Raw genomic sequence first — 144179 nt, 5'->3', positions numbered from 1 at the left:
TACATCCAACTCCCTGGCTCTACAATACATACTGTGACAATACTACAGCCCAGCTTTTCTATATCCAGTCAAACATCCACATTTCTAAATGGCATTCATTATTTTTCATGGTGATTTTCAACAAAAACTGAAAACAGAGCCAAATTACATCCTGTTTCTATCTTTTATTAATTAAAGATGATTTAAAACATGTGCCAGGGCTCCCAGCTGCTCTGCTCTTGAAAAACAGAGAGACACACATAGTCCTTCTGCAGTAGCATACAATGAATTTTACAGTTTTCTGTATCAGTATAATCTGCCATACAAATTCAACACATCTAAATTATGTCTGTGTTTGCTTTGATTTTTCTGCTTTCTTGTTTAACATTAGAATTTAAACTTTGGCTTATTTGCCACTTAAATATAATAATTAAATAATTATAATTAAATGATTGATAATAATAATAATAATAATAATAATAATTATTATTATTATTATTATTATTATTATTTTAAATCTTACGATGCAGAGAGTAGACCTGCTTGTATTTACTTTGATTATTATACAGCACTCATATTTCTTTTCTATTGTTTAAGAAAATGCAAGAGTGGCATTTATATGCCAGCGTGATATCCAGTCCACTTAGAAGCATCATACTTGTTCTATCAAATGTCATGCGATTTTTCTAGAGACATAATGTTATTTAAAGGAATTACACTGGAGGTGCTTTTGTTGCATGTGTACACTTCTCTCAATGTAAATGTCACCTCCGTGCACTGTTGACATTAGACCCTGGTCACAAGCCCCAAACATCCCATGCACAAGACGAGATGGAATCCTGTGCACATGAATATTATGCATTTTTTAGTCAAACCACAGGCAAAACGTGAATAATGCGGCATGATCTCAGGAGAAACGGATTAAATTCGAAACATATGAAAGCTCATCTCTCATCAAGGGCTTGCGAACTGTAATACTGCGTGCAAATCAAAGTATTTCACACAGGCAATGGTGCAACAGGATTCATGACTATAGAATAGTCTTTCTCTACCTATAGTGTCCTCTGAGTGAGGCCTTTTGAACAGATGCCAAGCAGCTCTGAAAGAGGGGTGGACCGTCTCTGAGAGGGCCGCTTTGTGGGTCCATTGGGTCAGACAGATCTCCTGCTGTGAACTCCCACACTTTACAATCCATTTCTCCCTGATGCTCCCCACTCTATTGTCTCAGAGTAGTGCCTACCTAATGGCTGGAGCCCCTTAAGCCCAGAGCTGCTCAACTTAATGGAGCTAGATCTCATTTTTTAAAGCAGTATTTAAAAAATAATAATAAGCCACATAGAATGACAAACAAAGCGAATATGGTACAATATAGTAGAAATCTAAGTCTAAGTCATCCTGACCAAATGGTCTGCTGTGGTTATATGCTGAAGGCATTAGTTTGAATAGATTCTGCCACAGCTCTGTAATCCACAAATGTGATAATTAAAAGAGAGGGGAGGGCGGGCTTTCCAGAAGAGAGAGAGAGAGAGAGAGAGAGAGAGAGAGAGTGAGGGAGAGAAAGAATTCTCTTCATCAAGTAATTAGCCAGGCTTTCATACCGAGCCGCTCGGCATCCTTATTGTTTTGCGTTGGGTGGATGATGGACTTACAGGGAATCATGGACACACGTACCTGATGTGGCACGTCTGAAAAACAGTAAGATTGCGGGATGAAAGCTGTCTGGACGCACCATATTCATGTGCCGTTATTTGCATGTCCGACCGGGTCCGCCCTTCTGTCAAGGTGCATTGTGTATCTTCTATAGAGCAGTCAGATTCATCTTTTTATTTTATGCCACCATTTGCGGTACTAGAGAATAAAAGGCACTGACATTTAGAATTAATGTTTTTATTCACATTGTATTTAAATTATTTTATTATTTCAGGTCTTTAAAAAAGGCAATATAAGTGACAGTCTGTCTGCACAGGCCACTTCTCTGGGTGAATGCTTTTCATGTGCTTTTAGAAAAGTGTTTTCTACATGTTTCACATGATGATGATTTAATGCAGTCTACAGCTGAAATTATTGCTGAAATTATTTGACAGATAACAACACATGTTGAGGTGATAAAGAGCTTGACCTTCAGGTTAAGGGTGTTTGGCCAGCATTTGACCTTGATCTCTAGGCATGTTATCTGCTGACCTCTTCTTGTTAAAGTCATATTGGTTACTGATCCCCAGAGACCTGAGATAACTGACCACACATTTCACTCTCTTTATTCTCAATTATTTTTACTGAAAATCTTTGTATAGATTTATATTTCAAGTGGTTCACACAGTGTGTCCTTTTATCTAGTCGTGTATTGCTGCAGTGTCTGTCCGTTTTGAAATAAATAAAACATTTATAATGAAAAACTCAACATTTGTCAATTGAATTGATTTATTTATTTTTTGGTGATGAGTCTCTTTTTGTACAGCACCCTATTTTCTATTCTGCCAGTTTTTTCTTCTTAAAAAAATACATGGCCTGTTTTTTTTTTATTTTTTATTATTATAATGCATGTTTGCTTATAAATTATTAGAATTATTAAGGATTTAATACACTGACAGTGAAAATGTCTCACGATTTGCAAATCCTTTGTGTTGCTCTGTGTGTTGTGCTGTGATTATAGCATGATTAATATAATATTAATATAAAATAACATTTTGTTTTCTTTGAAAAAACTGAAAAATAAAAAGTTTCTACATTTACCCAACAAAACCTCCATGATTCAGATCTTCTGTTATTTACACTGTTACAACAATGTTACAACAATTTACCACACTGTTAGCATATTTGCTGTAATGCCAAATCATTCATGTTTAAACTGCAATAAAAATGAAAATATCATATAAATAAACTGTTATCATTTTGACAATCATATTATTCTTTTACCTGATACTGTCATTTCTAGTCAAGTATCTTATCGAACACTTACATTTCAAGTTAATTAAAATTGAAATGTAAATTTATACACAACTACTTTCATCGCTCGCTGCCTCCTCATCCTCATCCTCATCCTCACACAGTCCAGCAGCCTCTCGGATACTTCTCAGGAATGAAAGCTTTCAGAGCACTGACCACGCAATGCAGTGGCACACCCAGGAACAACAGCAAGATGTGAAGTTGAAGTTCTCAAGGAATAGTTTGTCTCTGGCCATGAAGTGGGGGCTGGAGCGTTTGCATAACAAAGGCCTTCGAGCATGTGAACTTGAGGAACCTTTTGACCCACAGCTCGATGTTTGAATGGTGCTAAGGCCTCCTCGCAGAGCTCCTCCACCACTATTCATGGCTAAATTGCTAATCAGGGTAATTTAATAAACTTTTCAATATGCCTCCATCTCTCATCAGCCTCTGCTCCTCTCTCTCTCTCTCTCTCTCTCTCTCTCTCTCTCACACACACACACACACACACACACACACACACACACACACACACACACACACACACACACACACACACACACACACACACACACAAGCTTGCTCTCTCTTTTTATTTAGTCGGTTCAGATAGGGAGCTGTTGCTCATAGTGCACTCTGCAAATGAAATGCTGGAAGTGTGTGTGTGTGTCCATCAATGACATAAATAACATCACAATCAATCACTTATGGCACTGGAAAATTAATCAGGAATATCAAAGTGCAATGCATTTTATTTTGTGGCTATTTACGCTTGAAAAAAGAAAAGAAAAAAACAAAACATTTGAATGATGCATTGTTGTTAATGTATTTTTTTCTTTCTCTCTCTAAGGAAAATGTATAAGATGACAGCTGCTCTCGCAAAACAATTCAACACAAGTCTGACATCTTTTTCAACCATTGGCAATGATTCTCGCTCTCTATCATGCTAGCTGTATGTACGTCCTCTAAACCTCACTTCGTTTTGATAACATCTCAATCTTTGTCATTTTCTCTTACACATTTTGAGGCCCTTACCAATATGTTTGCTCAAATAAGTGATGTCATGTTTAGGTGTTTGTCATGGCAGGGTGATATCAGTGTGTGACTCAGAGCGAAGGCTGCGGTATATGAGTAACAGTGAAGGTCCAGCTCTGTCTTCAGACCCTATAAATACAGTAGTGTATGACTCGATCCTCAGAATGAATCCAGGTTATATTGTATATGTGAGCGAATGTGAGAGTGTCATTAGGACAGCAGGTTAAGATTTGTAGAGAGCCTGTGTGCAAGTGGAGACCTCTAGAGTTCAGTAACTCAGCTTCTGTGATAGAGATGCAAGGCCACCTCCATCTGTAAGATGAATACATTTAGCAGATATTTTCCTACCAAAGTCAGCTGCATAATAAAAAAAGAAATAAAAAGAATATATATATATATATATATATATATATATATATATATATATATATATATATATATATATACACACACACACACACACACACACACACACACACACACACACATACACACACATATACATATACAAAAACATATACATACAATTGTTTATTTACATTTGTAATGTAATCATATACACATATTAATATGTGAATTTATGAATCAATATATACTGTATATACTTCTGGGCACAAAACACTGGTTTGTCTGTCTCTCGAACATTTTCCTTATTCTTTGTTATGTTATTATGAGCTGGGTATTTATATATATAATTTTCTGTGCAAAATATTATTGTTAAATAAAAAATTCTTTGCATTATGGATATAAAATTGTATTCCAACCCCCCCACTCCCAAAAAAAGGGGCATCTTTTAATACTTGTCCAAGATCGGAAAAATACAACATATTTTAGTGATTTTTATAAGGCTGAAACTGGTTGAAATTTGCACAATGCATCCGGCGACGCAGGCAAACATGGAGAGGATGGAAGGCTATGCTATATATACACACAGAGATATCACACACACGCAGGCACATATTCTCATGGTCTATGGCTAATTTGCATCAGAGTTAGCCATGGTAAGGCCTCTCTCCCACAGTGGAGCGGGGATGGCAGACACTCCCTCGTGGGTGATACAAGAAGGATGTGTGTGGGGTGTCTGTCTTTAAATCCTCAACCACATAAAACATCATCTGGTGTTGTCTACTCAATGTTATCATAATCCAAGATGTTCCTTTATTGGGCCTAAATACAATTATTTTGCAGGAAATAAAAGTGTGATATAAAGTTTTGTGCTGTATTTGCAGTTGGCTTTATAAATTTATCCATTTAAATTTTTTGTAAAATAAAAAATAACATGTAAGCTAAATATTTTATGTTTTTTATAATAAGTGCTTTTTTAATTACATAATTTTGTAATGAAGCGATATTCAATCTTTAAGGGGTTTATTCTGCATTTTAACTTTTTTAAAATTTTTGATAGGGACAGATGTCTGAAGTTCAAGTTGAAGGCTTCACTGAGTTTAGACAGCGACATTTGGTGTCTGATAAGGCAAGTAGTGAAAGGCTATGGAAACATATGAAGGATGGGTCTCTAAGGACCTCCACTGTGGTCTGAGGACTGGGTGAGGGGACTTTGTCTAGACCAGACCTCCTTTGTGAGTCCCCTGTGATCCCTATGTCCTGTCTGAATGGAGGAACTTGACCCTGGGACATGGCCTAGTGACTGAGATACTGAATCAGTGGATGAATGTATTTGTAAATATCAATTTAAAACCTGAAAATCACAATCTAATGTATGTAAGATTTTAGAGATGAGATTAGTCTCAGATAGAAGAATCTATATAAGTTTTTGGAGTATGTGACATGTCATTTGTTCTTTGCATATTAATGTTTGCATCTCATGAATAGAATCAAATGGCTGTTAAATTCAGCGAGACAGTGATAGTCTGCAGTCTGGCTGATCCACAGTCATAAGCCCACTAGATAATGGACAGGGACACTCATGGATAAGTTTGGAGTGGCTTCGGTAAAAAGGGTTTTAGGACCCAAGTGTTATTTTGCACTCCAATTATACATGTATGAATGATGAATTAAATTGAGATGATTTTCAATTCTCTGATGGGTTTTAAGGATAGTGATTTTAATCGTAATACAAGACTTGGCATTTTTACTCATAAAAAAGGCTAATTAACAAATGTCTCTGGCATGTTTAATGTTTTTGGCAGAAATATGACAGCAACTGATGAAGGTATTTTATTTTTTTTACCATGTCAATTAAATTGCTTTTGTATTTTTTTTTTGTGTGTGTGTGTTCTAAAATGAATAGTACAGGCAAACAATAAAATCCTATCATCATTTACTCAGCCCATGTGACTTTGCTTCTTATGTGGAACATAAAAGGAACATTTTGAAAATGATACTGGTCATTCTTTTCCATGCAATTACATTAAATAGAAAGTAGAAATTAAAGTTTCAAAAAAGATGCAAAGGCATCAAAAAGTAGTCCATATTACTGTGTATTACAAGTTTTACAGCTTTTTTCGTGAGAAAAAAAAAGTTGCTATTAAATGAAAATTAAGTCATCCTTGAGACAAGGAGCTATGTTCAGTTTATCTCTTTAATATATAATTGGCCTTAGAAATCAGTCATTAACAAATCAAAACCCCTCTAATATTGGAAAATCTTGATGCTTTTCTTGAATTTAGTTCCTCTTCAAACAGAAATTATGATGAGGTTCAGTGTTTAGTTTTGTCTAAAGAGGTTTCCCTATACCCTATGTAACACATTTAAAAAGGCCAACTGAAATGATCTTTACAGGTTAAAACAAAAAACAAAAAGGACAACATAACTTGCCCTCTGTTTCTGCCTTTCATCCCTCAGTTTTGCATGGAGACATAAAACAATAATGCTAGGACTGTTGGTTCTGTATCAGTTAAAAAGCAAAAAGCACTCTACTTGTTTAAACCACACTGCCTAAAGGCATGCTGGGAGAAGAAAGGGTCTCTCAGAGCAGTGGGACAGCCAGATGAGATACAGATACTAACGTCAAGACTCAGCTATATATAGTTGTCACATTAAAAACACTTTCTTGAGTCATTCACAGTAATTTTGAGATGAATGTGATTGTTAAGTTGAACTTTAGTCAGAAAAATTGTTTATATCATGTATTTCAAACGAATCCTTTCCCATACTTGTTAAAGGGGTCATATAACGTAACTAATAAGAACATTTTTTGTTGTGTATTTGGTGTAATCCAACGTGTTTATGTGGTTTAAGGTAAAAAAAAAAAAAAAAACATTATTTTCCACATGCTGTATATTATTGTGTCTCCTCTGTTCTGCCTTTCGGAAAGGCGACGATTTTTACAAAGCTCATCGTTCTGAAAAGCGAGGTGTACGCTGATTGGCCAGCTATCCAGTGCATTGTAAATTGGCAGAATACTTCAAGCGTGTGACGGAAATGTTACACCCCTTAACATACTGTGATGCTGTGTTTCTTGGCTCGATGAGACAAAACCAATAAAACCCATTATAAACGAGGCATTTGTTGCATCCAGTGGTGACATAATTACTGATTATAATGACTTATACTGTCTTTTTACGCATTGCATTGCGTATCGTGCCACGTAAACATAAAACGTCTGCTTTTGTGATCGGAGAAACAACAAACAAGCTCTACTCTACACTGCTCAGAACTCGCATTTAAATCACAAGTGGCAAATATGAAAACATACTTACAGACTGTGAGTCAGAAGCACCAGATTGTCCTTGCAAAGTTGGATTTGCTCCTCTTTACAGAAACAGACATCGCATTATAGGCTACTCTCAAGAAAACAGTCCTTGTCTTCCGCAAAATGCACACATCTGAATATTCAGGTTGAACTGTTCTGGGACAGTGTTGTAAATGCAACTTAACCACTGATTTCTAGTTGAGTTCTCATTTGGAAGGCAAAACAAAGTAGTTTCGCTTTCACAACGAAACACAACATCTCCACAACATGGCGGCAGCAGCAAAAGCAAGAATAAAAGTTACGCCTTCTTTCTTTGTGTGAACATTTGGGTAACATTATGCAAATCTTCCCACACAGTGACGTAGACATGTGGGGACGTGTTAGAATGAGCCATTTTAGGTGGTTGACTCTTAACTTATATAAAGAATATCTCTTTGGATTATAGACTTTAGTCTTTGCAACTTTACAGATCTTCTTTATGCACAAAGAGCTTGTAACACTCCAAAGAGAAAGAAAAAAATGAAACTGTATCATATGACCCTTTAAAATCTATAATTGCATGACTGGGACATTGCTGCATATTTTACAGAATAAATTCAACTGTTGTTTACTATTGTCTGTTTTGTCTTTGTGGCTTGTCATAATCCTCATAAAGACAATGATATTTCCTCAAAATATGACAGCATTGAACTCGGCAAACCAGAAATAAATCACAGAATGCAAGGCTTCAGCTACCCTGTTATTGACCAATATAAACCTTTTACACTCACCAAGTGTGGTTTTGTAGCAATAAGCAACCATGTGACTATCAAGGCAAACATGCAGAGTGGGGAAGGATTAAACTGTCCATGTGTCTGAGCTCAGGGGTCTTCTACATCTCCAGCATCTCCAAAACAATAGCCTGCCAGAGTCTGGATTACACTTTAGCATCACATTATAGCCTAATTTGGTTACAAAAAAAACAAACACTTGTTTATTGTCAATAGTGCAGCGATGTATGAAGAACTGTTCACACAGAACTCGCGACCAACTTTAGCCCGTTGTAAATCTATGTGGGGAAAACTTTCGTCCACAAGCAAAGTTCCTGTCAGGGTGATTACTTATTTTACGTAATAGTGGACGTGGCTTCCCACATCAGCTGCTACAAGTTATTTTAGCTATAAAAAAGAGTCTGTTATGCTGCTTGATGTTTTAAACTCGGTCTAGTATTTGTTATATTTTTATTTAGGTGTATTATTATATTTTAACACAACTGGAGCATTAACTGCACTTTGTTCTCACAGTTATTACTGTGATTAATGAATTGCACATTCACTGAAAGTAGTATATTTCCGCACTGAAAAATAAGGTGGATTGTAGTCTTGCGTAGTCTCAGCCTCAGACGTCATGACTACGGACCGAACATCTGATGAATACGGCACACAATAGTGGAAACACTTCAGGAGTTTCGAAGTCGTTATCGGATTGGTTAAATTATACAGGATTTCCTGGAGATGTGCGTGCCGCATTCTCTAACATTTTGGGTGAAAACAAAGACGCCAAACCCCTTTATGAAAGAATAAAGCCGTCGTGTTTACAACTGTGATGATGAGCGCTTAACAGAATCAACTAAACACTGGATTCTCAAAAGTATGTAAAATATTTATAGTTTGCGGCATAGAATCCTTAAAATATGTTAGAGAGTTTTACACATTGGTCTGTAATTGTAGTCTCGTGTAGCCAGAACTTCAGACTGACTGCTGAAGGTCTGGAATCCATGGCAGCTTACTTTGGTCAAGCCCCACCCATGAAAACATTTGACTGACATGTCAAACAACCAACCACAGTTCGTTTCGTTCAGCGGCACGTTTCGGGGGGTGGAAATATCGCTACAATACCAGACCAGTGTGTAAAACTCTTGGACATATTCTAAAGATTCTATGCCGCCAACTTTAAATATTTCACATACTTTTGAGAATCCAGCGTTTAGTTGATCCTGATAAGCGCTCATCGTCACAGTTGCTTTCTTCTATCGTGAGGGGGTTTGGCGCCAGGCATCTTTGTTTCCAGGTGTTAAAGAACGTTAAAGAACGCGACACACACGTCTCCTGGAAATCCTGTATAATTCATCCTACCCGATGACGACTTTGAAACTCCTGAAGTGTTTCCACTTTTGTGTGCCGTATGCACAGTCTCAGCCTCAGACATCATGCCCACAAGACCATTGGCTGTACGTCTGAGGCTGGGACTAGGTGGATTGTAATGACTGGATTTCACCTGTGAAAATTCGCTGGAAAGCAGTCATTTTTAGTAAATGCTGTCAGCTTAGTAGCCATGGGAATTTCACTAAATCTTAAGTCAAGAATCAAGATTCTGGAATTCTGGATTCTTGATTCTAAATGTTTAAAATGTATTAAAATGGGATGTAGGCCTGCACTGACCAAAAAAGAAACCACACAAAATAGCCTAGCTTCATAATCAAATTATTGTCATTTGGACATGCTCATGAATTTCTGTGCAAACCTTTGGTAAAAACATTTTTATGTAAATCAAATTGTTGAAGCCTAACATTTCACAGGCAGTTTACATTGTGTCTGCTTGTGTTTATGACTTAAACCCGTCACGTTCAGACTTCACACAGGGTGCCAGGCAAAAAAAAATAAATAAATAAAACCTGCTACAATTTTAGAGTGGCCCCAAAACTTGTCGTTCTCAGTTTGAAGCGAGAAAGAGAGAAACCTCACAGGCCACTGAAACCCATCTGTGAAAATCAGTGCGGCATGTGTTCTGTCACAGGGGCCTCTTGCACAGGTAGATCTGTGCTTTAGAGGACATCACCCAGCATGCTTGGGAATTCTGACTGGCAGACAGACACTCTGGGAATATGTCACAGTTCTCTCTTTAAAAGTTCTCTTTGTGCTATTCAGCCCGACCCGCACGAGTACATATACGCAAACGCACACGCGCAGGCGCGCATACACCTTGTGCTGCAGCATATGCTTAGCTTTTCAGATGTATCCCTCTATTTGTCTGCAGAGAAATCCAAAAGAAGCTCCCTTTACAATTCAACTGGCTCTCATCTCCTTTAGCATGAAAGTGTGGAAAGTTTGGAAAGGAAGTGTTTGGTATCTCACCATCCGTGGGGAGTGCGTGGTGTATCACGCCTTGGAGGCTTTTCCCCTCCTTCCCGTTTCTCCCTTCTTTCCAATAAGGATAAGATAACACAAAGACCTGCTATCGGGAGATAAAGGTGAAATACTGCACAGTTCTTTCCTCTTTCTTAAAGCTAGAAAAGAGAGAGAGCGCAAGTCCTGGAGTAGGTAATGGAGTTTTTAAAGTTAGATACCTCTCGCTGGCCTCACCAAGGTCACTTTCTGTGGCCTTAAAAGCACTCTCAGTTTATTTTCTTTCTCCAAATTTCAAATGTCAACAAAAGGTATATTGAGTTTTATTGTTTGCATTTGATTTCGGATCATTCGTAAGTGATTCTAAAGCAAAGCTAGAGGGGCTTTTTGTGGTTCTGTGCGCTTACAGACAATTCAATTGTGCCGTGGAGTTGGGCAGCCGGTGCCATTGTTCTGGGAAGATCTACTCTAAAACTGTGTTTCATAACTGAAGATGGAACATCAGTCATCATAGATTTACAATGGACATCAGTCAGTCAATATGCCTAATCAGATTCTGCCTCTGCCCGTCATTTGTAATTCTTCATTATTTTCCATCTCTGTGTTATAGATTACAAGTCTGGGACCATTAATCTGAAGATTTGGACTGAAACAACTCAGATGGTGAATTCATGTGTTTGTCAGATGTCCGAGAGGCCGTCTGGAGCTACTGAATCAACTAAATGCTGGTCTGTGGAAGTAGAACAACTGCTGGAGGGTTTGTGTGTGATTTCAGTAAGACGGTCAGTGAAAAATGAGGATTTCATGCGGGTCTTAAGTGAAAGACACCAGACACATTCATTGGGTTTTTGTGTTTTATGTCAACTAACCATAAACAAAATTATTCTTATACTGATTTTTAAACTTTTCTTTGTCCCATCTCTAAACTAAACCCTTGCAGAAAATATTCTGAATGTTTACCTTTCCAAAAAATAAATAAATAAATAAATAAAAATGAATGACATGATGACAATGACTGTAATTTTAAGTGTTTAAAAACTGCAAAAACACAACTGTTAACAATACAAACACTGCAATAGATCTAACTTTACATTTCATATAATTTCACAGCAGGATGCTGTTAATGTAGCATTTTTGCACATAAGAAAGAAGTCATTGTAGTCATTGCGGTAAGAAACCATAAACTGCCATTCCCAGAATTCTCTGTGTGACAGCTCAAATTTAATATATAAATAACTGTTTCTTAAGTTTTTATCATTGGTAATATAGATAAGGCTTATGTAACATCTTATGTTGTTAAATTGTTTTTTTTTTTACATTATTTAACTATTGAAAATTATTTTTTTATATATATAAAACCAGATGATTCAACATTCAGCATACATGATTCAAAAAGCATGTTGAGCTTCAATAGAAGCAAGAACATTTAAGAACATGCTTAATGTCAGAAATGTCTTAAGTGATCTATAGAGTAAACAGTGCATGCTATTTCTCATTTTTAAATCTTGATGTTTCTTTCCATGAAATAAATAAATACTAATAGCATTTTTTGAACCCCACAGATTTAGTATTTTCAATCCCACTGCACACACATGTAATTCACACTCTCAATGCATTTTATTTCAGTTTTCCCATAAAATTTCCTTTCCTCGCTGTTGCTTTGGGTTGATTGGTTTGGTCTTTTCTGCTCCAGATGCAGGCAACACCTGGCCATAACAGAGTCACATGACACTGAGGTCAGGATCACACACAATGCATGGCTTTGTGTTCAGGTGTTCTGGTAGACTCCCATGTGATCAACTCTTTGTGACACATGCAGAAAGAGCAGAATATATGAACTTTCATTTCCAGACCAAAGCAGCTTTATTCGTGCATCTTGACCACTTCCTGATAGAATCCAGAGAAAACAGCAAACCAGATTTTCTCTTAAAACATGAAATTCGTCTTGCTCATTTTACCTTAGTCACATTATGTGGGACTAAACGGTTTCAAGAACAAAATGTGGAGAGCTACTTTGCATTATGCTTGTGAAATACTTGTGTAAAATGTGTATAAATCAAATCCAAGCAATGACATTGAGACTAGACATTATTGCGCTTTCATATTGTTTGCGTGAAATTTTTGAACAATGACAAGCCAGAGAAAACTTAGATCCAAGAACGGAAAGAAAGGATAATTGTACATTATAATCGTAGAAATATTGTAGAAGTGACATGTTCAGACTGAAGTAATAATTCCCTGTGTGGCAGTCCCTTAGTGTGGTACTGATTCAACCATGTCAACCCTCTCAATGGATCCGAGACTGATCATTTTAATACCCAGTATATTCAATATTTCATCACCCACAGTTGAGCAAATAAATCACAAGACCTGTTCTCTTTTTTAGAAAAATGCACAATTTATTGAATGGATAACATCTACAAGAATGTTGAAAAGTTGGTAGTTTCATAAAAAAGAATGCACTCCACACAAGGTTCAAGGGTTATTCAAGCCACTTTGTATGTTGCACACAATGTGCTGTCAGACCACACCGCAACATTTGGTCATAGTGGTCATCCTTCCCTGTCGGCAAAGCTGAATGAAATGGACAACTCATTGGGTTTGTGACCTCGCGTCTTCAGCTGCTGGACACTAATGAGGGTGGCATGTGCTGGAGAGAGTGCTCTCAACCTGCAGCAGAGAGAAGAACACTTTAGAACGTGCAGTCATTTAGACTCACACTACACACAGAAATGTCTCATTAAACATTATTAAACATGAGGAGCTTAAAGTTAAAATTGCATTTAATTCTGTAAAAATGTGTCAAAAATAAATCACGGTGCATTCATGTCATCAAAAGTTAATTTCTCAATTACTACAATAATTTTGTTCAAGTGTACTATATATACAGCAACAACAGCAAATGTAGATGTAATGATACAAAGTTTTTTATATATATATATAAAACAAGATTAATTTCAAACTTTAAATTTTTTTGGCCATTTCTTAATTCAGTGTGACATTTGTCCTACAATTCAAGTCCGAAAACACTTCTTCAAATCTGTGATTTCTAAGCAATACTATATAGTCAGTGATTGTGTTTAAAATCATGGTAAAACTTTAGCATTGGAATTAATTCTCACTATTAACAAGTTGTTCATTAGCATGCCAATTTTTAACATATTGGCTGTTTATTAGTACTTATAAAGCACATATTCTGCATGACAATATTCTACTTCCCTAATCCTACACAATCACTAAAGTTAACAACTACATTAATAATTATAGATAAGCAGTAAATTTACAGTTTATTGAGACAAAAGTCGTAGTTAATAGTTTTCCCACTGAATATTGATATTGGACCTTAAAGTGTGACCAAAATCATTTTAAGCTTGACCAAAATCATTTTAAGCGTGACAAACTATGTTACAGGTAGCTCATCTCATAAAAAATTTGTGTTAGAACTTTCCAGCAAATACAAGCTCTTCAAGTAGAAATCAAAAAGTGATTCAAAAAAAAAAAAAAAAAAGTATTTCTTTCATAAAAGCTTTGTTCTTCCTCACTCTGGTCTGTAAGTGATTTGACACAAAGCACTAATTCTGACATTAGGCCCTCACAAATCCCTTGCTGCTCAGTTAATCCAGCTCAAGCTACCGCAATCATTTCATTTATCAAGAAACAGAAAAGAACTTCACCCTCTCTCTCTCTCTACAGCACAAGGGAAGAGGCCTCATAATTATCACAAAGTTTTCCACACAGCTTGCCAGTTTTATTAAAAGTTGTCTTGCACTAGAAGGGAATCTGACATTCCCAATATTCCAGGCTGTCTGTCGACAGGGTTACGATGTATTACTATACCTCTTTAATATAGATACACGCTTAATCCAAGTGTACAGTTTGAGGAGAACAGATCAATGAGAAATAAAACATGGAGGATTGTAGCAAAATGAACTGTCTCAATTGCCCTGTCAGACTTTAAGTGCACATTCATAAGCTGAATTCTGAAATGGTTTGGCTCTAATAGACTCGGGATGGCCCTCTGACTGCTGCTCTCAAGATCTTTCTTCTGAAATGAAACCCCATCGCAGACACTTCTTCACGAAGGTGCCATTGTTTTCCTCTTTTCTGTGCTTCAAATTCGCAATAAAAACAAAACAGCACAATGCAGGCACAAGACGAAATGATGCTTTAAATTTCATTGCCTTTGAGATCTGACTCGCGTCCTGAAATGGACACTTCTCACTTCCACGACTCCTTCCACCGACCAGGAGTTTGACTTCTCAAAGGAAACTAAACCCTGCCTCATTATGAAATGTGAATCACTGCGAATCTAAACCATTATCACAGTACAGTACGTGACTGACAAGAAAGATCACCAAGTTCTCAAAAACCTTCATGTACTGTTTGCTAACAAAGAGGAAAACAATAATGGAGTGTCCAACACTTTCTTGTCTTCACCTTTGTTCCTCCTCATCTTATCACTTGGGTTTTGCTTACACGTCTCCTTATAACCTGATAAGAGTGTTTTTTTTTATTGTTTTGAAGAACAGAGTTCTGGGAGGGTCTGCGTTTCTGCCTCCCCTCATTATTTCTTGTTTGCTGTTGGGCAAGAGAATAACTTATCCGATTCCACTTACCCCCCTGTAGCTTTCTCTCTTTTTGGTTATTATAGTATTATATTTCTTAAAACCTTAGAAGGCGATAACAAGCATGAGATTTTACTCTGGAGAGGGCCTTTACACTGGTTAATATATATATACTGTTAGCCGTATCTTAGCTGTACGCTAACGTGTTTCCAGGCTTCCTTTGAAGTTTAACTGCAGGTAGGATGTTGTGGATGTCTTGCCAGAACTTTCTTCAGTGGCTTGTTAGATTTATCTCATCCAGCCATCTCCATTCTAAATCTCTTGTCCCACAGAGTAAATAATTAAATACAAAAATCAAGACGACAACAAAAAGTACTTCAGCCCAGAGGAATAAATTAAAAGTGCTTGCTACATACAGCACGCTGCCTCAGGAGAAGCATGTACCTTTGAAGTGTGGTCCAAGACCGGCACAGATATGTTTTTCAGCATCTGTTTGCTTTTACTGACTCTGCAGAATTCATCACCCTATCTGTGTCAGATTCCTCTCAGAATGCACATTATTTCTCTGAAAAATGAAAGAGGTGCTTGAGCCACGCTTTCCTGAACGGAACCCTGAATCGAGCATCTTGCTTGATGTGACCACACTGCTGTCCTGAATGAAAAGAGCAACACCATCTAAGAACTCACCTAGATTCAGTTAAATTAAGTGTTCATGTGCACTAAATACCGATTACAGGGGCAATAAGAAGTACATTTGCAGTTTGGGCCATTAAACAATCTATTTAATCAAAGATTATACTCCAGTGAAAAAAAGTCTAGCAGCTTCAAAGGAATCTACACGATTCCAGCTGAGGAATTTTTCACTTGTTAAGTGAAACGATTGGTCATTTTCTAAAAAAATAAAAATAAATTTATATACTTTTTAACCAGAAATCCTCGTCTTGCACTTGCTCGACCGCACGCATTACGTAGTCATGTTTAGGCGGAAGTACCGACCCAGTGTTTACAAGAGAAGGAGGACCGTTCAAACGTTATGGTATGCTGAATGATATCTATGTCTTTGTATCAGTTTATTATTTAAAATGATCTGTTTTTGTGTGTGTATCCTGGATGTTTAAATTGCAAAGTCTTGGAAGCGCATCGCAATGCATGATGAGCCTTTTTGGTTAAAAATGTTTTTTTGTTTGTTTTTTTTTAGAAAATGGTCAATCGTTTCGCTGGATAAGACCCTTAGTCCAGAGCTGGGACCATGTAGAGCAATTTGGACCTTCAACCCATTGGTCCCTGTCCACTATATGGAGAACAATCTGGAATGTTTTCCTCAAAAACCTTTTTGACTAAGAAAAACATGAACATCTTGGAGGAGATTGGGGTGAGTAAATTCTCAGTAAATGTTAATTCTGGAGTAAGTTTTGGCAATATCATTGACTCGATTGCGAGCTGGACGATGACATGAACTGACTTTAACAGAAATATTGACAATATATACCATTGACTTCTTTTTAGAGCTGCTACAGCAGAACTGAATTGTGTTTGCATTACTGATACACTATTTTTCTGTTTAACACTATGAAGCTGCTTTCATACAGTTTGTTTCTTTAAAATATAAATAAAAGTCACTTGATTTGATTGGCACCTTAGTTTTGGAATCAGCAGCTTGATCAGCAAAATAGATTTTTTTTGTTCATTGTGCCTTTGATTCCTAGTCAAAGGGTTTTAAAGATTTTTTCCTTTGATTCACCTCAACCAACTTTAACTGGTAAATTGTTTTTCTCCTTCTGCGACCACTTCTTAAACTCAGATATGACCCCTTATTTTATGTGACACAAGTCATGAGTCTACTAACCTTCCTTTCTCACATCAAAGAGCAACGCACCTCCTCGTGAGCATTACTAGAAGCAAAGAAAAAACACAATAATTAGTGTCATGTGTGAATGAACTGCTCCTATACATCTAGTTTAACCAGTCAAAATCTCCCTGCTTCTTTCTGACCTGAAGTAAATGACGTGACCTACTTTTTCCTCCACCTACAGCTCTTTTGTTGGTGTAGATAAAAGCACCTCCTCACCACATATCTGACAATGTATAAGTAAAGCACATTCAAGTGCACAGTCTCACTCCCAACCCAACAGGAACACTAAAAGAGTTTCAGCTATTATAAATAATTTACAGAATTTTTCATTCGCCCTTTTAAACCCTCTGCAAAAATGCACATTTGGCTCAGTTTAAAAATATATGCTCCACATATCCGCTCGGTGTATGAAGGCGAATCATAACCTGGAGAAGCCTGTGGTTTAGTTGAGTCTCACATTGTGTGAAAGTCAACAGAATAAATATATCTGTGACTATGGGTCGAAGGAATATAAAAACGCTAAACAAATACCATCCCTGATCAAGACGATAAGGACCAACTCAACTGTTTCTCCATTCAACCGTAAAATGTTTATCCTGCTACTATTTAATCTAACTAACGCACATAATCACTCTCTTTTCTTGTGCCGCTGAATCAAGTGCTTTGCCCTGGGTACCCACGCTTTGGTACAGCCCTGGCATACTGCAGTGTTTCCATGGAGATCAGGATAAACCTATGCTCCTCCACCAGGCAAGATGGGTGAGGCCGAGCATCCATGTACACACAAACACACCCCCATCTTGGTATCTGACACCAGACAGCACAAATATCTCTTCGCCAGGGGCTCCTCTCCTTTCATATATGTGCAAATGAATTCATGGCCATCTAAGAGCGGGCGAGATCAACCCCGTCTACCAACAGCTAACCCAATGGAGCAGGGGCAGCTCTGTCATAGGGCCTTTCAGAAACGGCTAAATCTAGATAAATGCATTTAGCACTGCGTGAAACCGTATTCACAAAAGTGGTGCAATATTTTCCTACTTTTATCATTTTCATAAATCTTCTTAGGTTTGACACTGTAATTAGATATAAGGTAGTTCATATTTATCCAAGATATATTTTCCGGGTGTATAGATCTCTGTGTGCTTTTGTGGGCATCCAGGGGCATGTACAGTTTATTCCTCTGTTCATCCTGAAATGATTCATTTCATTAGCTGTTATCAATAATGTAACAGTGTGCTTGTTCAGTTCTCCTCTCTCTCCACCAACATTACATATGCACTACCACATACACTTACACACTCAAGCACACACAACCTACAAACACCATCTGATTTAGATATATCAGTCTAGTCATCACACTATTGGAATCTGTTTTAAATCATTACCCCAAAGCCCTCAACTATATATACACACACACACACACACACACACACACACACATTATGTTATGTTTTTATTGTGTTATTATTTATTTCTATTTATTTATTTAGCTATTTAGCAGAATAATAATAATAAACATTATACATAATGTATAAAAGAAAACACATTTCTTTATAAGTTATTTAGTTTATGTATTATTTAATTTTCAGAATATAATAATAATAATAATAATAATAAATATTGTTGCAGGTTTAAAATCTTATAGCATCCTTATCTCTAACCATAATTTCTTTCCCCAGGATGGAAGAGCCTCGTACATTAAAAATAATCCTTTGTGATTGAAGGGCTAATTTGAAGTGTCAATTATTCTTATGCAAATGCATATGTTCTTTCTCACATTTCAAAAGAGGCTGAGCACAGATGGCTACCCACAAATCATGCCACGCAAGGCAAAGCAGCCGGCCAGACAATAAGACCTTGTATAATGTGATGATGGTGTCTGCATGTCTGTCTTCCCTAACGCTAGTGGATGCTCTTAATGATTGCTATATACGCTATATAAGATGTAAACTAACTCGTTTACCACCATGGAATGATAACCTTCACTATGAATCAGCTGATATGGATATACACATGAGTAATTATCGGTAGAAGTAAATAAAAACACAAAGAGGATATTGTAGATTAAAGTAGTATTAATATAGAGCTACGTACTGTACATTTTGCATTCTATGAAAGGCGGTATTCAAACTATTGCCCGGATGCACTATTTAAGCATACGCTGACAAATGTGGGCAGCAAAAAGGAGAAGAAAGAAAGAAACAGGAAAGTCAAACAGAAAGAAAGAGACGGTAAGGAACAAGAGGCTGCTCTCTCAGCGTGACCTGAACAAGCCACTAAAACGTGATTTCTGACAGTTTGCAAGCACTCAGGCTGAGAGACAGCGGCTTCTATGCTTTCACGCTAAAGACCATGATTTTGCCTCTGAGAAGTCGGCCGACAGACACGCCTGCTGAGAAACCAAGCAACACCCAGACAAATATGTGGATAGGCTTCAACAAACTAGCATGGTAATAATCACTTTAAGTGCTGCAGAGACAACTTAGTCATGTGGAAAAATTAGCTAACGTTTTAAATGCAATTCATACCAAACAACATTTTCTTTTTTTTTTCTCCAGAAAAGGAGAAGATACAGGAAGAGACTGCACAACAAAAGACAATGTTCCTTGACCTTCTCAGCTGATCCATCGGTTAACAAAAAAGGACGAGAAAAGACGACGGCAAAGAAAACTTTTCAGAAGAGTGGATCAAACAACCAGCTCTGGCGTCTTGTTACAGCACAACAATGGAGCCATTCAAACCAAGACTGAACATGGCAACCGGGTCCACGGGTTCTGATTGTCTCACAAAGGGTCAAGAGGGAGAGGAGAAGCTGAGTGTTGCGATATTTTAGACGATAATGGTGCTCCAGAAATGAGAAGGTTTCAGTTTGCCAAGTTTGTTTTGACTTATCTACCTCAGAGGCTAAAGTTGTTAAACCTGGACGGCTAAAGAAATAAGGGAATTGTCCAGACCTTAATGCCTCATGTCCATGTGGATAACGGATCAGCTAACAAGATCCAAGAGTATGTCGAGTGTGAATAAAGTGATACTTTACAGGCACACTGTTCCTGAATAATGTTAATTGGGGCATAAAAGCTGAACCCTTTCAACTACATAGCCTAATGCCACTTAGTAAGATACCCACCACACAACACCCTACCAGGATGCATGCTTACATAATCACGGGGCTTCAGTTCTAATAATACACTAAAACAATTCACACTTTCTGTAAGTAATGATAGAATGAGTACTTATTATAGGCTGAATAGCACTCACCCTTCACCTCCACCAATAAAAATTCAACTGGAAGATGTTTTACTCAAAACAACTAGTCTATTAAATTTGACAATCTGCTTGAAGAAATATGAGCTTTATTAAAGGAAGCACTGTTAGCCTGTGTGGATAAAAAGAACAGTCTGACGAATCTGATTAGAGGAAATTCTGTCAATAACAAAAGACATTTTTGCAAATAACAAACTTTGGCCTTTTGTCAGGTCCCTCAAGTAGCTCAAATGATGCTAGCAACCTCAAGGTCAGGGGTTTGGTTTCCCATGAAATGTTGGATAATTTAAACATCTTTAATAAATTAGACCCCCCCCCCCCCCCCCCAATCAACAGTTTACAGAAAGTTGCTAAGTTGTCGTCTGTAATGGTTTGGCACTATTTAGACTCTGCTATTCAATTAAATTAAAATGTTACATGTAGAAATTGGCATGATTAGAAAGTCAAAAATCCATACATATTTAACTTAACTCACAAATAACGAGTATTATGTGTGTAATCATAATTGTGTCTTCATTTGAACCTGTTGCTGCAACACATTGGAAGTCAAACGGTCCACTTGTCTCCTCCTTAGAAATCAATGGATGTCTAGACTACAAGGAAAATAAAAATGTTTCACTCTCTGAAAGACTGTTTAAAGTATACTGGCTTCCCAAATGACCAAATCCAATGTAAGAAAACTCTAAAAACTAATCCTATATCAGCAGTGAAGGTTTACTTCCAGCAGGTTTCTGAAATCCTCCAATACAAAATGGTGGCTCACTTCACACCAAAAGCTAAGTCCAGACAAGCAACCATGATACTGTCACAAACACTGTCACTGTGAGGGTGGACATGCCTATTCACACAGCTCACACTAGTCTCACCATGTGCCAGTGGTTTTCTTTTTCACCTATCTCCCCCCAAAAAAGTGTGTGTGTGTGTCATACACATCAAAACGGTAAGGTGAATCCTTTTGAGCTGGTGGTGCAGTTGGCCACAGAATGAATAAACATCCATGTCAGGAGAAACTGATACACTCCCCTTTTCAAGCAGACTGGCCTCTCGTGGGAAATCCAGCACTAACACAATGGATAGAGACGGCCTTTTGTTGAGTCTCTCAGCTATGGGCTGCTTCTTCTCTCGAGTGTGTAGCCTGAACAGACCACTCCCCTCGGTTCCTATTCCACCTCACGCACACAATTAACTTTTACCTTTGTATACTTAGCCATACTAGAACTTGTTTCTTTGTTACTTCAGAAGGTTGGAAATCAAATCAGCAATGATTAAAATGATCAACTTGGGATGCTGGGATGTTGGTGTACCTGCCAGGCTTAAAAACAGCTAGTTCAGCTTCCAGGTTGAAAATTCTGTACTACATAAAATAGTTAATGACCTCGTGCTGAGGATTTTTATTTCTGTCTCTAAATTCTCTGAATAGTCTAACACCATGATGTTCATCCAAAACAAACTCTCAAGGAAGAGCTCCCTACAGGTCAAACTGAGGGGATTCGCATGAAGTCTGTAATATAAAAATAATAATATACAATAGCAAAACCATATTAAACAAAGCTGCAATATTCCATACTATGTTGACTGCAGTGATGTGACAATGGCTTTTAAGTGCTACTCCACACTAAAATCTAGATCTTTAAATCTTGAGCTAAGTTTACACTTTTCCAGTCTTGCTTGAAGAGACATTTTCTCTCTCTTCCAGTCATCTATCATTCCTTTGCACTTTTCTTTGCTTTCAGCTCCCATTTGGTTCAATAAAGTTGTTATGCATGACAGTGTGTGGAGCAGAATAGGTTTTGGCCAAGCCTGCTGTGTGGCTACAAAGTGAGCCAGCCCATTCTCTTCGGCCAGGCTCAGTTACGAGGCCTGGGCAGTGGGACAAGGATAATATTGCTGAGACATTCACAAACAGATGGAAACAAAAAGATTCAAACCACAGTAATTCTTGGACCCCTTTGATGAACAGGCCAACTAAGTGAAATTAATAACCTATCTCTCCTCACAGCTGAATGGGGATTAAAGTCACAGACAGGATGACACAATTTGAAAGCTTTTTTCACTTGGTGCTTAAAAGGGATGGTTGCCTCAAAAATTACAAATTTGTCATGTACACATTTACTCACCCTAATGTCATTGCAAACCTGTATGAATTTCTTTTTTCTATCAAATTTCTTTATTCTGTTGTTAACCAAAACGTTTTGGTGACCACTTACTTCCATTGCACTGACAATAAAATAACATTGACGTATGTCTTATAATATGTTCCACAGATGAAAGATGAATTTCAGTACTGCCCATCAATTACAAGCTTTACAAGCAATTACAAACATTACAAGCATTTTCACAGATGGCCAAATCTTCTTCGTTCAATTGAAGCCCAAGATGCTCTTTGGATCGTTCTCAAATCATGCTGGAGGACACGTATCATCAGGTTTGACACAAACATGAGGTGATCATGAATCTCGAGCGCTGCTATCATTTAAGCAAAAGTTTGTTTTCTGTGTAAGCATGTTACAGATTTTGGACCGCTGCTCTGAATCTCAAACACGACACTGCATTATAAAAACGCAATACTCAACTTAAAAGTTCAACTTAAAAAAAAAAAAGTAAAAAAAATAAATAAAAATGCATCTCTAGATTTTTGTTTTACTACCCTCTCTCGAATTCTGTGAAAATGGCCCCTAAGACATTCTCAAACTCACAAAATATTTTAGACCAGTATAATTTATAATAAATGAATGAACAAACAAACAAAAAATACATTGTAAAATGGTAGCCTTTCCATACACATTTTAATCACACCAGGCCCAGTAGACTCAGTAACCCCCCCGGGGTCTTGGAGCAGACGGATAACCAGGCATATAAGAAAGTGCTTATGTTGGGGTCCTGAAATCAGGGGACCATATGTGCAAACGTTCTGTATCATTATGCTGTGCGGCGGTGCACAGGGAGACCACCACAACTTAGTTTGTCGTCCATACAAAGTTTGGGCCAAGCTTGGATGGATTCATTAGACGGCCTTTCTTTGGAGCCAATGAAGCTCAAAAGACCTCCAACAAAGGAGCTAATCACAGACTCTCTCCTCAGCTTTGGCCAGAGTCTTTCTTTTCACTAGGTCTTAGATCATTTCTCACAGCTAGCTGGCCAGCTTGCTCCAAGCTTGTCTGGACAGACAAACAAAGCTGTGGGATATTTATTCTCTGTGTATATGTACAGCTGTTGCTTCTATAGGATGAGTAAGCATGACATGTGAATGTGCCCACACACACACACACACACACACACACACACACACACACACACACATACATACATACACACAGAGCTACTTTTGTTGGTTTAGTGTCGCACACAGACAGGGGTACCGATGACTTGTGTTGGTAGTGGTGTGCTAATGTGTATGTTTTGCATATGTGTGTGAGGGCAAAACATCAGGCCTCTATTCTGGCATTGATCTTGAACCCCAGTAGCCTTCATTCCCATGGTTGCTGTGTGAGTCCTTGTGCATTAGAAGCCTTTTGGATTTGTGTTGCCTTGTCCCTGCCCTCTTTCAATTAAACTACAAGCCTCCATCCCTGCAATACATTACTCTCCTCTCTCTTACGGGCGTAAAACAGTGTTATGTGCCCTGCTATGTGCTATTATTCATCTACATACTCTTTAAAAAGCAAAGATTGCAAAAAGGTTTTGCAGACAGATGCCAGTGTAGAACAGAAGTAGTTCTATTGCTTCTTAGAGAACCATTTGTGTACTGGTGCTTCAAAGAACCTAAAAAACGTATCTATTCTAATAGATAAGCTGATGTGAAGAACCACATATGTAATATTAAAAATATCAGAATATTTGACTGTTTTTTATAATAAATGTCTCCTTTGATGAAGTTACTGCAATGAATATGAAATTATATTAATATAAATAATGGATAAAAAGAAACAATAGAACTTGCAAAAGTAAGGTAGTACTGCATTTTAGGTTTTTATTTTAATTTATTTTTAATTTTTTTCTGTTACAATTATACTAATTTATTATATACACTACTGTTCAAAAGTTCGGGATTAGAAAGATGTTTTATGTTTTTGAAAGACGTCTTATCTTTAAATTTATTTATTTATTTAATTAAATTTATCTGTTATAAATTTAAAATAACTGTTTTCTATTTTATTATATTTTAAAATGTAACTAAACCACATTTTCAGTTGCATGAACCTTCAGAAATCATTATGCTGATTTGATGCTCAAGTAACATTTCTTATTATTATCAAATTTTGAAAACAGTTACAATTTCATTTGAGTATTTTCATATTACACAGTTGCTTATATTAAATGCCTAATATTTTTGCAATTAATGACATTTAAAATTCTGTTCATTATTCCTTTAAAACAACATTTATTTATTTATTGATTTGTTATCAATGTCTCTACTCTCTCTCACTTTTGATTAATTTAATGCATCCTTGCTATATAAAAGATTTAATTTCGTAGAAAAAAAGTCTTGTTGTACTTTTGAATAGTAGTGTATACTGTAGACATGCCTTAAACCATACATTATACATTGCATTTCTTTACAGTTACCACCAGCCACGGGCAAGTGTTCTATTTGTGTGCTAAAGTCCATTTATACTTGTATTTGGTACTTGGTGGGTCTTATTATCGGACCCTGCCACCAGCTATTATTACATTCGGATTATTAGAAGTATTGCAACATGTCTTGTGAATGAGAGATAGTTGCTAATGCATTTGTCATATTTTTGTAAAAGTGTATTTGAGTGTTGCAGTGAAGCAATGCAAGAGATCTCATATTTTATCACAGCACATGCCATTTTCTCAAATAACAACCACCGAGATAAAACGAAAAGAGGAAGAAGTGCACTGACACGGGGTATTCCTCGGTTGTAGAGAGGGGCTGCATGCACCCCCCGCCCTTTCACTTCTCAGCGGCACTCAAAGAAGGCAGAGAGGCTTTCTGACATTGCCCTACATTCAGCTGACTGATCACACACACACAGTATTCTGTCACAAATAATCATTACAGCCACACCCGCACACACACCCTCTTTCTCTCCCACTGTATTAAATATTGAAGATTTCAACTTTCAACTGGGAGCATGTTCAAGCACCCTACCATCAAAACACAGAGACATGCACACACACACGCACGCACACACATGCACACACACACACACACACACACACACACACACACACACACACACACACACACAGCATGTGCATTGCCCTAGCTGCAACACAAACCACCTCTATTACAGTGTCAATCATATTCAGATCTTTCCTTCCTTGCCGGCACTGACTTTCAGAATATACGAAAGCCCTACATTCCCAGACGTGACTGTGCCCACGCCCATCCATCCATCCATCCTCACACATTTATGTGCTTTCTTTCTTTCCGTATCCCTTTGTTCCTCTCGACACATGAAGGTGCCTTGAATTTCTGCCTAATGTTGGCTAATGCTTTCTAAAGAATACCACCCGAGCGATGCTGCCCGCTTCTGCTGTGAGTACTCATGTCACCGGTTCATCATTAATTATTCCCTTGCTTACAACATGCTGTTGCCACGGTAATGTGCCATTAACGGAGAGCCAAGCGAACGGCAGTCTCTATGCAAATGAGGCTGCCACAAAGACCCTGGATGCGGATTTGCAGATCGGAGGACGCTGCAACGGACACACTCTGTATTAGAATTGAATAAAAGGGACGATAATGTATCTGGGTTTCCTTTTAAAACACAACGGTTTGCTGAAAGAGTGCAGGAAGGAGCAAAAGAGGAGGGTTCGGAGGAAGCACCTGGCATTTTGGAAAATACAGGGGGGGGTGGGGGGGGTATTTGATATACATCTGAGGGACGAGTTGGTAGGGACCATCAGCTTAACAGCAGATGCCTCGGCGACAAATCCGCAAGTCTTTGATTTGGATATAACTGGCATGTGTGGACGTGGCAAATATAAAGAGGTTTGAAATGAAGGCCTTAAATTTACAATATGTCCTTGTCGTTCCTGACGAGTTTGCTGGGATTGCGGTGCCAACGGTAGGGGCGGACGTAGTTGCGTGTGGCTTTAGATAAAAATCAGTGAATAATATTTGCCTGTGATGTCTCAAAATGAGAAGATGAGAAGTCTTTGAGAAGGGGAAAATGAGAAACGCGAAGATGATTTGTGCCCCGCTGAACATTATGGGGTTTTGGCACGTAAACCCTCAGCCAATCAAAAGCGATGTTCTTGAAGCATTTAGGGATGGCAGACCAAATCAGCGAGAAATCACAAGGCTTACTCACACACTGAAATATTATAAATAAACAACACCACCATATTCACTTTTAAGAAAAAATAAAAAAGCGCTGACAAATCGGTTCTTTTTTTTGGTATTCATTTGTTCAGTGTGTGCAATATTTGACTGACATTACTAATGATGAGAGCAATAATAAGAATCATATTAATATTATGTTTTAGTATTACTATATCTCTCTATATATTTTTGTTTTAAAACATTTCAAACATGAAACGCAATTATTACACAATCCCTAAAGTATACTAAGCTTTACAATTTTCATTGAAAAAGTCATCAGTTTCACAAACAATTTTACACCACAGTGATGAACTGAACTGACTGATGCCGCTCAATTAGAGCTTCTAGACGGAAGTCATGGCAGGTTGCCGGAGAGGAAATGTCCCGCTTTTTGAATACAGATTGCAGTCATTATAAGGACATTTCCCAGGTGGAGAAAAACATCGGAGGAGTCTGGGATAACGGTGAATAAGAATCACAGATGAGGATTTGTTTGTTGGGGTGGGGTGGTGGGATCTACAATTTTACATGCTATTGTCACTGTCTGCTGCAGACCTTTCTGCAACTTTACTTTTGTAAAAGCCATCGCTGCCAGGAGCTGAAACGGGGCATTGGGTGCCTTCACAATTTCGAGGGGATTCTTGTGTGTTACTCCTAATATGTGACATGTGATTTAACAAATCCACAGAGGAAAAGAAATTCCAGGTATCAGATATATATATATATATATATATATATATATATATATATATATATATATATATATATATATATATGAAGTATATAGAGTATAGAGGGGAAGAGAAAATAACATCAAAACAAGCTCTGAGAGGGTTTGATTACAGACAAATCTGTCTTTGTGTTTCTATACACTTCCTTTACACTAAGCTATATTTTGACTAAGGTGTTTTTACACTAAGGTATATTTTGTGCCTTTGACAATCATGTATGGACTTTCTACCTCTCTCTTTCTCACACACACACACACACACACACACACACACACACACACACACACACACACTAAGGTATATTTAGTGCCTTTGACGATCATGTATGGACTTTCTACCTCTCTCTTTCTCACACACACACACACACACACACACACACACACACACACACACACACACACACACACAATGGGCAACCCCTGTCACTTTCTTCTGAGAGTCCAATCAAGCATTTGAATGCAGTGACACATTCAGGTTTTTTTTTTTTTTTAATGACAACATTTATTCATCAGGCAGAGAGAAATTTCCTTCAAAGACTCCACATTGCTCTGCCAGGGTCGGTCTGGCCCTGTTAATTGATTGCTTCTCACTAACAAGGATGTAAAGTCCTCCATTGTGCACCTCTTCCTCTATGCTAATGAAGCCCAAACACAACACACTCTTTCTTTCGTTTCCTCTCGGCGTCCTCCTTCCTCTCTTTCTCTCTCCGATAGGAGGTTTTGATGTGAAGATGCTATGACAGGCTTGCTCTCTTTCTCTCTCTGCAGCTGGCACGAAAGATGTGATAGGAGCCAGGACCAGGAAGCAGTAATGGGATCATGGGAGAGTGATTGCAAACACACACACACACACACACGTACACACACACACACACACACACACACACACACACACACACACACACACACACACACACACACACACACACACACACACACACACACACATCGTTCCTCCAAGGTTCCCCTCACACTGCCCCTAATGAGGGGTAAAAGGACAATATCGTCATTGTTACCCCCGTATTTGGGAAACTCAGGGCTAAGAACAATAGCTGTTTACCCAAGCAGTAGCGAAAGTCTTCACTGTGTTCGTTAATTAATCGGACGGCTCCTGATTGCGCTCTGTACACCCCACTCAAAACTACTTTTCACATTCAGCCATTAAGAGATGAGGGACTCTCGGTTCTGCTTCCTGTCTCTTTCATTTGGTTTCACAGCATCCATGATATTCTATACCTATCTGTAGCACAATCACACACATCCACTCACACACACACACAGACTCCTCATATATCTTTACCCTTTTTGTCTTAGTAAGTGCACTCATTCCCTTTTTTATTTGTTTAATTATTAAAATGCAAAGGCTGTTGAGGAACTAATACAAATAAGACAAAAATAATATAATAGTGGTATAATAAAATAATATCTATTTTTTTTAACTGTAATAATATTACTAGTGTTATTAATGTCAAATTTGTTAAGTAAAATGTTATGAATTTGTAAGGTCATAAAATGACATCTTTATACTGAAATTGGAAATCATAGCAGTTAAATGGCATTACGAAAAGGTGTGGGGGTCCCACCTTACCGTCTTTGCAGTGTGAATTTGCACCGGTGAAGTCACCCTCCTGTTCACAATCATATCTCTCTTTCACATCGCTACCAAGTCCACTACAAGTGATATGCAAAGCACATCATGAGTATGTACAATTAACCAGGGCTGGTGAGGTTTTTCTGACTTATGGGATGTGACATTTGTAGGGCAGAAGCACAGATCAGCATAAGCGAGAGTGACAAATGCCTAATCCCTTCCTCCACATTTCAACATTTTTCAGATCTATCAGAATACGTTCTTGATGACACACACCTACGCCGCATATTCGCGCAGTTGAATTCCCCGATCAACACGCCTCTGCCGTGGCCATACGGTATCATGGATACGAACAACATCACAGAGAGCAAGAACAAGCAAGGACTTCTTAATGGATCATGAAGATTTGCCAGAGTGCTCGTGCTCTGTACACCAAGGCCGCTCTGAATGAAAATCACACAATTTTGAAACGGTTTATGTAAAAGAGTGAGTCTCAAGGATAATCAGTTTGTGAGGAATAGATAGGGAAAAAAAACATATACAATGCATATACAGTTATATTCACACGTCACAAAGAAAAAATTAGGTGATCGGCACAAAATCCCACACTAATGACCATCCTTGCAGCCTTTTACCTAAAACCACATGGATCCAGTGAAAATGGATTGTGTGTTCACTATACTTTTGTTTGTCAAATCACTTGCAATCCTCGCTATTCATCACACGCCTACTTCAGTGGAATATAAAGACTACAACTAGTCATTTTACATTAAAACATTTGAAAACATAAGCTATCTAATCTTATTTCCCAAAGTAAGCAATATCATATTTCCAGGAAATTACAGTTCGCTGCAGTGCACTTAAATAAATATATATTAAGAAATGGTGACATTTGACTATATACATATGCGCTATATATATATATATATATATATATATATATATACACATCTCAATCACACACACACACACACACACACACATTGAGGCAGACTGGTTTTATTTAGGTGTAGGAGTTTAATTTTGCTGAGAGATGTCTGTCAACCCTATATTATGGTACAGGTCTGAATCCTCTTGGAAAATCATCAACCCATAATCCTTCACAATGTGTCACATCCAAATGAGGAGCTGGAACTCTCACTAAAGCAGTGTAGGAGCGATGGCTTATTTACACACACACACACACACACACACACACACACACACACACAGAAACAGAAATTGTTCGCTCGCACAATACGCAGGCATACCCCCCACCCCACCCCTCACACACATACAGTATATAGTAACAATATTTGAGTGAAACACACACACACACCCCTGCATGTAATGTGGCACATTGCATGAGCTTCTCCTTGCAAACCTCTTCCCCCCACAAGCTACCACACACACATCATGTCACACACATGGTGCATGGTGAGATGTCGCTCACACCACCCAGGAAATTAACTTGACATTTTATGGCGACCACAGAGGAAAAAATATGGAAGGAAAGAAAGAAAAAAAAAACAAAGCGTACCAAAGGCACAGATAACATAAACCCTCTCCCGAGCCTCGCCATCATATTCGCCAGGATTTTCAACGATCTGCAATGCAGACAGCACGGGCTGGCCACAGAAAATGAGCTTTTCCGTCCTCGCCCGCCTTCCTCTGGAGACGACGGCTGTCTCCCTCTCACTCTTTTTCTCCCTCGACAAATGAGTCCTGTCTATTTTCATATCCAATTGAGTTGGTCCCATTGGTGCGGTTCTGCCTGATGTGAGGTTAGCAAAATGAAATAAATAGAAATGGGGCAATCTCACCTCAGTCTAAGCTCCCAATTAAAATGATACAGCCGCCCATATCAGAGAATGAGAGCGTATTGAAATGGGGAAGGAGAGTTGTTTTGCGGCTGCTTGTATTTATTTTTTTGTATATGTGTATGCGAGATGGACGGAGCCATACTGTCATTGTGAATCTTCCTGCACACACACAGTCTTCTTTTCCAATTCTTAAGACACAACCTAGCACAATATATCTTTGCTAAACCACAGCTATAGTGCAAAATAAAATATTAAAAAAGCATTTTTGCTATGTTAAAAAATCAGTACCTATTTGCATCCTCGCACATGACATATATGTGAAAGTGTGTTACTAAGATGTGCAACGATTTGAAGCTGTTGGTCCAGCTCTTGCTGTCATAACCTCAAAGAAAAGAATCAAACACACCCTTGCATAAAGAGTCTAAATTAATGTATCTCAGGATGCTGAGTGCATGGACACACACACACACACACGTGTGTGTTCGTCTGACTTGGTGCATCTCTCTATGACTGGGTCCTGCTCTATTAAACATGCAGGAATGTTAACATCATTATGCATTATTCTGAGTGTCTGTCTGTGCTTTCACACCCCCCCTCCTCTTTCTCTCTTTCCATTCGCCATATTGTGTCTGAGGAGAGGCCCAGACGTGTGTGTGCCACAGACTAACGCAGTATTGTGTCTCCTGTCTGGGGATGGGCATTATTTTAACGGTCTTTCATGTGCCGGTGCACACAAATCACTGATCTTTTCAGTAATGGAAGAATTGGTAAACACATGCATACAGACAACCACACCCAATCACATTTAGAAATTATATTAATGCTCTACACATGCCTTGCAAATTATCCCCAGGCTAGGTTGTTGCACGTCTAAAGAAAAGCACACACAAAAAGTGTGCATGCGATCCAAAAATGGAGTAGAAAGAAAGAAAGAAAATCAACATATTGAATTGTATATTTTTTAATGATATATTTTCTAAAGGTGCTCAGTGGCTAAACGAATATTACAGTCAGTGAGTGCTTACCTACTGTATTATGCAGCTTCATACAAAATGTAATCAGCTGTGACTATCATCAAGTCCCATTTTCAGACTGTTAATGGGGAGGGGCTTTTATATTTGCAATATTTCTCTTTCGAATAATGAAAAGCCAACAAGACACTTATAAAATGCCATAATCTGAGGCATCTTGGTGTTTTTTTTTTTCCCCAAAATTGTATCAGGCTTTAAAAAAGTGTTTGAAATTCACTACCTAGATTGTAAGGGGAAGATTTCTTTTATTTTTTATGAAATCTCTATAGCTCTATTTTTAACCTAGCAATAATTTGTCTTGGGTTTTTGTCATTTAACATCTTTAAGTATTACACTTCTTATTTCATTGATATATTTTATACTTAAATATATCGTTCTGAAAATGCAACAGAGATATTATATCACTTCTGAAGAATTGTGGTGAAAAAAAAAAGACTATGATACACAGTCAAAAATGTTAAAGGATGTGATAAAGGAGGCAATAAAATGAGCAAAACTTATGCAGATTGTATAACAAGAGGTCGTAGGATTTATGCAAAGGATTTAAATTAATATGCATGACTTTGTAATGTCTTTTAATCGCAAATCCGACATTCTGCTGGAATTTTTAAAACAATGTACCCCGAGAATATATGTAAACATTAAGTGTATTTGCAGTGAACCTCCACTACCTCCTCTCCTGTTTTCCCTCTCAGCTCCTCCCCCTTGCTGCTTGAAATCTGCATACATTTGCATTGCATTACCATGCGCATACTCTTTGTTCTGAGAAGGAAAGGATGATGCGGTTTACAGCCACATTGCACATCCCACTTGAAGATGCTTGTATATTTAACGAAAGCAAAAATGCTTCATCATCCGTAGTTGTGAACGGCTTACTATATTATTCTCAAATTGTATATATTTATATATTAATAAGATATAAATCATGCAATGACATGCATGAATGTATATTTTTACATGCTATATCTTGTTTTGTTATATTGAAATGCGCTTGAACAGCGCCCAATACAGATTTAATTTTACGACCACATATGCATTCAAACATGTCACATAAAACACAGCGATAAAGGCCGTTTGATACACAGCAGAAGCATGGACTGGCATGCTGTAAACTGACATCTTTTGTCCTCGTGGGCTCTTCCCTTTGTGCCACGGCCAACTGTAATCATGCCAACGCAGGCGCCAGACTTCATTAGCTCCTCAGGGCCAACACGAATCACACCACAGCAAGGCACAAGAGAGGAGGGGCCACAGAGTAAGCATAAAACAGCCGGGCATCGCCTGTGTGCTGCTGATATACAGGTATAGTGTACTGACAGCATGCATGTTAGCACTAACTGCTCTTTTTTTCTAGTGTTTTTTTTCCTTATATTTGCAAACTTTGCTAGTTAGCTTTCCAAGTATGCACATTCACAGTTTATAAAGTAAAATGTAAAATTCAAATATGTCCTGGCTGGGTGTGAATACATATAATTTATAATGTAATGAAAAAGAATGGAAAGAACTTAAAAAGTGCATCTGAAAAAGTAAGACAGTAGTACCCAAATATAGTTGATGTGCTTATGAAGCACTGTCTGATTTAAATCTAACAGAAATGATGAGAATCAAAACTTTTGTTTGGAGACCAGCATGCTTTGTTGCAACTACACAAATCTATCAGACAAAATATAACACCAAAAACTGTACAAATATATTTACAGGCTACGATTTGTGTTTCTTTTTACATTTGGATTAATCTGAGTACTCACCTTCTGTTGGTTTATCATTTGATAGCACTGATGCCAGTTTCCTCCTGCTCACTTCACAAGTTATGTTTACATTTTTTCAGCCCTGCAACACAGAGGATTAAATAACATGTTGACTAATTCGCTGTGTTTATCACATAAATGAAGTAATAATGTGCCATAAATGATTTCATACTTTCATAAATTGGCATATGTTTGTAGGTACACTTAATATATTTACCCGCATACTCTATTAATTTTAATTTGAGCATATCCTAAACCGTTTGCTAAAAAAATGTCAAATTAGACACAAGAAAATAAATAAATAAAACACTCCAGAACATTATACAACTGAACAATATGCTGTGAAGGGTGTGTGTGTGTGTGTGCATGAATCTCAGAGCAGTACTGTCAATTTGCTGTGTCTACGGCATATGCAAATGTGTGTCCATTTAAATTAAAACATATTTCCTGCCTTCAATATTTGCAGGATGTATTCTCTAGATGTCCAGTAAGAGTTGCTGCAGCTGGTGTAACCAGCATTGCATTTACCTGGAGGGAGGTTCACCACTGGTGACTTTTTAGATGAAATGACTCTTTCTGTTTCAAACCATCTCTCTGTATGGGAGAATACTGGCAGAGGCTGCATGACTGTCACCTCAAAGTATGTATTTGGCCAGCAGAGCCCGAGATCTCTGCAGCTATGCATTCCCTAGAGTCACACACACACACACACACTGTGCTGCTCTGCTCTACTGTCGCACTAATCCAAAGCATAACATTATATTTATCTTTCTACATATTTAGGCATACAAACACACTCTCACACACACACACACACACACACACACACACACACACACACACACACACACACACACACACACACACACACACATTTTGTGTGTAAATAGCTCTGTAGTTTGCAGATGTTGACAGCTTAACAGGAGGCTTTGGATGGTTTCTTGATTTGTTCAGCAAGAAGTAAACATGCGAAATAACACATCTGCTACACATACTGCCGGAGGGCAGCAGCTTTTCAAGCCAAATGTGTATATTATTATACCATTAGCTGTAAGCTCAATCAAATTGTATTATGAAATATGTATTTTTGTGCATATTCCTGTAGCCTAATGATTATTGTTTTTCAGTATACTACAACACCAGAAGGAAGAGTTCTCTGAACCATATAGGTTTCAAAAAAGGTCTTTGTTAAGCATTCTGTGTTATCTACAGAAACTCTGAAAGAGTGGTGTAGAGCCATGTCCATATAAAGGTAGTCCTCTCCTGACACATGTCAGAGGCAGAGTGACAGCTGTCAGCTTTTATTAAGCCTGTGTCCGTATGGCTTGAGCTTTTGACTTAGTCAGTGCTGCTATACAATGCATCCTGCAATGCATTTTTACTTTCACATGCTCTAGTAATATTCTAGTACATTACATTTTTACCTACAAGTAATGTAGAGTTTTTTTTTTTTTTTACTTTTTAATCCCCTCTCACTTTCATAAGCCCTTATTAGACTTATCATAGCACTCACTCATAGCATTACAAAAAAATTAAATACTTTTTGCACCACTCTCTTATCATAAGCTCTTAGATGATTATCATAGCATTACAAATAAATAAAAATACATAATTTGATCAAACACAATATCTATCTATATATGGCACAATTACATTAATAGCGGCAGAGGCGTCGTGCCCATTCAAAGTGAGGGGGCACGTGCCCCCTCAGATTTCTGAGCCAAGTGGATTTTAAATGCAGCTTCCAAACGAAAAAAAAAAAAAATTTGCAGAATAATATTTTTTATATATTTGATAGAATCACAGCGGTGTGATTAGATCGTTCAGTGCACAGCATCAGCTGCTAAATTCAAATCTGCGTTAGCTGGCTGGCGCTGAGCCAGAGACAGACGCGTTCGTACAACGCTTCATGATAACCAATCAGAAACTATTCTGTTGCGCTTATGGATGCAATGGCCAATGAGAGACGTCCAGAAGAGTAATCACTGAAACGCGGTGTTTTGTTCACTTGCTCGCTGACTGAATTATTTAGCGAATTCTCTCATCAGAAACAACAAAAAGTGCAGATGTGCGTACGAATGTAAGTAAGATATTCGTTTCATAATGTAAAGTGCTTCAGTGATTTTAATGGGAGTTTTTGAGAGTGCCTGAACTCTGGCTAGACTGAATTAAAATGTTTTTTGATAATGTAAATGTTCTTTACTCTCTGTAAAATGAAAGTGTTAAAATAAGTATCTTACAATATTGTTATTAAAATTTACATTAAATGCAAATTCAGTCGTATTAAAAATATTTTATGGCATGATATGGCACTTAAGTAAAAAGTCAGGTTTTTATGTGTAGTTAATAGATTACACTACATTTCCATATATTGATCAAATAACAACCTATAAAGGTGTTTACCTACACATATTTGAGAAAGAGATATTTCCTGATATATTAAGCATGTTTGGAATTGTTTTGAATAAAAAGGAAAAAAAATAATAAAAAAATAAGCCTATATCAGTCATACAGTGCTTTCGTAGAATGACTTATACTCCCCCCCCCCCCCCCAAATGTTCCCCCTCAAAAATCATGAATGCATGACGCCCCTGAATAGCGGAGTTGTTTTCTGAATCAATCCATACAGCTTTTGTGCTGAATGCAAATGTAAAAAAGGCAGAAACAAAAAGCAAATTCTCATGTAAAAATAGACATTTATTTTCAAAAAAGCACATCATAATCCTTTCTTTTACAAAATACAGTGCAATAAAAGATTTCAACTCATTTGCGAGAATGTTCCCCTCTTGGAGCCTCAGATTAATGTCACAACTGAATGCTTCCGTTTACAAAAAATGCATATAGCTTTACAATGATAACATAATAGCACACCCTATGCAGAGACCCTACATCTCTTGAATATCACACACTGATGATATACATTCAGAAAAACCTTTACAGATAGCATTAATTAAGCGGAGCAGCTATATGCTAAACATGTGCTTTTATCGCCTGCAGTATGGTGAAACCAAGGTCCATTTTTGCTCTTGATGTTGGCAGTGTTTGAGTCACCCCATCCCCCACACCCTCAGCGTCTGCACTCACTGGATCCCTCTGCCAACACCTCAGTCCTGACAATCAGTGGCTACTGGACTATATATGAAGGCCGACTGCTCTCGCATGGAGCCAGGTATGATTCCCCAGCTGACAGTCTGCATCACATCTGATGGCTGAGAAGCAAGAGCTCCCACACACACACACACACACACACACACACCGTATACCTCATGGATCATGACCAGCTACAAACAAAAACACTTTAGGAATGATCATGCATACGAGCATTCACAAACTCAGCCCACACCTTTACACACACACACACACACACACACACAAACACACACACACACACACACACACACACACACAGGTGATTGCTTAAAAATACATCTCTGGGGAATAACTCAGGATATTTTTCGTGGTTGTACAATGACAATTTTCATTGATCACAAGTGGACGATGCTAAATAGAATTGTAAGCAGGGTCTAAAATGTTATAATCTTGTCCAATTTTGCCCACTTCCAGAGGTACGTACTCAACTATTAACCAGATTGCTTTTGTATTGTAGATTATGAATATGTTCGAACAGCCAAAAAAGACCGCCCACTAATCTAATACATGGGACATATTGTGAGAATATACACCAGAACGATCAATTCTGTTCAAAAACACACAGATTGTGACCAAAAATTTTAGCTGCGTTCTTTATCCTTTCAATTTGTTTCTAGGTTTTGTTTAGTCAACACTATTCATACAGAATGTCTCGAGCAAATCCAGAAAGAAATAGTCAAAGGAGATACATTTGAAATGCATTTTAATACGTGTTCGCTGACCACTTGTAATCGCATAACTGAAAACGCATCTTAATACCAGGTGGAAACAGGGCCTTTTCAATTTCAGTTGAACCAAAAAACATCAGTCCAGCTGTGGATAATGCTTTGTGTAGCCATGTGGCACAAAACAACTCTGACTATGTGAATGATTGTTGCCTATTGACTATATTGTTGTCCTTTTCATCTACGCCACCAACCTTTATGCTTTCTTATCTCCTTTCTCAACACGTTTAGTGCAAGAGATACTCTCGTTTCCTCCCATTAACCACTGACAGTCTAAAACATGCAGGAATTTAATTATATTCAGCCAGCCCTCATAACGGAGGTCTGGTTGCAGGGGGGTTGTATTGGGGTGCTGAGGTGGAGGTAGGTTGCACACATCAGGTATAAGTGTGTACACAGTGTGTGTATGTGTGGGTGGGTGGGTGGTTGCAAGAAGGAGGGAGTTTTGCTGACACCTCTGTTGCCCACTTTCACGTTAATTAACACTTCTCAGATAACGGGTGACGGCAGTCTACACGACAGGCTCAAGAGGACATTTGCACAGACCTTTCGTCTCTGAACAATCTGTTCAGATAAAGGTGCGCCCGATACTTGCGACAAATGTGTGTGGGGGAGTATAATATAAACACATGCACAAATACGTAACTGACAGCAACAAATGCACACACATAAAACGGATCTCCACCGATGCCACCTCATTATACCTTCCCTGCTGGTCACCATCTGCAGAAAGTCATTCAGTAACTCTGTCCGAACCAGGATAACACAGGACCATGGCCGTGTGATTCATGTAACTGTCCGTTCTCCATGAGAATGCCTCACTGCCACTCTGCACTATAATATCATGTCTTTTTGATGCTTTCCTCTACATTGAATTCAAAGGAAGCCCATCACTCTATGACAGCCGATATCAGTCCAGATGATGGACGCATGTAGCACATTGCAACACGAGAATGTGTTTAAAATTAGCGATCTGCTAGAATTTATCCTACCCTGGCGGATGGCTGATCACCATTAACAAGAAGCTCTGTGTTCAACGAGTAAACCAATATAAGCATCTAATTAGTTTTATTATAAATATGCAAGAATAATGCGCATGTATCATCATGCGAGGCTTCTATATGTTTTTGTGCATCTGTATGGAGGTGATAAACAAGGAGGAGGTAAGCATTAAGAGTCATTTCTAGCACTCCTGCCTTGGTAGTGCCAAGAGGACGAGCGGAGATGAAAGGTAATGCAAATGGAAGTGTCATACAGCGAGTTCCATTCCAGACAGCCACCTTTGAAATAATTAAGACAGTGGAATGGAGTGGAGCCTGAGTGAGGAATAGCAATTCCTCTGAGTGACTCCTTCTAAAAACAGCGAACAACCAGGCACAACACTGCTGCGCAAATGTTACGACAGCATTTCCATTGAAATGTTTGTTAAAATTCGCCAAAAGGGTATTTTAATGTTAATTTGATCATCTCTGTCAAAGGGACATCATTTTAAATAAATTTTTGACCTTTTCATGATAATCAAGATGGTTATTAAATGTAATCACATTCAACACAATCATCTTGAAACATGTCAAAACGCATTAAACGTACAAGAATCTGGCCTTCTTTTTAGCCTTAGCCAAGGGCCACAATTCCACGTAGAGCAAATAAATATTCATTTAGAATTTTCTAATCGCACACGACTAAAGATAAATAAAAAATGGGTGAAATGCAGAGGATTCCATGCTGTGTTGGAATATGGCGCATGAGTTGTGCTGGATAAATACAAGGCTTGCCACAAGCAATTCGCATATGTAGCTGACAATAGTGGGGCGGGTTTATGCATGCAAATGGGTTCCTTGACATGCACGTTGCAAGCGACGCCAGCTAATTTCATAATTGGTGAGCGTGATTATGCGAACACGGTGGTGCCGTATTGGAACATGCGAGGAGGGCTTGTAATCAAGCGCGTGCCAGCGGACATTTTAGGTCTATCCTTTTTGCATGCTCACCACTGCTAAATTCTTTAAGATGGTGGCACCTTGAAGGAAATGCTACTGCGCTGACGGAGCCCAGCCCACCTCCTCCCTACCCAGAGTCTGCAATGCGATTCTAGGAATATTGTGGGGCACCCTTCGCCTACCCCACCTGCATGATAAATTTTTAATTCCCACGTCACACTAATAAGCATATTAAGCTGAGAGTCTGGAGCTTCCGCATATATGCATGAGTCCGCATGCATTAAATTTGCATAGAATCGAGTGATTCAAATGGAAGTATGCTAACGCGCATCAATTCACTGTGCACCATTTCTGACATATGACAAATGCTGCCTTTGGACTGTAACCCATCATTTTTTTTGAGACACAAAAAGGAATCTCTACTCATTTTCTAAGAAATTAGTGGCTCAACCCTAATTACACTGATTTCACCTGAACTGATTATTATGATCAGCAACCAAACTCGCTATATAGCCATATTTGAACTGCATTATTCACTCCTGAATTTTTTCAAAATAGGTTCCTTCAAACAGATTATTAAAAAATCTACAGAAAAAAATGATTTTGTTGTAATTTATGAACAACGTAAGCTTTAAATAAATTTTTTTGGGGGAAATAATACTGTCAAGCTTTTCATTGGCATGATATGCATCACTCAACTGATTTGAGTTTTGAGGGGTATTTGAGACACATTGACTTATTTGTAGCGCTGATAATTTGCATAATCTAAATTGAACAGACAACAGAAACGCTCAGTCACACAGCTGTGGTTAACGCCACTAATACATACGGTGTCACAAGTAAAAACAATGTTTCAATCTTGTCATTATCATGTCATGCGATGTAATATTACTAATTATATATATTGCAAAAATATATACAATACTGTATAATACACAATGACAGATTTTTTTTTTACAAAATCAACAGTAGCATTACACAATAAATCAAATCAATAATTAAGGCATTTAAAAAAAACTTACTGAACTGATTTTGAAGTGTTCAGGTCAAGATTGAACTACCTAAATGCAGGACTGAACTGTGACATTTTACCCATTGCAATTTGTGAGAATTTCCTCATGTTACTAAGGGTTATACATCATATTAAATGAACATATTTTGACTTTTTTGCAATCACTCTACTGCTTCTAAATCTTTACACTGAGGTTAATTTGCTCCATGAATCACGTTGCAGGGTTGTTCTATTTGAACTATTTGAACATTTTGGCACTAGACCTGTCTGCTTCTTTGAGATGTCAATGAGTTGTGCATTGACACTGATAAATCAAGATTTGTGCGTGAGATACCAGATTGATGCTGAAACACTGATAAACACAATTACACACACAACCATGACAAATCTGACTGCAAACATGCACAGATATATTTAAGTGGCTTCTTAATATGCTTACAGATCCACACCTACACAAGTACGTACATACATGCATAGAGAATCTTCCACTTACTAACACACACACATATGTGGAACCTGTCCTGCTTTTGCACATAGCCATCATACGCATGTGAGATCACCTCTTGTTGCCACAGCGACACCAACCAGTGGGAACAACACTGTACATGTGACCTGGTTGAGAAGGGGCGGGTCTACAGGATGCTCTGTGCCAACATGTACCTGCTTGTTTAACATTAACACAGCACATTCTATGGCACTTTTTTCAGTTAGATTGAAGTTAACTTACACATTCATGTAAGCTTCCTGAATCTAGAATTGCTTCTTATGAAATCAGTGGGATATAGATGAGAAAGAGAGAGAGATAACATGCACTTATCACAACACTGTAAAAAATATCAATATGTTGCAAGTGATTAACTAAATGCCACTTTATGCACCAAGCTAAAATTTTATTTTTGGGACATACAACCTGAAAGTAAACCTAAACGTTATGTGACTTCTCTGATCTTAACCCTTTTCTGTTTCTGCTCCACATCTGTGGAATGCTCTTCCTTCAGTGATTAGACACTCTCCAACACTGGACTGTTTTAAAAAGGTCTTTAAAGACTCCTCTATTTAAAGCTGTTTATTGTAATTGAGTGTACTTTTTTATAACTGTATTATTATTATTTTATGGTGTTGTAGCACCTTGTGTTTCAGAAAAGAAACATTAAATATAAAATGCATTATTATTATTATTATTATTATTATTATTATTAACCGTAAGCTTTCTCATCATAAAATGAGATATCAAAATATATGAAATCTGGTTAAACAAATCTAACATGTACAGAAGACTTTCTGCCTTTTTGAATTCAGTAATGTAACCACAAACATTGCTAAAACAAACAAACAACAATAACAACAAAAAAAGATTATTCTTCTTGTATCCAACCGTCTTTGAATATGGCTTGTTAAAGATGCATGTCCATCTACAATTATTTTCTCTCCAAATGCATTTTCATAAAAAGTGAAGAAAGCATAGCCCGTTAACAATTGACTAAGCATGGATCTGAGGACATAATTTAAAAACTAAACAGGCCAAACATCAATCAACTAAATATGTTTAAAATTACAAAATATATTTGAGGGAATAAACAGAAATGACAATGTCAGTTGCCCAAATGCTAACAACTGAATGAGATGAGCACAGCAATAAAGTGTGTGTAAACTGTGGAGAAGCGCTATGAAGGGATTGTGACTGAGAACAGGTGGAGGATGTGGAGTAGCCAAAAATATGAAGATTGCCTGCCCAATGAATACTGATAAGCTGCCATGGTCGCTATGGTTATAGAATTCAGCCAATTACAAGACAGCAATATGCCTGAACTGTCTAAGACACACACACACACACACAATAGCAAAACGGCTCATTCATAGAGCTGCAGGCAGCCAGCCAGCCTACTACATAAAAATTCATATTCAAAAGGAACCTTGGAGTTCACCTCAATCTAGGTCCTAAATCATGTACACATGCTGAATATTTAGTTGAAGCTCAGAATGAGTACACTTACGCGTCTTTGCTATTTCCATAAAAACCTCCAAAACAGAGATTATATTAAGATATCACTTAGGTGTAAATCCTCAAATACAAAAAAAAAACAAAAAACAAAACAAAACAACACATGAAATATTAAATATGTGTTTTATATGTTAGAAGATAAAGCTCTGGCTTATAGCATGCAGCGCTGCCTTCTCTATACTATCACCAATTTTCTTGAAAAAACATGACCCATTTCTATCACTCAAAGCATGTGGTTTTTTGTGATGCAAAAAAATAAATAATTTCAAATTAATTTAGAATGATGTAAGTAGAAAAGCAGGTTTTTGTTGTTAACACCATTGTTGTCTTGAACTCAAAAGGCAAGGTGTCAATGTCTTTTCACAGTGGATTCTGGTAATCGCCTGACAATATCATGTTCCTTCCCTTCTTCTTGACAACACACAAGGACCTACTATTACAGGCATTCACAGAAAAGAGCCTGGGATAAAACTACATTAGTTTGGGCATTTAAACAAATATATATATATATATATATATATATATATATATATATATATATATATATATATATGCATACACACTCATTTCAATGCATCATAATTTTTAAACAACAACAACTATTAAAAATACAACAACAATAATAATAGCAACATACTGTAATGCATTTATTTCTTTTGTAAATTATGTTGGCTAGATGTTAAAATAATTATTTAGTTTAAAAATGTATTTGAAGCTATGGTACTATTTCTTAGACTAACATTTTGAATAAAATTACAATTGCACTGTGCAAGTGTTTAGTTCCTTGATATTGTTACTGAAAGGTAAATGGTTTAAGACAGAATATGTGTTAAGGTTTATTCCGCCTATAAAAATGTCTATTTTAATCTGCAACTAACTTGCCTTGTAGGCCTCTAAAATATTCTATTTATTTCAAAAATACACTGAATAAATTAATAATAGAGTAGACCTAAAGTCTAATGCAAAGAATAGATACTGTATAATGAGAGGTCGTTAAGCCAGACGAAAAAATAAATAAAAAGATCATACTTGTCAAGTTCAAATGCAAGCGCGTTTGAGGACAATAGTGGTGATGTAATGCTTCAACGCGTTCTAAGGCAGAGCTGTAGCAAAGCTGCTTCAAAACTTCAAGCTCAAGACGCCACTTATTTTACAAACACACGCCTTATTCCCACACTTCCAAACATTTCACCTCGGTAGTAGAAGCAGCAGCACGTTATATAGCTATCATGCCAGTGATATATTCACAGCCGTTAGGCTACTGTTCCTGCTTTGGGGCCCGCGTCTGCTGAGGCTGGGAACGCTCGCCACTTTCTAAAGGGATGCAGATGAGTCGGGTGCACTTGACATCTTTTCATGACCCATGTCGCCCCCAGCCCCCCCAGCCCGCCGGCGCTGTCTGTCATATTCTGGATAGGGCCGTGGCATTACCACTTGCCCTCGAGCGTGGGAATGGGAGCGTCCAGTCGTTCACATCTACTGCGCTCCGTTTAACGGAATCAATTAAGGAGGACCGACCCCCTCGCTCCCCATGTGCCCACCCTTTTTCATTTTTGTCAGCTCTCTCTATATGTCCTAATTATTTCTGTTTGGGATGCCAGCGCCGTTTCCTGGCCAAAGGCGACCGAGCTGAAATAAATAGTGAGCACGTGGGTTCCTCTCTCTTCACGTGTCAGTTTTCAGTAAATTGGTGAGAGCATACAAACTCGAGTATTATTAAATTAATCTCTGATAGTCTATTAATTTATTACGCCACTAAACAATATTTAAAACAATATTTCCTCAGGGAAAAACGAAGCTGACTTTTTTGTTTGCTTGCTTTAACTTTAAAAAAAAAATTTGCGCGCAAGCATTAAGTAGAAATGCATACTTTTCACAGCAACATAACATAAAATGAAACATAAATAAACAAATAATTAAAACCCAAAGTCTTGTTTGACAATGTGTCTAGCTAACAATTCTCCAAAGGTACTGACATAGCCTATAATGCATTTTTGTAAATGTATCTTCGTGTCTTTAGGCATCCAGAGTTTTCGAAGAGCCAGGAGGCAGTTTTTACTTTCGGTTATCTAGCTTTATGAAGTGCAACATACTCATACAGCTAGATAACCAAAGATAACAACTCGCTTCCAATTCCACAACAGTAATACCCGGATACCTCCGTGTCTTGTGTGTAAGAGTAAATCCAAGTGAAGAAGTTGCTAAAACAACAAAAATAGGCACGGGACTTCACAATTGTCATTTGTAGTTCTTAAAAGTAGGTATGCTCGCAACAAAAATATATGACAGTTTCTTCAGAGGGAAATGAGAATCAAAACGGAAGCTATAATCCATTTGACATCGGAGAAGTTAACGTTAAAACAATATGAGAGTTGGAGCCTGTCGGATAAGAAGCAGTCATCCTCACACAGGCCATCATTTGCATTGCAAATTACCTCCCGATCTCACAAAAGGCTCCTTTGGCTCTATTAAATCGTGGCAGCATCGATAGATATCCCACGGAACCAACAGCGAGATTATACAAAGGAAAAATCCGATTCCAGAGGAAAAAAGTGCACACGAAAATAACGTCGCGTTTGTTTCGGCACTGAATGGAAAGAACCGCCTCTTATTTTTGGCCGAGTGGTGGCAGGTTGTCCGTGCACGGAGGAGATCGGTAATGCCACGGATCCCTGAGAGCTGCTATGAGAGAGACGAGAGGAGGATTGTGTTGCTGCTGCCAGCGGTCTGAGAGAGGGAACAGGGCCACATCTCGAGGAGTGGGGGGGGGGGGGGGGGGTTAAGCGGGAGGTGGGGGGTTGGGGTGGCTTCCAGTACCAAAATATGGACCAGCTAGAAAAGGTCAAAGGTCTCGGACCACGGGAGTGCAAGGTCATGATGATGGTGGGGATGATGATGATGATGTCATTAGAAATCTCCAGAGTGCGTTTGCATCCCTCGCGCAGGTTGAAGCGGCGATCCTTACGCATAACTCATTTTCAAAGACGACCATGCTTGATGGAAATATTTGAAAGGCAACGCCAATCACCCTCGCTCACGAGGATTTTGTTTTTTAATGCGACTGAATACACGGAAATGCTCGCCGGCGACAAGAGGAATCTTGCGATTGTTCCCACTGACATTAACAGTCAACACGCAAAGGTATGTAGCAGCTGCTCTCTAGACAGAGTAAGGTGGTTTCCATTGCTAGTATATGTGGATACCCTCATATACTGACCACTGGTATCACAATCTTATTTTTAAATTGATTACATACTCATGCCTACTTTCTGTTCCGTGAGAACAGTAACTGAATGCAGTAAGTAACAAACCTTTCAATCAAAACGCGATGCTGACTCTCCAGCATCTGTGTGGGTTTCAGAATTTGGGACTCAACACAGCACAACTCTTTCTCTCTCCCTCTCTGTCTGTGTGTATGCGTGTGATCGAAAAGTTGAAAAACATTCTCAATAAAACTATTTATATCACTCATCATGTACAATGTGTCTTCAATTCATTTACACTATGTCATTAACTGTATAGACCACCTGAAACGTCACAAACAGATGTCAGCACACAAGGTGTTCTGCAGGCCTGTACAGTAACATACACAAATAATGGAACTCTTGCCTTATAGGTCTCTAGTTTTGGCCACATCCAAGTCAAAAGACAGCTATCATTAATCTAAAGGGTTTTCTGACTGAATTGGTTTAGGTGAATAATGTCAGTAGCAGTTAATATCTATTAAGACAAATAATAGCTTTAAGTTGGAAAACGTCTGCCTCAATAATAGCGATTAAGACATTTGACTCACATGCTCACATGAAGCTATAAGCTAATTGATTATAAATTATAATAAATTACAGCTCACATAACATCTCACAGAAATTTGTGTTAAAAAATAAAAGTGTGTTTGATGCATGACCTCCAATCAAAATTACTGTCTAAGCAGCACAACAAGAAAACTTCTATTCCAAAATGCTAAATGAAATTCCCTTGCGCATAAATTGTGAGACTTTGTCACCTTGTATTATCACTGCATGAGACTTCTGGCCTTGAGACAAGTGCTTTGTGTTAGATCAGTCCAAAGTATGTTAATATCTATGACATTGTTCTACAAAAACTTTAATGTACAGTTGTGAAATTTCTTTCGTCGAAATCTGTAATGCAACTTATAGCATTGTATTATTCTTAATGGACAAAAAAGAGAGAAAAAAGACAGGAAAAAAGAGAAGTGTTTCCAGATGTACTCACTTGAGCAAAGATTTTTTATAATTATGCCGAATTCGACGTGACCAGATGCAACTCCTGCTGTAGTATGAAGCCGGCGTGCACGGGCTGCTTTCGGTTTAAAATTGCCGCTAATACGCAGTTCATTACGCGTGCCTCAGCGGCTGTGATTCTCACTAGAGCACAGTCCAAGCGCACGAGAACGACAGCCACCGTATAAGCGAGAGCCATTGAGAAGGGGAGAGAGAGAGGAGGGGTTGAGAAGTTTCCCATAACCTATTTGTCTGCAGCACCAAATAGAAAAGTGCACTGTTGAGCAGAGAAGGTCGGCATGCCCCCCCTCCTCCTTATTTTTTCTTTTTTTTTCATGAAGGGTGTTCGGGAGGGGGCAGTCCTCTCTGTGAAAGAAAGGACGTGCTCTGAAATTCAAACAAGTTCGCCAGGTCTTTTGTTGAATTTGAACTGAGGAGGCATTGTTCCTCTATTGGCGTGGACTAGCCTCAAGTTCCCAGACCAGGTTACGGATTGACTGCGGTAATGAATTTGCTCCGAGCGCTTCTGCCCAACACATTTTGACTTGACGGAACGCAATGGCCATCTGACACTGAGAGGACATCATCAGCTCACGGAAAACTTACACACTGATTTGTAATAGCTCGTGAAGAAAAATAAACAATAAAAGAGAAAAGTGAAATTGGTCCTTTTTAAACTCACCATAACTTCACGCTCGAGTGCGCGCACGCAAGCTCAGAATAGGGCCTCAGGCATTTTTACCTCGTGCCATGAATACACACAATAATATTTGCAGTCTACTATCTACACAATCATTTCTCTTTTGGCGCCTCTATAGTTACAATTAGTGCAACTATCCTATATATATATATATATATATATATATATATATATATATATATATATATATTGTGTATCTTACTTATGATAGGCAATGCACATTTGTAATTAAGTAATTTTGTAAATGTCCTATCAGATTATGATATAAACAAATGCTGAATACCGTTGCTATAGTTACCTCCTCCGGCGACTGAGATTGCTGTGGGTCAGCATAATATTTGAATATGCGCACTGATTTACTTCTAATTTCGAAACACATATACGGTATGTAACAAAGAATATTCACTTGTGAGACCTTATGCCTTATACCTTTTTTTTTTGGCATTCAATGATAACGGCTTCAAACATTAATTAAGGGGGTCAGACCCACCCCAAAACCTTAATTCACAACACACATATTTATATAACATAGCCAAATCATTAATAATAACAATAATAATTATTATTGTCATAATAGCATTTTTTTATTTAATGATCAAGTTCAGATTTTGAAAATACATTTCTTAAATTTAAGATTCTGAACGTTTCTAAATAGTGTTAACTAATTCTTATTCCTTCACTGTTCTCAATTATTGCCAGCACTTGGGTTTGACTAAAACGAATTCACGTTTAGATTTTACAACGAGGTCACGTCCGATGACGTAGCAAGCCTATCGGCTACGTGCAGCCATATTTAAATACATCAGGGAAATTAGCGCATCAAATATGCAAATCCCCCAACATAGCCTTTCTTTCAGCGGTCGGAGTAATTTCCCCTCATCGGCTCGAGGTGGCTCGTTTCTTTTTCGGAAGAATATGTAAGTTGCTGTTTTTTTTTTTATTGAAAGGAAGAACCTTTCTTGACCGTGAAACTGGACCATATGCAGCAAAGAAGCGGAGACTCATTGCCAGGGAAGTCGCTCATCATGCATAATGAGACGCCTGCTCCGCCATTCTTACATCTTCACCGCAGTTGGTCCTTGCGTGTATTATTTTTAATATTGATGCATATTTAAAAGGTATATTTGAATTTTCTTTGCATACACGGTGCATGGCTGCGTTGTCTCGATTCCATTTTATTTCATGCGCCTTTGGCTCTTCGCGATGCGGATTTTTATTGCATAGGCTACGCTACAGCATTGTCTCCAGCATTGTCTATTTTAATCCATTTAAAGAAAGTGAAGCAATACTTAAGGTTTATATATATATATATATATATATATATATATATATATATATATATATATATAGGCTATATATATATATATATATATATATATTTTTTTTTTTTTTTTTTTTTTTTTTTTTACTTATTCCTTCTTTTGAGCGTCTCAAACTAAAAAGGCACAAAGAGCATTGTGTTACATTAGCATATCATTAAGTTAGAGCATCTCTCATTCAGAAATAGTCGGTTAAAAGATACTACAACTGCAATTAGCTACTAGAAGCAAGCAAATATTTTCATGCAATTTGAAGTCGTCTATACGAACAAAATGAGTAAAACGAAATTGTATATGGACATTTGCCCACAGTAGGCTATTAACACATTATTATTAGAGAACAACAACAACAAAAATAATATTTTGTAAATTATTAGGTACATAGTAGGCTAAATGAACATCACATCTTTAGTTCTCTTTTGCTGTCTAGCCCACATGGACAAATAATCTGCTAGTAGTCTAAACAAAGAAAAGCTGAAATCATGAGCCAAATGCTTAAAATGAACGATATCTATTGCTTTGAACTTGACATCGAACCAAACATAATCGACCTCAAAACTTACCGCTAAAGTCATCATTAGGCCTAATATCCACTTCCTATTAATATAACTGCGTTTACTTTCGAGTCAAGACTCTTTTCCAGAACTTCTTATGCGCAATCTTAGGCATCTCTTCTTCATAGTTCCTACTCGTAAAGCGTCTGATCTTCATCTTGTGAACCCTTGCTCAACTGATCTGGCACCCAATAGAAGTGGTCAGACGGGCACACGCGTAGAGATTGATTCCCAATGGGTCAACACACGTGCTGTCCTATGCTCGCATGTTTTCCGCCTTAAACTTCAGACAGCCCTGATATATCTCTTTATACCAACAGACGTCAATAAGAAAAACAGGACTTACTTGGACTCTGCATGTCCTCGTCTTGACGACTTTACGGTCCGAAGTTGTGTAGCACACGTGTGATCTGCTGCGTCTGTTTGCAACACAGCAGGACCGCGATTACCATACTTATGCATATTTAAAACCTATAGAGAAAGGGATTTCAAACTTTCCCACAAATATAACGGCAGGCAATTAATCACCATAACGTCCCAAATTATAATATAAACCATATACAACTATTATCAGTAGCCTATAATTGGAGAATGAATTAGCTATCTTCAAATCTTAATTTATTTTCATGATATTCTTATATTATTTTGCATTACATTCGAAGCATTTTGCCATTGATTGGTCTTCTGGACCAAGTAACCTAATCTATAGTATAAAGTTAATGTAGAGTGCATATTTAGTCTTATTTCGACTTCGCGGAGAAAAAGAGATTCATGCAATTCCCGATGACACCCTTAAAACCTAATCCAAAATTGTCTTAATAACTTTGAAAATGTTTTCGAGGCTCATGAAAAAAAGACGTTTTAATGAGAGGAATTGGCAATTGTAGGATTTTTGTATTCACTGATGCTTTCGCACATTTTATAGTCATTTTATAGCCTAACCGTTAGCCTACTCTAGCTATTTAAGATTAAACGTACAAAAACAAGACAAAACAAGCAAACAAAAAATTATTTTTGCGTAGGCTATCTTGAACAGGATATAGGCTATAGGCTATATGTAGGCATATTTTTTTTTCCTACGTGTCCCTGTATATTCTGTTAATAGATTGATAAGATAATGATTCTATATCGATGTATAAACAAATACAGTAAAAGGAAAAATATAGGCGACAAACTATCGTAATGGTCATCTGTAATCCAGCCTCTTTAATTACGCATGTAAATAATGAGAACGAGAAAACCGAACATGTCCAGCGTCTAAACGAGCCGTTAGGCTATGGCTTATTTCTGTTTCTCCTCTCATTTATATCTCTCTTGGTTCTTTCACAATCATTAATAGATAGGATATATATAAAATAGGTCCTAAAATATATGGAGATACTTTTTTTTAAGTGAGTTAGACGTATGACAGAGATAGAGAGAGAGAGAGAAGTGGAGAGGGAATAAGAGAGAGGAGGAAGGCTCATTTCAAGGTGATTTAATACAAAGACATTCATGTTTTCTTTCTATTGTTCAGCTGTGCCGAATAATGCAGTGCACACTCTACGATTAACAGGGAATTTAGATGAAACGGTGGGCATTTACAAATGTTTTATATTGTTGTTAAACTTTAGTTTTTCCCTCCCCCTTTTCAACTGCTTGGCTTTTTTTCTTTATTTTCCGTGTTGGACACATAACCTTGTGGCCATTTCCTCTAAACGTGTAAGACAGCAAATACAATAATAAACTGTATTCTAAATGGTATTTCAAGCCATTTCGAAATATTGCCTCAGCCATTCGTTCACTAGAAATTCATTCGAAGTGAGAAATGAAATTTGAGTCACCGTGATGCGTCTCTGTAACACGTGGCGACATCTAGCGGTGAAATGCTTTATGGCGCACTCCTGCAGAAACAAATGATTTATCAGGAGACACGAGCGATAACTCCACGTGAACATACCATTCATACAGTCATAATGTAATCTATCATTTTAATTCTATTTGATTATGTATACATTTTTCTCTCTCAAAGCTTCCATTAGGCTAATATAAATCTACGACTGTCGTCATATTTTTATAAGCAGACTGATTGATACAACGAGTTTAAATTGTAATCAAATATTGATAAATAAATAAGCTAAATACTAATCTTTAAATTATACAGGAGCCTTGCGTCCCTTTTTTATTTTTGTAGACACGTTAGACAGACTACACACATTTCTGTTTTGGGGAAATATAATTTAGTAGGCTATAGCTACTACACGCACAATAATAGCAACAGTTTTGAAAACATATCCACACATTGGCTATACGGTAGATTTAATTGTTAGTCCGTTATATTTTTGTTACCCTCAATTATCTCTCAATTAGTAATGACTAGGCTAACTGTCGCTCTTGTTGCAAATTATATCCCGTAGCCTATGTGCAGTTAACTGTAAAAACACGAGGGGAAAGTCGTTTATACTAGACTACTTTCCGCTTTCTTACTTAAGACAGACCCCTTAAAAAAGCCAGGAAATGTGTTATAGAAAGCAAAGGTTAAGTTTCTTTTTAAAAATGTAGCCTAATTTAAAAAACATTGTCGAAGCCACTTTTGACCAATACGCGGGTTACATGCGATATAATAGAAATGCGTGCTCAAGATCATGCAGTTATAGCCGTAATGCTTATTGCACGGATTTTTAATGTATTATTATTATTATTTTTTTTTTACATTGTGATAACCGCTTTAAAGCATACAGTAATATCCTAGTAGTAGGCTACTAACGCGCATAGTTTCATTTAAAATTAATCTTAAATGCCATGCTAGTAAAAAAAGACTTTACAGTTAGCTATATGTTCACTTGATGCTTGTCAAAAATACACCTGCATGCCCTCCTTTTCTATAAAGCTTATTGACGAGCAAATGCATTTTTATTATTGATTTTATGTATGCTAGAAAGAAAGAAAGAAAGAAAGAAGGTGGCTCGTTCGAAAATTTTTCGATATTCTTCCCACAATATCCGCAACTAATGTAATAGCCTATTTGTCGATGATGATTAAATGTAGACTATCTAATGGATGATGAATAAAAACCAAATTAATTAAATTAATAATAAATGAAAACAAAATAACTAAAAGCAGATTAACGTCTAACAAACTTTTTCGTTTTGCTTTCGCTCATTTCTTAGCAGAAAGCTACCATCAGAATGAGTTTATTGCAATGATTATAGCTGTGCCCATAAGAGCTTTTATTTATTTATTTTTTTTTTTTATCGTGAAACGTTTCAAAGTGTTCCATATATTAATGGTATTTATGACGTTTTACATTTTACAAACCTTTTACAAAATATCTGTTCATTTATTAATTGTCCATTTGGCTCGCAATTATTTAGCGTTAATACAGATACAAGATTTCAGTTTTCAGTTCAAGTTTAGACTACAAATTATTTCAAGTGCACCTTTGATTCTGTTTTTTTTTCTTCTATGTTTTCGTTTGTTGTGTTCGTGTATAATGTTTTTTTGAAAGATTTGTGAAAGTGTAAAATGTAGGAGAGATAATATCTTCTGTGCAACATCTGGAGGAGTGGAAAATAATGTTGATTAAACGTTGAAATAATCTCTCTGTTGTGAGTGTCTTTTTGATCATCACAGGCAAACATACATACATTTTAGTTTTATATAGAGCTACAATAGTATATATTTAAATGATCCATATCAAAGTTTGAGTTTACTCAAGAGCATCATTTACATATAGCCTATAGCCTAGCCTATAGGACAACTTCATGATGCTCTCAGATCTGGGGAAAAATACAAATGAATTACAAAATTAAATTCACAAATGCCCAGAATATTTGTGATGAAAGTGGCCTATTTTAAATATTCAAATGTTACATTATATGTACAAGGCAGGTCAATAGCAAATAATGCGATCAAGCAGCTAGAAACAGCTTAAAATGCACTCAGTAACAAAAAAACAAATAAAATTCGGCACATAATACAAATAGCCTACAAAAGTAATGTCTAATCAAAGAGTATGAATATGTAGCATACGTAGAGTTTGTGCAGTATTATTGTATGTTTAACACGTTTTACAGAGATTAGTTCAGTAATCTCAGTTTCACCGTAGAAGCAGGGGAATGAAATAAGGCAAAAATCTGTAACAATTGTGACATCTTGTGGCCAGAAAGACTTCAACAGCCTCCACTGTTTTTACAATGTAATAATCTTAGGTCTTGCATTTTCCTGAAAACCTCTTACATTGTTTAGGCAATTAATAAACCAATGCACAAATTCAAAGGTCGATAGTTTAGACTAGGCTATAACGCGTAGCCTACACATTAAATCTACTGTGTTACTACTGTTAGCCCTAATACCAGTCTACTAATAAATGTTAGCCCTTTGGCTGGAATGTAAAAACAAATATTTGATTAACATTCTGGAGCTAAACGTAGCCTGTTTTCAAGGGAGACAAGAAGAAACTCTAGCTCAGAGGTTGTTAACTTTATCTGAGGGATGGTCAGGTGTGTTCATCAGAATAACCTTAGATTAAACATGTAATGTTACTTTCACAATCCTTCAATTTGGGCGACCAAACAATATTAAAGCAGAAGCAAAGCAACCGTTAACCGTTTTGAAGCTCTTACCTCCCTCAGAACACGAAAAGCTGTATAGATGTTTAAATGTTTTCTTCCTGTTTATGGTTTCGTTGCTTTATTCTACTATGCTTTTTAGGAGGTTTGGCTGTGTAGGACGTTGTTGAAAGGTAAGTAATCTCGAAAATTCTACACTCTAAACTCAGGAAAATGCGAGGTGTTAAGCTTCCGGTGCCATATATGGACTGGCCGCTGTGCACGCGACAGAAAAGCGCCTGAAAGCCTTCTGATTGGCTGAACAAACCCAATAGATATTCGTGTGATCTATTGGGCCAGTTTTTTTCAATGGTATCTTTTAAGAAACAGGATTCAATTTTACAAAACTGTTCTGAGAGGTTGTGTGAATGTACGATGAATATAATTTCATATTTTATTCAGTCAAACTAAGTGTTTGCTGACTATCCTATATCCTATAGCTTCTATTGTGCATAGCTACAAACCATGGATGGTAAAGCCTTGCGCATATTTGAAGACAGGCCCATGCATGCTGACCATAATAATAATAACAACATTAATAATTATGTACCGATGTTTCTGCGATTAACCATTTTGAGTGAACAATGTTTGGTTTAGAGATACTGGCTAAATACATGTTCACACAGACATCTTGCAGTCAAGTTGAGGGACAGAACACAATAAAAATCACACCAGGACGTCTGTGTAACTAAGAAAGCCAGTAACTTTACTGAATTCTCTGCAAAATACAAATACCTTTTTTTAGTCCCAGCAGGAGAAACAATTTTTATTCCATACATTAATTTTTACTACATTACAGCTGAATCAAGTCCCTTGAGATACAGAGATGTGGTTTAATTTAATGACATCTTGTCTTCAAGTGGCGACAAAGTCCAGCTTGTGCCGCTGAAAGCCTCTTTCTTCTGGTTAGCTGTAGGTTTATACAAGCTACATTTGTTACTACAGAATTTTTCAGCATTTATTTTTCATCTTTATTTTGTTAATTATATACTTAATGGAAACAACAAGAGAAATAGAGAGATAGAGAGAGGAAAAAACTAAAAGGTCAACCAAAAAAAAAAAAAATTCTATTAAAAAAAGCAAAGAAAATTAACCGGAGCCATATATGGACAGTTAAAATCTATATAACAAACAATGGCGTTTTCACAATACTGTACACTTGTTAGTTAGAGGAGAATGTTCCCCATTCTCAACAAGACCAACTCGTTTGAAAGGTAATCTGAGCTACTGGGAGGGTGAGTCAGAGGTACCAGCCACTAGCAACTTGTGAAGAAACACCAAAAGGATAATGGATCGGCAAACATAACATCACTTGTCTTTGGTAGAAAAAACAGACTTACACATGTCCTGTCAAAATTACAGAATACACAATGATAGCTATGTATATCAACTGAACAAAACTAGTCACAATCCACTAACTGATGATATAAGCTTACACAAGCAGTCATGAGGTATCTATGACTGTGCTGTCGCATATTAGAAAATCTTCAGTGCAATGTCTATTAATGTGACACTGGAAAATGTTGTGAATATTCCAGACCAAAGTGGATACTTTGTGCTTATTAAAAAGGGGTGGGGGGTCATGTTTATGAGTGCAACTTAAATTTGAAAGCATCATTCTGAATGCATTTGCCCCTGAAAGACTCAATCCGGTGAAGGGAAAAAAGAAGGGGAAAAGAAAAACGATTAAACGTATGCAACTGCACATCCCCACAATGGGGAAAACATTATGACCATATTTTTTTTATCATATATATTCATATATTAGAAAGCTATACACAAGCATGTTAATTTCACAGATTAAAAAAAAAAAAAAAAAGATTCTTAATATTGATATTCAATATACTTAGAAATACACATTTAAAAACAAAACTTCTACAAAGAAAGAGAGAGAGAGAGAAAAACACTGAGCAAAGCAAGGGTTCACTGTCTTAGTTTTCGTGGCTTACGGTTTGAAAAGCCCAAGGTTTCTCATCCTTTTTCATTTCTCATATAAGCAAAGCTATCAAAACACATTCTGGCTCTTATAAACTACAAAAAGCCACAAAAATGCTTTGCATTGTATTCCTTTTTGATATGAAAATATAAGCAAGTGTATCATACTTTTTTTTTCTCTTTTTCTTATTTTAATACTGAACAACAACTGCAAATCCTAGGTTAAAATGTCATCAGACTGAAGTAACATGGCTCTTAATTTAAAGTCCTTCATCCCTGTCCTACTATTTTCTTTCATCAGCAGGAGAGTTTTTTGTTTATATTTTTTTCTGAAATACCCACTCCCCCATAACTTAACCAAAGAACCTGCACATATATCTGCACAATCCTTCGAAATTCTTGCATAACAGTTATGTTTGTGTGAAATCAGCAACCTTGACCCTTCCCCCGTGTCCCAGCCTTTTCTCTATGTACAATACGTTGAACCTGCAACATGACATTGTCACCCATAACATACATTTAGCGAAGAGGCCCTCCTGAAGAGAGTGGCACCAAAAAAGGAATCTGTACATATTGTACAGGTACAACGACTCAAGTGCTAAGCTGTCACCTCCGCGATACGCTCTCTGCTGTGCTCCTCTTGTGGCTGAACATCACTGAGGCATGTACTTTGCAAAAAAAAAAAAAAAAAAAAAGAAGAAGATCCGAGAGTACCTGACACATTTTGTTGGTTTGTTACTCTGCATACATGTACACCTACACAACGTGTAAATATATATGCATATATGGTAATTCTTTACATTGTTTTCCACACACTGCACATATTATGCATAGTAACCCCACCCACTAAACCCTCCCCAACCCTGGTGTATCAGTCCTCCTTGCCGCTTCCCTCCCTGAAAACCCATCAATCACAACAATATGTATATTAGACAAAATCTGTTGAAATAATAATAATAATAATAATAATAAAAATACAGGTAATTTCGAGAGCACTTCCTCCCCTCTCTACAGCAAATCAGAGGATAAGAGCAATGATTAGCGTGTGAGCTGCTTCGCATGGGGAGGTCAAGATCGAGGATGGGGCAGTCCAAGGGAGGCATGGCTTATCATGTGGCCCACCCCTCCGAGAGGCGGACACGCTTGATGGATGGGCTGTCTTGCTCATCCAGACCGGGCCGGCCCAATCCTAATGGCGTATGGAAGTCGGGACGGTGGTCGTCGCGGTCGCTGCCTTCATGTGAGCTGCCGCAGCTGCTGAGGCTGTCGGCCGGGGAGCGGCCCGAGTCCTGTCGCCCCTGTGGGGGCAGGCCCTGGTGCTGCTGGTGGGACAGTGGCGGGCCATAGCCGGCGGGCGTGGTGCTGCTGGATCGATCTCTAGGAGGAGAAACAGGTTCGGACTTGATGTGCAGGCTTTGAGTAGAGGGCAGGGAGAGATTTGAACCCTGACATAAGTGAGTGCTAGAGCAATTTCTGTAGGAAGGAAAGGAAATGAAGCGGGTTACGGATCGGAACGAGTGCTGGTGCACTCCTGTACACAGGTGCCAAAGATACAATCAAATCACGGACTTTTCTTTAACAATACTTCAACTTTTGCAGAATTGCGAAAAGTTTTCTATATAGAACAGTAAGAACAGTGAGAGAAAGTTGCATATATTAAGTGCGTAAGAATTAAAACTGGCTATTTGACGTGTGTATGGGTGATTAAGTGCATGTGTGTTTGGACTTACCCCAGCTGACTGAGAGCAGAGTGCTGCATGTTCTGGATCTGATGCTGCTGCCATCCACTCATTGAACCCAGATGCAGAGTGTTGGCACTGTTGAAGCCAGATATCGAGGAGAGATCCGCACTGCTCAGAGAATATTCTAAAAGAAAACACATGACCTGGGTTAACATTTGCATCCGAAACTACCGTGCTGCTTATTTGGATAACAATGTCTCCGCCTGCTGGAGAGACAGAGCTATTACATACTAAATCAATGAGATTCTGCATTCAGTGTAGGTTTAACGCAGTAATAGCCAAACAATAAATAAATAAAAAGCATAATAATAAATAAAACAAATTAAGAAAAAAACAATTAATTCTAATTCTAATAATCTATACACATTTTCAAATATTAAAAAAGTGTAATTCTTATATTTAATAATATATTTAATACTGCAATATTGTTATACTTAGAAATAAAATAAACTTCTATAAAGAGAGAGAGAGAGAGAGAGAGAGAGAGAGAGAGATAGAGAGAGAAAATCTTTAATCTCAAATTTCATGGTTTAGGTTGAAAAGCTCAAGATTTCTTTTACATCCATAATAGACAATGAATTAAATGCATAGAGAGTTTGCATTAATTTCATCTGGGTTTAATAAAGTAATTATACATTAAAAAAATTAATAAGTAAATCAATAAATAAACGAATTAAATGTTTAAATGTATTCATTCTTTATTCTAATTATGTCATTTTACAGTAATTAGTAATAGATCACTGAACAGTATTTTAGATTGTAATTTTAACAGTAATTATTATATTATTTGTATAATAAACATTTTATTTATTTATTTATTAATAAAAATTAAACATTAAAGTGATATAACTATAAAAATAACATTTATTCCTCTATCTGAAAACTTTTTAAATATTATGCTTAAGATGTGAAATCAGTATATAGTACAAAGTGTATTTATTATTAGTGTTTGTGAATATAGTTTTAATAGCAGGTCAAGTGCTACCTACCAGTACCATATGAGGTGGAAATGGCTGATGGGTAGCCACCCATTCCCTGTCCCGGTAGAGTAGGTGTCGCTACAGAAACCACGGGGGTCGCCAGTGACTGCGCGGACTGAGAGTTGTTTATTCTCTGATTCTAGAAGAAGAGGAAGAGAGCAGAGGAACACATATAGATGACTTATCACATCAACAGACTTGAACATATCTGCATCTTCATCAAAACATCCCCCCAAAAATAAAGAATGAAAAAATAATCGCTTGACATAAAGCACCACTGAAGCCTCTCAACCTATGATTTCCAATCCCTCATAGGGCATTGGTCGCTATAGAAACTCAAGGTCTCCAAGGCAACAGAGGGTTGGAGGTGTTTTTTCCTCTTTTGTGGTGCTGGCATGATGACTGAACGATGTGACAGAGATTAAGAAAAGCAGAGGTGGAGATGGAGAGGTCAATAAGACCTGAAAATGAGGCTCTTATGACCACTAGATGTCACTCTGGAGCTTGGCTGTGTAAATGTTCCTTATTCACTAATATGACTTTTCCAGGTCAGCATGTGCACTATATTTGCATAAGAACAATAAGCTAAACAACATCTTAGGGCACGCTATTCGTTTTTTATGCACATGAGGATGACAAATTCCCTTCAGGTCTATTAGCCCGTGTCACGGGTTTGAGTTACAGTGTCACTTACCAACAGAAGGTCAACATCCTCAGACTGATGGCAGTAAAGGGAGGGTGATAAATCCAGAATTAGTCAAGCTGAGGGCCACCTATGAGACTATGTGAACCTACAGGTGAGCACTTTGCTAAACAACACCAAAGCTGAGGAGACTGATTATGAAGGACTCTCTATTTTCTTTTAAGTTTAGTTTATGAAACTACTGGAGAGGAAATGAGAAGAAAGGACAGGAGAACCACAGACGATTATGAAGGAACTGGGGTGCATGGGTTGTATCATCAGGGCTCTTAGTAAAACGTAATGCCTAACACATGAACTTACAATAGAGGGCATGTTGTTCTTGGCCCCGGGTGGGATGAGAACTCGTAGGTCAGGTTTACGGCTGTTCATCCCCAGGTTCACTGGTGGAGGGGACTTGGCCTGCATGCTTTTGTTCATGCCTCCGGAGGACACCAGAAGTCCTGGAGAGTTACGATGGTTTCCATAGCCATTTCCTAATGTGAGACAGAAAGGGAGGGGAAAAGGCGTTAGACACAAGAGAACCAAATTAAGTACATCAAACTTTCACCATGCCACACAATTTAAGCTTCATTTGACTCTCTCGCCTGCACCAGAATGCACCATTTCCACCGTCATCTACTGTGAAGCCTCTATTCAAGCCTGTCTGCAGCTCTCCACACGGTTCCAGTGAGCCTTCACCACATGCAGCCATTAAACACCGTTTTATCCGTTCTGGAGTATTGCAACCATCTTTCACCAAGAATGTGCTCTTTCAATTCGACGTTTCCACACCATTTCACACAACTTTCACCTCCACCACCACTCATTCATTTGTACCAAGCACTTAGTAAACACACCCTCTCATTCACCCTCCATCGAACCAAACCAGACTAATTCAGCTACCCCAAATCACCCCATCACGCTCGGATGATTTTCACTCATGAATCATTATATGTCATTATGATTCAAAATATGGTTTTTGTCGGCCTCTGGGTAAAAAGATCCAAGTTCCCTGATTCAACTGATTATCAAGGATAAGCTACATTATTTTTCTTGAAATTCTTAAAAGGTAGTACAAAATATTTTAAAAACAGCAACATTTTGACTTTGAAATTAATATGAGATACCATTACATTATTTTATTTATCCAAATTATTACATAATCACTCATTAGTTGTAAAACCTTTAATAACTATTTACTTCATATAGATTAAAAATATATGAATCTTATTAATTTTATAATCAGAAATGTAAAAGGCATGTAAAAAAAAATATATATATATATAGAAATTTATATTTATTTAATTGTCATATATAGTGATGTAAAGGGCTAAAAAAATGGCTTTGAACAACCACAATTCATTCTTTGCAATGGGTAAACAGTAGTAAATTACCCTGCATGTGATCCTCAAAAAAAAAAAAAAAGAATTTTTTTTTTTTTTTTTAACAAAACAAACCAAAACATAAAAACAAACAAACAAAAAACACAAAACATAAAACATAAAACATAAACCAAACCAAACCAAACAAACAAAAAACAATCACTGGTAAGATTAATGGTTTAATTCATTATTATTTGTGCTAATATTTTCTAAAAAGTATTAAAATGTAACTTGGTAAAAAATATGATGCAAGTCTAGTCTTTCTAAAGAGTGCAAAGGTCTATGTGAGCTAAATGTAAAGAGGATGAGGTGTTTGGTCTAAAGCTAAACCGAATTGATGACAGATTGCTTGAGAATGTTTCTGTTTCTGAGCAAACTGTTGCAGCATTATGTCTCTTTAAAAAAAGTTGAGAGTTGAAAATGTGGAGTGTGGGTAGATGAAGAGAAAGAGAGAGGAGAGAGATGAGGCTCATTTGTTCCTCTCATGGTTTTGCGGTAAGGAGGCAGGTGTTTGATGAATAGAGACAGGTGGCATGCGTTGGTGCTTTAAGAGCTCATGTCAAATAAGAGCAAAACAGTAGAAACTTAATTAGAAAGCTCATTTAAAAAAATTATTCATTTAAAAATTTTATTTTTTGACAAGAACATTGATGTTTTTGTTCAAAAACTTAATGTAAGACAAATTCATTTCCTTATTTGGAATGAATAAAAATCCTGCAAATCCATTACATTTAATTTTGAAATATTTGAATGTACAATATAAGGGAGAAAATGGATTCTGAATGATATTCCAGTCATTTCAGGACCCTTTATTTCAACTGTAAAAGATCACTCCAAGTCCCATCTGGAGCACAATGGGAAGGTTGCCACTATCACATCTCATCTCCCAAAGCAGCAGTCTCTATAAATTACATAAAATCCATGGCCCTTAAGTATTGACAGTGAAGGCCATCATTTGGCAATCAATGACAAATACATGTGTGCACATGTGGCTTTCTCTTATGACTACCAGAAATGGATCAGACAAGCAATCTTTATTCCTCATCCACAATTGCTAACCCAACTTCATCATCTCCAAAGAACCAGAGAGAGTACATTATACTGGAAAAAATACAGAGTACAGAGTCTTTGTTTCAATCCAAATCCATCTAGTGTTTTTTTTTTTGCTTTCGAGGGGGAAAATGTGGAGTGCTGCATGGCTTTTGCCTCTTAAAAGAGGGTTAGGAATTATACGGTAGACATAAATGAATTTCCCAATCATACACTCGAGAGGAAAACTAGATGCAGATGTCGTCCTCTGCAATTTCGCCATGGTGATTTTTCTTTAATTTGAAGGCGATGGTTTTTGTTGTTTTCAAATAAGAAGTCTTGAAAGCGCAATTTGCACGATTCAAGGAAAATAAGGAGGACACGAGTCGGGAACCAGGAAGAGTAAGTGTGATTGTGAGAGACTGTGTTTGTACAAGTGTGAGCGGGTGGATGTTAATGCCATGTGCACTGGTACACTTCCTGTCTCCTCATAGTGAAGTACGAGGCTCAAAAAACAGCTGGTTTGAGCTCTTCTCTAAACACTTAAACAGCTACACTTCATTGTTCACAGTGGAGATGAGGAAATAACACAGCATTTGATCCCATGCATCTGATAAAAAATATATTTCCACATTTAAATGAATATTAGGGGTTCAGTGCAAGTTGAACTCAATCCACAGCACTTGTGGCATAATGCTGATAAAAAAAAAAAAAACTTATCCCTGCTTTTTTCTCTCTAAAATAATAATAATAAAAATAAATAGCAATTATAAAAATCTTCCCCTAGTGAAAGTTAGAGTGACTATACTAAAATGAATTTTAAATATATTTATTTAATGCTAAGTAAATTAAAAATACATTCACATATTTATGTACTTAATAAATTATAAGAAAATGAAATTTGCATTGTGAAGGTAGTACTCTGAATAAATTATATATTTTTTATATCAGTAAGTCTCAAGAGATATGTCACTAAATATGTTAACAGATTTGAACTGTATAACATAAATGTATTTTAAATATATTAATATTTTTTTTAACAGTGTCACTACAGTGATAAACTTACAATGGAAATAACTGGGACAATTTGTAAACATTAAAATCACTTTTTTTCTATAGTATAGCCACAATACAATAACAATATGCATGTTGACATGATTATGAGAAAAAAACTATTTGTAAGTGCTTTTATAAAATTATATGCTTAACATATCTGCTTATCCTTAAATCCTTAAAAATTCACTTCAATTATAAGTGTCTAACCTTAATTTTGATATGTGTATTTATGTCTTGTACCGAAGTCAAAATCTTCATTTAAAGTCTTTCAACAAATCAGGCCATATATAAGGTTCAGTGTATAACTGTGCATATGGACCTTTTTTAGATTTAAGCCATTTGACAAATGCAAATGATTACTGCACAAAAGGACAGAGCGATAGAAGCATTCATAGAGACTGGCCTTACTTCTGCTCCAGTAACCATAGGAACCTGTGATTTTGTGATGTGCGCAGATGAATTAAATAGCCTTGTACAGTACAGTACACCCTGAGCCAATCGTGAAACACATGGAGTGCTCAGATCGCACAGACCGAGGTGTAGGCTATTTAACAAGCAGGCCACCGTCATTAATGATCAGCAATACCAAGCAAGAGTTAAAGTGACCCGTCAAGAGCAGACAGACGGACGACGTGTGCTAGACATAAAATGAGCCTTGGCGACTTGATTCAGGTGGCCAATAAGTAGCACAAAACTAATTTCTCTCATTCCATTCACTGACTTTTAAAGTTGTTTGTTCTAGAAGGCATCTGAGAGCCAAAACCAGCGCGCTAGGCCACAACAGTGTCCATCTTCTGACGCACACCGTTTCCCTCGCAAAAGCCACACAAGTCTCTCCCCTGTGCGCTTGTGGCCCAGCCTTCGCCCTCACAATGGGGAAGTGCTAAAATTACAGCTGCCCAGAAACGAGTGGTCCCCTCCTCACACACAAATCGCCTGATGTGTACACATGATAAAGGAGCCGATTCTATTTCTGGGGCTCTGCAGAGGAGAACTGTAAATGGGCTTGGCCTAAGTTTCCTCCCAGCGTCAAAGCAAGCTGACCGGCTAGTGTGGTTAAGTACACGCTCGCTTTCCCTGCGAGTTGGAATGTCTCTGATTTCTTGTTGTGGTGTAACGGCCTCATTGGATCCTGTTGTCCGTGTTTGTTGATTCGGTGTTGAGGTTTCAGGCCAGCCCTGGTTCTAGCAACTGAAAGAACTTCAGAGGTGTGGTGGGAGCAGATGCCCGGAAACAGTAAATTAACAATAATAATAAAAATAAAAAAACACAAAGAAAAACACTGCTATGAGACTCCACCTAAGAGGTAAAAAAAAAAGACTGGCCGCTTCACTTTCTCATGTGTTGGCTGACCTCTCCATATCTCATAGCACAACCCTATGTTTCACAGATACATAAATACACGTAGAAGAGGATTTGTGGTTGTCTGAGAATGCCAGGGTGTTCGCCGAGCAAATAACTGTCTGTGACAAACATCATACCATGACACACTCTTGATGGAACATGCTGTCAAAACAACAGTACATAGGGTAACTTGGGAAAAAAATTATTCAGATATAATATATACCGTATATATACAGACTCTACTGGTCAATTTTTTTTCCCTTAATGTTTATGCCTTTTATGTCTACCAAGGCTGAATGTTTTTGATTAAAAAAAAAAAAAAAAAGTTAATAATATTACAATCTAAAAAACCTGAATTTTCAGCAGCCATTATTTTAGTCTTCAGTGTCACATGATCTTTCAGAAATCATACTAATATGCTGATTGGGTGCTATAGTAAAATGTCTTATTATTATTATCAATGCTGCAAAACAGTTGATCATTAGAAAATTGAAAAGACAGCATTTATTATTATTTTTTTTTACTTTACTGTCTCCTTTGATTAATGTAATGCATTCTTGCTGAATAAATGTATTCAGTTTTTATACTCTTTTGAATAGCATTAAGAATCAAGAGGTAGCTAAGGGAGAAAGGAAAAAAAGACTTGAATATCCTTTATTAGACCATTAAAACTGAGACCGTTTGTGTCGTTTGACTCTCTTCAACTCTTGTTTCCAGAGTTGTGGCCTACATCAACTCCACACTGTGCCCTGTGTCAGCCTGTAGTCGGCACAGTGGCTATATTTGATGGCTATAGACCTTGAATGTGGACAGCAGGGCCACACTAACAAGTGGTACTTTTGTGCATTCGAGACAGTGAGGAGAGGGGGTCAGTTGACAGACCTCACCCTTACCCTCATACAATAGACCCCGGGCTAGACAAGGTTACCCAGCTGTGTCCCAGCAACTCAAAAGCCAAGTTCAAAACATCTACTGTCCTGCTTTAAATATCCAAGCCATGCTTCTGTAGTGACCACTGGTTAGTGGTTAAGACCGGCAGAGCTGCACACACACACGCACACACACACACGCACACGCACACGCACACACACACACACACACACACACACACACACATGCAGATGCAACACGCATACACAGACTTCCACATAGACTCAGAGGCAAACACAAGTCAAAGCACCACTGCGACTGTACATCTATCCCTTTCAAGTGGATCGTTCTTGTATACATAAACTCATGTACAAATGTTTCAAAAGCACTGGGCTGCTAGTTGATAAAATATGGTAAAGGTAAAGTATGTTTGGTAAAGTATGTTTCACTCCAAATATACGATAGTCGTTATCATACAAAAGACATACAGAAGTACAGGGTGAGAGGAGAGCTGTGTGCTGTCATGTTCAGACAGAAGCTTAAGCAAACAAACAGAGGAGACGGGTCAAACAGTGCAGCATCTGGTTAATGCCAGTATGCTTGTTTACCTCTTTACTAATAAAACACTCTGATATTTACAAAGCTTAGAGGGACAAACTATATAGAAGACTGATTTCACCAAATCTGACAAATTCAGCAAGAAAATTGTTAAAACCAAATACTAAAAGTTTTAGGGTCAGTAAGGTTATTGTTTTTGTTTTTGTAAGAAGTTTTAATTAAGTAAGGATGCATTAAATTGATAAAAACGACAGTAAATATATTTATAATGTTACAAAATATTTCTGTTTCATATAAACGCTATTCTTCTGAACTTTCTATTCATTAAGAAAAAAAATGGTTTCCACAAAAAAAAAAAGATAATAATAAAATAATAAAAAATATTCATTAGTAATCAGTACAACTGATTTGATCATTAATAATAATATGCAATCAGCATATGTGAGTGATTTCTGAAGGATCATGTGACACTGAAGACTGGAGTAATGGCAGCTGGAAATTCAGCTTTGTGGACATAGGAATAAATTGTTAAATATATTATTTGTTTTTTTAGTACAAAAAATAGAACAAAATTATTTATATAATATATGAATATATTAATTAATATAGAAAACAACTATTTTATTAAATTGTAATACATTTATTTTAAAATTGTAATATTTCACACTGATACCATTTTTAACTGTATTTTTGATCAAATAAATGTAGCATCAAAAACACAAGAGACTTTTAAAAACATCAAAAATCTTACCAACCCCAAACTTTTGAAGGTATTGCATATGCTACTTGATACACACATTAGAACAAAAACAATAATGTACAGTAATTATTTTGCAGGAACTGAAGTGATTTTTTTTTTCAGTTACTGTGGCTATTGGGTTTGAACCAATCCAGTACAGCCCAGGTCACTTAATGACTGAAGTCTGCAAAGAAATGACTGTGAATACAAGCCCAGCTTTTATAAACAGAACGTTCTGCTGAAAATTTGTGAGGCTGGTTAGAGCTGGAAGAGAATTTGTGCAGTTATTGGCTGAGTAAAAGTTGTGATGGAGAGGGAACATACTGTAGTATGTGGGGATGCCGTCCTTACCAGCACTGGTGCCCGCGCCAGTGGAGAGATCAGTGCCCATCAGACCACCTAGCATGGGAAGAGAAAGACAGAAAGAGAGAGATTTCACTCACTTCATAGCAACTGACATCCACATCCTACCACAAAATCTTCCTTCTTAAAACTGTCAGGTCATTTATTCAACTCCCTCAAGCCCCAGAGATCTTCCTCCCTCCCAGCGCGTTTAAGAGCGATGGAGACCGAAAGACTAATATAAGGTGACAGAGATGTGTGTGTGTGTGTGTGTCTGAGAAGAACAAAACACTGTCCTTTTCCACCTCAGCACACTTTTCTGAGGGGGAAGCAATGTGGCCAGCGGGGCTCGGCTGCGGTGTCCAAGAAAAATTACACATTTTTATTTTTAAGCATGCAGGAGAGCAAGTGTGGTCAGAGGTGTGCAGACTGGGCCAAAAATCATATTTAGCTAAGCGCTCCTGGAATACAGAGCTGATTGCATCAGGAGAAAGCAGTTTTAATGACAGAGCTGTGGGTGAGAGACTCTGTCTAATGAAGCAAGACATCACAACAATAACAAACGGCCAAAAGTGGATAGAAATATAGAGGAATGCTGATTATTCAATTAAATATTGGTAATGGTTAATTATTTCGAAAAATCTGAAGCCAGCATGAAAAAGAATTTGTAATTGCAATACTATTTTGAATAATTCTTTTAAAATAGTATTTTTTTCCTGAAAATGTCTGAAAAAGGTGTAGAAATGATTTTAACTCACACATTTTTAGTAAACAGTTATAAGTAAACGAAATATAAATATATTAATTTAATATAAACATTTTAATTTCTTGTAAAATTATCTTTAATAATTGTTTTTTTTTTAGTGTTGGTTACATCTGCAAAACAGAAAAGTTCCAGTGCCAATGAAACCTTAGTTAAAAAGAAAAATACATTTATTGCATAATAAGTATAGTTCAAATCTATTAACATATTTACTGATAACTCGAGACTTTCTGATTTTACATGTATAATTAAACTTTACTTGGCATATTACCTGTGCACAATGCACATATTTAATATAAAGTCTAAAATGTGTTTTAATGTCACCGTTGATGAGGATTGTATGATCTTTGAATAATATCAGACTTGAAATGCAACATATTTAAAGTGTACTTGAAATATACTTGCAAAAGTTACACTTAAGCACACTCAAATATACAAAGTTGGACTTCAGCACTACTTCTACACAATTAAAGAGGGTTAAGTACAAAATCAGTTGTTCCAATTTAGCAGACTTTAAGTATACCAGTTTAGTATACTATTAGTACAGTAGCAGTACATTTTATTAAGTACATAAATATAAAAATGTATTTGTAGTTTTCTTAGCATAAAGTAAATGTATTTCAAAAACATATATATTTTTCACTGGGGAAGTTTAATTAATAGGTTTTTTCGTTTTTAGACAAACTGTGTCCTATGTGTTTTTACCTGCACTAGGTGGTCTGTGTGTGACCCCGGGTGACATGCTGTTTCTCTGCAGGCCGTGGTGGGCCAGTGGAAGCAGGTTATGATTGCCTGGGTATATCTGGTTATTCACGGGGATGGGCATCTCGTAGGTGGAAGAGGGCACAGCCTGGTTGGAGGCAAAAGCAGTACATACACCATTAAGATAATTAGTAATTTAAACTACAATAACAATGGTAAAACAAAGAGTTAAACACATTGAATACAAATGAAAAGAGGAAAAAAAACAAGACAGAAATGAGCCATTTTGACAAATATGTTGCATACAATGCCTTCAATCCTTAAAGTATTTCTGTCCAGTTTCTCTGTTATCTACCGTAAATGAACATGCCGAGATGGCTCTAAAGTCTCTAAATCTCTGTAAATCCTCTTGTTCGCATCCCTGCAAAAGACGCAGGCTTAACCTTGAAGAGTCTTGTTCCTCCTTCATATTATGTTTTTAAGGACAAAATAGCCCCTAATTGTAGCCATGTGTCCTGAGGGTCTGTAAGTGCTCATCTGGGAAAGCATCAACTGACAGAAAGCGAAGAGGAGCCTCTCCCTCTTTCTCACTCTTTCATTCTTCATTAACTCACAAGGCCACAGCAATCATGGCTTGAGGCAGCCAAATATTTTCTCTCCGCAGTGAAGGTCTTGGTGGGCACTGCTTCACTTTCGTTAGGTGTTCATTTTTCCGTCTTTACCCTCATGTTCTCTTTGGAGTCTCAGAGACCCCAAGGCCCTTTTAATAGCTTGAAAAAATATTAGTCTGATGCTTCATGACTTTTTCTAATCTTATGAGAACTGATTATAAACCAAATTCTAATCTGATAACACCAACCATTTCTTGTATTTTTGCTGGAGTGCAAGTCAAATATGTTACTAGATCACATTTCTAAAAAATGCATGTCTATATTCTGAAAAAAAAGAAAAAAAAAAAAACAGAAATATACTGTTTAAATAATATCAACATAAAAAACCCTTACATGATTTAGTCACTCCAAACACAACATGAAAGAATCTTTAGCATGTTTGTGCAGCTATCCTAGACTCCAGCCTTTCTTCTCTCGTGTCTTTATTTTTTTTCTACAGAAAAGCTTTCCACGTTTGTATGTGTACGTGAGGCTAGGCATCTTCTGCATGGTGCCACTCTTCCTCTTTGTGCTACTTTTCTCTCTAACTGGGAAAATATAACTCAGTCACTGTGACCACTATCTTCACCACCATCGTTTACCACTCCACCCAACCCAAGCTAATTTTTCTAACCCTAACCAAAAAAACAAAAACAAACAAACACACACACTGAAACTTACTGGACAAACCTTTAAACACACACATACACACATCAGTATTTTGCTATCATTTTCGAAACACTCTCAAAATCGTGCATCATGATCATTTTGAAACGATCATTTATTTCATACAGCACTGGCAGATAGATAGATAGATAGATAGATAGATAGATAGATAGATAGATAGATAGATAGATAGATAGATAGATAGATGACACACATGTAGTTAGGAAAGAGCATGCGTCTTAAAGGTTCTTGTTTGAAATCAATCAGGCTCTTGGTTCAGACGTGTAATGAAGAGTATCTATTTCTGAACACCAATCAGTGAAAGGCCTTCCAACGCACAAAAAATACTCAGGAGGTTAATATGACTGTATTTCTTACAGTAATTGTCATTGTGCTTCTTGTTTTAGTCATATCTCAGATGTGCGATTATCTCCCATGCATCCAAAGGCAGTGTCAGTGTCATTACAAATGCTAGATATACTACATCTTCGTGAGTTCTATATATTGTACATAATGGTTAAATCAAGATTAGAATGAATTGCTTTGTTTCTTCAAATATGCTTGTTAGCATTGCTAGCTTTTAGTTTTTTCACCTCTCCTCTCTTCACTGTACTTACAGGGATCTTCTGAGTCTTGATCATTAGATCAAACTCTTCGTTAATCTGTTTGTATTTCTCCTCCGTGCACGGAGTGAGAGCGAGAGCAGACTCGAGCTCCAGGCTCTCGCCACCTTTGTTCTCCTTCTTGCTCAATGCCTGAAGGCCCATGCGCGGCAGTGAGTCAGAACACACGGAGAGACAGAAAAAGAGAGAAAGAGAAGAAAGTGTGAGAGGGCTTGTTGTCTGAGATGAAGGTACTTACACATATCCTCTGTCTGCTGATCATGTGCAGATCAATGTCATCGTTGATTTTACGGTACTTGTCCTCTGACTCTGGGCTGTGGCCCACCGAGTCGTCTGCGTCGGGGTCTGGGCTGTCACAGCCATTTAGACCCTTCTTTCTCAGGGTCTGTAAATACAAGTTTGCACACAGTTCAAGTACAAACCACCATGAAGACCCTCAGGTGGGTATCATACAAGTTGCATTTAGATGGGATTCAAAAATGAAGGTGAAAATCATTCATGTCGAGCCCACTACAGAATTCAGGGGAAACTGTCAAATATATAAAGTTAAGTAGCGCAACTGTTTGTAACATATATGATAACATTCCATCCTAGGAATATATTGTCTTTGAAAAGCAAATGGTTATTTTAAATTGTGACAATATTTCACAATATTACTGTTTATATTATATCAAATAAATGGTAATCATTAAAAACGTCTTCAAAAAATATTTTACCAAAATATTCTTTCAAAAATATTTTATTCCTTATAACTTTATTCTCTCACCAACCTCAAACTTTTCAATGGTAAAACATATATCTAATATAATAATAAAAAAATTTGAATTTTATTCTCTCACCAATCCCAAACTTCTGAATGGTGAAGTATGCATTTAATATAATAATGCTTTAATTTAATAATTTACTAATACTCAATTAATAACAATATTAATCACAAATCAAAATATGAGTCAACTTGTGAACAACAGTTTGAGAAGCACTAGTGCTAAATCTTTGAAGGGGTTGTTAATAAAGCAATTCAAGCTGATGGTTTCTTTTCTAGAATTCTTTCATGACTTGTTTGTTTTTAGATTATTTGCTTAAGGCCATGCTATTAATATTCATGTAATATGAAATAAATCATAGATATTCTTTGTAAGTTGTTTTAAAGGAAGTTGTTGAGAGACAACAGGATACACATACAGGAAGGGCCAGCCTAAAATGTAAACATGAATATTTAACCAGATCTGGGTACCAAAGAAAGAAACAAAAAATGTTCTAAATGTGATTTCAGCAGCTACAGCTCCTGACCACAGCACAGAGACGCCCATAGAGATTAACAGAGAGACACCCAGTGAACCTAAAATGATACAAGGATTCTTTTGAGATAACCATTAAGAATATAAACCAAAAATGTGTGATGAAGCTGAAAGGTTGTGCTATGCTTAAGCAAACAAGCTAGTGTAATGAGAAAAGACAGAATTGTGGGCTCTCCTGATATATTTAAGCAGCAGTTTCTCTCTCTGCCACCTGATGGCCACCTTCTAGAAGGAATGAGATCTTCCTCTCACAGTAGAGTCAATCTATGAGTGAGTGTCTACCAGTTGGGAAATGTTACTTTAATATTAACACTTAAAAAAAGAAAACCACCACATCTTTAATGACTAATAATTTAATTTAATATAAGCTATTGTGCTAATTGAATGTAGTTAAAGTTTCTACTGTCCTAGATGATATAAAATTAGCAGAAATTCTGTGAGGGACATAATGTTTTTGTGAAAAGAAGAAAAGAAGAAATAAAAACTTGCACCGCAGACCCATAAAAAAAGTCTTCAACTGTCATTATCTGCACGAGGTTTTACGTCTCATCAAAGCGAGATGTTCCACAGGATCAACTGTCTTTGAGTGTGGCGTGGCGGGATATTAGCCACCAGCTAACATATGTGCAGCTCAGGCTCACACACGCAGTCCTTCCCTGCCTTCATCTGCCTGTCTGCATCAATCACACGATAATTAATTTACTCTGCTGACGCGAGGGCTTGATGAAGGCGGGTTTCTCATCCTCTTTTCTTTGCTATGACACGCTTCTATTAGGTGTTGAGGGATTGTGTGGAGAGCGCAATGTGTGATGAGAGCTTTTTTTTGATTCCTTTATACGTATTGAGCTGATCAAATGCTTTGAAGATGAGTCCCGGCATGGCTGTTTTGTGAGATTGAAACAGAAAATGATGGAAAATTTGAGATATGGTGTCTCAGTCAGTAAAAAGATAAAGTAAACAACTACTATATATATATATATATATATACGCACACACAAAATAGTAAAGTAACAAATTAAATTAAACATCAAGAAAAACTATAAACAAAGATTGCTGGAGTATGTTTTACATGAAAATACCACAGTTTACCACAGTTAATTCAATTTGTTACTTAACCATTTCTTTGTAATTGTTTGTGAAAATTACTAGTGATTTCTGAGTTCAAATAAAATTGGTTACTTTATTTTTTCGCCTCAAATGATAGGTTGCCCCCTACTCAGGTACTCAGGTAGTGCCTCGGCAAAGGGGTGAAGGGAAGATTACGGTGTAGAGCGGCCGGCGTCGATCGGATGCAGGGGAGTGCGGAGAGACTGTAGTGTGCTGATGGGAGGGCATGCTGGCTGAGTGAGCGCTCAAGCAGGGATAGGAAGTTTAAGACCCAGCATGCAGCCGCTGTGAACCCCCTAGGTCCACCGCTATGCCACTCATTCCAGATATGTGCACCTGTCAGAGTATCCACACCTGTCACCAGCCCCCTCTCTCTTTCACACACACACATGCATATTCTGCTGTAGGGAGATAGAGTTAGCCAATCACAGAAGTATGCTGAAGCTGGCCATAAATGGCTAAACAAACATCCATTCCTCAGAGAAAAAGAGAAATACTCAGATGTTGCTCTTTCATAGCTCAGGAGGTTTGGTGGAGGTCTCACTTAAACAATCTTTGAAGCATCATATTTTTCTTAGGTTCACTTAAACTAAAAATAGAGTGAGACAGACAGTAAGTATACGGGGGTAATATTAATTATCAGAGATAACAACGGATTATGTGGTGTCTTGGCAAATATGAGCATATTTTTGATTACCAGGGTCCTTTTCTTAGTAGAAGTAGATTTAAGCAAAAGTCTCTATTTGGATTTCATTTTATCTCATTGCTGAGAAAAAAAAAATCGAGACTTTAAAAAGATCTGATTTAAAAATTGTATAAATGATGTAAACAATGAATACATTTAGTTTATATATGAAAACAGGTCATAATAATATATATTTTTTTATAAATGTTGTAATAATACAAATATAAATTTTATAAAAACAATAATAATGATAATGTTTAATAATTTGTTTAACTCTTGGACAGCTTGGAATCTTTCAAGGCCAGCCACTGATAACAGATCCATTTGTTCCACATCAGGTTACACAGGTCTGCTTCTAAGAAGAAGTAGGAGATTTAAGCAAAAGTCTCTATTTGAACTCCATTTAATGACATTGCTTTCTATGAGAAACAATTGAGATTTTAAACAGATCCCATTAGTAATTTTTCTTTTCTATGGGTTTTATAATGACTCACTAATAATCACTCCCATTTCTGAAGGGAGGCAAAACACAGAGCCAATGCAATTGATTTCCCAGGAAGCAACAGCTACATTAATGCTTCCAGTTCGCTGATCTAAAAATAAGATACAGTAGACAACAATACCCTGTACTTGGACCAAGCAGCGAGAACATTCTAAAGCCTTAATAGCTCCGCAAGATGAAAGCTGTGTGATCGTCCTTCCAAAACATTATCGATGAGAGGTAATCAATCTAACAAAGTGGAAAATGGCCAGGCAGGGGTGAGGGGGTTTGATAAAAAGCTAAAATGCACAGAGATAGTCAATAGAGGGCTATGAAGGGATGAGCGGCTGGAGGCTTCTGAGAATCAAGAATCAGTGGAGACAAGGGAGGGAAAAGAGTGGGAAGGAATGTCTCCTTCAGTGGTGTGCTCCTAATTAAACTCCTTCATACTTCTCATCCCTCCTGGCTCCTTTTGTCAGACCTTCTCTACAGGCTGAAGGCTAAATAATGGACTGATATCAACTATGGTCTTGCAATTCTAGCTGTAATCAAGCCAGAGAAACTCTAGCTCGAGTAGCCAAAGACGATTCCCAACTGTCTTCACTACTGATTATTTTACTCTGGCCTCATTTTAAAATCTGTACAGTGTCCAGTGCTCATTTAGACATCTAGTTAAAACCAGGCCAGATTGATGAGGGAGTCTGACCCAGACAGACCTCGTGGTTTATTTTCAAGAGGATTTCGGTTGTGGAATAGATCTGACAGGTTTTCAGGAAGGTTCAGAGAAAGTCCCACATTCAGCTCCTTTCTGTTCTTTCCTGTGTAGGGATGCACAATTAATCTGCACAATTATATATTAGGGGTGTAAATCGGATGGTTCGTCACGGTACGATATTGATTCTCATACCCAGCGATACGATATTTTTTGATACCTCAAAAGGTTCTATACGATACGATACAATTAAGATTTGATTCGATACAGGAGTATATCGATCGATATATCAATATTTTGATAATATATATCTATTTTAAACAACCATCTACATTTTTATTAACTCACAAATGCAACAAAAATATAAAACAAGAACATTTAGACTAATTTTTACATTCTGTACCCCAGTTGGGACATTCACAACAAAAAAAGGTCTATACTATACATATATATATATTAAAGAAAATAAACAATTGGAAAAAAAATCTGGCTGCTACTATGGGCTCAGTGTTAAAAATCTTTTTTTTAAGCAATAGCAGAAAATAAATACAGTACAACAAAGACGTTCAATAAACAGTGCTTTTCAGGTTTTTCAGCTCAGTCTAAAATTAATTTTCATGTACGCTACAGAAATGTAATAGGCTAATCAAATGTAAAATAACTGCACAGTCTTCACTGTATAACTTAAATATAGATTAATAATTTTTTATGTTACAGCGGTTATTTAGTAAGGAGCATTGAGCACTTGTATTTCTCTTTGGAAGCATTAGATTTATTATTAGTTTTCTTTCACTTTAAGAACGAAGCACGGATTTAATATACTGATACAAATGCCTTTTCTTTCTCAACTGTTTATGTTAAGACATATGCCTAACTGACTGTGTTTACTAGGATATTTGCCAAAACACTTTTTTTATGTAATTTTGTCTTTATTTATTCATCAAAGCACAAAAAAGCGGAAGAGAGCTAAATTTAGTATTCGCGCAGTCTAGAAGCGACTGTCTATGTGCGTGCGTACATGCGATAAGAATATGAAAATACAAATGTATAAACATATAAAATATATACTGTATGTGTGTATATATATACATAATAAAAACAGTTTACACATTACACATACATATATAATTCAAACAAAAACCTTTATTATAGATGAGATTAATCGCGATTATTCGTTTGACAGCACTAGAAAAAAGTTAACATAATTTGAAATTACTGTAATTTTTATTAGGAATTTCACAGTTTAAGCTTTAAAGATAAAAATTTCAATATTAATAATGTATAGAGTGTGTTAATGTATATGACAAATATAACTACTCAGGAAACTAGATGCTAAAGTATTAAGTGTAAAAAAGAATTCACATGAGAACAATCATGATTAATAATCACAATGCAATCATTTGCAGAGTAGAGCAGTTTAAACATTATCATGCATCCCTATTCCTACTGGTGGAAGGTCACTTGTTGCTCTCTCTCCACTTTTAAACCATTTGTGTGCTCATATCGGACAGATTCGAAGAACTTACGCTAATAATCAAACTTTGCACTGTAACTATGAGGTCCAAGTGGAACATTTACATTCGTTCTCATTAGCTCACATTAGCGGTTCACAAAAAAGACATAATTTCACACAAAGGTCTATTTTGGCAGCTCAGTGACTCTCCTTGCTTAGCACATGTACAAGTGTTTTTTCCACTTCATTCTCTCTTACACAAATCCACTATAAAGCCACTAACTCCAAGGTGGTCCCATTAGGCCAACAGAGATGACATCATGTACCTCAGCAGTCACGCCTCCACCATGTGTGTGCTGTGAATGAGTTGGACTTGATTACTGAACACAGTTAAACACACTTCTTGCTTCAACAGAGTGGATGGAGGTCAGGGAAGCTCGGTGACAGACGTGCACATGATCCAAAAGCGCTCTGCAGATGGCCTAACTAAAAAATCTGTGCTTTGATATGGTACTTTTGGGGGGACCGCAGAGTCTCCTGCTCCCATTGAACACACAAGCACAGAACTTTAGGGAGAGAACCAGTCTGTCTTGACCTTATTGGAAGCATATGGCTGGATAGAAAGCAGGGAAGCCACCGTTTCATTAAGTGTGGTTTGAACATGCTACAACTGTGTAGCGAGACACGAATGCAGATGACAAGGGACATGGCCTCCATATGTGCCTGTTTGTGTGTGTATCTGTACAGTATAATGGTAGTATGAGGTGGTGCATCAAAAAAGACCATCTGTCTTTGAACTAACCCATCAGGCTCTTTCGCTGTTGGAAGTGGGCACCTCTTAACTGCTAAAATCCAGATACTTTACTATAAATTGTCTTGCTTTGAGACCTTCCCCCTCTACGCTGTAATCAAGCATCAAAGAGAACAACTATAGGCCCGCCATTCCATGGGATATATAATTAATAGTAGGAGTCACATAAAATGAATTTCTTTCCTCCATAAGGCCAGCTTATAATGTAAAAATATTTTTTTTGCATTTATGGGTATGAAAAAATGTTGCAGTGATTTGTGCATATATATATATATATATATATATATATATATATATATATATATATGTGTGTGTGTGTGTGTGTGTGTGTGTGTTTTTCTTTTGTTCAATACATTTGGTCTTTGGTAACTTTAGACCAGATGATGCTGTATTGGCTATGACTAAGCAAGATCAAGGCTCTCTGCAAGTTTTTTTTTTATTATAATTTTTTTTTTATTAAACACTGTACTTTATTATTATTATTATTATTAATGGCAAAGAAAAGTTGTAAAAAAATAACGTCATTAACCTGCATGTTTTCCACTCAAACTGGTTTTAACAGAGGAATGCAGGAAGAGAAACGTTCAAATAACTATTCTGCAGGGAGTGAACCAATCTTTTTTTTTTTACCCTCATTTTCAACCCTGCTTTATGGAATTTACCAATATTGGTATCGGATTCGGGCAATAGTTGTTTGTTAAAATTGGTATCGGCCAAAAGAAAATCCTATCGGTGCATCCCTAATGTATATATTATATTTTAAGAAATCTTTCTTGAGCAGCTAATCAAAATATTAAAATGATTTCTGAAGGATCATGTGACACTAAAGATTGAAGTAATGATTGCTGAAAATTCAGATTTAAAATAATCAGATTAAATTAAATTGCAATAATATTACACATATGTGTGTGTTCAGGTATATTGAACAGTCAAATGTATAGCAGAATAAACAAGCTGCTTTAGTTTCAACAAATGAGCTTTTTTTCCCATAAGTTTTCAGTTCTAAAAGTTAAAATAGTTTTCCTTACACAATGAACTCTTATATCTCAACCGATCAAGGAAAATTTGATTTCTCATGATTACAGTAAGTAATGGATAAGTAATATCATACCTTGAGCATCTAATTACATCCTGGAATGGATGAACGAAAGACCAAATCCACTTAAAATTATCTATATTTATGCATTTCTAAAATTAAAGCAATTCCTGATATATATAGGCCTAAAGTGGAGTAGTACAGAGAGAAACAGCTGTTACTCAAAGAAACATTACGATAAACTCTAGGGGAAAATGGTACGCTTGTGTCTTTATTTACTACCTTTTCAATAATGTGATACTCTGTCGTGCCATGTTTTCCAGATTCTGGTACATGACTGTAAAGCGTGTCATCTCATATTTTCTCTCCATGGATGTTAGCAAGACAGACAGACAAGTCATTCATATGACCTAATGGAGCATCCCATACATGCACACAATGGCACTCAGTCAAGCTAAATAAAGGGGTGCTTATACCATGGCCATCTTTCCATTTGAAACATGCTGGTTATGTCTTTATGTCTTGTTTTATTTCTAGACAGACAGAAGGACACCTATCACGCGCACACACACACACACACACACACACACATATTGAAAGGGCTGCGATTCTTTTTTTGGGTGCAGTGAGCTGCGAGCACACTTGCATGCATAGACACACACACACACACAGACATCAGTTATCAGCTTTTGTCTGTAGGGGTTCTTATCACGCAGCTGCATTACAGGAAGGGGCAGAGGGTTTTGAGGAACAATGCACAGGCACCTGACCTCTCTGGCATGACCTTGCGTTTCCACACCCTTCAGGCCCTGTGGGAGGGGGAACTGCCATCTACACCCACTTACAGAAATAGATCGCTCATTTTCCATTGACAGTATGAGGGACATCCAGAGAGGACAGCCTTGTTACTTGTATCTTAAATACTGATGTCATGTGTTGTGCTGATTTACCATTAGTTTTACATTGGTATTTTACATTTACATTAGGTTTATTACCTAATGTTAACAAAGATTAATAAATAACAAAATGATTGTTTATTGTCAGTTAACCCAATATTCTAAAGTATTTCCAAATAAGCTTAAAACATGGCGAAAGTTTTTCAATAAATATTTAGGGGACCTAAAATTTAATTAAATTTAAACCTAAAACCATTCATATCAATTTAAATCTACAATCACAGACTTTTCTATAAATGTGGATATGTGTGCTGCTCTTTGCCTGTAACATGGAAGCACTGGAAAAGTCATTCAAATCTGTTACATTGGCTATAAAAACCCTTTAGAGTCTTTAAAAATAAATAAATAATAACAGCTTTTATCCGCTGGATCAAATGCTTAGTAGCACCCCCAGGTCTGGCGGTGGAGGGGGGTGCAATCCAAGGGCAGTGGTTAACTAGAGGCCTCCACGGAAGCTGTTGACTGAATAGAGCCTTGCTTACTCACCCTGCCTCTCCAAGCCTATTCTTCTCCATTCACTTCGCCAGCGCATAAGCCAAGTGCTAAATTTAGCAACAGATCACACTATTTTTAGACCGCTACCATTTTTTGAGACATTTATTAGGGGAAGGATACTTAAAAAAAAAACTAATGCGTGCACACACACACACACACACACACACAAACACACACACACACAACCACACACAAACACACACACACAAACACACACACACACACACACACACACACACACACACACACACACACACACACACACACACACACACACACACACCCCCACATCACACACACTCACACAAACAGAGGGAGAAAGGGGGTGAGGGAGGGGGCTCCTAATTTGGACACATCTGAAATGCACTCATTTTTAAAGTGTTGCCGTAGATGCTTTGCAGCTGTTTCCAATCAGAGGGAAGTAGTAAGACCGAGTAAAGAAGAGAATGCAAAAGAGAGGCAGAACAGATGCTCTGGGTTCTCCTTGCTGACATCCAGTAGCCATGTGGCAGAAGTTCAAAGTTGTTGTTCTAAGTTGTTCTAAGGCTGTGGGGTCAAAATGCTCTGGAACGGTGCTGCTCCTCACTGAACGAGTGATGAGATCTGCTTTGAAGGCAAGGTGTTCCATTTTACAGTTATTTTTCAACGTCAAGAAAAAAATAAAAATAAATTTAAAGATTGCAAGCAAATACAGGAATACAAACTAATATATATTATATTATATTTTTCGGACTATAATGCCACATTTCCACCGCAGGAACTTTACCCAGGAACTAGGGACTTTGGGCAGGTACTCGGTGTGTTTCCACCGCAGGAACCAGCAACTAAATAAAGTTCCGGGTAAAAAAATGCCCCTCAGAAAGTCCCTGCTGGCGAGGTGTTACTTTTTAAAAAGTTCCGGAACTTTCGGGGGCGGGACTTGGGCGCTAAACATGCTGATTGGTTGAGTTCACGCAGCATTGTTTGAGTTCAACCACCATTTATTCGGATCAACATTTTCAAAATATTACTGTTATTGTGTCATGAAATGTAATTTTAAAAGTATTTCAGGCGAGAATGTAGTTGTTTAAAACTCAAATCTGTGGTGATTTATAAAGACAGCGCCTATTTAAAAATGTGTTTCGCCGATCTCAGAGACGGTGAGCTCCACACGATCAGCAGGAGCTCAGTGATCATGTATCCGCCGAGAAGCAGCCTCACCTCGGCTAGACCTTCTGATATGTGCCGCTGGCTCTGATGTCTCTTTAGTGGTTAAACATAAAATATAATTCAGCTGCGTGGTAAATCTAACAGGTTATCTTTGGTCTGTATTCAATTTATCTATATGTTAAAATGAAAATAAAAAAGGCAAATTTATATATATTTCGTTTCATTGTAATGGCTGTATATATATACACATATCCCTGAACTAAGTACATTTCTGCAGCTGTTATTATGCTTAAATGAAAACGAAAGGAGGCAGTGGTATTTGATATCCTATTTCGTTTTATTGTAAATATACAGAGAGGAAAATTGCAGTAGCCAAAGCAAGCTGACTGAAGTTATCAAGTACGCTGCTGTTTGCAGATTTACCGGATTTGTGTCGTCGCGGACATCACACTCCCGAGTCGAATGCACAAAGTCCGCACTACCGAGAATGCACGTCCAAAATCAGCGCACTTTGTATTGAGAAACACGTGCAGACCTACGTCACCAGTCTATTTGCCTAATCTTCCCAGTACTTTACACCGCGGTGGAAACGCAGAAAGCAACAGGTCTGGGGGGAAAAAAGTTCCTGGGTAAAAAAGTTCCTGGTACAAATGTTCCAGGTAATTTCGGTGGAAACGCGGCATAAGTCGCACCTGAGTATAAGTCGCATCAGTCCAAAAATACGTCATGATGAGGAAAAAAACAAATATGTCGCACTGGATTATAAGTCGCATTTATTTAGAACCAAGAGCCAAGAGAAAACATTACCGTCTACAGCCGGGAGAGGGCACTCTATGTTCTCAGTGTAGACTACAGGAGCACCGAGCAGCATAGAGCGCCTTCTCCCGGTTGTAGACGGTAATGTTTTTGTCTTGGTTCATGTCAAATTAATTTTGATAAATAAGTCGCACCTGACTATAAGTCACAGGACCAGCCAAACTATGAAAAAAAGTGCGACTTATAGTCCGGAAAATACGGTATATATGTTCGTAATCCATTATATATTTTCAGTTAAAACAGTTTTAATGTGTTATAATATTTATATTTAAATCATCAAGTAAGAATATTAAAATTTCCATTTATACTTCACATACTCTTTGTGACGCATCTCCTCCTCAGTTGACTTGGCTTTGTCAATGGGTTTATTTGCTTAACTAGACAAAGCCTCTTCTGAGTTTAATGACAAGTTCTGGCAAAAACATTGAGCTTGAACATCACTTGGTTCAATTACCATAAACTTACTGACTCTTCGTGTGAGCCATTAATAGCATGTATGTGTGGGGCAGTAGATTATGGTGATACGCAAATATTTCCCTCTATCAGATGTATGTTTGTTTGTAAGAGGACACAGTTATGTCAGTGTGTTATGTCATAGCGGGCCTTTGTAAGTTAAATAAATGGTCATTGAGACTCAGCACTGAGAGAAAATCGCTTTAGGCTAATGTTCTCTCTGATCTCTGATTACTCAAACCAGTAAGAAAGAAAGTCTTTTCAAAAGACAACGGAGGGAATATTCTACTGGAGCAGCCTGCTAATGTGCAAAGTCCTTATGAGGAAAATATCTTTTAATTAACTCTTTACTGCCACTTTGAAGAGAAATGAAAATGAAATTCAGTTAATTAGTGTACCTTGTCCACATTAAGCATTCTTCGAGACGTTTAATGAACCTGTGTTGATCTTCATTTTTTTTTCCTTTCTCCTTCTCCTTTAAACAGATGCAAGTCGAGAGAAGGCTGACGCCTGCAACCCTTCTCACACATCTCAGCACACGGCAACACATATGAGGGTGAAACATCGTGAGGGAGCTTTGCGGAATCTCATTAACCAAGCAGGTAGTCATTAACAGTGTGACCTTTGGAAATAATCACCAGCCTCCCTCCCTGTCGCTCTCTCTCTCAGTTTGTCTCCCGGCGCTTGCGGCTAAACGCGCTCCTTTCTATTGCCGATTCATTCAGAAGTTGTGGCATTGGGAGAAGAGAGAAGATTAAAAGGTGGCTGTTCAGATAAAGCTAATCTATGATGGGATGAGTTTTTAGCAAACTCTCTAAAGTGTTTGTGTCCTGTTCACACGACCGTTCCATGTGATGATGGGAGAGTTGACATGAGTAAAGCATGCAACCACAATGAGCTTCTTTTCTTTCATAGCCATGCTAAAGTATAATATTTACATAATTCATTCATTGGTTTTATATTTTATATATAAAATGCTGTTACATTTATATACATTTGTAATATACTTTATAAACATAAATTATTTTGCAACATTAATTTACTGATTCTATTTATCAAAATTAATTGATTCTATTTATCAAATTAATGCATATGTTTTATGTATTTATTTATTTATAATTTCTGAAATGCTTCATATTGTTTTATTGTGATGTTTTATAATTCGGTAATTGTCTGATTTCATGTTATATGAAATTAAACAGAATAATAATGAAACAGAGGCTTTGATGAGTATCAATGCTAATGTAACTGATCCCTAAACTGTTGTAAAAACAAAAAACAAAACCAACTCAGCTGAGTTCTAATGTTCCACACATGCTGGGGAAACTAGTCTGGCACAGTGCATCATGGGAAATCTATGGCTGTTTTAGTTTTTAATCTCCTGCCAAATAAACAGTGTTGGGGAGTGACTAGTTACATGTAACGGCGTTACGTAATTTAATTACAAAATTATTGTAACTGTAATTAGTTACAGTTACTACGAAAAAATTCGTAATTAAATTACAGTTATTTTTGAAATTTTTAACGATTACAAAGGGGATTACATTTGAATATTTACACACATCCACATACAGATTTAACTGATTTCTTTCCCAAATTGCACTGACTATTCTTAGACATACCGCCCTAATAATTTCCGGGATGCGGAAATACAGTCTTGTTCGTAGAATCCAGTCATAAAAACAGAATGCCTAACGCGGACGGAATATGCCACATTTTGGATGACTAAATCAAAAGTAGGTCAGTACACTTGAATCAAAACATGGCATGGACTAGTGTCTGTGAATATTAAGCCCCAAAAATGCAATATATGACTTGCACATTCTGCGTGTTGGAAATCAGGCGCCGACTGGACACCAGGAGAACAGGGACAATTTCCGGTGGCCTGGCAGATGATTTGGCCCTCTATTTTAATATTGTTACTGTATAATTGCACGCCGAATGTACTAAAGCGATCATTTGCGATTCCGCCATTTGATAATTAAATCTCTAATAAGTCATGAAGTGTTAGTCATGACTCGCGCGCTCTCCGCGCCTCCGCCAAACGGTTTGGATCAGACTCAGAGTAATCAATGCGAGAGAGAGAGAGAGAGAATAGAGTGGACTGTGGAAGCGCACAGCTGGAGCGGAGAAGCAGAACTACTGTTCGGGGTTTCAGGTCAGTTTCATCTGTAAAGATGCTTTTTTGTCTTTGTTTTTTTTATTTATTTAATCAAGCAGCAGCACGTTGCTCATCAGTCATCACTCAAAATACTATATAAAGGACATCAATATTATCTGTTGTAATGTTACTGTAGGAATTTAGCTGAAAAAAATTCCGATTTTTTTTTATAGGTTTAGGGGGAGCTACGACAGACAACAACATAACCCTTACGAAAATTAACATTTTAATATTTAACTATAGATCCAGAGAAATGGTTCCTATTGTTTAACTGTGGTAACCAAAAATGTAAATTTTTTTTACAAATGTATTTATTTAAAAATAAATACAAATCCATTTGCAAAAAACAAAAAAAAACAACAACAAAAAAACAAGGTTATTTTACTTTTATATAGGTTAATAAAAGCATGGTTAATTTTTCTAAGGGAAAAACATGACTCGTGTACAGTATTAGGATTTTTCTATAAAGATATTGTAGTATTGTAGAGTATTGTATTGTAAAGTATAGTTTTGTTCAATCTTGAGTATTAAAGTCATGAGAGAGATGGATAACAGGGCAAAATAAAGAGACTGAAGAGAAAAATGGAAGTGAAGGTGCAGTTCAGGAAAGAACTTTTAATTATTTTGCATGTCCCCAAATTAAAGATTTAAACATTTTTTTTATGTCAGGTCCATACAAAAAATAGTTTTGTCCATGAAATTGTTTGTATGAGTTTAAATTTTCCAGTCTGAATTTTTTTCCCAGTCCGTCCCTCCTGTAAATTAATGGCAAAGACATGGTTTCATTTACTACACATAGGCCTACTGAAGCTCGCAGTGTTTTCAACCTCTGCTGCCTCAATATAGGAGTACACGAGCACATAAACATAATTTCTAGAACTGCTCTGTGTCACTTCATGTGCATTTTACTTATTTTGAGAAAACTATCATCATGTTCAAAGAGACAGCAGTTTAAAAAAACACCAATGTTTCAGGAGTTTATTACACAGAATACGCCACATGCTTATTAGATAACTGTATTTAAGTTGATGTATATGCTTTTATTTATTATTCTTTAATTTTCACAAATTTAGAAAAGTAATCAAAAAGTACTCAAAAGTAATTAGTTACATTACTTTAATAAAGTAATTAAAAAAGTTACACTGCTATTACATTTTAAACAGGGTAACTTGTAATCTGTAACCTATTACATTTCCAAAGTAACCTTCCCAACACTGCAAATAAACACTGCATTGCAACCATGCCAACAAATGAGAGAGCGTTTTGACAACCAAACCATGACTGAGGTATGAAGAGCTATGTAAAAAAACTGAAGAAAAAAAACCCAACAACGAACAAACATGTTAATTTGTTAATTTGTTTGACACTACTTTTTTTTATTTACCAAGGTCCCAGTTATCATTTTGAAAATGTATTTTTTTAAATCTATCAACAACTTCTCAAATTTATATATTTTATTACGCAAATGCCAAATTGAGAAAGGCACACCCGCATAGATTTCAGCTGAAGAACGGCCTGACTTACAAAAGCAGAGATAAAAATGGATGAAAACGGAAGGCATAACCTGAAAGAAAGAGCCAGGGCCAGTAGAGTAGCGTAGAAGAGCCTTTAGCCTCTCATAAACAGAGCTAAAGAGGCTGGGCAAGCCTCTCACTGCCTCTCTCCCAACAACGCTAATTATCAACCAAAGACATGCTAATTACACGGAGCTTTATTGCTAATGTAGCGGGCTGCTCTTCAAGACGCCCACACGCTGCGCCCGGCTCCCCTGCCTCTCCTCATCCTCCCACTGCACCCCACAGGCACTCCAGGCAAAGACAGGAAAGAAGTGTTTTCTATGATTGTGTGTGTGTGTTTTCAGCCCGTTTAAACAATGCTAAATCTCTGTATGTACAGCAGACGGTCCATAGCCGATATATGTGTTTGTCTAACATGTCTCGCACACACACTACAGCTCAAAGCTGAACTATGGCACTGATACCCCTATGCCGAGTTCCCCCTCCGGCCAACCCCAAGGCCTCGTCCCCATCCTGCCATCACAACAGGAAGTCTGCTTTGTTCCTCTTTACCTCCTACCGCCCACATCCCCTGGCCGTGATGTAACCTAGCAGCAGAAAAATGGGGCCCTGCAGGAGCTCAGCACTTCAGCGTCGACAAATCCAGTTAGGGCGGCATTTTAGCCACCTTCAAATCGATTTCTCCAACACCAAATCTGGCAAATTGGAAAGAAACTCCACTAAAGCTGTTGCTTGGTGATGGGAGCAGTTTGACTCGCTATATGCTCTTTTTTTTCACTTCGATGTTTGCATGTGGTGATTTTCTGTCTTCACACGGCAGAGCAAACCAAGATGTTTAGGACTTGCTTTTTAAGTAAAATTCAGCACTCCGAAGTTGTTCTACAATATTTATAAAGATCCAAATATATATACCAGTATGATTTTACTTCTATCTCAGAGCTAATTGATAAAGACAGTTTCAGGTCTAGCTAACTAAAAGAGTTTTTGTTCAAATTGTGAGTATGACCTGTGATACTCTTGAAAGTATGTTACACAAGTAATGTTTGAATTGTAATGTAATTACAAACTAATATATTTCACCATATACCTTAACATTTCAACAAAACCTTTAGGAATTTATAGCTTTCATGGAGTTATAAAGCATTTTTTACATGCATTTTATGTTATATAATTATGTTATATATATATATATATATATATATATATATATATATATATATATATATATATATGTTGTAATTAATTTGTAGTTATTTCTAATTCTATATTTGTTATTGTAATTTAGCCTCTCCCAGCACAGTATATGGTTTGTACGTTTATGTTCTGCTTTTATTGTATTTATTTTATTCTTGTGCAAAATAAATAAACTGACAACTAAGCAGATATTATTATTTTTATGTTTATTGTAATATTCAATGTATACAATCGAAATATAACAAAATGTTATTATAATTATTTTACATAATACTTTATTTATAATTATATTAACACATTATTAAAAACAAACATATTTAATAATAATAATGATAATAATACATATTATTTCTATAATTATTAATTTGAAATTAATAATAATTATACTAACTAATTATTACACCGCTTCAGTGTTAAGTGGATCTTCTTTATTAAATGCTTCCTTTTGTTACTATACTACTGGCCATGGAGTGTGGACTGTAATACACATGAAAAGCACATGACATTCAGTCCTCCATCAGATTCTTCATGCTTCATAATTGTAAACCTCATCTAGCACAGCTGCTGAAGCTTGGAGTGCATTTATGTAATTGCGCCTTGATGCACTGCAGGAATAACAAGCACTTTCCACCTGCCCTTTAAATCTGCCTCAAGGTCTGAGCTTGTAGAAGAGGCAAAAATGGCAAAAAAAACAAAAAAAACAACAACTTTATGACAGATGATCAATGAATTTACAAAACCCCATCTTTGCATTTGAGATGATATTTCCTAGCACATAAAAACGAATAAAAATACATTAATTATAAATGCCACAACGGCTTTATGAGATATATGCATGCAAAAATACACTTGCTGAATATGTAAATAAATAAAAATAAATTATCAAGCTGCAGAGTTACTGAGCGAATTAAAGCAAGTGTAGATAGAGCGGAAATGAAGATGGACCACAGAGTGAGCGGGAATGCGACTTATGACACATATGTCAGTATAAAAAAGGAAGTAGACAGAAAAACACATTTTGTTTGATTGACTCTAATAGTTAAGAAGTTGGAGTTCACTTAGATTGAGATCAACCCACAATACAAACTCACCCATAGATCTTAACTTATATAAGGATATTAACTTTCATACAGTCATACAGTAGGACCTCCTTGTCAACCCTTGTATGTCACCTTTGCTCTTTAAGATGTTTTGTGACATTTCAAAAAAGTAGATCTCACTCTGTAACATGCTTTTGGACGTTTGCTTCAAGAGGGCTACAATAGCTTAGCGTGGCCTGGCCTCAGGTTTATGGCAGGAACCCACGGACAACATGTCTCTAAGACCCGAGAGTCTTTAGGAGCATTAAGCTGATTGAGAAAATGCAGACTTCAAAGTAGCCGGCATTCAAAAAGAACAGAGTGAAATGAAATACAGCATGACATTGCATGTATTCAGTTAGTGTACTTTTTATAATTACAATCAAAAGAGGTGCTGCATGATCTACAGTTCATTAGACTCTAAAAACTGCTTGTCATTTGGGTTTGTGTCTATAGAGTCTCTCCATGAAAAATAAGAAAAAAATAAAGGCTGAAAATAAGAGTGCAATGGCATTATGCACAAGGAATCCTAGTCAAAATCTCATGATAATGATACATTTAGTCTATTGAAACATGATACATCACAACACACTGGCCAAGACTTTCAACCAACCCAAATGACCCCTAGTATAACAATCTACATTTCCCATGTAACACTTTGTGTTACAACCACTAAATTATATGATGTTTATCAGGTCAATAATTAAAGTTCATTCAATTTGTCAGACATGTCATTAAAAAAAACAATTATTGTTCAAATATTTGGGGTCAGTAAGATATTTTTCAATTACTATTTTTAATTATTAAAAATACAATGCACTGCTGCCAGTGTGAGAATGTCAGGTAAGTGTGTGTAGATCTGAGAAACTCACCTCAACAATGTCAGAGTTGGTCCTGCTCTCATGTGGCTCATTGTACTCAGTGTATTTGAGCAACACTTTGTCCATATCTGTGCTGGCATACTGGAACAGCTTGTTAGTACTGTTGAAGATGATGAGGGCAATCTCACAGTCACACAACACGCTCAGCTCATAGGCTTTCTTCATAAGGCCAAACTTTCTCTTTGTAAACGTCACCTAGAGAGAGACAGAAGAGGGGAAAAAGGTTAGACAAGTCACAGGCTGTTCTGACGGCGTAGCACAAAGCATTGGCTGGTGGCATAAAAACAGAGATGGGTGACTCTATGTGTGTTGATGCTCTTAAATATTCCTGTCTCCTGAGTTGTCCTAAATACAGTGTTCCTTCGGAAAATCAATGTTACTTTTCTTTCCTTCTGTCTACTTTCCTTTATTTTTCCTTTGTGCTCTTCCAAATTATCTGGAAAAACAGACAATAGCGTAATAGCTCCTTCCTCTCATAAATCAACTGAAGATCTTTAAAAAAAAATTCTGTTCTTTAACCAAAAGTAAAACACTTATTTCACTTTTGCGCTTATTCTTGCATTCCTAAGAAGAAAATAGCTTTAATAATTGAATTATAACCTTCCAAATTACGCATTAACATTTCTTTTGTACATCTACAAAAGTTTAACTGTATAATTAGGATTTCATTTCATAGTATCATCTTAAGTAAACTGGGGAACAAAAGAAAATATAGATTGCCTGTATTGCACATGAGGCAAATTCTCCTTGCGTGCATCTGTGTGCAAAGGCACGTTTTTTAGCAGATGCACAGACATACAAACACATGCACACAAAGATCATCGCTGCTGTGTTTGAGAGGCTGTTAATGACTTCTCAGTGCATGTTCTCATCTAAATTAGCAGTATTAAAAATAAGAAGCATCTCTCTCTGACCTCATAGGTTTCATGTCTCTTTAGCACTTAAATGCAATGCTTGAGAAACCACACACACAAAACCAGCTCATGATATAGAAGGAACCTTGATGCCAAACCACTAACCTCTTCATCTCTTTTAAATGTAGCCAAAATGTTCCCATGCACCTGTTATTGTGATACATGATCTATATCCCTTTATTTATTGCATAATGAAAGCGCATTACATTACAAAATATATTGTGCATGTGACAATCACCAATATAACTTGCATGTATTAGCATAAAGTATTGCATTTTTTTGATGCTGCTAACTTGTTTCTGACATTGTCATGGTGAAACTATTTAGCTTATCTGGTATGTTAAACGAAAAATAAAATACAAATAAAATAAAGAATGAGCCCTAGTTACATAAGAGAGCAGATACAGTTTTTATTTAAAAAAAATTGTTTTGATTTAAAAAATATATGGGTAAAGTCTAAATAACACTTGTGTAACAAGTAGGAACATTTTATAGTGTACTGTAAAAATCTTTGTTGTCAGGTAATCTAAACAGAAACTGTATGTGGAAACATCTAAATGAACTTGTTTAATTCGAGACAAAAACATTATTTAATATCAGTGAATCAACCAGAACAGTAAATGTAGCTCCTTAAAGAAATAGTTCCCCCTGAAATTAAAAACTAATATACTCACTCACATGTCGTTCCAAACTCATACGACTTTTTTCAACTGCAGAGCACTTAAAATATATTTTGAAAACATTTTTGTCCATACAATAAAAGTCAATGGGGTCATAAATAGTTGAAAAAAACAAACAAAATTCTAAGAATTTGTTTGTGCCCCACAGAATAAAGAAAGCCATGCAGGTTTGCTATGATATTATGGTGAGTAAATTATAAAATAATTGTCTTTTTTGGGTAAACTGTCCTGTCACCACTTTTAATAATTTGTGTACTTGAACTGCATTTCACCAATTTAGTTTGACAGCATTCTCTCAATCTTCAGAGATTACAGTTATAAAAGTTATAGTAGTGATTCTCATCCTGCTGGTCATCATATTTCCAGTCATTTATGAGAGAAGTAATGATGTATTGATTATGTATCATTTTGACAAGATCATTTTGACAAGTTGAGTAGGCACTTGTTTAGACAACTCCCTTTTCTCCAAGATAAAGCCACAATGCGAGTTTTGAGCTTCCTGAGAAAGCCTCTATAGTGTGGCATAGCAGTTCTGAGAGGTTTCTTCTTGAGACTTCTAGAGATTTGGCAAGTGTGACAAGATGCGAAAAGAATAAACCAAAAATCTGTCATTTGTATGATTTGACCTCCAGTATGACAGCAGGTTGAGAAAAGAAAATGCTGAACAGTGTGTTTGATGAACAGACTTTGAATTTTGGATAATTTGAATAAGAAATAACAAAGGCAGTCATTAATTCGCAGATCCAAAATAAATGTAGAAATTTGCAGGGCATGCAGTTCTCTGAAAGAGGATGTAGTATCACACAGATATGTCAGATATGGAGGTATAAGGACTTTAAATAATCGCTGCGGTCAAGCTAAGAACTGTGGCCAATGACATCAACACCCACAGTCAAACACAAATAACCCAATTCTAAAGATACTTCACAAATCCTTCATCAGTTGCTTTTTGCAATGCATTTATATTGTTTTGATGTCCATCAAATCCATAAAGTTTCCTTATAATTTTACTTTGCTAGTAATTTACACAAGTTCAGGTTTATTCCTATTTGTGACTCTGGAGCACAAAACATTCAAGGGTAGCATGGGTATATTTGTAGCAAAAGCCAAATTTATAAATTTTTCTTTCATGCCAAAAATCATTAGGATATTAAGTAAAGATCATGTTCCATAAATATATTTTGTACATTTCCTACTGTAAATATATCAAATCTTTTAACTTAAACTTTAACTAATAATTTTTTTTTGATTAGTAATTGCATTGCTGAGAACTTATTTTGGACAAATGTAAAGTCGATTTTCTCCGTTTTTTTTTTCACCCTCAGATTGCAGATTTTCAAATAGTTATATGTCGGCCAAATATCGTCCTATCCTAACAAATCATACATCAATGGAAAGCTTATGTATTTAAAAAAATGTACCCTTAGGACTGGTTTTGTGGTACAGGGTCACATTAATGTCTAAGGTGTAAGATCCTAAATGGAGACTCAACCCAAAAAGAAATTTCTGTCATCCTTTACTCACCCTCGTGTCATCATCTGACTTTCTTCTATGAAATATATTTCTGAAACTTTCTGAACTTTCTTCAATATGTATTCTCTTGTGTTTTGTAGAGGAAAGAAAGTTGAGGGTGAATAAATGATAAAATAATGTTTTTACTTGGGGGTGAACTATCCTATTAAGTTTTACCCCCCAAAATATGAGTGGAAAATCTGTTTAAAATCATGCCCACTCAACATGAGAGAAATACTAAAACCAGTAGCCTGATAAAAGCTGCTTATTTTACACAAAGTGGCCACCATTTTGATATCACACTACTGAATACTAGCTGAAATGACTTATTTTATCTCATCTGACGATGAAGAACTCAAAGCAAATGACTTCCTACACATTATCTCAAAAATCTGTGTTTTGGTACAAAGTTCACCATATATGAAACATGCCAGAATAATGTAGTCACAAGGGCCTTAAGTGTGATGTTCTCCAGCTTCTCCTGCTCGCTACCTGCCTCCACAATCTCATTCCTTGTTATCCGTGAAGCTCATGAGCCTTCAGCGAGCCAGCGTGCTAATTGCAGAAAATGCCAGTTGCAACACCTCCTCGATGTGGTGAGAGCTGCAAGAAATGATGGACCACGGTTCATAACGATCGTGATTTTGTTTCTTCGAACCCTGAACCTGTAGACCGCAGAAGTGTGAAGCCCTTATCATGTGAGCAAATTCTTGTCATGCATGGCAAACAAACTGCCGAGTACGTAGACTTAAATGAGCCGTCGCGCACGTAACGTTGAGGTGAGTTTGAACTGTTGTTCAAAGGATTGAGAATCACTTTCTACTGCCAAACAGAAGGAATAAAAGGGAGAACGGAGAAAAATGGTCCGATTCCCAGCCTGAGTTTGTGGTGTGTGTGTGTGTGTGTGTGTGTGTGTGCACGTGTGTGAGGGGGAGTTGGAGGGGGGGAGGTCAGGAAGCACATTTGTATGCATTTCCTCTCATAACAGGAAGTGCCTGACTGACAGCTTCCCCTTCACAATGGCTTCGCTTCTGCTTCCCGCCTCCAGTGCATTTTTTCCCCTGGGGAGTTCCTCTAGAGGACAGAGACAGGGAGGATGAATGTCCATTTGTCACCATCTGCCCCTGCACCATCATCCGTGCGACCCACGCACCCCGAAATCTCCCCGCTCACGCTCCATGTTTTATGAATCATTATGGTGAAGTCTCACAGTAGGGGTTGTATTGACAATAGACATGTTTACCCAACACAAATTTCGACTTCCTTTCCAAACAGCTTATATTTAAATGTTAAAAGATGTTAGGAGATGCATTTGTGCTCTGTTTCTTCTAAACTACATTGATAGTAACAAAATATGCAGTATTTAAGCACTGCTTTCAAAACCTTACTGAGCGTCACTTGCTGTAACAAAGAGAATGTTTTGAAGGTCATCAGCAGAAATATAATAAGAAGCAAAACCTGCGTGAAAAATGAAAATGAGAAAATCACTGAATAATGAGAAGAAAAGTGGAATAACAATTAGCGTAAGAGGAACAAAATAATTTTAAGAAGATAAATTCTAAGAGGAGAAATTTGGAGAAGTTACACTTCGCGGAAGCAAAGGAATTTTTGAGAAGATGTTGGTGAAGAAGCAGAAAAATAAGACAGAGAGAGGGAGAGACAGATGAAAAAGTGAAAAAACACGCACAGCGTGTTTCTTGAGGAGACAGGCACAGAGGTAACGATCACAAGAGAAAGGTGGGAATCGTGGAGAGGAGAGCAAGGGGTGATGGGATACCCAGAGGGCCTCATTATTTTCTTGCTGTTAATTTTACTCAAACTGTTTTACACCTTTCCGTTGTTGATTGGAGAGACGCCTCTGTTGTCATGGGTGGCTGAATCAAGCTCCGTCTCCATGCCATCACACCATCATGAGGCAGAGATGAAAAGAAAGGTAACAGAAGCCTACAGAACGTGTGGTTCCTGCATTTGCCAAGTCAGTTAGAGGGGTGAAAACCACATCTAGTGCATGTTGAGTGCCAATTAAAGTGCGTACTTTTGAATGAACTTCCATCACAAGGCTTCCAGAAAACGGATTTCTAACACAGAAGTAATGTGTGACAACTGTCCCCTTTTCTGCTGAGGAAAATCCCAAAATCTTTGCAATTGTTCTTTTTTCTCTTTGTAGGTTAAACCCTGTGCTCATATCAAAGTGAGTAATCATTTCCTTTTTGTCCCATTCAAATGGAATAGAAGAAATAAAAATGTCCTATACACTACCATTCAAATGTTTGGTCAACTTTTGAATGTTTTTGAAAGTAGTCTCTTATGATCTTTATTTGATCAACAATACTGTAAAAAGTAATATTGTGAAATATTATTACAGTTTTAAATAACTGTTTTTATATGTATATTAATTGACTATTTAGATCTGAAACCCAAATTTTTTTGCACCCACTAGATATCAGCGTCACATGATCCTTCACAAATCGTTCTAATATGCCGATTTGGTGCTCAAGAAACATTATCAATGCTAAAATCAGTCATCAGTCATGCTACTTAATATTTTTGTGAAGACTGAAACTGAAAATTCAAAAGAACAGCATTTATTTAAAATTTACTTTTGTAAGATTAAAAATGTACACTAGTTCCCAAATATAACTGACTAAACATCATTTTATTTTAATATGATTATTACACAGATTCATCTCTCTCAAACGTGCCTCTAAGTGTATGATGTGTATCCAGCAGTGTGAAAATTAGACAGTAAGCATGCTCTTGTTAGCGATGCAGCTAGCACTTTTATGACACAGGGGGTCCTTTCATGTGACGTGCCCAGGAAAGTGTTTGAGTGGCTGGGGGGAAGAAAGCCAGGCTCCTCACACTGATGCCCTCTGTCTAAGCTTCTGGGCAGCCAGTCAACGCCAGGGAGGCCTGCTGGAGGTGCTTTGCTCTGTGCAAGTGTTTTCAGGAGGTGGGCTACGGAGCCAAAGTGGCCGCCCAGGGCGACTGAGGCCTTGTGCCCATAAGCATGGCGCCAGAAGCAGGGTGGGCTGTAGTGAAGCTGCCAATCTGGAAGAGGTGATATCAGCAAGGAAATGATGGAAGACGACAGTTGAGCCAAAGATTTTTGAGCATTCAACATTAAATGTTTGAAAACATTGATTCTTATGCACTGTGTAGGTTTAGGTTTTTACCGTATATTCATTTAGTATTTAAGGTTATATCATATAGTCATCTTTTTTTCTGTTTTTTTTTTTTTGCTTATCCTGCCTTGTTTTTATCAGCTAATCAGGCAAAATGTATAAATGAATGTTAACACATTAATAAAAAGTATATGCAGTTGAAAAGTAAATTTTGATCAGAAACTGATAATGTCAAACACACACACACACAAAATATAAAGCATAATCAAATCAGCATATGAAAATAATTTTTGAAGACTCAAGTGCACTGAAGACTGGAAGCTGATTTTCACTGAAGCTGAACATTCAACTTTGCCATCACTGAAATAAATTATTCTTTTTTTTTAATAATTTTTAAATACATATATTTTATATAAATATATTCTGTTTTTAATACATTTTAATATATAATTCTTTAGTAATTTATTATTAGCATCACCTTTTTCAAATTTGGTCACCCATAAAATGAAACTCTGCTACAAAAATCGGTTGCATTTGCATGAAAAGAGAGCAAACATCTCAAGAATGTCGAGCTTAAGGTAACACCATTGAAACAGTCTGTTGTTTATTTGGCTTCAGTATGGAAAGATTTCCTTAAAGAGGAAGTGAAAATCTGCACAGCCCAGCCACGTCTTCAACACATTATGAGCTAGAGGGTAGAGAAAAAGCAAAATAGAAAAAAAAAAAAAAAAAAACCTTTGTAAGTCAAAGGCCATCCATTCTTGTCTTGTGATGTCTGTCTTCATGCTTCACTTGTAATACAAAGAAGCAAGTTGTTTGCCACAGCCCCAGATGAATGGCAGCAAGAGGACAAGAGTCAATGATAACCCCTGTGCCAGCTGTCGAACATGGCGCATACTCTATAAATACACAATTTATGATTGCATATTTTCAACAAAGCATCTTCTGACCAAAATCTCTATGGAGAATTTATGATCTTATTCTTATCACTATGCAAGGCCACAGAAGGATTAAAGTTGTTGACATACGGCTAACGATGTGGTCATACCTTATATGATAAATAATTAAAAGAATTTAAAATGTTAACATACTATATCTACTCCACTGTCTTGCAACACTGCAATCATGCAGTTTGGAAGTTTACTTGAGCCAAGAGGTCAATCCCACAAAGCGTCTTTCATCTTAACATTCACAGAACATAAGTAATGAAGTAGTGTATGAAGAGCTTAATTTCAACCATATTTAAGGAAACTGGTCAAAAGGAAATACATATCCTTGTTTGTTTCTGTGCCCTGCCATTCTTCTTTTCTATCCAAAGACCTGGAAATCTGTGGCATTGACTCTCATCAGGTGTCCTTCCTGTATCAATCTCTGATCTTGAAGTCTAGTTAAGGGGGAGTGAGTGAAAAGAGAGAGAGAAGGAGAGGAGAACGGCGATAACACCAAGACAGGATGCTCTCTGTGCAATCCGATAGCCTCGCCAAAAACATCCTGACCTCAGCCCCCCTCCTCCTTTGCTTTTTATCTTTGCATATGATTAGAAACTCTAGTGTCTCTGAGCAATGAAAGTAGAAAATAGTGCAAAGGACAATTCTGTCATTATAGACTCGTGATATTATCTGTGGATAAGAGAAAAATCTATATAATGGCAGTTAATAGTCACTTATTGTGCCAATCTCCCCCTTAAAAATAAATAAAATAAAATAAAAACAAAAAAATAGATTTGTGTGGGGGGAAGACTAAAATATAAGTCATTATCTTATATTTCGTTTCCCTACGCAATGACTCTAAGTCAAATATATTTTAAACATTAATGAGATCAAATATCACATATTCTCAGATGGACTACTTTTATGGAACATTTTATGCTTTTTGTTCTTTTTAGAACTTTACATATATGAATTGTCACTGTATGCAAAGAGCTGGATAAAGTCTCTTCAGTATAAGAAAAATGTCCTTTCTGGGTGAACTATTCCTTCAAGCAAACATAAACTCACCAATACAACTTGGATTTTTCATATACACAAACCTTTGAAAATCGTAAATGTTACGTTATTTTAAACTCTGAAGCAAATTCATTATGATGCCTCGTTAATCTCAAAACTTGTTGGTTTTTCAAAATAAATAGAAACAGAGAACAGAGAAGTTTCTGGTTTGAGAAGTACCTTGACTCATTCTTTCAGCGTTTGGCATGAGTGCCCACATGCATGTGAGCCTCTGGTTTCCTCAAGGGGGAGAACTTACTCAACCCACAAGTACTGAATGACTAATGTCACTGTGCCCCCTCCGTCTGCTCCGGCTGACACGCCCATTACTTTCCTTCCTTTTCTTTCTTTCTCCTCCACTTCTCCTCGGGCCCTCACACTATCTTCAATAATTGATCAACCCACCCAAGGTCCAGACAGCAGCCATTAACTGCAGCAGTATGGTCTTACTCAGTCGTATCAACTGTTAGCCAAGTCCTTTTCCCAAAATCACATCTTTTTTTTTCTTTCTCCAGACCAGACTGAGGAACTACGAATGTCTGTTTCTGTGACAAAGTGTCATCCTGTGAAAGGATGTGAGGACTCTGGTTGACTGTTCAGAGAGTCACGTTACGATATACAGCAGGCACGTGCAGAGGGGGGTGCGGTGGGTGGGCACTTGCCCCTTTTCCCCTTGATGCCCAAAGTGCCCTTTTGTTGAGACAATTTATTTATTCATTTTTTTTTTTTTGTAATTAAACACCCTTTTGTGAAGGCCTGCCCAATCTTACTATTAATAAAATTAATGAATAATAATTTAGCCGTAAATAAAATGATCCACATGATGACCTTTCACCTGACGATCCCTCACTTTCAGACACCTTGAGTAATTTAGCGCGCTACCAGGATGCCTTCATAACATCTGCGGCTGCCTGTGAATGGAGTTCCTAGCAGAGCGGTGTGCTTGTATTCTTATATTAATGAAATATTATTATTTTACAAGAATTGCGTGAAGAGAGCAGGCAAAGCTGTTGTTTATATTGGTGTGTGTAGCCTGTGGAAGTAACATTATCTGCGAGGCGCTATAATATTTTTGTTCAATATTTTCCAATTGACAATTTTATGATTGGTTTATAAAGGGTAATTTTTATTTTTTATCACAGAATAAGGCAGGAAATATATTGCATAGTTTCTATACTAAATTATATGTCAATCAGTACTGCGTTATTCACATAGTTTATTCATTTATTACCTGGAGATAACTTGAAAAACACACATAAACCATATATTTTTTGCAATCGTGTGTTTATTGTCTTCACGTTTCATCAGTAAAAATGTTTCTGCTTTTTATCCAGCTCAGCTACAGCAATTGCCGGATGCTTTCGTCCATTTTAGAGATTTCCTGCACATCATAAGTTATTACTTCTATGATTCTATTTTGGACTTTCTGCGTGAGAGCGCCCTCCGGCTTCGAGTATGAATGAAACATACACTGCATAAGAGTGTTCAGCGCTCCTGATATTCACATCTCCTCATTTTGGATATGAATAAAACTTCAGGTCATGTAAAGACTATCAATACTGTCTCTTTTAATTTAAATCTAGAAACCTTTCCGTGAACACACATTTTATTAAATTAAATATTAATTAAATAATAAAAATGCAGCTAACATAGTTGTACACACAGCAAAAAAATCGATTCATGTATCAGCAAGGAGCACAGCCCTATTTAAAGCTGTGTTCCATATGTCCCTTATATACTTTGAGCACCTGCCCCTCCAAAGGTCTCTGCACAGCCCTACAATGCAAAGTGAAAAACCTCAAACTAGTCATGGTTACTTTCTGTCAAACTGCTTTCCAGGTTTTCTACTTTTTTTCCATAAGAGGACAAATGTAAATGGTCCAACCTAAAGAACATTTATTGATCTTGCAGTAAAACAAGTGTCTATGTAACTGGAACCAATACGATCAATACAACTACAGTATCTGCCATGCATAATATCTGCCAGTTTTTGTGTGTTCCTGACTTGATTCTGTTTCACGTCCAGAGAAATGGAGATACAAATGATTTTCTTATATTTGAATGTGAATGCATTAACAGATTTTTTTTAAAGCCAAATTAATACAATTGTTTGTTTTTATCTTAGTGTCTAAACTAGTCAAAGCTGAGAGCCAAGTTGAAGAGGAAAACTACTAGCTAAGGCAGGAAGGACCCTCGAGGGCCATCGTCTAGATCTGTGTTGACTCCACCTAAAGCCCTGAAGCATGTGGCATCATTCCACCATTGCCATCTCTGTGTGTTTGTGTTCTCCACCCACCCTGCCCCTTCTAAAGTAATATTCCACAGCCATAAGCAAGAGTTGGCGGCATGCGAGGACGCCAACAATTAGTGTGCACACACCAGCTACTTCTATTTTGGTTTGAAATAACCCATCAAACTTCTGTGAAGGAAGTAGTCTAGAGGTGGTTTTTGTTCTCCTTCTGGTCAATGTGACTCACCTGTCTGTTACGTTCATCCATAATCCGTGTGATCTGAATCTTTTTCCTCCCCATTGTCCCCGTCTTTTCGTTTCTCTCTTTCTCTAATGAACTTTCTTCTTTTGTCCCTCTGTTTTGGCTCGCTTTTTCTTCAAACCAGGCTTTCTTCTCTCGACTTCCTCCGCTCAATTCAAAGATTCCAGTAGCTGTACCTGCAAAAGGCAGAGAGAGAAAGGCATTAAGTCAGATGAAAAATGGCAAAACCGCAGCGTTAAAAAACAGGAAAAGGCAGAGTCTGAGCCACATGGGACAGCAAATAAAGACAAAAGAATCTGCAGACGATCCGAGGCAGCGCTGTTTTCTGCCATCAATATCATGCAAATCAGATTCTCGCGCTTCGGCTGCGACTATGAGGGTAGACAGCACTGTCATGCTCTCTCTACAGTCACAGAGAATTTGACAGTGTTTTGGAAGTGCCACTAACTTAACAGCTCTAATCATTTGCAGTGTAAATTTTACTGTCGCCCGAATGACAAGCAGCACCACTTTCCTAAACAACGCTGGTGTAACATTGCACATTGTCATTGAGTTGTCACTAGCGCGCCGAACGAACACATTGGAATTGCCCTTTTAGCTGAAAATTTGTGTGAATGCAACAAAACTGTGGCTGATGATGAGATGAGGCTTTACCATCCAATAGATCTGAAGAAGAACCTGAATGGAAACGTGGGCCATCCTAATTTAACCCGCTCTAGAATATGATCCCGTTGTCACGTCGCGGCTTTGCTCGGCTCTCCGTCTCTCAGGGAAAAAGGTATGCAGGGCCTTTATCGGGCCCTCCTGCTGAGCTCTTTCTGCTTTTGAAAGGCTGCCCTCACCCAAGAAGCTAACCCAGGCTTTCTATAAAGTGCTCACAGCTCAGATCCACACAGCGCGATCACAGAACACACGTGTGTGCGTGCCGGTGTTTGTGTGCATGTGCGCACCTCTTTGGTGCTGTAAAGTAGGCCAACCTGATTCATCTCTGGGAGGAGCGGCAGAAGTGTTGTTGTGTTTTATTCTGACAGTAGAGGTGATAACGCCCCTCATTATGCAAATGAGTGTCCCATTATTTAAGCTTGCTGTAATGCAGTAAAGCTGTCAGTGGTGTCACGTTAAAAGCCCTCCATTGCTTTCTCTTTATTCTCCAGCTCTTTTTCTTCTTTCTGAACCAGATTTCACCTGCCAGAGCGCGCAAGAAACATTGATGTAGATACACCTAAAGGATACGCTGCGCTTCTCACGTCTATCTGCACTGCCATGCTGCTCTATTTTATTAATAATCAAGTGCTTATGGGTGGAGTAGGGGTTTTAAAGCTTTCCAGAGACTTTTTCATGTTATTTGAGTTAAACCACAAGCAAACTCTAATTTCATTGGCTCAGTTCCATCTTCATTTCATATAGTGTGGCTAATTTACCAAATTCCGCACTGAATTGTTGGATTCCCTCTGTGTCGTTGAAATATAGTTGTAAAATACAAAGTTTCACCGCCATAAATACAACCTTGTGCTGATATGGATATAATTCATTTTTCATTTTCTCTAATAATAGCTGTGAATAAGTTACACTCTATTAGCATACAAACAATAGCTGTTAGCTGTACTGTTAGCGAGCACCTCAACGTGTAAGTGGCAAAATCCGAAGTGGCTTGATGATTGTTTAGAGGACCAATGTAAAAGACATAAAACAAGGATCAAAACAACTAAACTACAAGCTGGTGATAATGACTGGACACCCGTGTAAATATTTACTCATCGTGCAGCAAGCAGACTTGGCGTCACAGAGTGCGGTTTCACTGCTCACATTTGAAAGCTGATTAAGTAGTTAACTCAATCAAAACAGGGTCAATGGCTGCGACTCAAAGAGCAGCTTCCTCATTGATAATGACAGGTCTGTAATCCCTGATTCAGCCATGCCAGAGTCTCAACGTGGACCTTACATAATTTTAAACAGCTTTTAATGGGCTTCATCTGGACACTGACTCGTGTTTACAGTGGCACTAACAACTGAAATGAATGAATGTTATCGCATTAGATAACAAATTATTAAACCTGTAGACATGTAAAGAAAACCTGCTTTAACTTTTTAAAATATTTGTTTATTTATTTACTTACTTACTTATTCATTCAGTGACCTCACATTACCTATGGACATGAAGATAGATACATAGTTACAGTGGGTAAAATAAGTACTGGACACGTCACCATTTTTCTTAGTAAATATATTTCTAAAGGTGCTGTTGACATAAAATTTTCACCAGATGTAACAACCCAAGTAATCCATACATACAAAGAAAACAAAACAAACAAGTTCAGGAATTAACTTATGTGTTACGAAATGGAACGATGCAGGGAAAAAGTATTGGACACATGAAGAAAGGTATGGAAAGGTATGCAAAAAAGGCATGGAAAGCCAAGACACCAGCTGAAATCTATCAGTAATTAGAAATCAATCTTGCCCCTAGTCAGTGGAAATTAATATTAGCTGGTTCAGTCCCAACACCTACAGTACCAGGATGATGAAGATGAAATGAGTGGACATTTCAGCAAGACAATGATCCCAAACACAGCCAAGGAAACTCTTGATTGGTTAGTTAATACAAGATTCTCACAGAACCTTCAAGATTTGAAGACTGTGTGGAAGAATGGGCCAAAATCATCCCTGAGCAATGCATGCGACTAGTTTCTCCATACAGGAGGTGTCTTGAAGCTGTCATTACCAACAAAGGCTTTTGTACAAATTTTGTCTTTTTGTCTATCTATTTTTTTTATCTAAAGCATATAACTATATTCATTCATTTTAAGTGTGACTTAAGAGTAAAACTTTTTTTTTTGGGGGGTGGTACAGAATATAGGATGATTTGAGGCACCAGGTATCCTTCCCTCACCTGTTAGTACTCGGGTAACCTGATTCAACCTCAGCACAACCTCTCATTCTCCCTTCACCCTGTACACCCTGGCCACCCCACCTCCCACATCTCTCTCTTTCCGTCATCCCCTCCTTTACATGTACACACGCTCACACTCATCTGCTTTCAGATTACCACAGATGAGCACAATCCAATTTAAACCAGTAAAGCCGAACTACAGCAGACAAGCTGTGGTTGATCAGCAGCCAGAGGCGCTTTAGATATAAAAACGGTCCCGTCGCCGCCACACAAGCACTCAAGTACAATATATGGCTGAATATGTCTGTTCTTGATGCATAAGAGTGACTGACCCCTGCTGAAATCAAGGGAACAAAGACTGTGTGCGCGTTTGAGATCAAATATATATGCGTGTGAGAGGGTTTTAGGTTTAGTATGTGCAATTATGCCAGAGAGGGAGAAAGAGTAAGGCGGAGAGGGACTACTAACAGGCTTTCTCTGCCATGATAAGCCAATTCACTAATCCATAGCCAAAGCATATGGGGAGTGTGAGCGCGAGAGAGAGAGAGAGAGAGACAAGTGCCAGACAGATCCCTGCCCTGAAAGTGAACCTCAGGACAGACTTGGCTTAGTGTGATAGATAGAAGAAAGCCTGGAAGAGGGGTCACCACCAAAGGGCTGAAGGGTCACAGAAGGATGCTACAGGACAGAGAGGGAAAGATAACAGAAGTTAACCCACAACCTTTCTCATTTGATATATTGGGCTCAAATGCGTACAAAGAGCAAATCCAAGCGAAAAGAGAGACCCAAAGGAGAACGAGAGAGATGTGAGCAGGTCTCTCTAGAGGAAAAGGATGGCCGTCCACCCTCCCATCTGTTAACCATGCCGCTCTTCCTCTGCCACAGAGCACAAGGGTGGTGGGGGAAACGAGGAGAAATCGTGGGGGGAAAGGAGAAAGAGGTGGGGGCGCCGACACTGGGATGTAATGAGGTGCTGTGTGCTTTTCTCTCTTTCGTTCTGTCTCTCTCTGCCTTTAAGAAATGGAACTATAAGGGCAATGAGTACGTTGATAAACAGGCATGATTCTGGGTCGGCTCAATCCCTAGTGTTCCACTAGAAAAGAAAAAAAAAATGTTTCGAAAGCGCACAATTGTATTGTCAAAGTCCTAATATAGTGAATATGACTTCTTCGTGCTCAGCGATATAATTTTGTTAGAGGAAAAAAAAAGAAACAAAGCAATTTTTTATTTCTCTAAGGGGTCTCATGTTGAGAATGAAAAAATTAATAAGATGCAAATGCCATGAATATATTTGTAAAAAAGTACAGAGACTATATCTGATAATGAAACACTTGTTTTGATGAGATACACAACTCTGGCAGGCTTCCCTTTTATTAAGATCTGGCGCAATCTGCGCAACAGTGCAGCGGTGCTTGACTCCCACCACATTAAAGTCATCTGTAATTTATTATTACAATCAGACAGGAGTTGATCTTTTGAGAAATTGACCTCAGCGCAATGTTGCCACCCTTCGTAAACTCTCTGGCTTCCACTTTCCCTCTTTGCTTTTCTTCGCAGCACATCTGCAAGACATTTGGTACTTGCGTGTGTTTGAAAAAAAAGGGCAGTATCCTCTATCCTCGTGGGAAATGTGGTTGCGAAGATTTGAAATAACATATTACAGGGCAGAAAGTAAACCTTTTAGGAGGTGCATGATATATTAAATAAACTCTCACTCTTTTAAAATAAACTCTCATTTCCTTGAAGAGGCCAAAAAACAATTTTTAATATGTCTTCTGAACAATTCCAATACAAAGGCATGCTTTTGCGCCTTGAGACTTTTTCCACATCTCAATCCTAAGAATTTTTCATGTAGTAATCATCAAAACTAAATAAATACTGTTATTTACGCTCAATGCTTTTTCCTTTAGCACATATATTCATGGAGGTGTGGCTGTTTGATTTGGGCTTGACGAGGGGGCAGGGAGCCCATAGCGAGAGAGCTAACAGCCTATTGTCTGTATAAAGTCATTATTGGCAGTGCTTCTTAAATGTGGCATTGTCTGCCTGAGGGACGAGTGCCCATAAATCTCGGCTGTGGAAAAGACACAGGATGGGTGACCCGATCCTGAGATTCGGTCTGTGTGGGAGGGACCCTGGAAATGCAGATCATAATGAGTGCTGGTAAAAATGGTTGGCATACAGAATGCATTTTTACTTTGCGTATGGATTTTAATTTTTTTATAAATGGTACAGACTTTTCTAATGACTGAACGCTAACCCATGCAAATGTAAGATTTGATGCATTATAACTAAATAAATCTTTTTTTTGCAAATTTTGGTTAAGAAAAATGTGAGAATTTTGTGACAAAAAGAAAACATTTAAAATGATTGTTAAACTGTATGAGAATTATTTCTAGTAAATATAAAAACACAAATTAAAAGGTTTTTCTTCTGTGCACCAATAAGAAAAAAAAATTTTAGGTTCATCTGGCATATTGCTTAACCAGTTTACAATTGGTCCTAATATTTGGACGTTTAGTGCAAAAAAGCAATTACACCACACATTTAATTTGAATTCTCTCTAATTTCCACGGACTGTATTTTGAATGCAGTCAAAACACATTAAAAGCTATTGTATGACACACAGTCTCATTACAGTAAGAGAGCATCAGTGTCTATCTGGGTTTCTCCATGGTCATCTATACCCCTTAGACCCCCCACTGTATGACTGGATAGAGACAGGAAACATACATGCGCACACAAAGAATGATGGAAGGAAATGACATCAGCAGCCACAGACAATCAAAGGTGTAAAGGTGCTTCCTTTCCTAAACTGTTCCAGCGTACACAAAATGGGAACCAAAACTCCTGCACTTCCTTCTCCAGGCCAGAAAAGAAGAAAAAAGAAGAGAAGAATAGAAAGAAAAAGACTTGAGGGCTTGAGCCACAGCTGACTGTAAACAAACGGCCTTGACTGATGCAAGCCCTGACAAAAAGATCTTGCGGTTTTTACTTTTTAAGCACTGAAGGCCAAAACTTTAATGACAAGGCTTTACCAATATACAGCAGATATGGTCAAAAAAATCACAGCAGCCATCCACACCATAATCAGATTTCATCACACAAAACAACCTCATTCTGAGATAGTAAAACTGATTTCACAGCCCATATTATTTTCCAGACCATTTAAGTCATTCGTTTCATAAACTCGTTTCAACCCAGATAGAAAAAGGGCAAAGATGAAGAGGGACTTTTTTTTTTTATGTGAGGTTTTATTACCAAAAGTGTAAAATTATAGATGAACTGCTGTTCTGTTTTTGCAGTGATTAGGGAATAACTCTTTTCAGGTGCTTTGCTAGATTAGGGCATTGGGTGGAGGGATTTATTTATGTGATACAGGGCACTCTTTCAGGACTCTGCTGAAATCCCTTCCCTCTGTCTCTACAGGAATCAACAGCTAATTACTAAAATAGTTCTACAAGTACCTTAAAATAACACTCCTACCCCTCTGACTTCCCAAAGTTCACCACTCTTTGTCAAAACAACTAAGAATCTTGGCACAGAATCATGTACGATTAAAATATGAGATGCTCTTGTCAGATATGTGAGTTTACACTGTAAGCAGCACTATTTGGTTTGAATCCAGTTTCAAATCACTGTAACAATTTTAACTTTAAATCATTTGTCGAACTCTCTATTGTCTTCAGTAGTTATCATATAGTTATCAATTTCAATTTAATACAAGAATCTCTTCAATCTCAAAGACAAATTCTTTGGCTACATCCAAATATATATTTAATATACCATTAATTACTGAATTTAATGAAGCATTTTTAACCTCTGAAATACATTCTGTATGTATGACAGCAAGTTACTACAGCTACAGCTTACTTACTACAGCCAAACGGCTCATAATTTTTTTATAATAAAAATAAATAAATAATTGAATTATATATAGTTAAAACAATTTAAATTTGATGACTCTCCACTTCACATCACTCCCATCATCGTTAGTAGTGTCTACTTGTTGCACACTTCAGAATCTCTGTTCATATAGTTTGTAACCTGCATAATATTTTCTTTTTGTGTCACGAATAGTATGTTTTTGTCTCCAACTAATTAGATGAATTGCTTTCTGAATACTTTGTAATGGGAAAGTATGGATATTTGGTGCAAAGTCTGATGAAAAAGCACAGTAGTATTGGTCTTTCATATGGTGGCACCTGATCTAGCGCAACAGTGGAAAATAGAATGAAAGGGTGTGAACAGCAGTTGCATCCTTGATGAAGTCAGTAAACAGAGAAGTATGGCCAGCTAAAGCCAGAACCAGGGAAGGTGAGAGCTATCTTTCAATTAGCGGTTGGTTACTGGCCCAAGAAAAGCGTGGCACAACATACTGTGTCAACTGTAAATGAAAGAGGCACGCTGAAGCCAGCTGCTCAGCTGACAGACACATACTGAGTGAATGGTGTAATGACTGATCACTGTCCTGTTCTGGCCGCCCAGCTGTTAGTAAAAAATAAGGCAAAAATTACAGCTCTAACAGCGGCTTGGTCTTGGTCAACAGGGCGATTGCCATGCGGTGGACATGAAATGGAGATTGCGTGAGTTGCTTTGGGTGGTTTCATCGGTCAATAAGGCATTACCTCAAAGAATCTCTCAGACTTCTGGGTGAGTTCTTAGTATACTGGAACAGAGTTAAAGACAGAAAGGAGAACTGAAATAAGGTCCAACTACGTTAGCATGTCAAAAAAAAAAAAAAAAAAAAAAGAAAAACCAAAGAGAAACGGACTCGTTTGCATGATAGACATGTAATTTCAATAGCAATGACTATGACTGCATTTACAATTACTACGTTCACATCTTCAGTGTTTGAGATAAACAATCATATTTACTATCTGGTTTCATTTTGTTTTGTTCATACAGTACATCAGGGCATTCACCTAGAGGGCCAATGCGGTGCCTGTGATTTTCTAATGATCCCAAAAACTTTGATTAGCATGCTCAGGTGTGTTTGACTAGGGTTAGACCTAAAATCTGCACCGTATTTGGCCCTCCAGGGCAAGATTTGAATAACTCTACAGTACATCATCTTTCAGAAGTGCACTGAATAATGTAGGAATTAATAACTGTGGTCAAACCCCTTTTAATTGTCAATATATCTGTAACAATAATGATAGTGACTAAAGTATATGCAATCTATTGCGACTAACTCAGCATAAAGTTACGATTGATATGACATTATTTAAAAACACAAACTCACAGTGGCTCTCACATTGTTTTGCATGACAGGCAACTATTTGGTTAGCTCAAGTTTTACTGAAATTACTTTTAAAATTCTGAAAATGTAAAAGGGTCACATCATTTCTAGAAAGCAGCGTCACTCTCGTTGAAAGCTGAATTGTATATGAACAGGCATGTTTATGCTAAAACAAGAATGACAAACGCATTTGCTGTGAAGCATTGCACACAAAGAACTTAATAAAAGAAAAGAAAAAAAAAACAAAAAACCTAAGCTTGTCACTGTCAACAGATAAGGCCTGATATCTTTACCCAAAAAGATTGCTGGCAGAGAATGCCAATGTCTTGCGATGTCAGCCATGTTTTTGAGGGTGATAGACAAAGTCATGTGACCTCCCCGCAACACAAGACAGCATGCTCAGATGATCCTCTGATTATTTCATTGCACATTTTTCTATCCCCTCTTCTCCCTCTGTACCACGGTATTCTAATCAGACTAATTAAAAGCTTTGTTCATTTGGAAATCTCCGATGACAATTTGTTTCACTCTACCCTACAGCGGTCCTGTGAAAAGAGAATTAAATTTGATCTTCTGACAGCAATTATTAAACGCTCCCTCCTGGCTTCAATTAAGCCCAGAGGCTAACGTGGCTCACCAGGCAAGAGCGAGGGCCAAGATACTTCCTTTGCCTCTTTATCATTGATCTTTTCTCTGGATTTTTTTTTAAATTGAATTCATGTACAGAATCTCACTGCAATGACTTAAAGATTGTTCATGGGAATTTTTGTATGGTTCCTTCTTGCAGTGGCTTTACAAGATGCTGGTTGAAGGGGGAGAAAGGGGGTAAGGTGAAAAAGGGAAGTTGAGCAACCTCTCCGATCAATCGGCAGTGATTGCATGAAAGTTATTTTTATGATGTTTCAGTAATGATGGCGTAAGAGTCGGCAAGCAGATGTTTGTTTCATTTTCACTGTACTCAAAAGCAAGCAAAAAAGGTTCAAATCAAAATGAGATTGCTATATCATTAAATGTGTCACCTCAAGTGTCCTTTTCTTGTGTATTTATGTTAAACAATGTGTTTTTTAGGATTCTGCTGCGATACCTTTCTTATATCTCGTCAGGAATCAACAGTTACTTACTTCATTGGTTCTACATACATTAATATAACATGAATGCCTCTCTGACTTCCCCAAAGTCCAGCATTATTTGGTTTGAATCTAGTTTCAAATCACCGTTCATCATTATTTTCTATACTTTAAGTTATCTGTTGATCTTTCTACAGATTGAGCTCCCTCTACATAACTCTTACTTCCAGTAATATAAGAATCTCTTCAATCTCAAAGACTGTAGCTACATCAAAATGTATAGTTTACTGAATTTAATGAAGCATTTTAATAATAGTAGTACATGCTGAAATACTTTCTGTACAGATACTGTGAAAATAATTCACTCAGTATTAAGTGGAAGAACTTTCTCAGTACATAAAAACTAACACTCAACAGCCTCTCCCTCTCTCTCTCTCTCTCTCTCAAAGATAGATAGATAGATAGCTCCAGCTCTTATCAGGTTACATTTAGTATATTGCAATATGTAGGAATCTCTATGTTTTCATTATGGTTGGAAACTCAGCAATGCAAATACGCTCTTCTGACTGATCTGTGACCTGCTCTGTAAGCAAATGGCATGACTTGTCATTTTGAAACCTTGCCACTGCAGTTCTCAAAGCAATATGTCCAAATGACTGTTCCCTGTGCCTACACTGACCAGAGAAATGAATTGATAGCTGCCCTAACATCACACATGCTATTTCTGACCCCCTTGAGGTGACTTGAAGACATCTAAACTGATCACAAAAGACATTTAGATCTGTCAGGGAGAACATAATTTGAAGTTGAAACACATTCAGCAAGGATGTCCTTCAAAACGTTGACCTGCCTCTTTTTCCCCCCACATTTCTCTCTCTCATCAGTCCCAAAGCTCTGCGAGGAAACCGAGTAACCCAGATCGGGAGGAAGAGAGCGCGGAAGAGGAGATGAAGATTACGTGAGCCCAGACACTATCTCAAATCTCCTGCTGCAAAATGTTATCCCATTATTCTGCCCTCCCCCACCTTGATTTTCAAGTGATGTCACTGTTCAGTTTAAGCGCAAGTTAATCCACTTGATTGTTGGAATAATTTTTGCGCTGTTGACATTGCAGATAATTAAACCCTGATTGTTGCAGTTAGAATTTATCTAAACATGAGTGGCAAAATGACTGGGTGACGCCTATCTCTCTTTCCTCCTCTCTAACGGTTCCTTCTTGAATCACTGCTTCCATTTCTTGGCCTCACTTCCTTTTATGCAAGACTAGGGATGTCTAGTAAACCAACTAGTTGGAGAGTTGCATGTACGACTAGTCGACTTAAGGAAACTTGTATAATTAGGCTGATTTTGAGTGCACCGAACCTCCATTAGATTAATTTCTTAGGGGGCCTTTACGTAAGATGTGATCAAAAACAGCTTGATGCACACTGGGGTTTTGAGACACGTTTATAAAAGCTGAGCTATTTTTAACTCGACATGTCATCTAAAAAAATGCAATGCTCATGGGCGGGACGCTTCAAAACAGCTCTAGACACGACTCAACGTCATAGGACGCCCATCTGAATGTGTATGACTGAAGCAACGGTACTCTGAATTTTTTTTTTTATAATTTATAATTTAATAATTTAATTTTTTTGAGGTTTTACACTTAAAAATAAAGGTGCTTAAAAGGTTCCTCACAGCGATGCCATAGAAGAAACATTTTTGGTTCCACAAGGTATCATTCAGTCAAAGGTTCTTTAAAGAACCATCTCTTTCTTACCGTTTTCTAATCTGAAAAATCTTCTTTCGCCACAAAGAACCTTTTGTGAAACAGAAAGTTTCTCCAGATGTTAAAAGGTTCTTTATGGAACCATTTAGACAAAAAGGCTCTATGGCATCGAGAAGCACCTTTACTTTGTGTACTGTGCAAATTGTGTAACTGTGAAATAAAGAGCACTCTCAGCATGCTAATAAAAGCATCTCTCTCTCTCTCTCTCTCTCTCTCTCTCTCTCTCTCTCTCTCTCTCTCTCTCTATATATATATATATATATATATATATATATATATATATATATATATATATTTAAAGACTTGTATCAAAATTCTAACCCCACTTTGATGTCCTCACAGCTTGGACCTTGGGGAAAAGATAGCCCCAGGCCTAGTTTTGCATTACAAAATATTATGAATTAATACATTGAAATATTTATTATATTTACAAAATAAATATGTATATGAAAAGAATATATATAAAAGAAAATACATATGAAAATAGACACACAATATATACATATAATTAAATATATCATAATAAAAAACAAAAGAATTCTGATCTGTTCTGGTAAGATACCTGCAAACCCCCTTTCATGTCCTCTCAGCTTGGAGCAGGGGGACCAGGCTGCCCCGGGCCCAGTCTCTCATTACGGTCTCAGCATGCCGATGCATAACCCCCACCCCCCTTTTGTAGTGGTAAGAGGAACCACCAGGGGCTGGCACAAGTTACTCCAGTACCGGCTTGCCCCGACCTCATCAAAGCACACGCTCGTAATTTGTCACAGAAAGCAACCAATTAAGATGCGTTAAGGGATGAGGGAGGGGAGGGGAGGGAGAGAGAAGGTTAGATGGGGCAAAGCAGTGAAAAGATAGCATATGATTAAAGAGTCAGCACAGCTGTGGTGAATCAAAACGGCCCGGACTTTCAAAGAAAACCTCAAACATGGACGGGAGGTTTAGAGTGCAGAGCTAGTGTGATCAGATAAAGCACTGCTGGTTAACCCTTGAGGAGGAAAAAAGAAGGGAAAGAAAAGTGAGCGTAAATATTAGATTTTCAATGGTTAGACTAGATTTTATAGTTTTCTTTTAAGGGTAATTGTTTCCTTTTTTCTCATGTTTTAGCTTCACAGTTACATTTAAGATGTCCTTTCCACAACTTGTAATTTTTTTTTCATTCTTCTTTCAAATCCTCCACACAGGAGTATCCATGTGTAGTGTGTGATGTGCGCGCATGTATTTCACTATATATTTATTTATTTTCTCAGGCTTTACCTTGTTGTTCAGCAGCGTGTCAGGTTGCACACATTTGCATAGCTTCCTTTACTGCGTGATTCTTGTGTCTTGCAGCTGTGACGGGCCTGTGACGTTTTTTTTTTTTTTTTATATGTGATCAGAAAACAGTGACAGCAAAAGTTTTGCGATGCAGCATGCCGGATTAAACGGCTTCACTTTTCTGCTTCACACTTTTCAGTCATCTCGATGGAGGAGGAAAAAAATATGCTAGTCAAATAAAAAAAAAAAAAAAAGAAGAAAAATCTCTGCTCAGCGGAAGAATAAAAAATTGCGAGATACATATCGTGTTGTTTTTTTAGGCATTTATATAAAAAATAATCACCCTTCTAATTGCTGTTATTCTGATGGTAATCACTCACTCTAGCTAAATAATGACCGCTTCTCGATTCGACTCGATAAGAGCGGAAAAGAAAACAAGAGAAAGCAAGTGCTTACAGCCGGTGTTGTGTAAATCAGGTCTCTGTGTGTGTGTGTTTTCTGGAGGCTTATCTACACCATCTCATTTTTAGAAGGGGGGTTTGGGAAAGTGCAGCCTGCAGAAGGTTGCGAAGGGAGGGAAGCTTTTTCTCAAGGCTCCAGCCACTCGGCAGCACAGGGATCGGCCTGGCGATCTCCCTCGGCTCCCGATCCAGCTGCAGTGTTCACATAACCCCAGCTGTCCCCCTCGGCTTATGATAGCACAACTCGTCTCTCCCTCCCTCCTTTGCGTTTGCACCCATGGACTTTTCCACTCCCTTCTGCACTGCTGGGCACACATTGGCCCTTTTCCCCCTAAACCGTTGTTTTTCTTTTTCTGCGTTGTATGTTTTTTTTTTTTTTGCAGATTCCAATTCCCCCCACCCCTGAGAAATGTCCTGTGGTCGTTTGACCCTGAAAAGGGATGAGAATGCCCAACCCTTCTCTGCCGAGCCTCCCTTTCCACGTTCTGGTGCCGATAGTGGGGACGGTCTTTCTCCTGTCTCCTCTTTCCTCCATCCTCCTATGCTATCCTTGACTCTCCCTGGGTCTGCTCCCAGCTCCGGCGTTAGGCAGACGTTCCTGCTGCGCATTATCCCAAATAAAAAACTCATTACACATGTAATTATCCGAGGGGGCTAGCCAAGCATTGGAAGCTAATCCACACCAGCATTCCCAGTCCCTCACTTTTCCGATTCCACTGGAGGGGAGCTTGGAGAAGAAAAAAAAAAAAGTCGGCTGTGTTTAGGATAAGTAAGAGAGAAAGAGGGAAAGCAAAAATTCTAATCGACTTCCTAACAAAATTACCCTTTTTTTGCCCTCTCTCTGTCATTCTCCACGATTCGTGCTTGGCTCTTACTTGTTTTCTTGACCGTTTCAGAAGTGGGTCATCGACGGGCTGCCTAGCAGCATTTTGAAGAATGTGGAAAAAAAGGTCTGTGCTTTGCCCTGGTGAAAACAGTTGTAGACTTTTTACGAGCGGCCTGCTTATCCAATTAAACTGTCATAAACGCATTAATATAACGGCACATGCCCGTTCAGGGAGAAAGGGAAAGAAGCTAACTGCTGCTTTATTAACATGAGGTTTCTTCACCTGATCGCTGAAGCTTGACAAGAGCAGTTCCTCTTTCTTGCGAAAGATTATGATGAATAAAATAAGATTACACCTCCTACGTTACCAGGCCTACAGAGCACATCACTTCTAATCTGACCTGGGAAACAATAACCTGAGGATAAAAGCAACCACTGTGTGTCCTCTACTCTAGTGTTGTTGAAAGAGACAACAGCAGTAAGATTTTGAGTAAGTATTTTAGAGATTATGACAGTTTCTGTCATTTACAATGCATACACAAGTGATACACCACTCTGAAATCCCCCTGCAAACCTTTTCCCTCAACAGCACTGTAACTTCAGACGCTACAGTTAAAGTTGTTCTAATCTAACCAAGGTGTCAGGCCTATGTTCAGGCCTCTCTGCGGTCTACAGGTGCTAACGTAGAGTCCAGAGGTCCAATACACAACCCCTCTAGAGGGACACCAGCGGGAAACTAGAAAATGTTTGCCGAGTCAAATTCAATCATGCCACATCATTAATTCACAATCTTAACAGTTAGCAACAGGGCTGGGGACGTCGTAATGTGCTAAGTGCATAGCTCTTTACACTAAGGTTTGATTTAAGCAAATATACAGTAGTGTTCAAAAGTTTGGACTCTGGTTTTTGAAGGAGTCTCTTACACTCAGGAATGCTGAATTAATTTGATTGTAATACAGTAAAAACAGTAATGTCTTGAAATATTATTGCAATTTTCAATAACTGTTTTCTATTCAAATATATTTCATAATGTAATTTATTTATCTGATGGCAAAGCTGAATTGTTAGCAGCCATTACTCCAGAAATCTTTTGTAATATTATAAATGTCTTTGTCACTTTCTATCACTTTCTACAATTAATTTAATGCATCATTGCTGAATAAAAGTAATTAATATAAATCTTACTGACTTTTGAATGGTACTGTACACATTCTAAAACAAAGTAAATAAACTGAACTATTTGCTTAGCAAAGAACCTCGTAATTTGAATTCACTGAATTTAACACACACTAAAAGTAAAACAGTAAAGGTGTAATATGCATTTTAACTTCAGGTTTATTAATCTTAAGGATCTATTTAATGCTTAAATCTGACTTGGTGCAATCTGGTGTAGTTAGGTTGATTGAGTTTTATTAAGAATATTTTTAACACTTTACACTTTACATTCACATAAAAAAAAAAAAAACTTTTAGTTTTTTTTTTTTTGTATTCTACTGGAGGTGGTAAAATATTTTAATGTTCATAAACAGCTCAAGTTTGTAATGAAGAAATAAAATTAGCACTTCACTTCTAAAAATATTCCATGATGTGGACATCGCCCTATTAGATTACACTCCATGCCTACGCACTCTTTTCTCTCTCTTCACATCGCACACTACCTTCTCTTTGCCAACTGAGAAGACCATAAAGCAGGCTCTGTCTCAAGCCTAACTTATAGTCATATTTCCATTTAATAAGTTCCTGTTAAAACAACACATATCAAATTCTGTATACGGAGAGCATGATATTAAGAGTATACAACATGAATATTGAGCAGTGGGGGGACAGCAGAGCTCACCAGAGTCTCGGCAGGTATCTCCCTTCCTTTCCTCATCTATTTATAACCCATGAGCCGCTCTGATCCAAAAATAAGACAGTGACCAATATTAACCTGAACAATGCTGCAGGCTCACAATCGTAGTCCCTGGCACACATATGCACACACAGGCAGACAAACACACGCAAAAAAAAGTCAATCTCATGGCTGAGCTATTTCTGGCGGGACAGCAACATTTAGGAAGTGTGGGCCACGGGCCAACGAGCAGTTTAATGACACGCCTGCATCACATGGTCTCTTGTCACAGGAGCTCCCGCCATTGTCAGGGTTGAGCGCGGACACACACACACACACACGCTCACACAAGATTATTTGTTTTTCCACAGCAGCTGCAGGTGAAAGGAGCCACCTCCGCACTTCACCATACAAAGCAGAGCACTCCACAGCCCGTCCTGCACTGGCCAGCAAACCTTGAAGTTTCAAATGAAGGGCTGCTCTTATTAATTATGCATACAAGTCGGTGCTGCACATTTCCTTTCCTTCTTTCTCTCTCCCTCTCTCTCTTTCATTCTCTTCTTTTCCAGATGGAGCATCTGTAATAAAATTAATGACATCATTGGCTGTACTTCGGAGTAACTACTGGAAGAAAAGTGATACATCAAAGTAAACAGTGTACTGTGGAGAAGGGGGAAGAAAAGTAAAAATCTTAGATAGCTCCTAGACTGATCTTTTTCCATTGTTAGATATGAAACAAAGAAAAGAAACAGATATATATATTTTATTATTTATTTATTCTTTTTTAAGACGTCAGCAAGATGCTATTAAGTGCTTATGGAAGAGTTTTCAAAACAATATTATAACTATCTATATCCATTCTTCTTGATATAAAACACAGTAAGAAATAACAATTAAAATCTTAACATATTATTCTATAAAGTCTAAAATTAATTGCATCTGGCATTTAAAGTGGAATAAAACCGACTTAAGACAGAGCAGACAGCCAATGGCTGAAACAGGCTCGTCTGATTGGTTGTTTTGGCGGTGGATGACAGCCTGCTGAAGGACCCTGTGCAAACGCCACCACAAACATAAAGGCATTAAGTGTCACAGTGCCAGGCTCACAGACACATCTCCTCTTCGGTTTTCACGACTTTTCTTTTTCTTTCTCTTCCTCGAATCTCGAGTGTCCAGCGCTGCACGCTTTTTCCGAAGTTTCAGCCTCCGCTGCTGACAGGCCGCTGTTGAGAACGGCGCAGATGACTGCAGAAAGACACAGGTGTGTAGCTTGGCAGGACACCGCTCGTGAGAGCTGCTCTTGCGAGCGCCTGAGAGGCTGTCTCTGCAAGCTAGGCTGAATGAAACACCTCAACCTCACACTAATGAAAAGAAACTCTTATTTCCTTCCATCGTTTTATGTTCAAGCGTATTTGAATCACGTCTGGGAGTTGTCAGACGAAGTGGCCTGTGTTTACTAGCGAACAAGCTAAAAAAATAACATGTGAAACAGTATATGATGTGAAAAATCAGGGAGTCACGACACTTTGAAAGTGTCAAAAGGACCGTCGAGTCCATTGTGAGTGCAAAAATTGCTAAAAATACATGCCTTGCCACACGGCACTGTGCTACGGGCAGCTCCGGCGACAGAGACGTTGGGGTTATGAATGTTATGCGAAGCTGGGGCATAGAGGCCCCTCTGTCCCCCCTCTCACCGGAGAACCTTACAGAATGACTGGGCTATGCTGCCCCACTGACAAAGATAAATTACATTTGCTGGAAAATATTTCAGCATTTTTTCCTCTCCCCTACCATCTCAACTTGTCTCCTTTTTTTTTTTTTTTGTGAAGATTTTCGTCGCTTTTTTGGCCCTCATCCAGCAGTGTGCCATAGGTCCCTCTGCTGTGAAGCGAGACGCACACACTGTGCCACTGTGCTTTATCATGAAATCCACTCTCCGTCTCCAGTATTTAAGCACAGAGTCGGCAAATGCAGATCCAGATGGTTAAAGATAAGTTGGGTGCCATCAAGACATAGAAACTTGACCAGATGTAATTATTTATTTATTTTCATTAAATCTGAAAGTGTGAAGTCTCTGAACTGGTTATTTAACTGCATATTTTAAATCGCCAACTCTAAGAGAAGTGCGACATCAAAAAAAATAAAAATAAATAAATTCACAAATGCTGGATTGCATCCAATTTGCATGACCAGATAAAATGAGCTATAGATGAACCTTTTCCTGATCAGTTTTTAATGTTCTGTGCACTATTATCTAGCTTAAAATGTGCTCTGTTTACTAAGATACTGACCAAAGTGGAAGTGCTTGGATGTTTAAGGAGAGAAAGGCCAGAAGAGGCTCCATGCTGGACCACCCAAAGCTAAAGAGGAGTTTATATGAAACAGGAGTCGCCTTTACCCATCTGATTTTTTGGAACAGCACTTCTTTCATGTTCGCAGCGTGATATGTTGTGCACATTCATTCGGCGTACACACGCACACTGACTTGTCTGTCATCGCAGCCTCCTCGTGGCAGCCTCTACCAGCTTTCTATCATCTGCTCGAGTATAAATATACAGTGAATTATAGTTTTTCTCACCTCACGCAAATGCACATACACAACTCTCCGAACTATTTCCAGGCACATACACACAGACTTCTACAGCATACATAATAATTATTGTGTGTTCGGTACATACCACGTAAGCCCACAGCAGATCTTTAGAACAGAGAAAGCTCAGCTGAAAAATTCAATTTTATGCAGAAATATTCTTTTCACAATATAATTAAACATCAAAGGCAGGACTATTCCGCTGTGATTGAGATGCACTCTGGTGAATCCACTCCATACACCACCTTCCACTTTACAGCGAGAAAGAAAGTTGCCAAGCGTCACTGCTAATTACAAAATAAAGACAGAAGCAAAGTTCAATTCATTATGCAAAAACCAGGACAGACTTGTGTGCGCTAAGTTCATTCATCTACTGCCAAACATTATAACCTCTTTGAGGGTAAAAATGACTTATCTGAAGCTGGCTTATTTGCTTTATTAAACTAATTTTTAGCCTAGTAAATTAAGCTAAGAGAGTATGAAAAAAAAAATTTAAATGAGAAAATTTCAACTTCACTGAATCAAAATGAACACACTGCTGTGTATTAAAATGGGCTGATATTACTTTTTATTATTATTGCTGAAGATTTACAATGAAAATGAAGACTTTTTTCTTTCTCTGTGAGCTCATGAAACTTAGTGGGAGATAGTGGCAAATGTTTGGTTTAAACATGTATAATGACTTATTTTAGGGGGGGGGGGGGGATTAGAACACATTTAGATTGATGAGTATTACTTAAAATTAATATATATATATATATTTTTTTTTTGCATAATGCCTGCCTTTGCTTGAAGATGAATAACCATTCATTACACTGCACATGCTTTCTTTAACTGATAGCAAAAGAAGTGTATTTCACCTATCCTTTTCTTTGGACAGTACAAACCAGTGTAAATTTGTGCATCTGAGGGGCACACAAACTGTGCCTGTAAATGCCCCTGACAATCGGCTCAAGTACCTCAGCCAATCAGAGTGACACGTGGAGAGCTGATCCCTCTTTGAGAGAAGTGTAAGGCCATGTTGTCACTGTTGGTTTTGTGAATCGACAGAAGCCTAATCCCTGGTGATTTCCTAGAGACGACAGGTCTGAGGAGGACCGCTCGTATTTGTGTGCGCGTGTCTGTGCGTATATGTGCACGGCTATGAGAGGACCCTCTGAGTGTAATCATATGAGTCCACATGAGAGTGTGTTCATTTTCCTCTTGGGCAGATTAAGCAAACACTAAATCCCAGAAGAGCAACAGGTGAGACACTCACACATACACATACATACACACACACACACACACACACACACACACATATACAGGAGCTTCATTGATTGTGTTTGCCTGTCCGACAGTATAGTCGGAAAGAGAGTGCACCTGAGGTAAAAGTGACAGAAATACAATACGTGACACCCTTTTGCATGGAGAAATTATACCTCTATTTGAAATTTTGCAGTGCGACTGACATTGTTAAAACAAAAGGTTAAGTACAGGAATGCTAGAAAAAGTATGTTAAGACATAAAAAACACCAAAAAGTAATTCTCTTGTTAATTAAACAATCTCATTCTTTTATTTACATCTGTATCTGTCTTCACCTTTGCTTGTAAAAGTGTGCTGATTTTTTTTTTTTTTTTGCAGCTTAATTAGTCACTTCAAATGTAATTAGATTATAACAGCTTCTTACAATAACTCCTGAAAAACTGATATAAAAATGTTGCCTACACAGAGTCATGTCACCCAAATGCCACAATTAAATATATATAAAAAACACTTTTCTTTTTTTTGTAAACACTTTAATTCATAATGGTAGCATGAAATTGTAAATTTCTGATCCTCATCTTCACTCTCTAGATTTATTTATAAATAAATCTCTCTCTCTCTCTCTAGGCTATAAACTCACAAGTTTGTATGTAGCTATATAAATGTTGCTTGTTTTAAGCTTATACAATCTTAAGTTTAAGCTTACTGAAAAAATTTATTAATTAAATTACTCTCATAAAAACTGAAAACTATGGCTTTTGGCTATATAATAAACAGATAAAGTCTCTTAGCTTGAGTTGATGTAATAAAATATTTAGTGTCTAGAATGACTAATGTTGCTTTTCGTGTTGCTGTATTTTTATTTTTTTCTTTAGTTTTATTGATGTATGGATATAAGATACAGCAGAGTTGGTCTAATTCAATTTTAGACTGTAGCGATTGATTTACCTGCATATAAAAATAGTGAATAGTGTCAATGAGGCGAATGAAAGTTGATCATATGTGAGCGCATGTTAGACTAATTCAATACAACATTTATCGGTGTATGACCCTTGGACCTCCATACATCACCGGACACCTCTTTTACTATTCACAAGGGCAGTAACTGTTAATTCATACACGAGAATGTAAAGTGTGTCGGCGAGCTAATAAAGTACTTGAAAAGACCCAAAAAAGCACGCGCCTGGTTTGCTCTCTTTAAAAAACCCTCTACATAAAGAAACACTAATAATGATTGTCCTGACAGCAGTCACAAAAATAACGTGTGTCGTCAGGTCAACTTTCTTAACGGAGATTCTGTAACACTTTCCCTTGTGTTCTCGCGAAATAACGGAGATATAAACTCATCGAATTACTGTTTACCAAACAATGTCACATAATGTAGGCCTATCAACGGACAAATAGACTACGCACGGGGTCCGGTATCAGTGTCACTTACTTCATGGTCCGGTGAAGTTTGACGGAAGGTGTTGAGCCGCCGGGTGGACTTCACCGCTACACACTTAAAATCCACCAAAAATCACCAGCACCACAGGAAAAGTGTCGTTTTCTTAATGCGTGTTTCTTTTCTTGTCTCTATTAAAGCGTTTAAGATGCTGAGGTTGGTGTCAGTCGTCCACGGTGAGGAATGATTAAACCGTTATTGCGACTGATGATGTTGAGCTCCGCGCCTCTCTCTCTCTCTCTCTCTCTCTCTCTCTCTCTCTCTCTCTCTCTCTCTCTCTCTCTCTCTCTCTCTCTCTCTCTCTCTCGCTCTACGCAGGGCAAATAATCGGGTTTACTCTTCAAGGGGGACGGGCTTACATCACTCCAGTGTTTTAATGAAAGAAGCGCAACATTAATGCGTTTTTATCTTCTACTTGATAAAGTCAGATCACAAATGTGCAAAGACAAAGAGTCTACTTTTAGCTTTGTGACTTTTAGTGATTTATATTTTACATATTTGTAATTTACTTACTGTTGTAATAGCAATACATTATGCATAATTACATAGAACTAAACCAAACCCTCATCCTACAACCATAACCCTAAAGTAAGTACATGTAATTAATATTATTTAGCTCTTAAATGTAGCTACAATTAGCCTAACAAGAACCTGAAACAAGGTTTTAATTAGACCCAAACCTACCCTGATGCAATAAATACAGTAAAATATTTCAGCCAATTAATATGTAAAACTAAAGATTTTTTTGTTTGAAGTAACCTAGATATATTTAAAGTGAAAGCCTGCGGTGATAGGTTCATTGCTTGTTTTTCAATAACTTTGAATTTAATGAACAATAAAGAAAATCAAGCGGAAACATTGTAAGTTAGTAAAATTAATGGAAAGAAACATACTGTTTGGTGTAAACATAAAAACTATTATTATTATTTATTTATTTATTATTATTATTATTTTTTATTTTTTTTTTAGTTTGTAGGGGATCTCTTAAGAGACTGAACTTTTTATTCTCTAGTTCATTCGAAAACAATGTATGCAGCAGGGCAGTAATAAATCCAGATCTGAAGAATCTATAAAGTAACATAAATGACTTTGTCAGTCTATGGAAAAGACATATAGCCAAACAGAGTGATAATTTCTCCTAGCACTAGATGTACTGTATATAAGCCTGCATAGATTAGTGCCCTCTCACAGCCCAATCTTCTCACCATATATTTAAATGAGCCTCCTTCTCACTGAAGATATGTACTGTAACACATGCTAAACATGAATAAATCACAGACAGATCTGTCCCACCATAAAACGATTTTAACGCATCTAACTGAGGAATCAAGAGATGATAATTAGAGAAACCTTGGTTGATATCACCAAAGCTCTCCATGCCAAAGACCACCCTGTGAATGCTTAAAATAATAATTTAATTCACGTTTAAATTTTGTTAAAGGAATAGAAACTATCATATTGCTGTTTTTTTCAGTTCCCCATCTTAAAGCGGTCATCTGAATTTCATCATGCAGGTATTTCAAAGCTCCATGAAGCTATGGCCTTAGATTTAACCTTAAGCACCACTTGAGTAACTGACAAACAAACCAGAGGTAGAGGTAAAACATGAAATTAATCAGTTAATGAATTAATAAAACCTGCTAATCTGCCTGACAGACTGTAATTGGACACAGCAGTATCAGCTTCCGTGGGAACCCACTTCTGGGTCACAAGACACTGTAATCTTGAATTGCATTTTTATAGGTAATTTCAATATCTTGATCAATACAGCTTCGGTTCCACCAGCTATATGATAGCACATGCTAAGTTTCATCAGATTCTCTGATTCCCCATATATTTACATGGACATTTCCTCACATTTGGCCAGTCAGCTTTATGAGTCAATGAAATTGTCTTTAGCCTCAGGATCAGTAGGCCACAGTATCATTTTTATTAACTGTTATGTCTATTTGAAAAGCTTGTATATTATGTTATACCCACCGTGTTCACAATTGCTTCAGTTCTTCCAGTTCCAGCGCACAGTTTTACCAGGAAGACCCTCTTAGGTTTCAGAGTGCGGTTTTGTTTGTTTAGTTGGCACCTGGTGAAGAGACACAAAGAGAGAGAGAAATTCTTTCTGTGTTAATAGCTATATCTAGGCACAGTGTTCAAGATACACGGCATGGCTTGGGGAACTACAAAAGGAATAAATAAATATATAAACAATGTTACTGAGCTGCCTCTTGCATATTCATGTCTTCGGTAAACTAGATAAAGAACAGGAAGAGAAACAGAAACAACAGTAACTACAGCAACTATACCATACATCACTGATGGTGATCTGGCTGACTTAGATCTGCACAAGCACTTGCAGTTTTAACCACAAATAATACATTTCTGTTATTCTTTTTCTCACATGCAAATAACCTTTATTGCACATTTGCAGGTAAATATTTAAAATTTGTTTCCAGCCATTCTCTTTATATGGATAGATATACACACATTTTAAGATGTAAAATAAATATATAAGAGCATTATATATATATACATATATATATAATATATATATATAAACATATAAACATTTTACATGTTTATTATTTATTTTACACATTTTAAATATATTTGATTTGATTTCGGATTGGTAAATTTAACTACATTAGTTCAGTCTACTAAACATTGTGCAATAGAGCTGACTAATGAGTTTGTTCAAATTTGCCCAAATTTGTTCAAATTTGCTCAGAATTTCCCCAAAGGCACTTTAATCTAATATCTCAAAAGGGGGATTCTGTCAATGGAATCATAAAACTGTAAAGATTAGTTTGTTTTCCTGACCTAATTTACAAACAGAAAGACACATACTGTATACATGTGTATACCCACATGAATTATTCTCCCTTTTGTTTTCTTTGGCTGTCGATCCCTACCAGACTGTCGGCCCTGCTTGCCATCACTCAGGATCAACAATCCGATTTCCAGTAAGTTCAAAGCCACAAGGAAAGTGCCCAGTAGCAGTTATGTCATTTCGTATACACATACAAGAGGCTTTTCAGAGAAAGGTAATTTTGAGGTTTCGGCCTCATCTGTTCATGTTTGTAACGAGCAGATGTAAGGAGATGGAAGATAAATACACAATGTTAGTGGCTGACAACAATCCCGCCTACGTTGTTTTCTTTTCGGGAGCCCGGTAGTTACCCACGTGTGTCTTATTATCTACAGTCAGACATAAGTAGCATTCGGGAGGATAGAGGGACAAGGCCTCTATTTCATTTTATTTTAAGAGCACGATAAACATCAACACATTTTCTTTGGCAAACAGGAACAAGCAAGGCTGTTAGTGTTTGCGTGTATGCGTGAGTATACGTGTGTAATCTGTTGCTGATCACACTCATGTGAAACACAATCTGGCTGTCAGAGCTGATAACATTGTCAAGTGCTCAAACACCAGCGCTGAGCTTTCACAGTGCATGAGAGCGCCGGGATGAGGCTGTCTCCCAAGTCTGGCCAGATCATAGATTCTTCTTTTCCCCTCCTCATTTTCTCCGTTTATTTTACTCCTCCCCTCTGCTTCTCTCTCTCTCTCTGCCACCTTCAATTTCACCCATTTCCTCTCTTTCCCTCTTTCCTCTCTTAAACTTTGAAGTTTTAGATAGGCAGACAGATAGACACACACACCGACAGGCAGGGAGAGGAAAAACACTTACTAGCTGGGGTATTTCTGCAGCACAAAATTATGTAAGAGTCACAAATGGGTGTAAAAATGGCTTTAGAGGGCTATGGAACTGCATTTTTGTTTTGGCTTCAGTTCAGCATTAATTTGTGTCTCTATGTATTGTTCAGTCACCCTTATGTCTGTTTTTATGTTGGCATGCCTTATATTTTAAAATTAATATAATATAATATAATATAATATAATATAATATAATATAATATAATATAATATAATATAATATAATATAATATAATAATTAACCTATTTATTAATATAAAAAACAAGTTATTTATATATTCTTGTGGCCAAAAGGCAGATATTTTTTAAGATATTGTTATCTGTAAATCAATCAATTTATCCATCAGGAGCTCTGAACATCTGAAAGCATTTTAAGCTACAGTAGCTGCACACAAATGTATAAGACGTGTCTCTGCATGTTCACCTTTAAATATAAAGCATAATTCTTTAATTTCATAAAGATCCTGCAGGCTATCTGAATTAGTGCCATCCTTATATTTGGCCGATTTGGCAAATATATTAAGCAGTTGAATGCCTGATTTATCTTCATCACACCAGCCATTTAAGATCATTTGAGATCAGGTTTAATAGTTCTCAATAGAGGCTGGGATCTCATCTCACATTAGCTCTGACCCTTCAAAAAGTCAACAGTAAGCCATATTACATATGTCTGCAACTTTCAGTGAATCTCAGAGTATTCAAAAAGTGTAACTTTACCTTTCCAAGCATACATTTAACTTGGAAACTTCTAAAAGTGCATTGCTGATGAAATCATCATGGTCTGAGCCCGCTCTTCATTGCATTTAAACAGCATCTGAGCACGCTAACACACAATGTGGTAGGAAGAAAACCGGTAGTGAAGTGTTGACTCGTGTGGGGACAAATTTGATAATTTGCATGCTCTGTTGGGCAAACAGCGCGTGAACGCTACACCTTTGATTCATTATAGATGAACCACAAACAGCACAACACGGTTAAGCCTTTGTGCAGGATGCTGCTGCTCTGGTTTCAGCTTTAAAGCTGTGTGCTGGAAAAAGCCACCCCAGTTCCAGTTACCCTGCACTCTACTGAAGTCTTTATCTCCCCTGTCAATACACCTGCACTCTGTCCCACTTGCTAATAGAGGCCTTAATAGGAGTTAGTGTCAAATGACAGTATAAGTTGAATTCTATATTTGTTTTAACTCCAAACATATGAGCACAGCTTAAAGGCCAGTTTCTTTGAACAGTTCTCTGTTGACTTGTGAGTGAAATATGCACCTGCAATACATACCTCTGCCAGCAGGGGCACACTAAGGCTTTCTCACAGCTGAGTCAACCCTGTCCATCACAGCTAAATAACACAAGAGTTTAACTGTGAGTTAAATGGAGGCACCCTCAGTTTCTGCCACCTAAATTATTCTGTCGATTGGATTAGTTACACATCTTTGTATCTTTCCCCCTTCAGCTCAAAGTTACTTTTTCTGTCTAATGTTAAAAGCTGGAAAAATAAATATATAAGAAATATACTCTAATGATTTTTCCTCCTTTGAACGGTGGAAACGAATTCACTCATAACCTCTGTGAAACTTGCACAGTTATTTCATTGTTTCAAAAGGTTTTTTTTTTTTTTTTCACAACGGCGGCACTAAAAAAGATGCCAACATCACATTTTTCTCTCTCCAGACTTAGAATGCCAACCGGTGTTTCCTGAGCTTGTGCAGAAGTCGGGTCCTAACAGATGGTGGGCATTATGGACAGGCAATTGGAAATTCTACCTATATTTTCTTACATTTATTTCAAACTGGTCATAATTGTTGCTTTACCAGACAGTGTAGATTATCTGTGCAGGGGGGTGGATACGTACATGTATAAGTATGTCTGATGTGTTTCATTTCAGAAAAAGTTTTCTTATTAGACATCTGCAGTTCTTTTAAATACAGTCTCTTTCATCCCTTCACTCAGTCTGTGTTGTTCTCTCATTTATTCTCTCTCTCTCTCCGACAGCGTTGAAACTGCTGCTCGGCTACACTCATACACACTTCAGGTGGTAAAGAAATCAAACTCACTTTTACACTTTTAACTCTCTTGATTTCTCTCTTCAGACTCTAGTAGAAAAAGGACCATTGTCCTCTTTACCTGAGACATGAACTGAAAAGAGAAGCCTCTCTCTATGCCACATAAACTGCAGAATATACTGTATGTTAAGGCCCACAGTGGAAAGGTTGTGCGATTATAATGGCCTTACCCATAAATTAAACAAAGCAACATTTTAAAAAGGACCTTCAAGAAATAAGCTCACCTAAAAGTGTCTCTAACATTTTTTACTCATCCTCATATCAGAACTCAGTAAAATACTGTTCAAAACTTCAGGGTCGGTTTGAATGGCACTGAATGGCATTTAGTAATTGTTTGTATTATTAAAGTTTTCAAATATGATAAATTGAATTATTTTCTTTAAAAAAAATATGGAGGTGGAAGGACATGCTCACTATTCACTTTCCTTGTTTGGAAAAGAAGCCCACAGACATTGCATTAAATTTCACTCTGCAAAAAAATAAAAAAAATAAAATGGTAAAACAGATTTTTCATTTTTGGACAACTCTCCCTGAAGAGTTTTAGATATGAAGGATTTTTAAACATTTGATCAATTTGAGCAATAAAATGTTGGAATGTCAAATATTTGGTATATTTGCAGGAAAAGCCACTAACTTACTACTTCGACTAAATGAAACGTCAAGAGTTTTTAACGAGGCAGAAAACCGCCCTCACACACACTCGCTGAAGCTTCACACTGGAGAATATAGAAGCACAGGAGCGCCGAGTCTGAGGAGCGATTCTGGATGTACATATACCCGCGCAGTGCTGCTGTGTTGAACGGATGCCGCCTAAACCTCTTTGTGCCTGCAATAGCACCCCAGACTCATTCTTATTCAAACAAGATGAGACTGGAGGCAGGCAACAGAGATTAGCCTGAGATCAAAAGGCGGTGAAGCACTCGTGTTTTGTAGATTCAGACGGGCCCCATCCAGCATGTAAGATCCACGAAGGAGCAGAGCGCTGCGCCGATGCCACCCTCTCCAAGGGACAGAGAAGAGTAAGATGAGCAAAATGAGAGAAAAGAGAATAAAGAAATAAAGGAGCAACAACAGACGGCCAAGACTACACCTCCAGTTAGTTTATGAAAAAGAGAGAAGAATGAAAAACTGCGTGCAATTATAGTAGGACCAAGATAATTCTCTTTTTATTTTCAACCCTAGGGAAATAAAACCGTTTCCATGTGTATAATATGTCACCTTTTTCTGAGAATTTGTTTTAAATATGAAATACTCCTCTGACAGACAGTAATATGGAAGCATGTAACCCAAGAACATAGCATCTGGATCTGCAATAAGCAACATAAGGATGGCAACTACTGTACGCCTGCGTGCCAACTGTGATTAATATAAATAAATGTGGGGGGTTTGTTTCTCAACACCGTATATGTTTCGTAGTTAATGTAGACTTAATAGTGGCATTAGTGCAGAAACAGGTCCGTCTTTGTCGCACCCTTAACGCAGAGTGCTGCTGGTACTTCAGTTCATAGCTAAAGTCAAATCGCTTATGCTTTTAGATGCACTGATAAATACGAGGAAAAGCAACCAAGGCTGACTGCCATATTTGTGTAATTGCCAGTTAATTTGGGGCTATTATAGATTTTGCAAATAACACGGGAGCCTGCGGGAGCTCTGGAGAAGAGGACTAGTGCAGAAACACACACACACACACACACACACACACACACACAGAGAGAGACAGACAGACAGACAAACCAAATCCTGACATAGCCACTGGCGAATAGACAGAGAGGGGTTCAAAAAGAAAAAGGTGCCTTCTCTACAAAGTGCACCACCTTTGCTGCGAGAAAACAACGCTCTTTCGCAACCACAATTCAGATCAAAGATTTATTTTATTTATTTATTTAGGTAGCGAGAAAAGTTTTTCAAATGACAAACATGGGAGCTTTGGTAAACTGGGTCAGAGCTGCCTTGCCAGAGTCTCCATGGGGTGGGGTGGTGGGGGGTGCAGAATGTCACACCCTGAACACCCAGGAAGAGAGGGATTAGATGGCAGAAAGCTTGTAAGTGATGCTTTCTTAAAAATATGCTGCCTCAGAAATATTGTTCTCAGAATGCAAACAAACTACGCTAGAGGAGGAAGCAGATTGAATCACGATTTTATTCTCAAAGGACTAAGCTGATGTCAAAACTAGCCATATATTTTTGAGTCTTAAAAATATTTTTATTATTTAAAGTAAATAAAAATGAGGAAATTATAAGAAAATTCTGTACATTTTATTCTCAATGGGCTGATGTCAAAACTTATTCCATATTGATGAATCTTACATATCTGTACACACAAACACACACACACACACACACACACACACACTAATAAAATTAAAATGGAATTTAATATATAGGTAAATATAAATAAGAAAATACATAAGAAATTACATAAAAATGTTAGATTTCATATGTCAATTATTATTTTATTAAATTTATTATTGAGGACTGATTTCAAAACTAAATGAAAAAGAAAATGTTATAATCTTATAAAAGATTTTCAAAACTTAGAAAAGATTGTAAATATACAACGTTTAATGTTTATAGCTATATATATTCAGAAGATATATTATATATAGTCATAGTCAGAATTGTTGGTATCCTTGGTAAGTATGATAAAAAAAGGCTGTGAAAATAAATTTGCATTGTTAATAATTAATAATCCTATTGATCTTTTATTTTAAAAATTTACTAAAATCTAACCTTTCATTGAAGAATAAGACTTTAAAATGGGGAAAATCTCATTATGAAATGTTTTTCTCCAATACACGTTGACTAAAATTAATGGTACCCTTAGAAATTCTTATGAGTAAAATATATCTGAAGTACAGTATATTCCCATTCATATTAATCATTTTTAGCACACCAGGGTGATTATGAACATGAAATTATCCAGCAATTGCTTCCTGTGTCACAGAAAAAAAATAAATCTTAATCATCCATCATAATGTATAAAACCAAAGAATACAGTTCTGATGTGCAGAACAAGATTGTTGAGCTTCACAAAATAGAAAGTGGCTTTAAGAAAAGAGCTAAAGCATTGAAAACTCCCGTTTCCACCACCAGGGCAATGATTAAGAATTTCCAATCAACTAAACTGTATCTATCTATTACATTTACATTACATTTATTCATTTAGCAGACGCTTTTATCCAAAGCGACTTACAGATGAGGACAGTGGAAGCAATCAAAAACAACAAAAGGAGCAATGATATATAAGTGCTATAACAAGTCTCAGTTAGGTTAACACAGTACACATAGCATGGGATTTTAAATAATGTAATATAAAGAAAACAGATAGAATAATAAAAAGAATAGAGCAAGCTAGTGTTAGAGGTCTTTACAAATACTCACACACACATACAATTGCATAATTAATGAAAAGAAAATATAATACAAAAAGATTAGAAAGGTAGTTAGATTTTTTTTTTTTAAAGAATAGAATTAGAATAGTGAGTGTTAAAGTTAGAGGGTCAAATAAAGATGGAAGAGATGTGTTTTAAGCCGATTCTTGAAGATGGCTAAGGACTCAGCTGTCCGGATTGAGTTGGAGAGGTCATTCCACCAGTAGGGAACATTTAATTTAAAAGTCCGTAAAAGTGACTTTGTGCTTCTTTGGGATGGCACAATCAAGCGATGTTCACTTGCAGAACGCAAGCTTCTAGACGGCATATAAGTCTGAAGTAACAAATTTAGGTAAATGGGTGCAGAGCCAGTGGTAGTTTTGTAGGCAAACATCAATGCCTTGAATTTTATACGAGCAGCTATTGGAAGCCAGTGCAAATTGATAAACAGAGGTGTGACATGTACTATTTTTGGCTCATTAAAAATTTATCTTGCTGCCACGTTCTGAATTAATTGTAAAGGTTTGATAGAATTGGCTGGAAGACCTGCCAAGAGGGCATTGCAATAGTCCAGCCTGGACAGAACAAGAGCTTGAACAAGGAGTTGTGCAGCATGTTCCGAAAGAAAGGGCTTGATCTTCTTGATGTTGAATAAAGCAAATCTGCAGGATCGGACAGTTTTAGTAATGTGGTCTGAGAAAGTCAGCTGATCATTAATCATAACTCCAAGGCTTCTAGCTGTTTTTGAAGGAGTTATGGTTGATGTGCCTAACTTGATGGTGAAATTGTGATGAAACGATGGGTTTGCTGGAATCACAAGCAGTTCTGTCTTGGCAAGGTGATGCGACAAGCTGACAAGCAGGCAAGCTGAGATGCGAATAGCTACCGTCGGATCATCAGGATGGAATGAGAGGAAGAGTTGAGTGTCATCAGCATAGCAGTGGTATGAAAAGCCATGTTTCTGAATGACAGAACCTAATGATGCCATGTAGACAGAGAAGAGAAGTGGTCCAAGAACTGAGCCCTGAGGCACCCCAGTAGTTAGATGTTGTGACTTGGACACCTCACCTCTACAAGATACTTTGAAGGACCTATCTGATAGGTAAGACTCAAACCATTGAAGTGTGGTTCCTGAGATGCCTTTTGCCAGTAGGGCTGATAGGAGGATCTGGTGGTTAACCGTGTCAAAAGCAGCAGATCTATCTATCTGTATATGTCTGTATATCTGTCTGTCTGAAGGATATCATTGCTGAGAAAGACATAACATCATATTCACCCATCTCTCTAACATGTTATCATTTCAATTATACAGGGATTTGTTTATTATGCAGTATGTGATAGCATTTTTCTTTACATTTTCTGAATGTCTCCAGATAATGAAAGGTATTTCTCGGCTTTCTTTCTTTTTAAACACTGCCCACAGATTCCTCCTCATGTGCAAACTTATAAAACCATTCAGAGACCGCTTCTGCAAGTGTAAACTCACAAATTTCTCTGTTACTTCAAACTTAAACTAGCAATGTCAAACTTTTACTAAGGTCTGAGTGATACAAATTGATATTGATTCTGTCGTGGCAGCTAGCTCAGAAGTGAGAAGAACCTACACTGTGCTGAGGCTCAGAGGTTTCTCCCATGCTTCATTTCAAACCAAGCAAATAGTTGTTGGATTCAATTACTCTAAACAGGAGTAATATTTTACTCTGATGTTGAGGAATTAGAACAAAATAAAAGCACCAATAATCTCAGGATTACAGAGCCATTGTGTCTGTGATCATTTCAGTTGTAGATTACCTACATAAATTAGTACAAATCATTATGTTTATGACTACTAGCCGTTATGCCATTTCAGACCCCCTAAAGTTCACAGCTCACATTGTTTGAACTGAAATCCCCTTACAGAAGGACAAATAAAACATCAGTCTCTACAACATACTGTGCTCGGCCATTGTGCAGTTCTCAATTTTTCCACAGACAGACTTTTTCGGTTCATCACAAGAGGGGAAGGAAGAAGGGAAGAGCTTGCAAAGGAAAAACTCACCGGTGCCGTTCTTGTGCTTCCCCAGGAAGTCACACCCTGCAGCTCCAGCTGTGGGCCAGGTTAATCAAACGGTTACAAAAAAATTCCAAAATCATAAAAAAAAAATTAAAATGAAAAGAAATGCCCTGCATTAATAAAGCCAGACCAGCTGGCTTTGAACAGAAACCCGATGTGGGTTGTGTTGCCCCGCAAACTCTCTTGGATCTGAGAAGGTTGTTATGCATACACACAGAAATGAGACACTTGTTCCCTAAACACACACCCCCATGAAAAAGTGACCCGTAAGATTTGTAGCATAAGAATTTGGCAGTGCCTGATCTCCACCTGTTCCCGTCTCTCCAGGCTAAGAGGTAAATTTAGACTTGAGAGATATCAGTGACACTTGGACCTTTGTCATTGCTAGAATTGCTGTCCCAACTGTCATAAAAAACATCAAACAAAATGTGACAAGCCTCACATAAGAACATGTGTAAACATCTATCTATCTATCTATCTATCTATCTATCTATCTATCTATCTATCTATCTATCTATCTATCTATCTATCTATCTATCTATCTATCTATCTATCTATCTATCTATCCTGCATTTTAATTATAAGTATTGTGAGAGTGCTGAATAAAAGCAATTGTTTCTGTATGGTTAAACTTCACACCACACACATTACACGGACAGCGACACTATGTGTATTTTCAAGACATATTTATACCAATCCAATTATGAATGATATTTTAACCTGAAATAGCGCAACTACAGAGAAGACAAGCATTTACCAGTTCAAAAGTATACTCCCAGGGGCTCACAAAATTCCATTCTCTCAGTGACATCACATTTGTATTGACCCTGTCTGTAATATCCTGAGGATATTTGACCTTTAATGGGAATGGGTTTTGGTAAGAAGGAATGAGTTCATCATAACATAGCTAATGGGGATTTCATTGAAATGGGACACAAAAATATGACAAAAAGCAGTAAAAGTGTTTGCTTACTGTAAAAACACTGCAACAGGATGTAGCCGAGCTCAGTCACAAGGGAGGGGGAAACTATTAAGGGGGGAAAATAATAATTATCCCTTACTGTACAGAGCACTCAGTAACAAAAGCATAATTTGTTTATGATTGCATTTATTATGGCTCCTCCCCACTTATCTTAACTTAGTTACAATACCATGCCTCATTCAGCATCCAGAGTGACAACCTGGAAAACTGCATTTCTGAGTCAGCACACCTTTCTTGTGCATTACTGACACACTATTTTCCTAGTTAATACTGTAAAGCTGCTTTGACACAATATGTATTGTTAAAAGTGCTATTTAAATGAAGGTGACTTGATTTGACTTGAATTGACTTGCTGTCTCTCTCCTCTCCACTAAATTACTCACAGACAGTTATTTCCTATATTTAATAGTCTAATTTTTAAGCTGGAATGTTTCTGCTGGCCAGAGAATGCACTGTTAGAGCGCTCAATGCTGGACACAAGTTGCGTGTTCCAGCGGCAGCAGCAGCAGCAGCAGCAGCAGCGTGCAGGAGTCTGGCTGTCTGTGCGGCTCTAGAGGAAAGAGGACCAGTGTGGCAATGCACAGCAGCAGAGACGCCCCAACCATCAACCACAGGAGCCAGCCCGGCTCCCCCCATGAGGCACGCTGACTGGAGCCAAGTGTGTGTGTGAGAGGGAGAAAGAGAAGGAATAAGAGTAGGATTTGTCCTTGTTGATTATTATTTATTTATGAGTACATTTTAGTGTGGGAAGTATGTCTTTATTTTACACCGTGTGTTTTGTTATCTTAAAGGTGACAGAAGACTATAAGGATGCCTAAAACGGCATCCTTCCTGAGGCCACATGCCTTGTTTTCTTTCAGCCTTCATGCAATTAAAATTTTAGTTTAGTTGTTGACAGCACATTAACAGTAATTATCTTGATGAATCTACTGACAGATACATTTTTTTGTAATTTTATTTCATAGCAGTTACTTCAGAGCAGCAAAATAGCACCATAATAATTTTTTTTTAATTAACGCCAATAAAATTGTAATATATATATATATATATATATATATATATATATATATATATATATATATATATATATATATATATATAAAATAAAGAGTCAAATGTAAAAATCTATACTGAAAATTGTTTAATAAAAGAAATGGTCTTTTTTTTTTTGGTCCCACTCATATATTATATGGCCTTAACAACTATGTACTTACACTTAAATTATAATTTGGCACAATGCACATATTGTGTACATAAATGTTTTTACATTTAACATATTTAAAAAATACCTGCATGTAATTACCTCTGTAATTAATTTCTGTAATTACATTTATAATTCCATTGTAGATCAATCCCTTAAAAAAGAACCCACCCTTAAACCTATCCGTACCACCAGAATCTTTACGCTATTTCATTATTTTGAATATCCAAATCAAAACAAGCCATAACATATGTTAGATACTTGTCTGCTAACTCTCAGCAACTGTGTTTTTGTGTTGGAAATTACACTGGTGGTCTCTATATCAACGGTACTGAGTGGCGTGGGCAGGTTCGAGTCAGCCCTCTCCTTAACACAAGGTCGCTCTGTGTGTGTCCTACCCATGAGACTGAGGGAAGCCCACGTTTAACATGCATATCCATCCATTTATACACACGCACTTCCACACATACTGTATGTGCACAGTAAACACACCAAGCACATTGCATCTGCTTTCTAGAAAGTTATGATGAACTTTGAGCATGAATAGATCTGATGAAGTACAGAGAAAGAAAGTATGAGGGATGGGGGGGGGGGGGGGGGGTTGGTTAGGAGAAGGCAAGAGCTCTAGACAGAGTGAGGGAGAGAGAGGTAGAAGTCTGCTCACCTCTTTCCAAAAACAATATTTTGACTGAAAGGTTAGCCATCTGGATCTTCTGAACGCAGGATTACGGCTGGTGCCTCAGCTTATTTTTCCCCCTATTACCACTCTGGTTGCCACAGACACAGCCACTAGCTTGCATGGAGACCCTCTATGATGACAACCACCCTGCTGCTGCATGAACAGCTATCCAATCTACTAAGGGGAAACAATGGGTTATCTGAGTATGCTTGAAAATAGACTACTTTGAATACATGGAAAGTATTCAAGGACAGTTTTACTTCACTGGCTTACATTTCAATACAGAACCTTGCTGGGTTCTGCGCAATCTCAGAATATGCTATTCTGCACATACCAAACTAGATCAGTCGCAAAACATTTGGATAGAACAGCAAAAAAATAAAAAAATAAAAATAAAAAAATAAATAAAAAGAGCAGTTTTTGTTTTGGCAGCTGCAAGTTCATTGTTATTATTTTAACTCGGCCTGCTTTTTATTCAAATATATACTCATTATTGTATGAATTATCTCTTTTTTATTAACCTCCATATTTAATTTATGTAATTGTTTTATTTATTTTTATAATGATAAATAAAAATAAGCATCTTCACATGCTTTCAACATCTAATTAAGAAAACGCACATGAAAATATCTTTTGTTTTCAATTCTTCATACACATCTCCGTCTACTCTGTGCTTACAGAACTCGAACCTGAACGCTCTGGCGGGTGTCCATGGCAACCTGAGAGCACACTCAACCCCATTCATTCTCTGTCTGCTTCACTCAGTCTCCGAGTTTCTCCGAGCATGCCCTGAGCGCTGTGAAAGTGGCAGCTTTTATCTTCTAATTAGATGGAAGGAACTCACCTCAAGGTAAGTGGAGCAAGACCCCGCATTGGCCCTTTCTTCCAAGTTATCTCTGTACTATATATCTGATATATGAGACGGGATTTATTCTAAAGACTAAATTTAATAAGCTAGGTCCCATAATGGGACTTTATTTGACATAGATCGTTCATATCAAATGGAGAACATCTCAGTTTTCAATAAATGCGACAAAAAAAGAACAACGAGCAAATGACATTTTTAGGAGGGCACTGGAAAGACCCCAAGTGTGTTTGATGGAAACAAACACATCTCACCCAAGGCGAGTAGCTCAATGAGACCCTTTCATGTGCCCTACGTTGGATGCCATATATATAGATGGAGCGCTTACATATGTACATCCCTCTGTTTCTCTTCAGCTCGCTCACTCTTAGCAGCTCTGTCTCCACTCGCCGAAAAGCGTGTGACAAGTAGCACAGATGGAGTGTGAGGAGCGAGGTCTTCTCGGGTCCGTTTCATGGCGCATTTGGCTGCGCCTTGCAGCTGATGATTTAGGTGTCATAATAGATGTTCCCATAATAGCTCTTAATCCAACGGACACTTCCAGAGCAGCATCCTTCACAAAGCTCTCTCATTCCATCTAGAGTGAGTCAATCACCAGCCTCAGGCATCCTTTTCAAAGTGACAACTAGTCCAATCAAATGGCCTTCTCTGTATCACCGATTTAAAGGACTTGTCAAACATATTAGCAGCTAAGTAAAGAGTAAAATTGGCAAACTCTTTGATAACGTGAATCCCGTTCGCTAAAGCTCCTGTGGGTAAATTGGGCAGGATTTTTTAAAGAGTTCCTCAATTAACGTTCATGCTTTGAATTTGAGAAATTGTCACTTGAAACATCAGTAAAAATGGGTTTTAACCTGAGGGATGTTTCTGTTGCTACATCTCTGTCCTTGACTAAGTCTTGGTGGCAGATTGTTTGGGGTAAAAGCCAAGGAAAATCTATACAAATATGAAGTCCAGATCTCTTCTTTTGCACAAATTTAGCACTTGTAATCATGTAGACAAACAGCCCAGATGAATGTGATGTTGGTATGATTTGTGATGGTGGGTATACTTAGCATCTTTTAAAGTTTAGATAAGTAATTTGTCAACTTGATCCCTGTTGTTGGCTACAAATGGATGACTACTCTCAGTGATATGATTCGCATTAAAGATGTACTTGGATTAAAAAAAAATAATAATCCAGAAGAAAAATTTGCGTGAATGGGCCTACTGTATATAGCATTGAGTATAAACAACAACAGAAACCAGAAGATAGTCATAATGTTATCCCCATCACCAGAAAGGCACAATAAAGAACATCCAATAATGCACAAATTGTAACAAAATGACGTAAACTGTATATTTATCGTCACATTGAATTGGATGACTGATTTCTGTCATCCTTCTCTGGTGATATACTCTGGTGAAAGACATTCCAATAACCCCAACTGTCTTGGACAGCGTTTCAGGAAAATAAAAGAGAAAGCCCAACATTTAGTGGTATTCAGCAACTTGAGTACATTTGTGTGGCCATGAATAAAAATTACACAATTATGAGCAACAAATTATGCTGTAAAATGGAAAATTCAGTAAGATTTAACTTGGCAATGGATTTCCTGAATGTGTTCCATTGCTTGAATTTGGAAATTGATATTCCAAGATCTAAATGGGTGCAAAAAGACAAAAAAGTGGGCTCAAAATGGTGTTATATTATGAACACATAAGATCACATAGCTTTATATTGGTAAAATAAGCAAAAGTTGAGTTGTTTGGTGTGATATTACAACCTTTGACAGGTACAGCATAATTACAAGGGCAAACCATGACATATTTTCAGGGAAAGCAGGTCGGTGATGTCCCAATTAGGGTGAAATGACCAGCAAAGTGACAGCTCGAAAATGTGTCTCATCATTGGCATACGTCCTCAGAGTGGGCTTCGTTATGTCGCTCATACAAGACAGAATTGAATGGCAATGTCATAAGGCACTCCAAAAAGTCTTGTTAGAATGCAGATAATAATGTTGTTACATGCCTTGGTTGCTAAGGGTCATTTTCTGATGCAACTCCAAGACTTCTGTGAATCTAAATATAATGGGACCAGCAGTGGTCCAAATTATGGTACCATTTAAGGTCACATTCTTGGCATCCAACTTGGCACCCTGGTTAAGCTGAATGCATGTCAGACGATAATGTTAAAGAGGAGGCCAACATGAGGACACTATCCTCAGGAGGTCCTTCAGGAGACACCTTAGCACTCAGGGATTTAAGCATCCAACACTGGCCATTCTATTGCAAAAAAACAAAAACAAAACACAGTTCTCTTTCAGGTTAATATATATATATGTATGTGTATATATATATATATATATATATATATATATATATATATATATACAGTACAGACCAAACGTTTGGACACACATTCTCATTCAAAGAGTTTTCTTTATTTTCATGACTATGAAAATTGTAGAGTCACACTGAAGGCATCAAGGGCTATTTGACCAAGAAGGAGAGTGATGGGGTGCTGCGCCAGATGACCTGGCCTCCACAGTCACCGGACCTGAACCCAATCGAGATGGTTTAGGGGTGAGCTGGACCACACCCGAAAGGCAAAAGGTCCAACAAGTGCTAAGCATCTCTCAGGGAGCTCCTTCAAGACTGTTGGAAGACCATTTCAGGTGACTACCTCTTGAAGCTCATCAAGAGAATGCCAAGAGTGTGCAAAGCAGTAATCAAAGCAAAAGGTGGCTACTTTGAAGAACCTAGAATATGACATATTTTCAGTTGTTTCACACTTTTTTGTTATGTATATAATTCCACATGTGTTAATTCATAGTTTTGATGCCTTAAGTGTGAATCTACAATTTTCATAGTCATGAAAATAAAGAAAACTCTTTGAATGAGAACGTGTGTCCAAACTTTTGGTCTGTACTATATAATATATATATATATATATATTGTCCATAAATTATTGAAAATAATTAAAGGAAAACAATATTTGCCCTTATAAATAACACTCATTAACAAATACATTTCATATTGGAGTAGTGATCTTGGATAGGCTTCTATTTTTTTATTGACCTGAAAGCTAAGTTGGACACACAATTGAACTAAACTCCATACTGCTAACGCTAATGATAATAATGTGAACACTTAAATGGGAGGTGCAGCTGGCTGACAGTCATCACTCTTTCTCAAACCTCCAGATTTATTTAAGTACTGCATAACAATGCTTTCGGGAAACAAGCCACAGAGACAAAGCGGCTTACGCACTACTTACGCTCTAGAAGGCACCATGCCATGTCTTATTTTCCCTAGTACGTTCCTCTAGATGCTTCTTGGAACATTGTGTGGCTTTAATTAGATGTTCATTAGAAGGTGTCTTGTATTTCCTCAATTAGTCCCTGTCATGGCAGCAGCGGCAGTGCAGTAATCTCCGTGATTAAACTCCACTCTTGTTTGTCTGGGCGCGACGTGCCAGCTTTCTCCGACGGGCGCTGTCCTGGAGCCCTGTCACAAAGTGTAATGATTCTTTAGCATGCCCCTCCAAGGCTTCCCAACATCCTGCCAGCCTAACAGCAAAGAGCACTCATTTTAAATGTCTTCCCCATTCAACCCTTTGCCATTTTCAATTATACCTTTCCACCCTTCCATTTGTGTAATTTTCTAATCTCACTATAGCTGGCGTGACGCTGTTTTAGTGGTACTGCAGAGTGACAGTTGAAGCCATCAGGATGGTAGCTCAGAAGTGTAAGACATGTCAAAGGTCACGACCAAGTGGATGGCTCTTTAACTTCCCTAAACTGATGAACAGTAATCATGTTTATTATAACTTTGTGTATGTTAAAATTACAGTGTTTTTTTCCCCCAAAAGCATGTTGTGGACTCATGTTGCCACGGCTATAGAGGAAACGGCCAGTGTTTTTTCTTCTGATTTTGAAATGACAAATAAAAAATGACATTGGATTCAAGAAATTAAATTAAAAAGCTAAATTGTAAAAATGTGTGAAAATCAAGTGCGTGTTAAAAACATACTTACAGTAATTACCTTTTTACCTGTAAAAATCATCACCAAGACATCAGTGACACAAAATGAAAACTAAAAAAAAGGAAAGAAAGAAAAATATTAAAACATTGCAAAAGACATCATAACATCTCCATTTTGTTGGCAGTAAGTCCACTTGCTTAGCTAAAAGAGTGGCTCTTGTAAAAGCAGAGCAGTGGTGAAAGAGGTCAGGGCAGACAGATATGGGGTGCAATTACTGCCTTTGAGAGCCATAAACATTAAGGTCTATTAGGTTAAAGTGTCCACCTCTTCACTACCAAAAAGAGCACAAATAGCTAAAACCGCATGTTTTGAGGGTTGGCTACTGTTCTGAGAATATGATTGACAATGACCTGAAAGGCTGGGTGAACAGGTTCGAGTGAAGTTCATGACATACTTTGAACAACAAAGAGTAATAGATTCATACATTCTGTCTGAAAGGCTTCAGCAATGAAAAGCTTCAGAATGACAATTGTCAAACAAGCAAATTATGAAAAGGGTAAACGTCAGTTTATTTAATGTAGACAGAGCCCATAAAAATACCCATATATATTGTGCCATACAGACGTCTAAGATCTTGCACAGTAATAAACATGACAATGCTAAGTAGTTTCTACCAATACAAATGCAGGAGTAATGAAGGCCTTCTGATCTAAATTAAATCAGAATGTATTTTTTTTGTATACTTTTCTGTTCTCTCTTTTGTTATCTAATGCACTTCAGACTAGTGTATGTGTTTCAGTTTTAGTAGTTTTACCAATTTTTATTTTTATCTTTAGAACGCAAGGCAACACTTCTAATTTTCAACTAACTTTTTAAGGTTTACGTTTTTTTTTATCTAATACTTTTATTTTTCTTTTATCTCAGCTTTACGTCAATGAACAAAAACATGTTTAATGCATTCAACCAGTATTGCTGTTGTTAACTAAAACTTTAGTCAGAAATAAATAATGAAAATTACTAAACAAAGTATATATAAGTGTTGACGCCTTCTACATATATGACTATAATATTTAATATATATATATTTTAAAACATTCAGTATTGCCAAAATGTATCCTACTCCCAGTACATACAAACACAAACATATTTGCCATGCCATTTTCACAAATCTTGCACAACACACGCTCAGTAACATGGGCATTCTAAGGTCTGCGTAGGTCTCAGTGATTTTCTCTAAGGTCTCCCTGATTGCAAGGTTGAAGTGCTCTCCACGTCCTGTTAGGATATAAAAAATGAGACATCAGTTGGATTCTGCAGCATGTACTCAGCACCAGTGATTCATTCGCAACATTCAGGAGGCATTAGAGGTACTCATTTCCTACCCCAACTCCCCCCAGCCCACCACTCCCCCACAGCCCATGCTGCCTTACTGTGATTAGGTAATGCTGCTCGTTATGAATGTGATGCCCCATTTCCACTGGCAAATCAAACAGCTCTGGATCAACGGGCCTTAACTTTCGGATTCATTAGACATCTAAGAGAGGTCTTAAAGCGAAACATCTGCTTTCGGTTTCGTCCCAAATACCTGTTCCAAGCCATCAGCTCTGCGCACGATAGGCTGCCAGGCCACGCGAGATGAACCCGAGTTTGATGACATCGGCTGAGGTTGCTTCGCCGCGGGTCTAATGAAGGCTTAAATGAGCTGCTATATTGATGTGTAAGGAACGGGGGATGAACTCAATGCATGCAAAAAGTTCATATCGACTAGCTTTGGCAAGCGCAATGCTGACCTGCGAATTAACTTAACAAGAGCAAGATTTGTTCGGGGCTTTTTTTCCTTGTACCATACCGCTCCCTTCCTGCTACTACTCTGTTCATTTGATTTTATCCCTGCCAGCATATTTGCTATGTGCAGACGTGACAGCTTAATAATGTAAGCTGAGGTCTTTCCCTTCAAAAACATCCTGGGTTTTGTAAGCCATCTGTTAGACATCCTTTAAGCCAACACTTTGTGTTATACTTAACGTCACTCTTCCAGGGCACTCTTATAATGGGGTAATAAATAGTGCTGAGATCCGTACCGATGTTCATCTCAATCCTTCACTTTTTAGGTTTAAAATATTAGTGGTATAGTATGTTTTACACCACCTGTTTGAAATCCGCTATTGAGATTCATTAAACAATGGCAGGTTGGAAAATAATTCAAGGCTATTATTAAAAATGCACATTCAAAACTCTGCATGTTAAAAAATATTATTTTATGGCATCATTCAGAAGTTCCTGTCTTGTTTATTATGGTTGGCTCACACAGCGGAACGATGCAATCATAAAGTGTTTCTCACATGATAATGAACAGTACTTTCAAGCGCAGCAGAGTTTGCCGTGCTCACGGACACCTTTCACAAATCAGTCAGTTACTGTTGCCGTGAAGCCATGCACATGCGGATAACATTTTTTCATTGACATGTTATCTTGTATGTAAAAATAAATCAATTCATTTATTTTAGACTAAAATAGAATAATTTATGATATTATTGCATAGTTTATATTTACATATTATGGTGCCGCGGAGATTTCCAGGACAGCACTTGCAACAAACCCACAAACAAAAATGCAACACTAACTCATCAGATTCCACACTGTGCCTGCAAGACTCAGAGAGAGATATTCTGGTCACAAGACTTTATTTTAAGACTTTTCAAATCGATCTAGTATATGCTCCTGTGCAGCTATTCTGTAATAGTTCTCTATAGCTAAAATTCACTGTGTTTTTTAATTGATCTGAATTGCAATTAAAATATGCCTTAGAAAACAGTACTTATAAAAATAGTGCACAAAGCAAATAAAGGACATATTGTCTAACTGTTTAAAGCCCATTATTCATAACCCATTAAAAACCATTACACATGATAAAGTGCAATTATACTTAAACAACTGACTAAATGCAAAAAGCATTAGTTTGGCACTCCTTTGCCAAAAATAAACTAGAGTGCAGTTATTGATTCAAATGAATAAAAAAGACTCTACAGTAAATTAAACAGTGTACCAAAATTAAACTGTAAATTTGTTACTTGAATGATTTATGTAACTCAATTGAGGAACTGTAAAAACAAGTGGCATAATTATTCAAAACATACAATGCATTAACACTCAAACTAAACAGAATTTAGTTTTTCTTTATTCTTTTTCAATATGAGTCAAGCAATTAAAATATGATTCTGTAATTTTCTGATGAATGTGTTTTGCAGGAGCAGAGAAATTTGAAATTAAGCTGCTTTATTCATTAATATACAATGTATTGAAATGTAGGCATTAAATAGTGATACAAAATTGCCCGCCTAATTATACATGATGTTTTATATTATATTATATTATATTATATTATATTATATTATATTATATTATATTATATTATATTATATTATATTATATTATATTATATTATATTATATTATATTATATTTGATAAGATAAAATAAGATTAGATTATTATAAAGTTGTTAGAATTTTTTCTCTTAAACCCAGTTCAAAAGCTGAATTTCTAAGTAGAGCAAAATAAAATTCAAAAGGACTTTAAACCCAGTTAACCTAGGTGCAGAAGGTATTTAAGATATCCACTATACTCTCATTAGCCCTTTGTTTTATGAACTTTAATTTCTCCCGACAACCATGCCGTAACATCCTCCTCTAATCTCAGAGTATGTAAAGATAATCCTGCAAACACTTGTCTCTGGCAATTTACATGCTCGCCTTTTCTAACTAAAGATAAATGTCAAAAAAGGGAGAGAGGGTGGCACAGAGGGAAACTGACTCTAAATTTTTTTTCTTTTCAATTACCTAATGGTAAGTGGGTTGTTTACAGTTTTTGCCAGCTTGTTATCGTGTTCGGAAAGTTTGCTGAATTAAAAATCGCAGTGTTTTAGACAAGTGTTATATGTTTGCTCTACTCTGTTTTTATATAGAGCGAGAAGACCAGAACAGACCCTAGCAAGTCTTTCTCTAGAGACCTCAAAAAAACTCTTTTGTAACACCTCCTTTGATGTATCTTTGACAAAGAAAATCCTGAGGCATCTCTTTTGAAAGACATTTCTTCTACAGGAGCAACACGACAAGGTGTAACATTCCATACCACCATGTCAACAAACCGACTGGCTTCCATCATAGCAGTGAGCGCCACTTCCCAAGACAAAAACACCAGCCTAAAGTCTCCAGGGGCAAGTCAGAATCAGCTCAGACATGATATTCCTGTCCCCTGACCATGTCCACACTAGAGGGATCAATGACTGACATCTCTGCAGAGGGTTTCACCAGCCTTGAGGTTGAGTGAGTGTAGTATGTCGCTCGAAGGCATGCCATTGGCTATGGCCAAGTATTTCAAGTCAGGAGGGCCCACGAGAGACCTTTGTTAAAATGCCAATGAGAAGCAGACAAAACGAGTGCATCAGTTTGACACAGTCACTCTTGTCACACAGTCAGGTGTCTTTAGAAAGCACTACCAAGTGTATATCTTGTGCAAGAAAAAAGAGGGCATGAAAGTAAATGAAGTATGAAAAAGTTTTTTTTTATGTTTTTGAAAGAATTAAAATCAGCAGTATCATACAATATAATTACAAATTAAAATAAATGTGAAAATTAAATGTATTCTTTTGACAGCAAAGCAAAATTTTCCGAAGTCATTGCTCTAGTCTTCAGTGTAACATGATCCTTCAGAAATCAGTCTGATATGCTGATTTTCTGCTCAAGAAACATTTCTTATTATTCTCAATTTTCAAAAAAATTTTGTCCTACTAAATGTTTTTGTGGAAATCATGATGCATTTCAGTTTTCAGGGTTCTTTGATAAATAAAAAGTTCAGCAGTTATTTAAAACACAAATATTCTGTACCATTATAAAAGTCCTTAGTGTCACTTTTAATGCATCCTTGTTGAATAAAAGCATTCAGTTAATCTATCTATCATATGCAGAATACCAGGATAGATAATAGGCAAAATGCAATAAGACTGCAGTAATATTTGAGCTAATTAATCATTTCAACATGCAAGATAAAGTATTTTTTTTAATCATTTACGTGACAATTGTTAAAACCCCCTTTGCCTTTCATTCAATATTCAATATCAGCCACAGTTTGTCGATTATTGTCTTCACCTCAACGTTTTTCCTTCTCTGTGTGTTCGAAGGGTTTGAGTGAACACTTCCTGCTGTATTATTGTTCGATGATAAAGGTAGCAATTAACATGTTGCTTCCCCACACTACACAGTGGGGCTCGTATTCAGAGCTTTGCCTCGCTAATTACAGCTCATGCCTTGATCTCAACCTGTGTCCTTTGCACAGCATGGTGACCCTCCAATCAGCTGCTGCTTCTTCCACCATTCACCTAATTTTATCAATAAATTGAGCTTACCTTCACGCGTCACAAATGTAACCCATGTCGCACAAGGACTCGGAAACTCTATTGCGCTTTGAGCTTAGATGTTCCTGAACATCTGCAGGAAGAAACACTAGAAGCATCACAGAGGTTGAGGGGGAAGTCACAGCGCAGCCCAAGGCGATAAGTGCAGAGCGCATGGAACACTTGCTCCTTGCTCTCTTCAATTCCCCCCCAGAAAGAGAAGCGGTGCGCTGCGGGGTAAGGATGGATCCGGAGGAGGGAAATTGTAAAGAGAGGGCAAAAGCTGACTCGCTTTACTTCAATTTTTCATTCACCTCCATCGCCTCACACTCTTCCCCAACCCCACTGACCCAACAGAACCCTCTAGCTATGCTGCCGTTTCACGGTTCCACTTTCCCGTTCTACAACCTACACT

At 37.4% G+C, this 144179-nt stretch overlaps 1 protein-coding gene and 1 long non-coding RNA gene across 10 annotated transcripts; both read right to left on the bottom strand.

Annotated features, from left to right (window-relative positions):
- Positions 1–13068: 13068 nt before the first annotated feature.
- LOC132141025 (uncharacterized) lies at positions 13069–49585 on the bottom strand. Of its 3 annotated transcripts, none has more exons than XR_009433866.1 (4): positions 49562–49585; positions 33577–33658; positions 17107–17152; positions 13069–13365 (listed from the first exon to the last, which is right to left on the bottom strand). It is a non-coding gene; the product is annotated as an uncharacterized LOC132141025 (long non-coding RNA). The 3 variants fall into 3 exon arrangements; XR_009433865.1 differs by lacking the exon at positions 49562–49585 and adding an exon at positions 49225–49514; XR_009433864.1 differs by lacking the exon at positions 49562–49585 and adding an exon at positions 46635–46748.
- A 6034-nt stretch (positions 49586–55619) lies between these two features.
- Positions 55620–130865, bottom strand: mef2cb (myocyte enhancer factor 2cb). 7 transcript variants are annotated; one of them, XM_059550165.1, is made up of 11 exons: positions 130666–130865; positions 121472–121571; positions 98849–99039; positions 88147–88350; positions 70110–70256; positions 67936–68080; positions 66450–66524; positions 59469–59641; positions 58475–58604; positions 57474–57609; positions 55620–57216 (listed from the first exon to the last, which is right to left on the bottom strand). In XM_059550165.1, exons 3-11 carry the CDS (start codon positions 98900–98902, stop codon positions 56853–56855), a joined length of 1428 nt encoding a protein of 475 aa, XP_059406148.1. In that variant the 5' UTR covers positions 98903–99039; positions 121472–121571; positions 130666–130865; the 3' UTR covers positions 55620–56852. The 7 variants fall into 7 exon arrangements, with proteins under 7 accessions (XP_059406148.1, XP_059406152.1, XP_059406147.1 ...); XM_059550169.1 differs by lacking the exons at positions 121472–121571; positions 130666–130865 and adding exons at positions 69866–70003; positions 119486–119718 and having other exon boundaries at positions 66477–66524; XM_059550164.1 differs by lacking the exons at positions 121472–121571; positions 130666–130865 and adding an exon at positions 119486–119718.
- Positions 130866–144179: the final 13314 nt, after the last annotated feature.

Source organism: Carassius carassius, chromosome 5, assembly GCF_963082965.1.
Source record: "Carassius carassius chromosome 5, fCarCar2.1, whole genome shotgun sequence".
NCBI lineage: Eukaryota > Metazoa > Chordata > Actinopteri > Cypriniformes > Cyprinidae > Carassius > Carassius carassius.
Note: the sequence above shows the minus strand (reverse complement) of the source record. Positions and strands in the feature narration are given on the sequence as shown.

Excerpts from the sequence above, each read along its gene's own strand:
- mef2cb (XM_059550169.1), bottom strand. The coding sequence starts at position 98,902 with ATGGGGAGGAAAAAGATTCAGATCACACGGATTATGGATGAACGTAAC. Across the intron at positions 70,257-88,146 it reads CCAACTCTGACATTGTTGAG|ACCCTGAGAAAGAAGGGTCT; the intron begins GTGAGTTTCTCA and ends TTGTATTTACAG. Across the intron at positions 68,081-69,865 it reads TCAAGACTCAGAAGATCCCT|GCTGTGCCCTCTTCCACCTA; the intron begins GTAAGTACAGTG and ends GCCTCCAACCAG.